The sequence below is a fragment of the Ambystoma mexicanum genome, chromosome 11, assembly GCF_040938575.1.
Source record: "Ambystoma mexicanum isolate Mex_15411 chromosome 11, UKY_AmexF1_1, whole genome shotgun sequence".
Classification (NCBI taxonomy): domain Eukaryota; kingdom Metazoa; phylum Chordata; class Amphibia; order Caudata; family Ambystomatidae; genus Ambystoma; species Ambystoma mexicanum.
Genome location: NC_090934.1, coordinates 768968 through 913146, shown reverse-complemented (window position 1 = coordinate 913146; position 144179 = coordinate 768968). Strand labels below are relative to the sequence as shown.

Below are 144179 nucleotides of genomic sequence, written 5' to 3'. Positions count from 1 at the left end.
AGTGTGGTGCTGAGAGGTAGGGTAAGAGCCTTTCTTTAGTGATCTGGCGAGAGCTCCTTGTGAGAGCAGGTGAAAGGGGAGTCTCCTGCTTGGGTGTTGTCTTAGTAGTGTTGAGATCAAATATGATGATTTGGTGGTCAGTGCATGGAAGGGGTGAGTTGGTTCTGATTGTGGAAGGGCAGTTGTGGTGTGCCATCCAGTCAAGGGTATGACCCTTGATGTGTGTGGGGTCTGTGATGGCACATTGACCGCGCAGGCCTTGTCTTCTACCTACGATTACTAATATAGACGCAAAATAGCAATGCTTGTGCCTTAGGCTATATTATGTAGTTAGACTATATTTGGTTATATAAAAATGGGATCCTGTTAGATGGGAAGGCGTCCTTCTCACTATCCCCCCTACCCCCTGGCCCATCATAGTACATCAAATGCATCTCGCCTCATTATAAACCGCCTAGGAGTTGGGACGGGGCTGTCCTCTTCCCAACATTCCCCCTTTCATTAATTCTACAGTAACAAACACTGGAATGCATCTGCGCTCCCGCTCCCCCGTTTCTGCATCCACATATGGCTGAGTCCCCTTTATTGGCACTCAGGCCGTACACACTGATCACAAACTCTCACAAACTTGAGACACAATCCATTTGCAGCCATCCAACCCTGGATGGTTATAAATATGTTGGAGAGTGTTGGTGCATCCTGTGCATAGGAGACAGTGAGAGGGATACGTTCTTGCGTGTCGTCGGCATAGTTGGTGTAGGCTATGCCGCAATCATCAAAGTGGACACCACAGTGGATGGTGGTAGGTGCTGCTAATGTCAAAGCCTTGTGGTGAGCATCGATCTTGTCCTGCAAGAGTTCAATTTCATTTATCATGGCCGTTTGCACCTTTGTGTACCACGTCTATGCTTGTGACGGTTCTTTATGTTCCGAGGTTGCATTAGCAATCCTAGTGGTATACACTGTAGATTTAGCTAGAATAATCTCTTTTTTATGTTGCGTGGCAATAGATTTGTAGGCATTTCAGTTGTAGCTTGTGGTGTGATTAGCCATTTGTTGAGTGCTTTGCGCTTGAGTGTGCGAAGCTCTTTGAGCTTAGCGGAAAACCAAGAGTTGGCATGTTTCACTTTGTTTGCTTTCCTCCTCTCGAGAGGGGCAATGGCTTCCACTGCATGTTTCATTGTGGCGTTGTACAGCTCTGCCAATACAGAGGGGTCAAGTGGAAAGGGCGGCTTGAGAGCAGGGACGTCTAGGAAAGGGAGTAACTTCCCCTTGGTGAGGTTATGTGAGGATCTGGTTAGAGCCGGAGGAGCAGGCTTCAAGGATTTGGGTACGTTACTGGTGGTAGGGATGTAGAAGTGGATAAGATGGTGGTCTGTGCAGGGGGAAGAGGTGTTGGAGCTGATGTCCACATTGCAATTGTGGTCCATTACCCAGTCCAAGAGGTGACCTTTACAGTAGGCAGGGTTGTCCACTTTCTGTTGGAAGCCCACATCAAGGAGGGCTTTTGCCAGGGCCTTGGCTGGTTTGTCTTTGTGGTCGTTGAAGCCCAACTTAAAGTCTCCAAGGAGAACCGATTTAGAGGTGACTTTGAGGTTGTACCCTAGCAGGTGGATGAGATTATCGTGGAAGTCTAGTAGTGTTCCCGGAGGGTGGTATGCTATTTGAATAGCAATCGTGGTATTCAGTGAGATTGCAAGTTTGTTAGAGAGGGAGTCTACATTGCCACAGAGCCCTGAGGAGGTTTGTCTGATTGCAAGAGTTTCCTTGATTATTAGGGCAACACCTCCACCTTTCGCCATAGATCTGTCTTGACGCAGGATGGTGTACCCTGAAGGGAGGGCTAGAGAAATGGCTGGTCCCGAGGCCTCATGAAGCCACGTTTTGGTCACTGCTTCCGCGTCCAAGTCCAGGTTGGTGATTAGATCATGGATCTCTGTAGCACGGGACGGGAGCGATCTTTCATTAATGCGGGCAAATTGCTAAGGCCGGTGTTCTGGTGTTATTTTAGGGTTTCTTCCTGTAAAGCAACGAGGGAGACAGGCGTCCATCCTATAGCTGGGAGTCACACACTGGGAGGGTGTCCAGAGCAGTGCCTGACCTGTTGATCGTTTGAGTTTATATGCTGTTGAGACAGGGTGCGTGCGTTTACCTAAAAGAAGGTTTCTTATGTATGTAGGTCTAGGGCAGTTAACATGAGATGTAGGGTAGGCGAGGCTTCTAAGCCTGTTGAGTCTGCATATGCTGCCCAAGGGGTTGGAAGTTAGAGAGGATGAGCAGGGAGAGGTGGCAGGCGGGACATATGCTTTGCAGAAGTAGGATGGCAAGAATGGAGTGGGAGCAATGTCCTTGGAGTTAGGTGGAGTACAAGCCATATTGAGTGAAAGAACTGCGGGTGGGCAAAAAGGCAGAATAAATACTTGACTCAGTGAATGTGAGCAGCAGGGGAGCTCTTGTGGAGGCTGGGTGGTCTGTGCTGCAGCAGGTGCCTGCGGGCAGCTCGACGACTCGGGGGCCCTAGGAGTGGAGAGGAGTGATATCGCCGGTGAGTCGAGGTAAGGATCAGGTGAGGGCGTGGCGACAACCAACTGGGACAACCACTTAACTGGGGGCGGGGCTAAGTCAAGCGTTGTTCCGTTAGGTGGAGCTAGTGAGGCCAGGCACTGAATCAAAAGGAAAAGGTGGTGAGGCGCGTTAGTGGCAGAGGTAAGCACAGTATATTACAGCAGGGTATTTCATAACATTAAACATGAGGTAGTTCCTTGAGAAGCGGTGAAACTGAGTGCGTGCACCACATGCAGAACAACATTATATGCTTGCATAGTCAGTGGAGAAAGTTGCAAATGCGAAGTAGGAATACATTTTTTAGCGAGTCAGCCAAATCGCCAGGTTAGTGCCGCGAAAGAGCACGTAAACACAGAGATTCAAACTGGAAAAGTGGAGCACCGTAGCGCGGCTAATCAGCCAAGAGTGATGAGCTGGGCCGTCTCCTCCACAGGAATGTTAATAAGGTGGTTGTGACAGTGGGCAAGTGATGCAATGACCGACACCTAAGCATGCTAGATTGAGGTACAATACTCTAAGATGATATTTGCAGCAGAGGAAACCAGGTGGAACCGAACAATAACAGCGATAGATAATACAGCCAATGTACTCAATTAAGGAAGATGCAACAAAGGTTAAGTGTGAGGTCTGGAGGCAAATGCCGACTGGGCAGAGTGACAGGCCCTTAAGAGCGGCCCTTTAGCGGAAGGTCCCGGCTTCCGCCTGACAGGTAGCCTGATAGGCTAATAAACCGTGGTGGAGCCCATCACAGTAGCCCAAGACAGCTGGTCTCTGCCTCAGACAGGGCGAACGAGCGCAGCAGCCATCTTGGCAAAGGCGCGCACATTTCAAAAACAAGCTGTAACTCTGATGCCAATTGCTCCGTTTAAGTAGTTCTGGCAATATCAATCAGCTGGATGTAGGGAGCCATGCTTCCTCCTAGAAAGCTGTGTATTTGTTAGGGAGAATTCTCTGTTTAGGCTGAATTTCCTAACCTAGTGAGTCCCCTAGCAGCTTTGCTGGATTTCTGGAGTTTGTTTTTTTCCATCCTGCCAAGAGTTCGACTCTTTTTCTCCCACTCTTGGACATGAATGTGTGTAATTCCTTTGAATGTCAATGTGGTCTATGGGCTATGGGGTCTTTTACTCCATAGGGTCTCATATGTTTTGCTATGTGTGTTACACCACACCCTCCGTGCCGTAGCACTGGGACGTCCTAGCGGACCTCCATCATAGACTCCATACCCGGGGACTGACTACTGTCTCCCCGGGCATGTAAAGTCACCATTGGCTTTACTAGACCTAAATTTGCTAACAGAACTAGTACAAACCATCCTATTGTGGACGTACTAGTAGGGGTAATTCGATTACTCCTGGGTCTGTTATTCGAGGGGGCACTGTCCCATCCCCCCTCATCGAGTTTTGGCTGGTGGCAGTGGAAACTACTTGTTATATTCGACCCCGAATATAACCCTATGGGATTCTTCCCATTGTTGGAGATTAATACTTTTTCTCATTAATCTCTAACATACCACTGGTTTACTTATCTTAAATAAGTCTATCGGATGGTATTTTCTGCCCGAACTCGGTTTTTAAAATGGCGTCTGCGTTCGTCTCTGTGACTCCTAAACCAAAGGTTGAGCCCTTTGTTCCACTTTTGGCGGGCTTTTGTACAGAGATCCTCCAAAGTGGTGCCATTCTGTCTGGGTTACCACAGGGGTGTGGGAGGGGGTTTAGGCACCCTGGACTGAGTTGCCTTGCCAACTCCAGTCGCACTCTGGTGTGATTGGCCCAAGTGATGAGCCACCCGCTCACCACTTAGCGTGTTTTGATTGACAGCTAGGCTGAATGAATGGGGGTTTTCTGCATAAAAGCAGGGCTTTTGGGACTGGATCTTCAGAAGTCGCCACAGGACCTAAGAATCCGACGAGGGTAAAGCTGAGCCGACCTGCAACGACGACACCTCCGGTGGAGCCCTGCTGAACCGACTCACCACTTCCCGACGACAGAGGAGATCTCCCTGCCGGAGAGTCTCTTCCCCTGACTGGTGGGAACAACCAGTCCCCTTTGCTTTTTCTTCGCTCCAGGACGCAGTGGTCGAATTGCCCGTGCAGAGCACCACAGCAACCGGATAGCCACTACCCCTGTACCGCGACCAAAAGGTGGTGCCTTGTGACGGAGCACTCCGCAGCTGGTCTATTTCCTGGTGGTGCAACGATCTACAACTTTCCTTCGACGACAAGATCATCTCTTCACTTGGCAAAGACCCGACGTGCATCCACCACCAGGAACAACTGCCCCCGCCGGAGCTGTCTCTCCACAAACAAGGTACCATGTCAGCCTGGCTTCCCTTTCTGCCGGATAGAGTGAGGTGTCTTAATCCTCGCCTTTCCATTGGGTCACCTCTAAGCGTTCTTTAACTTTCTGTTCTGAACTGGTCCAAACTTTCCATAACAATTTGCGATAAAGACTCGAAGTGCATTTCCACTGAGACACTTTTTGGGACATATCGCCTTGCCTCTCTCCGAGTGGGCCTGGCCTCTGAATTTTGTGATCTGCAGTAGACCCTGCCTTACTTGCCTTGCATTTGTCCGTAAAGTATTGGTACCGAGTTGATTTCATAACCTGCCTTATTTTCTCTCCCGTCCTAACGAATACTAGAGTGCCATCTAGGTTAAAGCATACACCTCTGTCTGCAAATAAGTGATGCCGGTGAACCTAGACTTGTCGAACTATAGTTAGGGGGATTGATCTTTTTCTTCGTATAGTAATTGTGATTGAAGTTGTTTGCCGTATTAGTGCCAGAGTGTTTTCCATAGATGTGTTGTTATAAATAAATACCTTTATATCTTTATACCGAAGCCTTGTTCCGTGTTTGCTTGTTCGACTGTGTAAATTGCCCTATATTGTATACTCCACATACTGCCTAACTCTTCTTGAGGGAAGTCTGACTGCTCAGCCACAGCTACCAAGTGAATCTGTGCGGTACAGACTGCTACCAGGTGGGTTTACTGCCAAACACCTGTAGTCCTAAATCTTTTGCAGTGGTCCCAGAGGGAACTGCACAGGTTTCTGCCTAACACTGGTGTACAGCGGTGGGATTAGTATCGAGTATACAGTTTAGAGTGCTTTTCGACACTTTAGGATAACTAACCACAAAGCTTAGCACTAAAAAGCAACTTTCAAAAACATGTATACTATGGAAGTTTACAGTCGAGAATCCTTGTCAAGTGAAAATACTGAGAGTTTACGAGCCCTCTGTAGACAAGAGAATCTTTCTGTAAGAGGCAAGAAGTAAGAACTGATAGCGAGATTGCTGGAAAACCAAAGTCTGGGGACTGGTTCAGAGGAACCAACTTCTCCAGCAGATGTAGATAACAGTGATGGTATTGATCTAAATCGTAATTCTGATGATAGTGATGAAGAGGCTGAAGAGGAAAGAGAGGCTAACGAAACTGTCTCCCCTGCCCCTCTGTCTGCCTTACCAGCTGTACCTACTGGGCTTATAACAGGTCCCACACTAAGTCCTCTAGTCCTTGAACTAGACAAAATGAAAATAGACTTGGAATTCAGAAGGATTACTGCTCAAACCGAACAGAAACACCAAGAAATGCAACAAATTCTTAGGCTCCGAGAAATGGAGCTCAAGCATGAGTTAGAAATGAAAAAGTTGTCTGTCGAAACTGCTTCTGTCTCTGGCTCTTCTAGAAGCTCCAGTCCCAAAAGACCCCGGATGCCGAAGGAATTAATTGGTATGTATGAACCGAAGTTGGATGTATTGGATTGGCTGAGTTTGTTTGAGTACAATCATGGGCTCCAGAACATCACAGGTAACGAGTTACTTCCCTGGTTGTTCTCTAGGCTTCCCCATGTTGCAACTGATGTGGTAATGGAGTTGGGGGAGGTGGATAAGAAGGATTATGAAAGTGTGAAACTAGCTTTGATAGCTAGATTTGGGAAGACCCCTTCCCAGTATTTTAAGAGGTTTAGAACCCTCAAAAAGCATGATGGTACCCCTTGGGCTACCTGGGTGAGTGAAGGGTTGAAAAACTTAGAGGGATGGATTAAGGGTTACAAAGTGAACACTTATGAGGGTATGAAGAATCTTTTTATGTTGGAGTCTATTTATGATGCCTGTTCTCCTGAGCTCAGACAGCACTTGGCTGATTCGAAGGAATTGGATTCCCGGAAGCTGGCTAAGGCTGCTGACTTATGGGTTGCCAACAGGGCTACTCATAAGGATTCTGGGGCAACTCAGAAAAAGGATGAGCGAAAACAGCCTAAGAAAGACTCAAAAGAGAATTCGAATAACTCAAATTCCCAAGAGGGCCCCAAACAAAATAACCAGGGTAAACCCCAGGGAAAACCACAACTGAATAGTGTACCTTCTGGCCACAAACCAGAAGGAGGTCAGAACAAGCCACCATTCCAGAGAGCATTTGGAACATGCTATCTCTGTGGGGCAACTGACCATATCAAAGGAGATCCAAAATGTAAGGGTAAACCTACTGGGATCAGCACAGTCTCCTTAGCCTTCACTCCTGAGGAGGAAGTCCAAATGACTAGTGCTCACTTTGAAGTCTTTGCTGAAGAACCTTGGGTTCTTCAAGCAAGTGTATCAGTAGAGTTGATGGATCTGGTTAGTAATCAGAATAGGAGTGTGTATGACTCTATACCAGAAAACTCTAAGGGCCTCATTACATGGAAGGCGGTGGTCCAGGGTGCTATTAGCACCCTGGACCATGCCGGTAAATTACTGGCACCGCCTTGGCGGAAAGGGGATTTACCGCCCCATTCCAAGGTTGGTGGGGCGGTAAATCCCCCTTCCGCCATTGCCCTTCCCCATTCCCATTTCTGCCCCATAGGGCTCTATGGGAATGGGGAAGGCGCTAATTACGGCACCGCAATTTTGCGGTGCCGTAATTAGCTCCGAGGTCCCTTAGCGGGTTGGTTTTTAACGCCTGCAAAAAGCAGGCGTTAAAACACCAACCCGCTAAGGGACCTCGTAGTAAGGCGGTAATGGTTAACGGCCACCGTTACCATTAACGGTGGCCGTTAACCATTACCGCCTTCCGTGTAATGAGGCCCTAAATGTTATTATGTGGACAGTGTTCTTGTCAATGTCCAGGATACTCCTGCCAGGCGAGACTCTGGGGCCAGCAGAACAGTAGTGGACAAAAGCTTTTTCAGGCCTGAGGATGTTGCTAAGGCACCCAAAGGTCCCACTAAGATGTCTGGAGGCCCTGTCCAAATGGTTCCAATTCTACCAGCCCTCATTCAGTGTAATGACATGACAGTGTTGATTCCTGTCAGTGTTCAGACTGAGGTGCCTGGGAGAGTCCTGTTGGGGAATGATCTAAGGACTCTAGGAGTAGTATCCAGTACCTCCAGGCCTCCCAGTATGGAGACCCAGAACCAAACCAAATTGGCTAGAGAGGCCACCTTAAGGAACCACTCTAAGCCTGTGGGAACCTCTACTGAGAACCCCGCTACAAGGCCTGGTGTTGGTAAATTGACCTCTGACCCAGGCAAATTTCAGGCTAACATGTTAGGGAAATGGGAGCCCCAACCAAGCTCCATCATTGTTCCCCCAGTTATAGAGTCTGTGACTCCCCCTGCTTCTGAGGAAGAGGTGGATAGACCTACTGGAACCCTAACTAGGCCTAAGAGAACTGGTAATTCTCAGTGCTGGTGGAAAACCAGAAAAGAGAAGTCTAAGGCCAAAGATCTTCAGACTGTTGGACCTTCCACAGAAGACTCCAACCCAATTCCTAGACTTATGGGGGAAACTCCTAGAGTAGGTAAGGAAAGATCTCAGAGGAAGAAGAAGCAAGTACCTTGCTTATCTCCATCCCCTCCAACCAAGAGGCCTAAAACTCAACCTTCTCTCAACAGAGAGGTAGGGAACACCTCTGGAGGCCCCTCTAGATCTAAGGAGTTTCTTTATAAGGACTCCTTCTAAAAGTTGTATCAACTTCTGAGGGACTGGTCAACCAGATCCCCTATAAATTTAAAAAGACTGATGTTCCTAGGAAGGTTTGTAGGTCATATAGCTTACAAAGGAAAACCTTGGAACCCATTGAGCACAGGTCAGGGTGTCACCACCAAAATGCTGATGGTCTCTCTAGAATGTATGTCATCGACTAGAGGTATGAGATTCATCCAGGAGTGGATTAAATCCTCCTGTCCCTTAGTCTGGGGGGGCGAGTGTTAGGGAGAATTCTCTGTTTAGGCTGAATTTCCTAACCTAGTGAGTCCCCCAGCAGCTTTGCTGGATTTCTGGAGTTTGTTTTTTTCCATCCTGCCAAGAGTGAGACTCTTTCTCCCACTCTTGGACATGAATGTGTGTAATTCCAGTCCCCTTTGCTTTTTCTTCGCTCCAGGACGCAGTGGTCGAATTGCCCGTGCAGAGCACCCCGGCAACCGGATAGCCACTACCCCTGTACCGCGACCAAAAGGTGGTGCCTTGTGACGGAGCACTCCGCGGCTGGTCTCTTCCCTGGTGGTGCACCGGACTTCACTTTTCTTCGACAACGAGATCATCCCTACTCTTGGCAAAGACCCGACGTGCATCCATCACCAGGAACAACTGCCCCCGCCGGAGCTGTCTCTCCACAAACAAGGTACCGTGTCCGCCTGGCTTCCCTTTCTGCCGGATAGAGTGAGGTGTCTTAATCCTCGCCTTTCCATTGGGTCACCTCTAAGCGTTCTTTAACTTTCTGTTCTGAACTGGTCCAAACTTTCCATAACAATTTGCGATAAAGACTCGAAGTGCATTTCCACTGAGACACTTTTTGGGACATATCACCTTGCCTCTCTCCGAGTGGGCCTGGCCTCTGAACTTTGTGATCTGCAGTAGACCCTGCCTTACTTGCCTTGCATTTGACCGTAAAGTATTGGTACCTAGTTGATTTCATAACCTGCCTTATTTTTCTCTCCCGTCCTAACGAATACTAGAGTGCCATCTAGGTTAAAGCATACACCTCTGTCTGCAATAAGTGATGCCGGTGAACCTAGACTTGTCAAACTATTGTTAGGGGGATTGATCTTTTTCATCGTATAGTAATTGTGATTGAAGTTGTTTGCCGTATTAGTGCCAGAGTGTTTTCCATAGATGTGTTGTTATAAATAAATACCTTTATATCTTTACACCGAAGCCTTGTTCCGTGTTTGCTTGTTCTACTGTGTAAATTGCCCTATATTGTATACTCCACATACTGCCTAACTCTTCTTGAGGGAAGTCTGACTGCTCAGCCACAGCTACCAAGTGAATCTGTGTGGTACAGACTGCTACCAAGTGGGTTTACTGCCGAACACCTGTAGTCCTAAATCTTTTGCAGTGGTCCCAGAGGGAACTGCACAGGTTTCCGCCTAACAGTATTCAACAGTGTTTCCTCCTGGTGGCTGTTAGGGAGAATTCTCTGTTAAGGCTAATTTCCCAAACCTAATGAGTCCCCCAGCAGCTTTGCTGGATTTTTGGGGTTTATTTTTTTCTCTCCTGCTAAGAATGAGACTCTTTACCCTCACTCTTGGACATGATTTGAGTGTGTTTCTTTGATTCTAGATGTGTTTAATGGGCTATGGGGTCTTTTACTCCATAGGGCTTCATGTGTTTCTGTGATGTGTGTTACACAGCACCCTCAGTGCAGTAACACAGGGGTGTCATAGCGACCCCCAAACATAGACTCCATACCCTGGGACTACTGTCTCCCAGGGTATGTAAAGTCACCATTGGCTTTACTAGTCCTAAATTGTGAACAGAACCAGTACAAACCATCATATTGTGGACATACTGGTAGGGGCAATTCGATTACCCCTGGGTCTGTTGTTCAAGGGGGCACTGTCCAGTCCCCCCTGATCGAGTTTTGGCTAGTGGCAGTGTATACTACTTTTCAACCGCAAATATATTCCTATGGGATTTTCTCATTGTTCGAGGCTACCACTTTTTAATATAGCCACAAACATACTGCCGGTTTATTAAATTAATATTAATTCACCAGTTCGGATTTTTTGCCAGAACCCGGTGGCAAAATGGCGTCTGTGTTCGCTTCTGTAGCTCCAAACCAGGTCGAGCCCTTTGTTCCACTTTTTCGCCAGGCTTCTCCACAGAAGCCCTCCAAGTGGTGCCACTCTGTATGGGTTTCTTAGGAGTGGAGGGGGGTTTAGGCACCCTGGACTGCGTTGCTTCGGCAACTCAAGTCGCACTCCACTCTGATTGGCCCAGTGGTGAGCCGCCCAGCTCACCACTTAGCATGTGTGATTGACAGATAGGCTGATGAATGGGGGTTTTTCTGCATAAAAGCAGGGCCTTTGGGACTGGAACTTCAGAAGTCGCCACAGGACCTAAAGAATCCAAAGAGGGAGAAGCTGAGCCGACCTGCAATGACAACACCACCGGTGGAGCCCTGCTGAACCGAACTCACCACTTCCCGACGACAGAGAAGATCTTCCCCCAGGAGAGTCTTCTTCCTTTGAGCTGGTGGGGATAACCAGTTCGCCCTCTTTTCGTCTCCTGGATCGTCTCATGGTCGAATCGCCTGTGCCAAGCACCCCAGCGGCAGGATAACCATGTTTCACCACTACCGCGAATAAAAGGGTAGTACCTTTTAACCGGAGAACTCCGCGGCTGGTTTCTTCCCTGGCAGTGCAACGATCCACAGCTTTCCTCCTCGTCGAGGTCTTCTGTTCTTCTGGACGTAGCTGTAACTTGCACCCGCTGCCAGGAACAACTGCCCCCGCTGGAACGTCCTCTCCATTTAAGGTACTGTGTCCGCCTGGCCGCCCTTTCAACGGTCTGTGTGAGGTGTCCCTTAGATCCTTGCCTTTCCAACTGGGTTGACCCTAGGCTGGCTAACCTAACTTTTCTGAACTGATCCAACTCCTCTTTGAACTATCTATAAAGACGTTAAAGGGCACTTGAACTGTGTGATCTTGGGCACATTCCGCCTTGCTCTCTCCAAGAGTGGGCCTGGCCTATGAACTTTCTGCTCTACAGTAGACCCTGCCTTTCCTGACTTGCTGTGGTTCATTTAAAAGTGTTGGTATTGTGTACTTTCATAATCCTGCCTTTACTTGGCGGGGTTTGTTAATTGTGCAAAATGTCTAATGCTTTGTCTCTCCCTTTCTGCAGGTACGTCGATCCAAAGGAGCGATGGTTCCAGGATACCGATCGGAAGAGCTGAGGACCGCTAATAATGAAATTCAGGTAAGCTGCAACCTTTTCTAACAATTGAAGGCGAGCGTCCCCCAGATAGCACGATCCTCCCCACAGTGAGAGACAATAATGGACTCTCCCAGGATGGGAATAAGGCCAGGACAAAGTGCGGGTGAGCTTAAATGGGAGTTTATCAATCAGAATAGGGCATGCAAAGAACTCTGCAAACTCTGAGAGCGCTCTGTCTGACAATAGCAAAGACAGGCGTATATATTTACAGAATACGTCATAAGAACCTACATGCTATAGGGGGCACAAGTTTGTGGGGATTGATTGGCGACGACTAACTATAGGTGTTGCTGCGATGTGGTTTGCCGTGGCTGGAGGACGTCACTGGTTACCCTCGTGGGTTGGGCTGGGCCTGGCAGGTCAGCTGGGCTCATCCGGAATGTGTTGTTGTGCCAGCCGTGACCAGTGTCAGTGATGAACGTCTTTCCTAGCTTTCTGCCCTAGGGCCACGCACACCGCAGTCATTCAACATTGCAATATTATCTTCCCTGGTAAATCTTCCAATAGGTTATTCTACAGGTTAATGCAACACAGGAGGAATGCACCTAGAGTGGGGTCTTTTGGCGATACATCAATACATGGTTACCATCGTCCTGTTGACCGGGTATCATAGGTCGCGAGGTTGGGTCTCAGGGCATGGGACAGGCGGTCCGCGTTATCATGTCTCATTAGAAGTCATTATGGATGTGTTCCTGTGGTGTTGCCATAATATTGGGTGTCCTAATTTTACAGGGGCCATTAACCTAAGGTGAGCCGGTGGGTCGTGGAGCCTAAGAAAGGACGACTTTGGATCTGTGTTTTAAGGCCGGGGTTTACTGCTGGGTTGTAAATAATTCAGGTGGCAGGCCGTGGCCTTGGGTGCTGCGGGGGGAATGTGAATGTTTGAAGCGGCTCCAGCCGAATTGGGGGAGGTGGAGCAGAGCAGCACAGGCCTCTGCTTTTCCGTCTGGCAGGCTTCACTGTGGGGGGAGGGAGAATGGCCTTGCAAGTGGTATTTTCCTCGTGTGTTGCAGATTTAGGTGGAAGAGACATAAACATTCACATAATATACAATACTCATTGAGTCTTTTCAAAGCTCACGTTTTTGACATTGTTAGTGCCTTTCATACGGCCAATTCGAACGCATTACTTATACGCTAAGTATTTAACAACCACAGCATTTTGTTACATGTCTATACATGTGCGGTAAGTGAGGTAGTAGTAAGGTTGGTGGAGCGCGCAGAAACAACCCGCCAATAAGACTGACGGCAGTGACACATGGTGAGCTTGGGCATACATATGGTGCATCTTCATGCACCCCTTACGTGAGCTCCCAATAGGGTTGCATTTGTCTTCCCTTCCACTCTAGCAGCATTAGTTCAGTTATGGCATGGGACCTTGGGGTGCAGGCTTCTTGGTAAAACACAAAACATGAAAAACTCCCGGGACACTTTTACTGTCTGCGCATAGCTACAGGGATGTGGGTGCTTCATCCCTAATGTCATACAAGCACACATTCTGCCATTTTTATGGAGGTTACAGGTTTTTAGTCAGAGAGGTCGTGGAGAGAAAAGTTTCATCACAGGTGATTTGCTCATTAGTATTTGGGGACTCTGCTTTTGTCAGGAGACCATTTTACAGTTCTTTTCCACCCCGGCCCTGCTGGCCGGGTCATACTGGAAACAGCGATACACTGCGGAAGGTGAAATGTTACAGTGTTGGTATCTAACACCAGCTCATGTCCGTCTGTTCGTGGGACCGGGCTCTCAGCGGATCTGCCAGAGAGCTGCGGCCACAGGGATAATTGAAACTCTCCAAGGGCGGGGGCCGCGCTGCGGTACACAGGGCACAAACCAGCTTTATTTCACAAAATGGTGTCCAGGGCCTAGCTAAATTCAGCATGTTTGGTCAATGTCTTCAGCCAGTGGCCTACCCACCACCTGAGCCCTGGTGGCAGGGGAAACCCCTGACGAGCCATGGACTTCACCGGGGGGAGAGGATGCACGGGAGGGGGGTCTCCTGGACCAGTCCTCCCCTACATTTCCCCCCTTTCGTTACTTAAGTAACAAATACTTTAAATCCTCCAACCTCCTGCACTCTTCCTTATCAGCTATAGCGTCATCCCATGCAGGGGTGCCTTTTATGGGCATCCATGCCCTGCACACCCCTCGCAGGCTCTCTCCTCTCCTAGCATATTCATCTGGGGTGCAGGTCAGGTATATACAACCGCTCTCCCCTTCTAAGTCCACCCACACCTCCTCATACCATTCAAGTATACGGGGCTCTTTAATTGTAGTGTGCCATAACTTATCTACTATATCCTTGTCTTGGTAGATGGGCACCATCTGGAATCTTGGCGTGTTATCTGTTCCTGTTTGTACCTGTACTTCCTGCATAGTTTGTATTGTACCGCGGGCGTTGCCCATTGTCACCATCATCATTGCACCATTCGGTACTGCGTTAGCACAAAATCGAAGACCCACCTGGCACAGGCAAAAAATAAAAAGGAGGAACACTACAGCCGGCATCAAAAAAAATTTAACAGTCATTCCCAGCCGCGATGGGACTCAGGAGAAGATGTTGTCGAACCATGTACTTTCTTCTGCTCCACCTTCCATTTTCATTCTTTCTCCTAGGTTATGTACTGCTTCGATCACATGGGACAAGGAACCAATATCTGCGTCTTCGGAAGGTACGAAAGTGCAGCAGGCACTTCCAATTTTTTGGCAAACACCTCCGTCCATTGCTGTCAACAGGTCCAAGACATACCTATTTTGCATGGTCATTAGCCGCAGTGCTCGCAGTTCCACTTTTATTACGTTAAACCCTTCTTCAGTATCATTTGCCAGCTGGATCAGCTCCCAGCGTGTGATTTGGAGCCACTTTGCATTTGCTCGCGCCTGGATGCTTGGGATGAGTGAGGCAAAGAAAGTTTCTGCAGAGCTGAATAATCGATATCTATCCGGGATCTGTGCCAGCAGTTCTGATGATGCCTTTGATATGTAGTTCGATGATCGTTTGTTTCGGGACAGCACCTCCTCCTTGTTCCCGGAAGACAGGACATATACTTGTGACTCTGCTGTTGGCTGGGCCTCATTCTGCTGAGGTTTTCCTCGCGTTTTCTTGCTCCCATCAATGTGGCTTTCCGGGGTCACCATTAGTGCGGAGTGTAGGGTGGCCAATGAGCAGCTGACACCCCAGGATTCTGGGAGGTGTAAGTATGCCTGATTGCCACATACCCAATAAGTGTCCATGAGGGCCGCTGTCCCCTTTCTCATATCTGGGATGGTGAGGGTCTTGTTACAATTTTTGTTTACCCCCATGATGGTTTTCCCGTCTCCCTTGAAACACAGTTCATAGTTTATTTCTTTCTGTAGCTTGAAGGGTTTTTCAATGGCCGTTACCTAAGTCAATTTTGAGATGTGTTCCTTCCATACTGGTGTGCATGTCTCTTCTATCCATTGCAGTTTCTCTGGTGCCACACCTCGCAGTGCTTCAGCTTTGCACATTATCTCTCCGTCTTTCCACTTATTTTCTGAAAAAAGTGTCCCTTGTATTATAAAAAATAGCTCCTCCAAACATACCACTCCTACCGCCTTCGGATAACAGGTCTTCTCATTCTGCAGCATTTTAAAAGTCACCTCATGTGCCTGGAAGGTGTTCTTAATTCTGCACAACGTGAGATGAAGGGGACACTGGGCATCGACAATAGGCAACTCTTTGGGTAACAATACTTTGGGTGTACCTGAAGCATGGGAATGAGGGAGCAGACATAACAGCTTTCATTTGTGGTTTGCTTAACCGTTACACTCATGTCCGCATACCATTTATTTGTCTGGTGGGGGTGCCGTGGGTCTTCCATTTTATCCAGCCCCAACCCGTAATATTCGTCGTATTTTCTCCTTCCCGCCTCCCTTTTCCTTCTGTTATTTCTAAGGTATTTCCCAGCTTCATGGGCGATGGACAGTGTGGGCCCCCCTTTCTCCCTCTCGCCCCCCTTTGCCCAGTCATCATATAATGCTTCATATGTCGCTGTCATTTTTTCATTCTCTTTCTTCATGCTATCTAGCAGTGTGTTTTCTGTTGCGGGAGCGGGCACGCTGGTGGGGTGTTGTATAACCATGATATAGTAGAGGGGTTACGATCATTTAGACTACGGGCATTGTAATTAGATACTTTTGGCAGGGAAGTTGTGCTGTTTTGCAGTTTTTCCTGCAAACTTTCATTTGGCGAGATAGCAACATTAGATGGTGTCGTGTAATACCCCCATACCAGTTTAGTTCCATCCCATACCAAAAAATCACCTCTTTAGTATTTACAATTGCTGTTTCATTTGTCACATTAATCCCGTCATTCCCTCCCCCTCGTTCATCTCCATAGAGATGAACGCTATAAACCAATATGTAACCAGGCCAAACAGTATTGTAAAAAATAATGTAATACATACAGACAATCCACACTCATACGAATATCTACATCTCTCAGCTAAAAATTCTCTATATCTAATAAATCTATCCGTTACAGGCTGCCCGTTAGTTGCCATGGTAGTTCCTGTTTGAGATATAAAAGTGCATTAAGTGCATGCATGTAAACATTTTTGTTGGCACTACTAGTGCCAAGAGGTCATGGAAGGGAGATGGGTATGGGTAGGGGAGGGGGGTTGGGATGTACAGAGAAGGGAGCAGACAATATACATATTCTTCACATTATTATTTAGACTTAAATGGTTTTTTTTTTTAATCATTTATCTTCATCGATAACCTGTGATATAATGTTTCTCGTTAACGTTTTTATCTGTCAGTTACACTCCTCCATTAACATGTTCACGTTCACTCATCATTTTCATTAGTTTTGTTTGCTGTTGTCTGTGCCTCCTCATCCACCTCTTCCTGCACACTATTATATGCTTTTCGCACATCCGTCAAATGTATCCAGTATTTGAGCCCCTTTACTTTTACAGCTGTAGGGGTACAAAATACCACTTCGTACGGTCCGTGGAACCGTGGGGCATTCCACCGGCGCACAAAGCTCCGGGCATAAATGAACTCTCCTGGCATTAATTGTCCCTGTATTTCATGTTCTACATGGGATCCTGTTGTGTTTCCTTCTTCTCTTGTGAATGGTGGAGAGAGCTGCTTTGAGATTGCGCGTGCTGCCCTAGTTAGCTTCTTCAGGTATTCTGTGAACTCATCTCCCAATATCGTGGCGCTTCTGTGTGCGTCTGATTGTTGGCGCAGTGGGGAGTGTGCTGTTTGCATCCGTCTCCCTGTCACGTTTTCGTGCGGGGACAAATGGTGGTCCTTGCTCGGCTGATTCCTCAGCTCAAACAGCGCAAGGGGCAAACAGTAGATCCAGTTTTTCTTTAATGAAAAACACAATTTGGACAGTCTCCCTTTTAACAGTCCGTTCATCTTTTCTACAACGCCATTACTTTGAGGATGATAAATCGAGCACAATTTATGTTTTATTCCCAATAATGTGGTCACTTCTTTGAAGAGCTCATTCACAAAGTGAGTGCCGTTGTCTGAGCGAATTACGTCGCAAATTCCCCAACATGGGAACACTTCCCTTACTAGGAACTTTGCAGTGCTTTTAGCATCAGGTCGTGCACATGGGCCTGCTTCCACCCACCTCGAAAATGGGCATACAACCACTATCATGTAGCGTGCCCCATTACACCTTTCCCCCATATCCGCGTAGTCAATGTGCAGTTCTCTGAAGGGCCCTATCGGTTTTGGAATTGTTCCCCTGAGTGTTCGTAGCGTCATTCCAGAGTTGTATATCTGGCACGTTGTGCACTCCATTGTCAATCTGGATATGTGCTCCTGGAGACAGGGCACGAACCAGTCTTCTTGTATCTCTGCTGCAATGTGTTGTTTGGTGTTGTGTGCTGGAAAGTGTAATTGCTGAAATGCTATCTCTAATAGTTTGATGGGCATTACTACTTTCCCTGAGTTATTTTGTCACCATAGTAAGTCTGTTGCCGATTGGCTGCACCCTCTTTTTTCCCACACCATCTTTTGATCACCACTTGCCCCTTCCTGCAGCTCTAGTATTTGTGATATGGGCATGGCATTGTATCCTTCAGGGAGCTCTTCGCTTGTCTTGTGCTGTAATATGTACTCACCTGTTTCATATTTCTCAAAGTACGAGGCTTCCTTGGCAGCAGCGTCCGCTGCCGCGTTCCCCAAAGACACAACGTCTGTGTTGGACGTATGTGCTTGGCACTTCACTATTGCTAACACTGTTGGATCTTTTAGGGCCTCAATCAATTTCTTCAGTAGTTCTGCATGTTGCACTGGGGTCCCATCTGCTCTTCGAAACCCTCTCCGCCCCCATCTTGCTAGACCTCCATGTACTGTCGTCGTCATGTAAGCTGAATCTGTATATATTGTTACTGCCCAACCTTTAGCTGCATGTAATGCTTCTATTAGGGCAATAAGTTCTGCTGCTTGTGCTGAGAAATGTGATGGAAGGCGATACTGTACTAGTGCTTCATACTCGCCTTCTTCTAACCTCACCACTGCCAATCCCACATGTTTCTCTCCTGTGTCCATGTCAATCGATGCTGACCCATCCACAAAGTACACCTCTCCCTCGCTCAGGGCATTCTCGCACACCACCGTGTCCTCCCCTGTTTCCCCTGTGTAAGTTGCACAATTGTGTTCTTGCATGTCCTCTAGTGTGCACGGTTCTGTGATGAACGTTGCCGGGTTTACTGTCCTGCACCGTACCACATTGATATTGGCGCTGGACAATATTATTTCATAGGCAGTTGCTCACTGTGTGGTCAGTGTACTTTTTGATCTTTCAAGTATCGCAAATAATGAGTGTTCCACGAACAACGTGACAGGGCACCCCATTACTATTGTGGCACTTTTCTCAATGGCGAACGCGGCGGCGGTGAGAGATTGCTCGCACGCGAAATGTCCTTGCATCACCGCATCCAATGTGCCACTATAGTAAGCCAATGGTTTGTGTCCTAGGGAAGTCTTTTGTGTCAGTACAGCTGTCATAAGGGTTCCCTTACAATGTGAGAACAGGTAAAATTTGCGCTCATAATCAGGATTAGCGAGTACTGGAGCACTCGAAATCAACTCTTTTAGTGACTTAAATGAGTCGCTCATCTCTTCTGACCATTCTATTTTCCTGTTCTCTTGTTGGGCCTCCTTGAGTGCTTGCAGTAATGGTCTGGTGTAGGCTGCATAATCTAATATCCATGCTCTACAATAGTTACACATTCCCAAGAATTTCTGCATCTCCTTCACTGTTGTGGGTTCTCTCACTGACCTTATTGCTTCCACTCTGTCAGGGATGATTCTTTTCCCGTCTCTTGATATCAGCTGCCCCAGGTACAGCACCTCTGTCTGACAGCATTGTAGCTTTGCCTTGTCCACCTTATACCCTTTATTCGCCAGCAGCGTCAGGAGTGTTACTGAGTCTTTTCTGCATGTTTCTTCACTCTGCGCGCAGACGAGCAAATCGTCTACGTACTGAATGATTGTGCTTTCAACTGATAAATTACCCAGGCCTTCGTGTAGTATGCGGTTGAATATGCTTGGGCTTTCACAGTATCCCTGAGGTAATCTGCAATGTTCGAATCTCTTTCCCTCTAATGTGAATGCCGTCAGGTATCTGCTTTCTTCTGCCAAGGGGATGGAGAAGAAGGCGTTTTTCAAATCGACCACTGTGAAATGTGATGCCGTTTTTGGGATGCTGCATAATATTGAAGCAGGGTTCGGGACCAAAGGGAACTCTTTCTGTATGATGTCATTTAGGGGGCGTAAATCCTGGATCATCCTCCATGCCCCTCCCTTTGCTTTTTTGATCGGGTAGATACACGTGTTACATGGGGAGTTTGAAGGCACTATTATCCCCTGTACTAACAATGCATTTATTGTCTCTTTTATCCCTTCCTCAGCTTCACGGGACAATGGATATTGTTTCACTCGGGGCAGAATTGCCCCTTGTTTGAGCGTTATTACCACTGGTGTTACTCCATGCAACAACCCTACATCATGGGGGCCTGTTGTCCACAAATTGTTTGGCACCAGTCGCATGTCATCGTCAAAAAACGACGGTGGCGTTCCCACCACTGCCATCAACTGGACGGGAATTTGTCTAGTCTGAATCAAAATGTCACAGGGCATTGCTATTTCCATTATTATTTCGCCATCATTTTCTGAATCAGAAAAGAGACCCTCATCAGATAAGTCCCGTAGGGCAATATTGGCGTTGATGCACAGTACAGTGCGCCATTCACACCCATTTATGTCCATCCCAATCACTGCAATCCTTTTTGCTGATACCTGTACAGCATGCAAGTCTAAGGATACCACTGACCCTGGTGCTATGTCTGGGCGCACTATTGGGCAGAAGACAAACTCTGCGGGTATTCTCCACTCTAACTTTTTTAGCTCAGGAACTACTTGGGCCAGTGTTTTTAAACCTTCAATGAACATTCTTTCGTCCCCTGGCAGGCCACGTATTTCCGGTGCAGTTGTCCGAGTCTGTACTACCAGCATTACGCGTAATGGGCATATTCCTGTTGTCGAACACACTATCCCTCTTTCTGTGAATGATATTGTCATGTTAAGCTTGCTAAGAAGGTCCCTTCCGAGCAGGTTTATTGGCGATTGTTCATAATATAGTAAGGGTGTCTTTACCGTTTTACCCCCCACTATCACATCCAAAGCTTCTGTGTAAGGAACTTCAATTACAGCCCCAGAGAACCCCTGCGTCTCTAACTTCCGGTTAGATAACGGAAACCGGCCCTCCCTAATACATGATTTCTCCGCTCCCGAATCCACCATGAATATGAACTGCTTGTCTCCTATCTGCGCCCCTACCAATGGTTCCTCTGCTGCATCATAGGTTGTAGATAGAACAGGACACGCAAGTGTTCTCTGTGGGCTGTCCTATGCTGGGTGTCTCATTGCCCCCCCTGGTTGAACACACTCCCTGAAACTACTGATACACCACTATAGGGGGCTGGTGCTGGGGCTCCATTTGCTGTCGTTGCGAAAGGGTTGCCTGGGGTGTAGTGCATAGTGTCGTTGTTCTGTGGGTAATTCTGTGTTCTGTAGAGATGTCCCTGCCTTTGCTCTCGGTACCCCTGCTCTGGTTCCCTTTGTTGTTAACCCATTGGGAGACCATATGGGCTTCCCGGGTGGGGGTGGCCATAGTGTTCTGTCTCTGGAAATCCGTTGTTTGTTCTACTCCTACATTCTCTGGAAAAGTGCCCCCACCTCCCGCAGTTCCAACAACTTCCCTGCGCGCCTCTGGAACCTTGCCATCCATTTCCTCCCGTTCCCCCGTACCCTTGTCCACCCCCTCTTCGACCCCTGTACCCACCTCGCCCCCCTCGAGGGGCCCACTCTTGCCACTGCGGACCTCCCCTCTGCTCCTGCTCGTTCCACTGTCGTTGCCCTGCTCCTGCCCAATTCGTTGCCATCCTCCCCTGTATTGCTACCAGCCACTCCTCCTCCTCGTCTCCCTCCCTGCTGTGTGGGAGCGCGGCTACTGCTGCTGCGACCTTCACCAGCTTTGTTTGTACTAATTTTGCCTCGTCTGCCAATCTTTTCTGCGCTATCTCCTTTTCCCTCTCCTTTATTCGTTTACAGTGGTGAACTATTATGCTCTGTATTTCGGGCCATCCTTTTGCTTCAATACCTGCTATTTTGTCAAGTGCCTTTTGCACCTCTTTTGGGAGCCCTCTCTTTATTATGAAATAGAATAATAAAGTTGACTGATACCAGGGCGTGCCTGTTTCTGCTCTCCACATCTCTTGGACCTGAAAGATGTAATCCATAGCATCTTCCCCGTCGTTCATCGTACATTGCATCACTGACTGCAAATCTGGGGTGTCTGGGAACGTCTCTCATAGGGCGTCCCATACCCTTGCACGTACTGTGTTGAAAGAGGCGCCATCATGGCGATCGCAGTCTAACGTCACTCCCGGGAAGCCAGCCTTTACCCATACTCTGTCAGCTTGATCCCCAACTGCTGATACTAGCAGACTCTTCACATCGCCTATTGCTAGAGGTACCCCGGCTGTGTGTTTCTCGAAGGCATATATCCACTTGCTTGCCCCTCCTGATAGCGGGGGCAATAACTTTAACAAATAGGCCTTATCCATCTGAGCCCAAGGTATGTAATTCGGCCTCCCTCCTCCCCTGTGTATTAGTGGGAGTTGTAACCTCCCCTTTGTTGTTGTATCTGCACTCACCTTCGTCCCGTTTTTTCCTAGTGGTTACATTTTCCCCAACCTATTCCTTAGTCGTCCTGCCCACTCTTCTTCCATTGTTCTCCCTGAACATGCGCCATCCAACCCCTCGCTTCCCCCTCCCATTGCCATGCTTAGCCTTTCACTTTCCTCTAAATCTTCTCCTATATCACACAGTAACTCCGCTCTACCTCCTGTAGTCCTTATCTCATCATCAGTGTACCCCTCCCTTCCCTCTAGTTCAATTATTCGGGCCGGTTCTTCTTGTATCCTAAACAATATCTCCCCTTTTTTCCACCCTTCTTCAATGATTTTATTCTCACTCTGCGCTCTTGATGTGGGCTCTGACCTAGCAGCATTGATCGCAGTCTGTTCACATATACTTTTTATTCTCGAGAGCTCATCTTTTGCTATAGAGAGCCTGGACTCTAGGTCTCCTGTTAATTTCTCTATGTTCACTATTGGTGTACTTACCTGGTCTCACTCTCTATGAATCTCATATGGTGGGGGTGCTGTTGGCCCTTGAGTGGTAGTGGTTGTTGTTGGGGGTACATATGTTGGGTCACTGTATCCTTCTGCGGGCACTGGCTTATTTAGTATTGGGTACAACCTAGTTATCTCTACCGGTGGCTCCCCTTCTGGCAACACCTTGTCATCTTTTGGTATCAGTAATGGATTGTCAGTGGTAGATGGCAGATCAGTACCTAATTCCCTTTTCTTAAGCGGGGGTATTTCTTCAAACAACCTCCATAGGTCTAATATTTCTCTCCTATTATGTAGCTGCTTCCCCTTGTATTTCAAACAAATGCATGTAGCTACCATATCTAGGACACTCTTGTCAAACGATCCCCCTTTGGGCCATATCTGAGGTAATCCTTCTCCCTTCAGCTCTGTGATCCACTGATCATGATATTTCTTAATACGTTCAGCGTACCCAGGTAGACTCTTACAAATATGTGATAAGGGTGTTTCTGCGCCCATACTTCGTGGTTGCTCGATACTGATGTATATCTATCCTAATATAGATGTATCACCCTATGTGTCTACGTATTTGTGTCTTACTGTGCGTGGGGACCTGCGTGTGTTTCCGCCACCTGTGCAATATGAGAATGGCTGCGCACAGCCTCTATTCTATACACTTTAGGCGGCACATACAAGAGCAAACCACCCTGCGCACACCATCAATAACTTCAGCAATTTTACCCAACAAATCAAAAAATAAACACTCACTTTACCACATTACACTCTTCTTCGTGAGATTTCTTCTGGTCACACTTACCATAACCACACCATAATTATGCATTTCTGACCACCTTTACACACTCATTATAACAAATATGTTCTGACACATACGATGCTTACACACCCATAGGCAACACTCTATTCATAGCCCAGTTTGTCCTCCCTTTCCTCCCTTGCCAGCTGTCCCTTTCCGTCTTACTCTGATATGTATTTGTCTCCTAGCAGACCCCCTCCTTCACCAGAGGAGCAGGAGCTCCCCCAGACCCTGCAGGAGCAGTGGTCTCATTTTCCTGGAGCCATCCTGAATTGCCCTCGAATTCGGGTAAGCAACATTATTCCGTGCGAGATTAGTTTTTTCTCGCTGCTAATTGCACCACTGATCCGCCGACCTGCAAGAATATCTACACAGCCTGCATGTTTTAAAATTGATGCCAACAGCTGCCGTGTTTGCCCCTGCCACCATTAGCCACCACGAGGTTTTTACACTTCCAAGATGGCCGCTCGCCATGTCTCAAGGAACCCCAGTGCCTAACTGAGCACAGCCGACTGTCTTCGCATCCGATTGGCCATTGAGCCACCTTAAGCAGCCCATCGCCAGCCGGTAGGCGAAGCCGGCCCACTCCCAGCAAGGCCCAGGATAATAAGGCCAATACCTGTCTTCACCTGTCCTCAGCCTTCCTCGCCGTTCACCCGGACCCCTGCCGGATTCCCGACCAACCACGACGGTAAACGCCACTTCGCTTACGCAGCCCGTGGGTAAATTGAACTGCTTTGACTCTTGAAAAGGCTTTGTTAGCATAAGCTTCTTACTGCCATTTTCGTGCACTCATGCCTTATTGCATGCTGTATCTGTGCCCAACGATACTTTGCACTGCATATGTTTGCTCCCCTTCCTCCTAATCCATGCACAGCATCAAGCACAACTGCTCTGCACGTTCGTGCCCTCCTACCTTACGCGCACCTTGATACTGCTCAACGCCTTCACACATACCTCTGTCCTACCCCCCTTCGCAGCCATCCCGTCGACAGCGCTGTCGGTAGGTTGAGATTTGCCATGTTGCATCCCTCTCTACTCTAAACACCACTTTACCATCATTTTTATGCTCTGCATGCTTGGCCGCACCCACCTCTCTACCCAACCTGATCCACATGCTCTCCATTGAACTTCTGTACTGCCTTTACCACTAGCCTTACACTATGACACTCGCTAACTCTTGAATTTAGGAGGCTGCACCTATTGTTACCTCCTCTTGCTATGGTCCGCCATGATCAATGCCTTGTGTGCTGCCCGAGATTATAGTCTATAGACCTGAGCCCTCTGCAGCCATTTATAGGATCCTGCTACGATGCTGCTGGCCTGCTATGCATTCTCTCCAAGCCGCACTAGGTCAGCCCTCTCTGGGGTTATTACTTAATTGACCCTGCCGCAGCAACCCTAATTGTGTTGTGCCTTAAGGTCGCCTACAGACCATTTCAATTGTGTTGTGCCTTAAGGTCGCCTACAGACCATTTCAATTGTGTTGTGCCTTAAGGTCGCCTACAGACCATTCCAATTGTAGGTTAAAATTGCATTTAGTGATATGTTTCTAGTCGCTAAAATGGAACTTAGAACTTAGCTATGTTTTTAGTCGCATTCTACAACTGCATACCTTTAGTTTAAAGCTGAATCTAGCTGTGCCTTGATTCGCATTCCGCAACTCCCTATCTTCAGGTTAATAGTGAAAGCTAAATCTAACTGTGCTGCTATCTGCGCACCTGACTTAGGCAGCTAGCATGTACTCTCCAAAACCAAACAAACTAAGTATCATTGCACTAGATAGGACAGCTAAGCTACCTCTCTATGCCACCTCCCTCATCACATTAGTGGTATTATCACTCTCCTACCGTACCATGCCTATTTCTAAACATACCATTGGACCTACAGCAAACCGGCATCAAGATGCTACTACCACAGACAGGGCCTGTAGTACCTCAGACAGAAACCTCAAACTTCGTGCTCGCCTACCAAAACTGTACGAACTACCAGCAAAGCAAATTGAACAAATCAACTTCCTAAAAAAGAACATACAGCCAAAAACCACTGCTGAACTCACTAGGAAAGTTCATACCCCTAAAAGACCCACACAAATGCTCCAAACCTACCATTATAGCAAGCACCATGCTCACTAAACATCACCTTAAAGGTGCACTCATAAATGTTAGGTCCCTAGTCGCCCATGCTACAGAAATCTCAGATATTATTCTCGGACACCACCTAGACTTCCTGGCCATATCAGAATCATGGCTTCACGATGCAGCGGGTCCCGCCCTCTCCTTAGCAGTTCCCGACAATTATACCATCATACGAGCTGACAGACACACCTCCCGAGGCGGGGGTCTAGCCATTATAGCCAAGATCAGTCTTGACATAAGAGTCTCCACATCCCCCATCACGAAATCTTGTGAATGCCTCTCGGTCAAAATAGCCACCGCCAGCTCCCAAACATTAAACATCGTCCTGCTCTACAGACCTCCTGGTCCTATTGGAACCCTTGTTGAGGACCTCTCAACCACCCTGTCCAACAATTTGAAAAACACCTCCCAAACTATAGTGCTAGGAGACTTCAACCTAGGCTACAACGATATTAAAGACACCCAGTCCACACCTACTGCTCTGATCCTAAAAGAGCTGGGCTTTGCCCAAAGAGTCACCTGTCCCACTCATAATAAAGGTCGCATCCTTGACTGGATAGCTGATCACAACTGTGGAGTAACCATTACAGACACTGTTCCCCAGATCTGGACGGACCACTTTCTACTACTATTTACAGTAGATACAAACTTAGCCACAGCCAAGTCCACACCTGCCCCTCCTATACCCACGAGGAACAAAAAGCTAATAACCACGGAAAAATTGTTGCCAATCATACTACCCCAACTAAACTCGCTCCCAGCTAACACGGAGCCTGATATGCTAGTTGATCAATTCAATGAAACTATGAACTCAGCCCTTGATCACATAGCACCGCTCAAATTACGGACTAGTAAACCGAAAAAAATCTCAACTCATGGTTCACCCCCCACCTAAAAAATCTCAGGTTAACCAAAAGAAAACTAGAATCCAAATGGAGACTTACTCCTACAGTAGAAAACAAACTAAACCTTGCAAAGATATCATCCCAATACAAAAAAGATATCCTACTAGCCAAACAGGAAACATACAATACCAGAATATCCCAATCTAAATCAAGTGTCAGAGAACTGTTCAGTATCTTGAAAGAGCTGGAAACACCCATCATTCCCCAAGAAAACTGCACCAAGGACAAAAAATGGTGCTCAGACATTCAGTTTGCTCTTACCAACAAAGTAGTCAACCTACAAACTAAAATCGCCTTCAAAAAAGCATCTCTCACACCTCAGGACGCTCTAACCCCAGCACCCCTACTTAAATCTAAACAAATAACACGTTTCTGCTTCTCCAAGGTATCTACCATTGAAGTCGAAAAAGTGATCCTGGGACTTAAACCATCCAACTGGAAAGGCGACCAATGCCCTGCCCAATTAATTAAGGATGCTGCGAGAGAACTATCGCCATTCATAACTAAACTCATCAACTCATCCTTCACTACCGGCATTGTACCGAAAAATCTTAAAGAGTCATGGGTCCTGCCACTCCTAAAGAAGCAAACCCTCGACCCTGCCATTCCCACCAATTTTAGGCCTATCACGACTGTGCCCTTTCTTCTAAAAATTTTAGACAAAGTAGCATACATGCAAATACAAAACTTCCTTGAATCCAACCACCTGCTCGGAACCCGTCAATCTGGATTCCGTCCCCAGCATGGAACAGAGACTGCCCTTATCGATCTCAAGGCCCAAATAGATCAATGTAGGGACAATGGCCAAGCAGCCTTACTCCTCTTGCTAGACCTCTCAGCAGCGTTCGATTTAGTCGACCATACAGTCTTATGTAGCCACCTAGACTCTGATGCTCACTTCTCCAAAGAGGCCATATTATGGATCAAATCCTTCCTGAATAACCGCACCATGAGAGTCTTCTCCCCATCAGCCTCAGCTGACCCGATCCCTATAACGTGCGGTGTACCCCAGGGATCTTGTGTATCACCAACCCTCTATAACATATTCACAAGGCCGCTCTTTGACGAAATGGATCACCTGGGTATCGCCTACACAAACTATGCAGACGATACCCAGATCCTCCTTCCGCTTTCTGGAGATTACGTCGTGGATCTGGCTTTAGTGAATAAAATTTACAGCATCGTTCAGGCATGGATGGCCACACACGGCTTATGCCTGAACGACGACAAAACTGAGCTCATAATCCTAGGCACTCCGACATACATAACTAAACTTAACACTGACTATGCCAGCTTCATTATCGATGGGAATAATATCAAAGTAGCAAAGGAAGTCAAGACCCTAGGCTTTTACCTTGACGCCACCTTAAACTTTGGCAAACAAGTCAACTCCCTAGCCTCTTCTACAGCATATACTTGCAAACTCATTAGAGCCAGCAAGCAATTCCTCTCTACAGACAGCTGCATCACGCTTGCCAGAGCCCTTATACTGTCCAAACTGGACTACTGTAATGGTCTCTACATTGGGGCTAACAAACAGAGTATCCAAAAAATCCAGGTCCTACAGAATAATGCCCTGAGAGCCACGCTCAAGATCAACAGGAAAGAGCATATCTCCTCTATAAGAAGAGAATATAAATGGCTATCCACTCAGGACAAAATCCAACTCAAAATTGCCTCCCTTACTCGCAAGTTCCTCAATAACATGGCACCACCCTACCTCATGGACAGGCTACACTTAAGAACCTCACCTAGACCAACAAGAACGGTCAATGCGAATTGCCTCTATGTCCCTCGCTTTAAACGTGCCACTATTGGAGGACATAGCTTCGCAGTCAAAGCAGCACAGCTTTGGAACTCCCTACCACAAAACATAAGAGAACCCCAGCCCTTCGCGAAATTCAGGCAGAATTTGACCAAGTGGCTGAGAGCCAATGACATCTAACTAATCCGACCTGCTTGACCTGACTGTCCCGACTGGCGATCCACCTGCATGCCCCAGCTCTGATACCTCAGTCTGTATTTTACACCATTGTATATTAATGTACGTATTCAACTATTGTATACCATTGTTTATTACTGTATATCACCTCCAGATTGTTAAGTATTCCTGTACCCTTATCATCTCTTGTCTGGACCTAGCTCCAGCCCTGCTCATTCTTGCTTATTCTATACTGTATTATGACCATGCACATGTACCTGTACATATTTTATTTATTGCAGAATGTACTATGATTATGTAGATGTACCTGTAACAAAGTTGAGCATATTCTTGTCTTGTGCGCCCTGATGCTCCAGGGCATGGCGCACCCTACAAATAATAAACTAAACTAAACTAAACTAGTTTTGATATAAACTTGTCTTTCTACTTAGATTATCTCTTTGTTTGTACTAACCCTGTTTTTCCCCGTAAGCCCAGAGAGAAGAATAGAAAAAATAGCAGTCACTAATGTATTCTCTGTGTCTTCCTTTACCAGACACATTTATCTCATTTTCCACTTCTTCATATATATTCCCAGTACTAGTCAAGATAGCACTATGCGGCGCCGCCTTCTACCCCCTCGCGGAGCTAGGTTCCCGTCTCTTTATCTCTTTTCACCTCTTAATCCTAATGGCCATGTGTGAAGAAAAAGCAAAGAAAGTCTAGAGTGGTCCTTAGTAGACCCAAAGTGTCCCCTTTCAGCCTCGTTCCCTGTCCTATATTTCCTCCCCTACTCCCTTTATGGTCGCTCACACTCAATACTCACGTGCCCGTCTTCAACCGAGAGTCTCCGAAACTGGGTCCGTCCAGTGTTGCCGTACGCTCAACGGTCAGCCCCGGCTCCGGCGAGTGGTACTCAAAGGGGATTTTTCAACCGGGATCCCGTACCCTCTCTCTGTTGAGTGCGCACTTCTAAGTGTACCGGTCGCCGTTGGCGGGCAGCCTTCCGGAGCCGGCGCACCGTGCGTTTCCCTTTTCGACCGGAGATTTTCGTGCCAAAGGGGACGGTAGGGATATATATATATATATATGTTAGCAGAAAAATAATAATCACGCTTTCGGGGTCACCACTGAAGGCGAGCGTCCCCCAGATAGCACGATCCTCCCCACAGTGAGAGACAATGGACTCACCCAGTATGGGAATAAGGCCAGGACAAAGTGCGGGTGAGCTTAAATGGGAGTTTATCAATCAGAATAGGGCATGCAAAGAACTCTGCAAACTCCGAGAGTGCTCTGTCTGACAATAGCAAAGACAGACATATATATTTACAGAATGCATCATAAGAACCTACATGCTATAGGGGGCACAAGTTCGTGGGGATTGGGTGGCGACGACTAACTATAGGGTTTGCTGCCATGTGGTTTGCCGTGGCTGGAGGACGTCACTGGTTACCCTCGTGGGTTGGGCTGGGCCTGGCAGGTCAGCTGGGCTCATCCGGAATGTGTTGTTGTGCCAGCCGTGACCAGTGTCAGTGATGAACGTCTTTCCTAGCTTTCTGCCCTAGGGCCACGCACACCGCAGTCATTCAACATTGCAATATTATCTTCCCTGGTAAATCTTCCAATAGGTTATTCTACAGGTTAATGCAACACAGGAGGAATGCACCTAGAGTGGGGTCTTTTGGCGATACATCAATACATGGTTACCATCGTCCTGTTGACCGGGTATCATAGGACGCGAGGTTGGGTCTCAGGGCATGGGACAGGCTGTCCGCGTTATCATGTCTCGTTAGAAGTCATTATGTATGTGTTCCTGTAGTGTTGCCATAATATTGGGTGTCCTAATTTTACAGGGGCCATTAACCTAAAGTGAGCCAGTGGGTCGTGGAGCCTAAGCAAGGGCGCCTTCGGGCCTGTGTTTATGGCCGGGGTTTACTGATGGTTTGTAAATAATTCAGGTGGCAGGCCGTGGCCTTGGGTGCTGCGGGGGAATGTGAATGTTTGAAGCGGCTCCAGCCGAATTGGGGGAGGTGGAGCAGCGCGGCACAGACCTCTGCTTTTTCGTCTGGCAGGCTTCACTGGGAGGAAGGGGGAATGGCCTTGGATATGCCCACAATGGTATTTTCCTCGTGTGTTGCAGATTTAGGTGGAAGCGACATAAACATTCACATAATATACAATACTCATTGAGTCTTTTCAAAGCTCACGTTTTTGACATTGTTAGTGCCTTTCATATGGCCATTTCGAATACGTTACTTATACGCTAAGTATTTAACAACCACAACATTTTGTTACATGTCTATACATGTGCGGTAAGTGAGGTAGTAGTAAGGTTGGTGGAGCGCGCAGGAACAACCCGCCAATAAGACTGACGGCAGTGACACATGGTGAGCTTGGACATACATATGGTGCATTTTCATGCACTCCTTACGTGAGCTCCCAATAGGGTTGCATTTGTCTTCCCTTGCACTCTAGCAGCATTAGTTCAGTTATGGCATGGGACCTTGGGGTGCAGTCTTCTTGGTGAAACACAAAACATGAAAAACCCCCGGGACACTTTTACTATTTGCGCATAGCTACAGGGATGTGGGTGTGCTTCATCCCGAATGTCATATAAGCACACATTCTGCCATCTTCATGGAGGTTACAGGTTTTTAGTCAGAGAGGTCGTGGAGAGAAAAGTTTCATCACAGGTGGTTTGCTCATTAGTATTTGGGGACTCTGCTTTTGTCAGGGGACCATTTTACAGTTCTTTTCTACCCCGGCCCTGCTGGCCGGGTCATACTGGAAACAGCGATACATTGCGGAAGGTGAAATGTTAGTGTTGGTATCTAACGCTAGCTCATGTCCGTCTGTTTGTCGAACACGCTCTCAGCGGATCTGCCAGAGAGCTACGGCCACAGGGATAATTGAAACTCTCCAATGGTGGGGGCCGCGCTGCGGTGCACAGGGCTCAAACCATCTTTATTTCACAAAATGGTTTCCAGGGCCTAGCTAAATTCAGCATGCTTGGTCAATGTCTTCAGCCAGTGGCCCACCCACCACCTGGGCCCTGGTGGCAGGGGGAACCCCTGACGAGCCATGGACTTCACTGGGGAGAGGATGCAGGGGAGGGGGTCTCTTGGACCAATCCTCCCATACACAATGTCTTCTTTCTTTTTCTGCAGATGCTGATTCTCCGAGGTTCGTGGCTGAAGCTGAACACGGTGAGCGTCACATTGCTGAATTGTAAATTAACGCAAAGCGTGTCAGTCCAGTCGGGTGTGGTTTAAATAGCTTCAAGAAAGAAGTCCAGGTAAAAGAGTTCCAAGGTACCACGACCAAAACCATCCTTCTGCAAGCCAGACCCAAAGAAGCCTGATTCTGAGGATGCTTCCACATTGAATGACAGTAACAAAAAGTAGTTCCCAAGCACAAACTCATCTTCAAGTATGAGCCTGGCGCCAAAGGCACCAGAACTGGCCCCAAGAAGGCCTAGGTTGGGATTTAGTGGGGACTGGGGTCAAGGCTCCCCCTGGCCCATAGGTAGGCCAGGGGGGCTTCGGGGTGAGGGTCGTGACAGATATATCCCAGTGCTCACACCTGCCAAGTATGTCATCACAGCCGTCACCACAAGGCCAGACACATACCCATACACAGTATTGCCCATAGTGCAGATAATAGAGCTTCAGTGTACAGCACCTCAGGAAGAACGAGACATCTTGCTCAGACGTGGGTGTGGAGGCAACAATGCACTGGGAAGGTAGTGATGCCCGTGAAACTATTGCACGTGGCTTTTGAGCATTTTGTCCCGCCCCATCAGCCCATTTTGCAAGCTCCATATTGATTATGCGGACATGGGCGAGAGATGCAACGGAGCTCGATACCTCACTGTGGTGGTGAATCCATTCTCGTGGTGGGTTGAGGCCGGCCCTTCCTCCTGGTGCTAGTCCGCAAGCCGCACAGGTGCATGCCATAATGATCCCTCCCCCCTGGTGACTTTCCCCGAGCCTCCCAGGTGCATGCCATAATGACCCCCACCCCCGGCGCCAGTCCCTGAGCCTCCCAGGTGCATGCCATAATTATCCCTCCCCCTGGTGCCAGTCCCAGAGCCGCCCAGGTGCATGCCATAATAATCCCTTCCCCCTGGTGCTAATCCCAAAGCCTCCCAGGTGCATGCCATAATGATCCCTTCCCCCTTGTGCCAGTCCCCAAGCCTCCCAGGTGCATGCCATAATGACCCCCCCCCCCGGTGCCAGTCCCCAAGCCTCCCAGGTGCATGACATAATGATCCCCCCACACCCCCTGGTGCCAGTCCCGAGCCTCCCAGGTGCATGCCATAATGATCCCTTCCCCCTTGTGCCAGTCCCCGAGCCTCCCAGGTGCATGACATAATGATCCCCCCACATCCCCTGGTGCCAGTCCCGAGCCTCCCAGGTGCATGCCATAATGTTCCCTTCCTCCCTGGTAACAGTCCCTGAGCCTCCCAGGTGCATGCCATGATCCCTCCCCCCTGGTGCCAGTCCCGAGCCTCCCAGGGGCATGCCATAATGATCCTGCCCCCCAGGTGCCAGTCCCCAAGTCTCCCAGGTGCATGCCATAATGATCCCTTCCTCCTGGTGCCAGTCCCCAAGCCTCCCAGGTGCATGCCATAATGATCCCTCTCCCCTGGTGTCAGTCCCCGAGCCTCCCAGGTGCATGCCATAATGATCCCCTCCCCCTGGACCAGTCCCCGAGCCTCACAGGTGCATGCATAATGATCCCCTCCCCCCCCTGGTGCCAGTCCCCAAGCCTCCCAGGTGCATGCCATAATGATCCCTCCCCCCTGGTGCCAGTCCCCAAGCCTCCCAGGTGCATGCCATAATGTTCCCTCCCCCTGGTGCCAGTCCCCAAACCTCCCAGGTGCATGCCATAATGTTCCCTCCCCCCTGGTGCCTGTCCCCAAGCCTCCCAGGTGCATGCCATAATGATCCCTCCCCCTGGTGCCAGTCCCCGAGCCTCCCAGGTGCATGCCATAATGATCCCTTCGCCCTGATGCTAGTCCCCGAGCCTCCCAGGTGCATGCCATAATAATCCCTCCCCCTGGTGCCAGTCCCCAAGCCTCCCAGGCGCATGCCATAATGTTCCCTCCCCCCTGGTGCCAGTCCTCGAGCCTCCCAGGTGCATGCCATAATGATCCTGCCCCCCTGGTGCCAGTCCCCGAGCCTCCCAGGTGCATGCCATAATGATCCCTCCCCCCTGGTGCCAGTCCCCAACCCTCGGAGGTGCATGCCATAATGTTCCCTCCCCCCTGGTGCCAGTCCCCAACCCTCACAGGTGCATGCCATAATGATCCCTTCCCTCTGGTGCCAGTCCCCGAGCCTCTCAGGTGCATGCATAATGATCCCCTCCCCCCGGTGCCAGTCCCCAAGCCTCCCAGGTGCATGACATAATGATCCCTCCCCTCTGGTGCCAGTCCCCAACCCTCCCATGTGCATGCCATAATGATCCCTTCCCCCTGGTGCCAGTCCCCGAGCCTCTCAGGTGCATGCATAATGATCCCTTCCCCCTGGTGCAGCCGACAAGCCTCCTAGGTGCATGACATAATGATCCCTCCCCTCTGGTGCCAGTCCCCAACCCTCCCAGGTGCATGCCACAATGATCCCTCCCCCTGGTGCCAGTCCCCGAGCCTCCCAGGTGCATGCCGTAATGATCCCTCCCCCCTGGTGCCAGTCCCCAAGCCTCCCAGGTGCATGCCATAACGATCCCCTCCCCCTGGTGCCAGTCCCCGAGCCTCCCAGGTGCATGCATAATGATCCCTTCCCCCTGGTGCCAGTCCCCGAGCCTCCCAGGTGCATGCCATAATGATCCCTCTCTCCTGGTGCCAGTCCCCGAGCCTCCCAGGTGCATGCCATAAGGATCCTTATCCCCTTGTGCCAGTCCCCAAGCCTCCCAGGTGCATGCCATAATGATCCCTTCCCCCTGGTGCCAGTCCCCGAGCCTCTCAGGTGCATGCATAATGATCCCTCCCCCCTGGTGCCAGTCCCCAACCCTCACAGGTGCATGCCATAATGATCCCCTCCCCCTGGTGCCAGTCCCCGAGCCTCACAGGTGCATGCCATAAGGATCCTTATCCCCTTGTGCCAGTCCACAAGCCTCCCAGGTGCATGCCATAATGATCCCTTCCCCCTGGTGCCAGTCCCCGAGCCTCTCAGGTGCATGCATAATGATCCCTCCCCCCTGGTGCCAGTCCCCAAACCTCCCAGGTGCATGCCATAATGATCCCTTCCCCCTGGTGCCAGTCCCCGAGCCTCTCAGGTGCATGCATAATGATCCCTCCCCTCTGATGCCAGTCCCCAACCCTCACAGGTGCATGCCATAATGATCCCTTCCCCTGGTGCCAGTCCCCAAGCCTCCCAGGTGCATGCCATAATGTTCCCTTCCTCCCTGGTAACAGTCCCCGAGCCTCCCAGGTGCATGCCATGATCCCTCCCCCCTGGTGCCAGTCCCGAGCCTCCCAGGGGCATGCCATAATGATCCTGCCCCCCAGGTGCCAGTCCCCAAGTCTCCCAGGTGCATGCCATAATGTTCCCTTCCTCCCTGGTAACAGTCCCTGAGCCTCCCAGGTGCATGCCATGGTCCCTCCCCCCTGGTGCCAGTCCCGAGCCTCCCAGGTGCATGCCATAATGATCCTGCCCCCCAGGTGCCAGTCCCCAAGTCTCCCAGGTGCATGCCATAATGATCCCTTCCTCCTGGTGCCAGTCCCCAAGTCTCCCAGGTGCATGCCATAATGATCCCTCTCTCCTTGTGCCAATCCCCAAGCCTCCCAGGTGCATGCCATAATGTTCCCTCCCCCTGGTGCCAGTCCCCAAGCCTCCCAGGTGCATGCCATAATGATCCCTTCCCCCTGGTGCCAGTCCCCAAGCCTCCCAGGTGCATGACATAATGATCCCCTCCCCGCGCTGCCAGTCCCCAAGCCTCCCAGGTGCATGCCATAATGTTCCCCCCCTGGTGCCAGTCCCCGAGCCTCCCAGGTGCATGCCATAATGATCCCTCCCCCCTGGTGCCAGTCCCCAACCCTCACAGGTGCATGCCATAATGATCCCCCCCTGGTGCCAGTCCCCGAGCCTCCCAGGTGCATACCATAATGATCCCTTCCCCCTGGTGCCAGTCCCCGAGCCTCTCAGGTGCATGCATAATGATCCCCTCCCCCCGGTGCCAGTCCCCAAGCCTCCCAGGTGCATGACATAATGATCCTGTCCCCCTGGTGCCAGTCCCTGCCCTGAGCCTCCCAGGTGCATGCCACAATGATCCCTCCCCCTGGTGCCAGTCCCCGAGCCTCCCAGGTGCATGCCGTAATGATCCCTCCCCCCTGGTGCCAGTCCCCAAGCCTCCCAGGTGCATGCCATAACGATCCCCTCCCCCTGGTGCCAGTCCCCGAGCCTCCCAGGTGCATGCATAATGATCCCTTCCCCCTGGTGCCAGTCCCCGAGCGTCCCAGGTGCATGCCATAATGATCCCTCTCTCCTGGTGCCAGTCCCCGAGCCTCCCAGGTGCATGCCATAATGATCCCCTCCCCCTGGTGCCAGTCCCCGAGCCTCACAGGTGCATGCCATAAGGATCCTTATCCCCTTGTGCCAGTCCCCAAGCCTCCCAGGTGCATGCCATAATGTTCCTGCACCTCTGGTGCCAGTCCCCAAGCCTCCCAGGTACATGCCATAATGATCCCCTCCCCCTGGTGCCAGTCCCCGAGCCTCACAGGTGCATGCCATAAGGATCCTTATCCCCTTGTGCCAGTCATCAAGCCTCCCAGGCGCATGCCATAATGTTCCCTCCCCCCTGGTGCCAGTCCCCGAGCCTCCCAGGTGCATCCCATAATGATCCCTTCCTCCTGGTGCCAGTCCCCGAGCCTGCCAGGTGCATGCCATTATGATCCCCCCCCTGGTGCCAGTCCCTGAGCCTCCCAGGTGCATGCCATAATGATCCCTCCCCCTCGTGCCAGTCCCCGAGCCTCCCAGGCGCATGCCATAATGTTCCCTCCCCCCTGGTGCCAGTCCTCGAGCCTCCCAGGTGCATGCCATAATGATCACTTCCCCCTGGTGCCAGTCCCCAAGCCTCCCAGGTGCATTCCATAATGATCCCTTCCTCCTGGTGCCAGTCCCCGAGCCTCTTAGGTGCATGCCATAATGATCCCTCCCCCCTGGTGCCAGTCCCCGAACCTCCCAGGTGCATGCCATAAGGATCCTTATCCCCTTGTGCCAGTCCCCGAGCCTCCCAGGCGCATGCCATAATGTTCCCTCCCCCCTGGTGCCAGTCCCAGAGCCGCCCAGGTGCATGCATAATGATCCCCTCCCCCCGCTGCCAGTCCCCAAGCCTCCCAGGTGCATGCCATAATGATCCCTTCCTCCTGGTGCTAGTCCCCGAGCCTTCCAGGTGCATGCATAATGATCCCTCCCCCCTGGTGCCAGTCCCCAACCCTCCCAGGTGCATGCCATAATGATCCCCTCCCCCCGGTGCCAGTCCCCGAGCCTCCCAGGTGCATGCCATGATACCTTCCCCCTGGTGCCAGTCCCCGAGCCTCCCAGGTGCATGCCATAATGATCCTGCCCCCCTGGTGCCAGTCCCCGAGCCTCCCAGTTGCATGACATAATGATCCCCCCCACCCCCCCTGGTGCCAGTCCCCGAGCCTCCCAGGCGCATGCCATAATGATCCCTTCCCCCTGGTGCCAGATCCCCAAGCCTCCCAGGTGCATGCCATAATGATCCTGCCCCCCTGGTGCCAGTCCCCGAGCCTCCCAGTTGCATGACATAATGATCCCCCCCGCCCCCCCTGGTGCCAGTACCCGAGCCTCCAAGGCGCATGCCATAATGATCCAGTCCCCCAGGTGCCAGTCCCCGAGCCTCCCAGGTGCATGCCATAATGATACCTTCCTCCTGGTGCCAGTCCCCGAGCCTCCAAGTGCATGGCATAATGGTCCCTCCCCCTGGTGCCAGTCCCCGAGCCTCCCAGGTGCATGCCATAATGATCCTGCCCCCTGGTGCCAGTCCCCAAGAATCCCAGGTGCATGCCATAATGACCCCCACCCCCTGGTGCCAGTCCCGAGCCTCCCAGGTGCATGCCATAATGACCCTGCTCCCCAGGTGCCAGTCCCCAAGCCTCCCAGGTGCATGCCATAATGATCCCCACCCCCTGGTGCCAGTCCCCGAGAATCCCAGGTGCATGCCATAATGACCCCCACCCCCTGGTGCCAGTCCCCGAGAATCCCAGGTGCATGCCATAATGACCCCCACCCCCTGGTGCCAGTCCCCGAGAATCCCAGGTGCATGCCATAATGACCCCCACCCCCTGGTGCCAGTCCCGAGCCTCCCAGGTGCATGCCATAATGACCCCCACCCCCTGGTGCCAGTCCCCGAGAATCCCAGGTGCATGCCATAATGATCCCTTCCCCCTGGTGCCAGTCCCCGAGCCTCTCAGGTGCATGCATAATGATCCCTCCCCCCTGGTGCCAGTCCCCAAACCTCCCAGGTGCATGCCATAATGATCCCTTCCCCCTGGTGCCAGTCCCCGAGCCTCTCAGGTGCATGCATAATGATCCCTCCCCTCTGATGCCAGTCCCCAACCCTCACAGGTGCATGCCATAATGATCCCTTCCCCTGGTGCCAGTCCCCAAGCCTCCCAGGTGCATGCCATAATGTTCCCTTCCTCCCTGGTAACAGTCCCCGAGCCTCCCAGGTGCATGCCATGATCCCTCCCCCCTGGTGCCAGTCCCGAGCCTCCCAGGGGCATGCCATAATGATCCTGCCCCCCAGGTGCCAGTCCCCAAGTCTCCCAGGTGCATGCCATAATGTTCCCTTCCTCCCTGGTAACAGTCCCTGAGCCTCCCAGGTGCATGCCATGGTCCCTCCCCCCTGGTGCCAGTCCCGAGCCTCCCAGGTGCATGCCATAATGATCCTGCCCCCCAGGTGCCAGTCCCCAAGTCTCCCAGGTGCATGCCATAATGATCCCTTCCTCCTGGTGCCAGTCCCCAAGTCTCCCAGGTGCATGCCATAATGATCCCTCTCTCCTTGTGCCAATCCCCAAGCCTCCCAGGTGCATGCCATAATGTTCCCTCCCCCTGGTGCCAGTCCCCAAGCCTCCCAGGTGCATGCCATAATGATCCCTTCCCCCTGGTGCCAGTCCCCAAGCCTCCCAGGTGCATGACATAATGATCCCCTCCCCGCGCTGCCAGTCCCCAAGCCTCCCAGGTGCATGCCATAATGTTCCCCCCCTGGTGCCAGTCCCCGAGCCTCCCAGGTGCATGCCATAATGATCCCTCCCCCCTGGTGCCAGTCCCCAACCCTCACAGGTGCATGCCATAATGATCCCCCCCTGGTGCCAGTCCCCGAGCCTCCCAGGTGCATACCATAATGATCCCTTCCCCCTGGTGCCAGTCCCCGAGCCTCTCAGGTGCATGCATAATGATCCCCTCCCCCCGGTGCCAGTCCCCAAGCCTCCCAGGTGCATGACATAATGATCCTGTCCCCCTGGTGCCAGTCCCTGCCCTGAGCCTCCCAGGTGCATGCCACAATGATCCCTCCCCCTGGTGCCAGTCCCCGAGCCTCCCAGGTGCATGCCGTAATGATCCCTCCCCCCTGGTGCCAGTCCCCAAGCCTCCCAGGTGCATGCCATAACGATCCCCTCCCCCTGGTGCCAGTCCCCGAGCCTCCCAGGTGCATGCATAATGATCCCTTCCCCCTGGTGCCAGTCCCCGAGCGTCCCAGGTGCATGCCATAATGATCCCTCTATCCTGGTGCCAGTCCCCGAGCCTCCCAGGTGCATGCCATAATGATCCCCTCCCCCTGGTGCCAGTCCCCGAGCCTCACAGGTGCATGCCATAAGGATCCTTATCCCCTTGTGCCAGTCCCCAAGCCTCCCAGGTGCATGCCATAATGTTCCTGCACCTCTGGTGCCAGTCCCCAAGCCTCCCAGGTACATGCCATAATGATCCCCTCCCCCTGGTGCCAGTCCCCGAGCCTCACAGGTGCATGCCATAAGGATCCTTATCCCCTTGTGCCAGTCATCAAGCCTCCCAGGCGCATGCCATAATGTTCCCTCCCCCCTGGTGCCAGTCCCCGAGCCTCCCAGGTGCATCCCATAATGATCCCTTCCTCCTGGTGCCAGTCCCCGAGCCTGCCAGGTGCATGCCATTATGATCCCCCCCCTGGTGCCAGTCCCTGAGCCTCCCAGGTGCATGCCATAATGATCCCTCCCCCTCGTGCCAGTCCCCGAGCCTCCCAGGCGCATGCCATAATGTTCCCTCCCCCCTGGTGCCAGTCCTCGAGCCTCCCAGGTGCATGCCATAATGATCACTTCCCCCTGGTGCCAGTCCCCAAGCCTCCCAGGTGCATTCCATAATGATCCCTTCCTCCTGGTGCCAGTCCCCGAGCCTCTTAGGTGCATGCCATAATGATCCCTCCCCCCTGGTGCCAGTCCCCGAACCTCCCAGGTGCATGCCATAAGGATCCTTATCCCCTTGTGCCAGTCCCCGAGCCTCCCAGGCGCATGCCATAATGTTCCCTCCCCCCTGGTGCCAGTCCCAGAGCCGCCCAGGTGCATGCATAATGATCCCCTCCCCCCGCTGCCAGTCCCCAAGCCTCCCAGGTGCATGCCATAATGATCCCTTCCTCCTGGTGCTAGTCCCCGAGCCTTCCAGGTGCATGCATAATGATCCCTCCCCCCTGGTGCCAGTCCCCAACCCTCCCAGGTGCATGCCATAATGATCCCCTCCCCCCGGTGCCAGTCCCCGAGCCTCCCAGGTGCATGCCATGATACCTTCCCCCTGGTGCCAGTCCCCGAGCCTCCCAGGTGCATGCCATAATGATCCTGCCCCCCTGGTGCCAGTCCCCGAGCCTCCCAGTTGCATGACATAATGATCCCCCCCACCCCCCCTGGTGCCAGTCCCCGAGCCTCCCAGGCGCATGCCATAATGATCCCTTCCCCCTGGTGCCAGATCCCCAAGCCTCCCAGGTGCATGCCATAATGATCCTGCCCCCCTGGTGCCAGTCCCCGAGCCTCCCAGTTGCATGACATAATGATCCCCCCCGCCCCCCCTGGTGCCAGTACCCGAGCCTCCAAGGCGCATGCCATAATGATCCAGTCCCCCAGGTGCCAGTCCCCGAGCCTCCCAGGTGCATGCCATAATGATCCCTTCCTCCTGGTGCCAGTCCCCGAGCCTCCAAGTGCATGGCATAATGGTCCCTCCCCCTGGTGCCAGTCCCCGAGCCTCCCAGGTGCATGCCATAATGATCCTGCCCCCTGGTGCCAGTCCCCAAGAATCCCAGGTGCATGCCATAATGACCCCCACCCCCTGGTGCCAGTCCCGAGCCTCCCAGGTGCATGCCATAATGACCCTGCTCCCCAGGTGCCAGTCCCCAAGCCTCCCAGGTGCATGCCATAATGATCCCCACCCCCTGGTGCCAGTCCCCGAGAATCCCAGGTGCATGCCATAATGACCCCCACCCCCTGGTGCCAGTCCCCGAGAATCCCAGGTGCATGCCATAATGACCCCCACCCCCTGGTGCCAGTCCCCGAGAATCCCAGGTGCATGCCATAATGACCCCCACCCCCTGGTGCCAGTCCCGAGCCTCCCAGGTGCATGCCATAATGACCCCCACCCCCTGGTGCCAGTCCCCGAGAATCCCAGGTGCATGCCATAATGATCCCTTCCCCCTGGTGCCAGTCCCCGAGCCTCTCAGGTGCATGCATAATGATCCCTCCCCCCTGGTGCCAGTCCCCAACCCTCACAGGTGCATGCCATAATGATCCCCTCCCCCTGGTGCCAGTCCCCGAGCCTCACAGGTGCATGCCATAAGGATCCTTATCCCCTTGTGCCAGTCCACAAGCCTCCCAGGTGCATGCCATAATGATCCCTTCCCCCTGGTGCCAGTCCCCGAGCCTCTCAGGTGCATGCATAATGATCCCTCCCCCCTGGTGCCAGTCCCCAAACCTCCCAGGTGCATGCCATAATGATCCCTTCCCCCTGGTGCCAGTCCCCGAGCCTCTCAGGTGCATGCATAATGATCCCTCCCCTCTGATGCCAGTCCCCAACCCTCACAGGTGCATGCCATAATGATCCCTTCCCCTGGTGCCAGTCCCCAAGCCTCCCAGGTGCATGCCATAATGTTCCCTTCCTCCCTGGTAACAGTCCCCGAGCCTCCCAGGTGCATGCCATGATCCCTCCCCCCTGGTGCCAGTCCCGAGCCTCCCAGGGGCATGCCATAATGATCCTGCCCCCCAGGTGCCAGTCCCCAAGTCTCCCAGGTGCATGCCATAATGTTCCCTTCCTCCCTGGTAACAGTCCCTGAGCCTCCCAGGTGCATGCCATGGTCCCTCCCCCCTGGTGCCAGTCCCGAGCCTCCCAGGTGCATGCCATAATGATCCTGCCCCCCAGGTGCCAGTCCCCAAGTCTCCCAGGTGCATGCCATAATGATCCCTTCCTCCTGGTGCCAGTCCCCAAGTCTCCCAGGTGCATGCCATAATGATCCCTCTCTCCTTGTGCCAATCCCCAAGCCTCCCAGGTGCATGCCATAATGTTCCCTCCCCCTGGTGCCAGTCCCCAAGCCTCCCAGGTGCATGCCATAATGATCCCTTCCCCCTGGTGCCAGTCCCCAAGCCTCCCAGGTGCATGACATAATGATCCCCCCCTGGTGCCAGTCCCCGAGCCTCCCAGGTGCATACCATAATGATCCCTTCCCCCTGGTGCCAGTCCCCGAGCCTCTCAGGTGCATGCATAATGATCCCCTCCCCCCGGTGCCAGTCCCCAAGCCTCCCAGGTGCATGACATAATGATCCTGTCCCCCTGGTGCCAGTCCCTGCCCTGAGCCTCCCAGGTGCATGCCACAATGATCCCTCCCCCTGGTGCCAGTCCCCGAGCCTCCCAGGTGCATGCCGTAATGATCCCTCCCCCCTGGTGCCAGTCCCCAAGCCTCCCAGGTGCATGCCATAACGATCCCCTCCCCCTGGTGCCAGTCCCCGAGCCTCCCAGGTGCATGCATAATGATCCCTTCCCCCTGGTGCCAGTCCCCGAGCGTCCCAGGTGCATGCCATAATGATCCCTCTCTCCTGGTGCCAGTCCCCGAGCCTCCCAGGTGCATGCCATAATGATCCCCTCCCCCTGGTGCCAGTCCCCGAGCCTCACAGGTGCATGCCATAAGGATCCTTATCCCCTTGTGCCAGTCCCCAAGCCTCCCAGGTGCATGCCATAATGATCCTGCACCTCTGGTGCCAGTCCCCAAGCCTCCCAGGTACATGCCATAATGATCCCCTCCCCCTGGTGCCAGTCCCCGAGCCTCACAGGTGCATGCCATAAGGATCCTTATCCCCTTGTGCCAGTCCCCAAGCCTCCCAGGCGCATGCCATAATGTTCCCTCCCCCCTGGTGCCAGTCCCCGAGCCTCCCAGGTGCATCCCATAATGATCCCTTCCTCCTGGTGCCAGTCCCCGAGCCTGCCAGGTGCATGCCATTATGATCCCCCCCCTGGTGCCAGTCCCTGAGCCTCCCAGGTGCATGCCATAATGATCCCTCCCCCTCGTGCCAGTCCCCGAGCCTCCCAGGCGCATGCCATAATGTTCCCTCCCCCCTGGTGCCAGTCCTCGAGCCTCCCAGGTGCATGCCATAATGATCACTTCCCCCTGGTGCCAGTCCCCAAGCCTCCCAGGTGCATTCCATAATGATCCCTTCCTCCTGGTGCCAGTCCCCGAGCCTCTTAGGTGCATGCCATAATGATCCCTCCCCCCTGGTGCCAGTCCCCGAACCTCCCAGGTGCATGCCATAAGGATCCTTATCCCCTTGTGCCAGTCCCCGAGCCTCCCAGGCGCATGCCATAATGTTCCCTCCCCCCTGGTGCCAGTCCCAGAGCCGCCCAGGTGCATGCATAATGATCCCCTCCCCCCGCTGCCAGTCCCCAAGCCTCCCAGGTGCATGCCATAATGATCCCTTCCTCCTGGTGCTAGTCCCCGAGCCTTCCAGGTGCATGCATAATGATCCCTCCCCCCTGGTGCCAGTCCCCAACCCTCCCAGGTGCATGCCATAATGATCCCCTCCCCCCGGTGCCAGTCCCCGAGCCTCCCAGGTGCATGCCATGATACCTTCCCCCTGGTGCCAGTCCCCGAGCCTCCCAGGTGCATGCCATAATGATCCTGCCCCCCTGGTGCCAGTCCCCGAGCCTCCCAGTTGCATGACATAATGATCCCCCCCACCCCCCCTGGTGCCAGTCCCCGAGCCTCCCAGGCGCATGCCATAATGATCCCTTCCCCCTGGTGCCAGATCCCCAAGCCTCCCAGGTGCATGCCATAATGATCCTGCCCCCCTGGTGCCAGTCCCCGAGCCTCCCAGTTGCATGACATAATGATCCCCCCCGCCCCCCCTGGTGCCAGTACCCGAGCCTCCAAGGCGCATGCCATAATGATCCAGTCCCCCAGGTGCCAGTCCCCGAGCCTCCCAGGTGCATGCCATAATGATCCCTTCCTCCTGGTGCCAGTCCCCGAGCCTCCAAGTGCATGGCATAATGGTCCCTCCCCCTGGTGCCAGTCCCCGAGCCTCCCAGGTGCATGCCATAATGATCCTGCCCCCTGGTGCCAGTCCCCAAGAATCCCAGGTGCATGCCATAATGACCCCCACCCCCTGGTGCCAGTCCCGAGCCTCCCAGGTGCATGCCATAATGACCCTGCTCCCCAGGTGCCAGTCCCCAAGCCTCCCAGGTGCATGCCATAATGATCCCCACCCCCTGGTGCCAGTCCCCGAGAATCCCAGGTGCATGCCATAATGACCCCCACCCCCTGGTGCCAGTCCCCGAGAATCCCAGGTGCATGCCATAATGACCCCCACCCCCTGGTGCCAGTCCCCGAGAATCCCAGGTGCATGCCATAATGACCCCCACCCCCTGGTGCCAGTCCCGAGCCTCCCAGGTGCATGCCATAATGACCCCCACCCCCTGGTGCCAGTCCCCGAGAATCCCAGGTGCATGCCATAATGACCCCCACCCCCTGGTGCCAGTCCCGAGCCTCCCAGGTGCATGCCATAATGATCCTGCCCCCCAGGTGCCAGTCCCCAAGCCTCCCAGGTGCATGCCATAATGATCCCCTCCCCCTGGTGCCAGATCCCAAGCCTCCCAGGCGCATGCCATAATGATCCCTTCCCCCTGGTGCCAGATCCCCGAGCCTCCCAGGTGCATGACATAATGATCCCTTACCCCTGGTGCTAGTCCCAAAGCCTCCCAGGTGCATGCCATAATGATCCCTTCCTCCTGGTGCCAGTCCCCGAGCCTCCAAGTGCATGGCATAATGATCCCTCCGCCTGGTGCCAGTCCCCAATCCTCCCAGGTGCATGCCATAATGGTCCCTCCCCCTGGTGCCAGCCTCCAAGCCTCCCAGGTGCATGCATAATGATCCCTCCCCCTGGTGCCAGTCCCCAAGCCTCCCAGGTGCATGCCATAATGATCCCTCCCACTGGTGCCAGTCCCCAAGCCTCCCAGGTGCATGCCATAATGATCCCTCCCCCTGGTGCCAGTCCCCAAGCCTCCCAGGTGCATGCCATAATGATCCCTCCCACTGGTGCCAGTCCCCAAGCCTCCCAGGTGCATGCCATAATGGTCCCTCCCCCTGGTGCCAGCCTCCAAGCCTCCCAGGTGCATGCCATAATGATCCTGCCCCCCAGGTGCCAGTCCCCAAGCCTCCCAGGTGCATGCCATAATGATCCCCTCCCCCTGGTGCCAGATCCCAAGCCTCCCAGGCGCATGCCATAATGATCCCTTCCCCCTGGTGCCAGATCCCCGAGCCTCCCAGGTGCATGACATAATGATCCCTTCCCCCTGGTGCTAGTCCCAAAGCCTCCCAGGTGCATGCCATAATGATCCCTTCCTCCTGGTGCCAGTCCCCGAGCCTCCAAGTGCATGGCATAATGATCCCTCCGCCTGGTGCCAGTCCCCAATCCTCCCAGGTGCATGCCATAATGGTCCCTCCCCCTGGTGCCAGCCTCCAAGCCTCCCAGGTGCATGCCATAATGGTCCCTCCCCCTGGTGCCAGATCCCAAGCCTCCCAGGCGCATGCCATAATGATCCCTTCCCCCTGGTGCCAGATCCCCGAGCCTCCCAGGTGCATGACATAATGATCCCTTCCCCCTGGTGCTAGTCCCAAAGCCTCCCAGGTGCATGCCATAATGATCCCTTCCTCCTGGTGCCAGTCCCCGAGCCTCCCAGGTGCATGCCATAATGGTCCCTCCCCCTGGTGCCAGATCCCAAGCCTCCCAGGCGCATGCCATAATGATCCCTTCCCCCTGGTGCCAGATCCCCGAGCCTCCCAGGTGCATGACATAATGATCCCTTCCCCCTGGTGCCAGTCCCCGAGCCTCCCAGGTGCATGCATAATGATCCCCCCTGGTGCCAGTCCCCGAGCCTCCCAGGTGCATGCATAATGATCCCTCCCACTGGTGCCAGTCCCCGAGCCTCCCAGGTGCATGCCATAATGATCCCTCCCCCTGGTGCCAGTCCCCGAGCCTCCCAGGTGCATGCCATAATGATCCCTTCCCCCTGGTGCCAGTCCCCAAGCCTCCCAGGTGCATGCCATAATGATCCCTGCCCCTGGTGCCAGTCCCCGAGCCTCCCAGGTGCATGCATAATGACCCTCCCCCTGGTGCCAGTCCACAAGCCTCCCAGGTGCTGCCATAATGATCCCTCCCCCTGGTGCCAGTCCCCGAGCCTCCCAGGTGCATGCATAATGATCCCCCCCTGGTGCCAGTCCCCGAGCCTCCCAGGTGCATGCATAATGATCCCTCCCCCTGGTGCCAGCCTCCAAGCCTCCCAGGTGCATGCCATAATGGTCCCTCCCCCTGGTGCCAGCCTCCAAGCCTCCCAGGTGCATGCCATAATGGTCCCTCCCCCTGGTGCCAGCCTCCAAGCCTCCCAGGTGCATGCCATAATGGTCCCTCCCCCTGGTGCCAGCCTCCAAGCCTCCCAGGTGCATGCCATAATGGTCCCTCCCCCTGGTGCCAGCCTCCAAGCCTCCCAGGTGCATGCCATAATGGTCCCTCCCCCTGGTGCCAGCCTCCAAGCCTCCCAGGTGCATGCCATAATGGTCCCTCCCCCTGGTGCCAGCCTCCAAGCCTCCCAGGTGCATGCCATAATGGTCCCTCCCCCTGGTGCCAGCCTCCAAGCCTCCCAGGTGCATGCCATAATGATTCCTCCCCCTGGTGCCAGTCCCCGAGCCTCCCAGGTGCATGCATAATGATCCCTCCCCCCTGGTGCCAGTCCCTGAGCCTCCCAGGTGCATGCCATAATGGTCCCTCCCCCTGGTGCCAGCCTCCAAGCCTCCCAGGTGCATGCCATAATGGTCCCTCCCCCTGGTGCCAGCCTCCAAGCCTCCCAGGTGCATGCCATAATGGTCCCTCCCCCTGGTGCCAGCCTCCAAGCCTCCCAGGTGCATGCCATAATGGTCCCTCCCCCTGGTGCCAGCCTCCAAGCCTCCCAGGTGCATGCCATAATGATCCCTCCCCCTGGTGCCAGCCTCCAAGCCTCCCAGGTGCATGCCATAATGATCCCTCCCACTGGTGCCAGTCCCCGAGCCTCCCAGGTGCATGCCATAATGGTCCCTCCCCCTGGTGCCAGCCTCCAAGCCTCCCAGGTGCATGCATAATGATCCCTCCCCCTGGTGCCAGCCTCCAAGCCTCCCAGGTGCATGCCATAATGATCCCTCCCCCTGGTGCCAGCCTCCAAGCCTCCCAGGTGCATGCCATAATGATCCCTCCCACTGGTGCCAGTCCCCGAGCCTCCCAGGTGCATGCCATAATGATCCCCCCCTGGTGCCAGTCCCCGAGCCTCCCAGGTGCATGCATAATGATCCCCCCCTGGTGCCAGTCCCCGAGCCTCCCAGGTGCATGCATAATGATCCCTCCCACTGGTGCCAGTCCCCGAGCCTCCCAGGTGCATGCCATAATGATCCCTCCCCCTGGTGCCAGTCCCCGAGCCTCCCAGGTGCATGCCATAATGATCCCTTCCCCCTGGTGCCAGTCCCCAAGCCTCCCAGGTGCATGCCATAATGATCCCTGCCCCTGGTGCCAGTCCCCGAGCCTCCCAGGTGCATGCATAATGACCCTCCCCCTGGTGCCAGTCCACAAGCCTCCCAGGTGCTGCCATAATGATCCCTCCCCCTGGTGCCAGTCCCCGAGCCTCCCAGGTGCATGCATAATGATCCCCCCCTGGTGCCAGTCCCCGAGCCTCCCAGGTGCATGCATAATGATCCCTCCCCCTGGTGCCAGCCTCCAAGCCTCCCAGGTGCATGCCATAATGGTCCCTCCCCCTGGTGCCAGCCTCCAAGCCTCCCAGGTGCATGCCATAATGGTCCCTCCCCCTGGTGCCAGCCTCCAAGCCTCCCAGGTGCATGCCATAATGGTCCCTCCCCCTGGTGCCAGCCTCCAAGCCTCCCAGGTGCATGCCATAATGGTCCCTCCCCCTGGTGCCAGCCTCCAAGCCTCCCAGGTGCATGCCATAATGGTCCCTCCCCCTGGTGCCAGCCTCCAAGCCTCCCAGGTGCATGCCATAATGGTCCCTCCCCCTGGTGCCAGCCTCCAAGCCTCCCAGGTGCATGCCATAATGGTCCCTCCCCCTGGTGCCAGCCTCCAAGCCTCCCAGGTGCATGCCATAATGGTCCCTCCCCCTGGTGCCAGCCTCCGAGCCTCCCAGGTGCATGCCATAATGGTCCCTCCCCCTGGTGCCAGTCCCCGAGCCTCCCAGGTGCATGCCATAATGGTCCCTCCCCCTGGTGCCAGCCTCCAAGCCTCCCAGGTGCATGCCATAATGGTCCCTCCCCCTGGTGCCAGCCTCCAAGCCTCCCAGGTGCATGCCATAATGGTCCCTCCCCCTGGTGCCAGCCTCCAAGCCTCCCAGGTGCATGCCATAATGGTCCCTCCCCCTGGTGCCAGTCCCCGAGCCTCCCAGGTGCATGCCATAATGGTCCCTCCCCCTGGTGCCAGTCCCCGAGCCTCCCAGGTGCATGCCATAATGATGTAATAGTAGCCTTGGAACAGCAACATGTGAAAAGCCTGACCTTCATTCACTCCCCAGAAAGATGAGGGCATTGTGTATGGTCTCACCAATCAGCTGTGCGGGTTTAGTCCCTATACAACATTTGTGACGCTGTGAACTTTTTTTAATGAACTGTACATGACGTTGACAGAACATTCTCAAGCAGCAGAGTCCTCTGCTGGCACCCTTGTCTTTTGTACAATTAAACATTGTTATCCTTGCAAGCAATCTCTTGGCCTTTTTCTCTAGAGGGTTGCACTCTTTCTGGCATGAGCGTACAGGAACTTGCCTTCATTTGGTGACCTCAACGTGATCCCAGTGCCCCGTACCTGCGGAGGTATCCAGGCGACCTCTCTGGAAGGGCCGTGCCCACCTACAGCGACCAGCCCCAAAAAGCATACTCCCCAGTGCCCTGCAGGAGCTGTCTTTGAAGAATTCTTCCTGCTCTTTGGAGCGGGTGCGGCCCCAAGGAGAGTTACAGGCTAGTGTTGGAACCCTGTGAATGGAGGAGCGGGTGAACACGCACACGTGAGTATAACCTGCAGAGGATAACACAGTGGGGTTGGATTATGGAGCAGTGTGAACAGTAGGGACACGCAGCGACTGAAATGGGGAGTTTGGTATGCCTGTGGAGTGTGTTGATTTTTTTAGTATTACGTTATTAAGGAAAATGAGGAAATGGATAACGGAAGAGAGCAAACCTCCCAGAGAGAGGGAGAAAGTGTCTTATGTACAATTAAACCTTGTTATCCTTGCAAGCAATCTCTTGGCCTTTTTCCCTAGAGGGTTGCATTCTTTCTGCCGTGAGCGTACAGAGACTTACCTTCACAGTCTTAAGGAGAGGCCACCATTAGTGGTTAATTCAGTTGATTGGCCACTGGGTGGAGACTGGGCGGGCACTAGGACCACAGGGAAAGCCTTTACATGCTTTGCTCAGAGCAATGCACATCAGACTGTGGCTCCCTCTTTCTACTGAAATAAATGAAAGAACTGAAAAACCTTTCCCTAGAAACAGCTCTTTTTCTCAGCACTTTTTCTTCATCAATCTTTTGAATGTTATCTTGCTCACCTTCATTTGTCTGTTTTAGGTACAGAATTTGATCTCCAATGGAGTTGTTTTAGAACAATAATTTTAATGATATCTGTTGTATCCAATAACTTGCAAGTTAATCGCCCTATGTCCATCTCGGCATGATTTCCGCTATACAATTCTTCAAAATATATATTTTTTAAAATACCCACCTCCTGCTGCTATACCCGACCCACCAAATTATTCTCTCTAACTCAGCACTCCCCTGTAGAAGACTTTTTAAAAAATGTTTGTATTTATTCAAGTGGAATTGGTTTTGCAAATTCCACCTTTTACACTAAAACAAGGAAAAGTTAAGATCATCACAATGTTCGTTTCTCTACGAAATTAAAACAATATGAAAATAAAATCAGGAGCAAACAAAACATAAAATCATCACAATGTTAATTTCATTACAAGATTAAAACAACAATACAAACATTCAGTCAGGCAAATACAGATGGACATTAAAAGAGAAACCTTCAGAGAGACCTCACAGTATAAAATGTTTTTATATAAAAGCAATTAATAGTATCCCTCTGGGCTACAATCAGATGGGCTCATTCACCTTGGATTTGTTCGGAAATGACATCCAACATAGCTTTGGCCCTAAGCCACATATGATTCTTCACCGTAAATCACACTCCAAAACTGGTCAGAATGGTGTAAATTACATTTTGCGTAGCCTTTCTCATAAATCAAGCTCAGTGTCCGACATTGTGTAAGTGTATGGCGCGTAGACTCAATCTGTATCTTGCAAAGATGACAACCCCTTTTCCAAAGGAGAACCCCTCCAAGCACAAGTGTGAGACAATACAGGTACAATGTCAAAGCGTGGCAGTGATATAAAACGAGTCAATGACACATTTTAACCAAACAGCCGCGGGGTGTTTCAGCAAACAATCCCTGATGCAGGTAGATCACGTATTTACGTAGATTAGCCAAATGGGCTAATAATGAGATATGGTCATGACTCCTGGATCTTGTTCCCATTTCTGTATAAACAAAGCCGCATCTCGACTAGAGGAGCAAGACAGGTCAATATACAGGCAACAGGAAATAACCGTATTATCCATGTCCCTATACCATACTCTATGTGAAGAACGCTTCGCATGGACCATAGTTTGGCTCAAAAGTGTGTCCAGAGATGTCCCCTCAAATTTGATTTTGACCCCGAGTTTAGACACATCCTCTTTCCATATTGAAAGGAGTGACTGGAGACTCAGCTCCAGTCTAATGGTTTCCACTGGGGCAGATCCAGGAAGACCAGGCAGGGAATGCAAGATGTTAGCCCCTAGTTTAGGCAACCGAGTCCCCGCCTTCTCAGCTAATGCTTCTAAGGCATACGTGATGCCGGGGATGATAGATAACGTATAGGCCATGAGCTTAGCCTCTAAGGAGCAGCCGCCACAGTTCATAACTTTCTTAAGAGCAAGCCACTCCTTCCATGCTTTGGGAGGAATTAACATTCACAGAATACGTCCGTGAAGGAGTGGCCGTAATTTGATTTCCCTAATACTTGGTAATGTTAATTTGTTCCAGGCGGGTATCACCCAAGTAACCACTATAGGTTGATCCGCCATAGGTCTCTTTGCCTATAGTCATAATCTTAGTGTTGGGAGTATTGACACGTAATCCATTGGTTTTTGCATACAAGTCAAATACATTAAGGGTACGCTGTAAACCTACTGCGATCTCATCTAAAATAACCCTAACATCGGCATATGTTAGGCAAATTATATCTTCCTTGCCAAAATGGAGAGGGTGGTTCTGTACAAGCTTCAAGGTTCAGACAAAATAAGCAACACACAGATCAAAAAGCAGGGGGGCTAACATGCAACCCTGCCTGAGACCAATACAGATTAAAAAGCAGAGGGGTTAACACATAATCCTGCTTGAGACCAATACAGATTAAAAAGCAGATGGGTTAACACGCAACCCTGCTTGAGACCAATACAGATTAAAAAGCAGGGGGGCTAACACGCAACCCTGCTTGAGACCAATACAGATTAAAAAGCAGGGGGGCTAACACGCAACCCTGCTTGAGACTAGTGCTTCAATTTTATGAAGCAGAGTCGAGAGGAATCAATACTGTAGAAGGCGCTGCTGCTTTGGAACTGTGTAGGTGATAAAGAAACATTTTCTGTAAGATCAAATGATGTTCTAGGTCTAAAAAGCAATGGTGTCAAAAACAAGGCTGACAACTAGGGTCTTTGTGTCTTTCTTTTATGTTTAGCATATGAGGTTAATTTCTGGGTCAGGATGATTCACCCAATCAGAGGTTGATGGCCGGCTTCCATTCCCTACCAGGAATCGCAGTCTCTTTTGCTCCAGTTTTGTTCTCCCTCGAGTAATAAAGTTTCAGATTTCTAGGCACTTTCAGGGTTCTAATTCTAGGTGCATTTAAGGTCTTCAGCAGCTTCTTTAGGCATCAGACTTCTACGTGGGCGTCAGGATCTACAGGTTTGCTGCATCTACGCACAGTATCTCTATAGGTTCCGTTCCTACCAGGAACAATTACACTCCCCAATATTGTACACCCCCATTCTCTCTTTTTGATGAGAATGGAGTTCTCTTCTTTTTATTTTAGCCTCCACATCGGCCCAAGTGCTGTGACACAAAACGCACCCACTTCCTTTCATGCTCTGCATTCTGGCTCGTGTCATAGGAGAAGGGCAGCGGATATAAAGCAGGTCAGCCATTTTGGATTGCCTACCCTCCTGCACAGTGTGGCAGTTTCCCGGCTCTCATTCATGCAGCTCGAGGCTTCTACCCTCTTTACATGGTTCTTCCTGTGGTCACGTTTGAGCTGCTGCAGCGATTTACTCTTTGATGGGCACTGACCCCTGAGGCTGCCTCAGTCTTTTTCCTGAGCCCCTAATACTCTCATCCAATAGATACATGTGCAGCTATTCACCACACTGAGACTTCAGCTTTTCCTCCAGTTGCCCAGGACGGCCTCATTCATCATTGCATGGCCTAGTGTTTAGTAGCACAAGATGTGCTTTCCATATGTCATATCTATCCCAGGGTAAAGTGTACAGGCTGCGGGAAGCCAGGTTTAAATTCTATATGTGTATGTAGCCTGTCAACTTGTATCCCAGGCTAGAGTGTATAGGATGTAGGTAGACTGGGGTGGATTCTATACGGGGATGTAGCCTGTCAGCGTCTATCCCAGGGTACAGTGTACAGGATATAGGTAGACAGAGTATTGAGCAGCAGTATGCAAAAGATGAAGAAGGATTTCAGGATTACAAACCTTCCTCCCGTTGATGGCCAAGTTGGTGTTAATTCACAGCACAGGTGCAGGCATGTTATGGCTACTGCAAGGCGCGCATGCAGCAATAGCTATCATTTCAGCCAGACGCAGACCCTGGCGGGTTATCATCTATGGCATTTTCATCTGTTCTGTGATTTTCTTAATTATTGGTTGCTGTCTTAGTTCTATTTGATTTATGATCATGTTAATGTAATGCAGACAGTTACATTCTCACGGTTCTGTCTGGTGGTATTAGTATGGCTTCTGTGGTTTTTCTCAAAGTTCCATAAAACCTTCTACCTGTTTCTACCTCTTGCACAATCTCAACATTATTTTGAAATGCAATGGATTTCAAGGCAGAAAGCCTGTTTTCTTTTGTTTATATATCTGAGGACTTTGGTTGTCATCACTCCTTCCAGATCCACATCTGCTCTTCCTGTGATAATTCAACATGTCTCTTGTGTGTTGCCAAGCAGGGGAGGTTGCATTTCTGTTGTGTGTTGCCAAGCAGGGGAGGTTGCATTTCTGTTGTGTGTTGCCAAGCAGGGGAGGTTGCATTTCTGTTGTGTGTTGCCAAGCAGGGGAGGTTGCATTTCTGTTGTGTGTTGCCAAGCAGGGGAGGTTACATTTCTGTTTGTTTTGCCAAGCAGGGGAGGTTGCATTTCTGTTTGTGTTGCCAAGCAGGGGAGGTTGCATTTCTGTTTGTGTTGCCAATCAGGAGAGGTTGCACTTCTGTGTGTGTTGCCAAGCAGGAGAGGTTGCATTTCTCTTGTGTGTTGCGAAGCAGGGGAGGTTGCATTTTTGTTTGTGTTGCCAAGCAGGAGAGGTTGCATTTCTCTTGTGTGTTGCGAAGCAGGGGAGGTTGCATTTTTGTTGTGTGTTGCCAAGCAGGGGAGGTTGCATTTCTGTTGTGTGTTGCCAAGCAGGGGAGGTTGTATTTCTGTTTGTGTTGCCAAGCAGGAGAGGTTGCACTTCTGTTTGTGTTGCCAAGCAGGAGATGTTGCATTTCTGTTTGTTTTGCCAAGCAGGAGAGGTTGCATTTCTGTTTGTGTTGCCAAGCAGAAGAGGTTGCATTTCTCTTGTGTGTTGCGAAGCAGGGGAGGTTGCATTTTTGTTGTGTGTTGCCAAGCAGGGGAGGTTGCATTTCTCTTGTGTGTTGCGAAGCAGGGGAGGTTGCATTTTTGTTGTGTGTTGCCAAGCAGGGGAGGTTGCATTTCTGTTGTGTGTTGCCAAGCAGGGGAGGTTGTATTTCTGTTTGTGTTGCCATGCAGGAGAGGTTGCATTTCTGTTATGTGTTGCCAAGCAGGGGAGGTTGCATTTCTGTTTGTTTTGCCAAGCAGGAGAGGTTGCACTTCTGTTTGTGTTGCCAAGCAGGAGATGTTGCATTTCTGTTTGTTTTGCCAAGCAGGAGAGGTTGCATTTCTGTTTGTGTTGCCAAGCAAGAGAGGTTGCATTTCTCTTGTGTGTTGCGAAGCAGGGGAGGTTGCATTTTTGTTGTGTGTTGCAAGCAGGGGAGGTTGCATTTCTGTTGTGTGTTGCCAAGCAGGGGAGATTGTATTTCTGTTTGTATTGCCAAGCAGGAGAGGTTGCATTTCTGTTATGTGTTGCCAAGCAGGGGAGGTTGCATTTCTGTTTGTTTTGCCAAGCAGGAGAGGTTGCACTTCTGTTTGTGTTGCCAAGCAGGAGATGTTGCATTTCTGTTTGTGTTGCCAAGCAGGAGAGGTTGCATTTCTCTTGTGTGTTGCCAAGCAGGGGAGGTTGTATTTCTGTTGTGTGTTGCCAAGCAGGGGAGGTTGTATTTCTGTTGTGTGTTGCCAAGCAGGGGTGGTTGCACTTCTGTTGTGTGTTGCCAAGCAGGGGAGGTTGCATTTCTGTTGTGTATTGCCAAGCAGGAGAGGTTGTACTTTTTGTTTAAGTTTTCAAACTTGTCATTTCCTTATGAAAAACGACTTTTCCTGTGCAATGTGTGTGCCTATTTATTTCTGTCATTTAAATTTCCACTAATGAGTTTAATTACCTGATTTATCTTGTGATTTTCAGTCCTAATTGCTGCTGTGATGGTATCTCTTGAATTCTATTTCTCTTTTGGCGCTCAGTGTACAGGACTTGTGCATTCTCCCCAGGTATTATGCATCCATTATGCCCGTGTCAGGGGTATACTGCCCGCCAGCTGATCCTAGGCAGGCCGAGCAAAGCCAGGGCCTCGGCGAGGGCTCAGGGCTGTTACCGGCCCTGTAGGCCCATTTGCATTCCAGGGTTTGTTTTGGGTGCAAATAGTTTTAGTATTATTTGTTTATTGGAGACGGGCTCCGCGTATATAGCACAAGCGCAGACTCCAGTAAAAAAAAACAGAGAAACAAGATGAGAGAAACAAGATGCTCACTGCCATTGTAAATATAAAAGGGACAGTCCCATTTCTATTTCTATAGCAGCTGCCAAGGATGGGAGGGAGAGCCGCAACCTGAGCAAAATGCTCCAGTCCAGCAGGTATGTGGGTAAGGTGTAGTAGGGAGTGAGGGGGTATGTGGGTAGGATGTAGTAGGGAGTGATAGGGTATGAGGGGGTATGTGGGTAGGGTGTAGTAGGGAGTATGGGGATATGGGGGTTATGTGGGTAGGGTGTAGTAGGGAGTGAGGGGGTATGGGGTATGTGGGTAGGGTGTAGTAGGGAGTGAGGGGGAATGAGGGGGTATGTGGGAAGGGTGTAGTAGGGAGTGATGGGGCATGAGGGGGTATGTGGGTATGGTGTAGTAGGGAGTATGGGGATATGGGGGTTATGTGGGTAGGGTGTAGTAGGGAGTGAGGGGGTATGGGGGTATGTGGGTAGGGTGTAGTAGGGAGTGAGGGGGTATGGGGGTATGTGGGAAGGGTGTAGTAGGGAGTGAGGAGGTATGGGGGTATGTGGGTAGAGTGTAGTAGGGAGTGAGGGGGTATGTGGGAAGGATGAAGTAGGGAGTGAGGGGGTATGTGGGTAGGGTGTAGTAGGGAGTATGGGGGTATGGGGTTTATGTGGGTAGGGTGTAGTAGGGAGTGAGGGGGTAATGGGATATGTGGGTAGGGTGTAGTAGGGAGTGAGGAGGTATGGGGGTATGTGGGTAGGGTGTAGTAGGGAGTGAGGAGGTATGGGGGTATGTGGGTAGGGTGTAGTAGGGAGTATGGGGGTATGGGGTTTATGTGGGTAGGGTGTAGTAGGGAGTGAGGGGGTATGGGGATATGTGGGTAGGGTGTAGTAGGGAGTGAGGGATATGGGGGGTATGTGGGTAGGGTATAGTCGGGAGTGAGGGGGTATGGGGGTAGGGTGTAGTAGGGAGTGAGGGGGTATGGGGGTAGGGTGTAGTAGGGGGTGAGGGGACATGGGGGTATGTGGGTAGGGTGTAGTAGGGAGTGAGGGGGTATGGGGGTATGTGGGTAGGGTGTAGTAGGGAGTGAGGGGGTATGGGGGTATATGGGTAGGCTGTAGTAGGGAGTGAGGGGGTATGGGGTAGGGTGTAGTAGGGAGTGAGGGGGTGTGGGGGTATGTGGGTAGGGTGTAGTGGGGGTAGGCTGTAGTAGGGAGTGAGGGGGTATGGGGGTATGTGGGTAGGGTGTAGTAGGGAGTGAGGGAGTATGGGGGTATGTGGGTAGGGTGTAGTAGGGAGTGAGGGGGTATGAGGGGGTATGTGGGTAGGCTGTAGTAGGGAGTGAGGGGGTATGAGGGGTATGTGGGTAGGGTGTAGTAGGGAGTGAGGGGGTATGGGGGGTATGTGGGTAGGGTGTAGTGTGGGTAGGCTATAGTAGGGAGTGAGGGGGTATTGGGGTATGTGGGTAGGGTGTAGTATGGAGTGAGGGAGTATGGGGTATATGGGTAGGGTGTAGTAGGGAGTGAGGGGGTATGGGGGTATGTGGGTAGGGTGTAGTAGGGAGTGAGGGGGTATGGGGGTATGTGGGTAGGCTGTAGTAGGGAGTGAGGGGGTATGGGGGTATGTGGGTAGGGTGTAGTAGGGAGTGAGGGGGTATGGATGTATGTGGGTAGGGTGTAGTGGGGGTAGGCTGTAGTAGGGAGTGAGGGGGTATGGGGGTATGTGGGTAGGGTGTAGTAGGGAGTGAGGGAGTATGGGGGTATGTGGGTAGGGTGTAGTAGGGAGTGAGGGGTATGAGGGGGTATGTGGGTAGGCTGTACTAGGGAGTGAGGGAGTATGGGGGTATGTGGGTAGGGTGTAGTAGGGAGTGAGGGGGTATGAGGGGGTATGTGGGTAGGGTGTAGTAGGGAGTGAGGGGGTATGTGGGTAGGGTGTAGTAGGGAGTATGAGGGGGTATGGGGGTATGGGGGTATGTGGGTAGGGTGTAGTAGGGAGTGAGGGAGTATGGGGGTATGTGGGTAGGGTGTAGTAGGGAGTGAGGGGGTATGAGGGGGTATGTGGGTAGGCTGTACTAGGGAGTGAGGGAGTATGGGGGTATGTGGGTAGGGTGCAGTAGGGAGTGAGGGGGTATGAGGGGGTATGTGGGTAGGGTGTAGTAGGGAGTGAGGGGGTATGGGGGTAGGGTGTAGTAGGGAGTGAGGGGGTATGGGGGGTATGTGGGTAGGGTGTAGTGGGGGTAGGCTGTAGTAGGGAGTGAGGGGGTATGGGGGTATGTGGGTAGGGTGTAGTAGGGAGTGAGGGAGTATGGGGGTATGTGGGTAGGGTGTAGTAGGGAGTGAGGGGGTATGAGGGGGTATGTGGGTAGGCTGTAGTAGGGAGTGAGGGGGTATGAGGGGTATGTGGGTAGGGTGTAGTAGGGAGTGAGGGGGTATGGGGGTATGTGGGTAGGGTGTAGTGTGGGTAGGCTGTAGTAGGGAGTGAGGGGGTATTGGGGTATGTGGGTAGGGTGTAGTACGGAGTGAGGGAGTATGGGGTATATGGGTAGGGTGTAGTAGGGAGTGAGGGGGTATGGGGGTATGTGGGTAGGGTGTAGTAGGGAGTGAGGGGGTATGGGGGTATGTGGGTAGGCTGTAGTAGGGAGTGAGGGGTATGGGGGTATGTGGGTAGGGTGTAGTAGGGAGTGAGGGGGTATGGATGTATGTGGGTAGGGTGTAGTGGGGGTAGGCTGTAGTAGGGAGTGAGGGGGTATGGGGGTATGTGGGTAGGGTGTAGTAGGGAGTGAGGGAGTATGGGGGTATGTGGGTAGGGTGTAGTAGGGAGTGAGGGGGTATGAGGGGGTATGTGGGTAGGCTGTACTAGGGAGTGAGGGAGTATGGGGGTATGTGGGTAGGGTGTAGTAGGGAGTGAGGGGGTATGTGGGTAGGGTGTAGTAGGGAGTGAGGGGGTATGTGGGTAGGGTGTAGTAGGGAGTATGAGGGGGTATGGGGGTATGTGGGTAGGGTGCAGTAGGGAGTGAGGGGTATGGGGGTATGTGGGTAGGGTGTAGTAGGGAGTGAGGGGGTATGGGGGGTATGTGGGTTGGGTGTAGTAGGGAGTGAGGGGGTATGGGGGGTATGTGGGTAGGGAGTGAGGGGGTATGTGGTAGGGTGTAGTAGGGAGTGAGGGGGCATGAGGGGATATGTGGGTAGGGTGTAGTAGGGAGTGAGGGGGTATGGGGGTATGTGGGTAGGGTGTAGTAGGGAGTGAGGGGGTATGGGGGGTATGTGTGTATGGTACAGTAGGGAGTGAGGGGGTATGGGGGTATGTGGATAGGGTGTAGTAGGGAGTGAGGGGGTATGTGGGTAGGGTGTAGTAGGGAGTGAGGGGGCATGAGGGGGTATGTGGGAAGGGTGTAGTGGGGGTATGGGGTATGTGGGTAGGGTGTAGTAGGGAGTGAGGGGGTATGGAGGTATGTGGGTAGGGTGTAGTAGGGAGTGAGGGGGTATGTGGGTAGGGTATAGTAGGGAGTGAGGGAGTATGAGGCGGTATGTGGGTACGGTGTAGTAGGGAGTGAGGGGGTATGTGGGTAGGGTGTAGTAGGGAGTGAGGGGGTATGTGGGTAGGGTGTAGTAGGGAGTGAGGGGTATGGGGGGTATGTGGGTAGGGTGTAGTAGGGAGTGAGAGGGTATGGGGGTAGACTGTAGTAGGGAGTGAGGGGGTATGGGGGTATGTGGGTAGGGTGTAGTAGGGAGTGAGGGCATATGGGGGTATGTGGTTAGGGTGTAGTAGGGAGTGAGGGGGTATGTGGGTACGGTGTAGTAGGGAGTGAGGTGGTATGGGTGGTATGTGGGTAGGGTGTAGTAGGGAGTGAGGGGGTATGGGGGTATGTGGGTAGGGTGTAGTAGGGAGTGAGGGGGCATAAGGGGGTATGTGGGTAGGGTGTCGTAGGGAGTGAGGGGGCATGGGGGTATGTGGGTAGGGTGTAGTAGGGAGTGAGGGGGTATGGGGTAGGTGGGTAGGTTGTAGTAGGGAGTGAGGGGGTATGGGGGAAGGGTGTGGGATGTTTTGGGGGTCGTCAGGAGGCAACAGGGAAGGGCTACCTAATGCATCCCCACATTCAAGATGGCAGCACCCAGAATATGGCCCCTAGTGTAAAAGTTATATCAGTCACTTGTAAAGTGCAGACGGCTGTCTACGGCTTCTCAGTGCTAACCACTGACATTACAGCCACACGATCTCTCCATATAAAAACCATGGGAAGAATGCAGTCTTCAAAGATCTCCTGAAGACTAGAGGTTTCTCCAGGCTTTTTAAAATAATGGATCATCTGATGCTTTCTCAAAGGTGAGTATTCCCTGAAGCTTTTCATGCACACGCAGTATGGGTCCAGGATGGATTTTCAGATAAGACAATGTACTATAAGATCACTTACATACTATGCATGTATAGGGCTTCTCCTGAGTATGGACCCTCTGATGTGTGATCAAATTTAGGTATTGACTGATGTGGGGCGTCTCTCCAGTATGGATCATTTGATGGCGTATCAGAGTGGAGGATTGACTGAAGCTTTTACAGCACTCAGTGCACTTGTAGGGCTTCCCCCGGTATGTGTCCTCTGATGGATTTTTAGAGTAAACAACATACAATAAGATCAATGACACTCTTTGCACGTATAGGGCTCCCCAGTATGGATCCTCTGATGGCACCACAGAGCTGAGGAACGACTGAAGCTTTTATTGCAATCTGTACACTTGTAGGGCTTCACCCAAGTATGGATCCTCTGATGGCGTCTCAGAACAGAGCTGTCACAAAATATTTTCTTACACTCTGTACACGTATAGGGCTTCACCCCAGTATGGATCTTTTGATGAATTTTCAGAGCTGGGGATTGACTGAAGCTTTTCTTGCACCATTTGCACTTCTAAGGCTTCTCTCCAGTATGGATCCTTTGATGGCGTATCAACTGTATGGACTGATTGAAACTTGTTTTGCACTCTGTGCACTTGTAGGGCTTTTCCCCAGTATGAATCCTTTCATGGCTTTTTAAATGATGGTAACGACTGAAGCTTTTCTTGCACACTGTACACTCGTAGGGCTTTACCCCAGTATGGATCCTCTGATGACATTTTAAAGCAGAGTTGTCACTGAAGCTTTTATTGCACTCTGTGCACGTGTAGGGCTTCACCCCAGTATGGATCCTCTGATGGATTATCAGAGCCGAGGAATGCCTGAAGCTTTTTTTGCACTCTGTGCATGTGTAAAGCTTCTCTCCAGTATGTATCCTCTGATGGCTTATCAAATGTGAGGGTTGATTGAATCTTTTTTTGCACTCTGTACACTTGTAGGGCTTCTCCCCAGTATGGATCCTCTGATGGATTATTAGACCTGAGGAATGACTGAAGCTTTTCTTGCACTCTGTGCATTTGTAGGGCTTCTCTCCAGTATGGACCCTCTGATGGCTTATCAGAAGTGAGGATTGCCTAAATCGTCTTTTGCACTCTGTGCACTTGTAGGGCTTCTCAACAGTATGGATCCTCTGATGGATTATTAGAGTTGAGGAATTACTGAAGCTTTTCTTGCACTCTGTGCAATTGTAGGGCTTCACCCCAGTATGGATCCTCTGATGGATTGTTAGATTTGAGGAATGACTGAAGCTTTTCTTGCACTCTGTGCACTTGTAGGGCTTCTCTCCGGTATGGATACTCTGATGGCTTATCAGATGTGGGAGTTGATTGAATCTTTGTTTGCACTCTGTGCACTTATAGGGCTTCTCTCCTGTATGGATCCTCTGGTGTTTTTTTAGATCTGAAAACTGGTTGAAGCATTTCTTGCACTCTGTGCACTTGTAAGGCTTCTCCCCAGTATGGATCCTCTGATGGATTAGTAGACCTGAGGAATGACTGAAGCTTTTCTTGCACTCTGTGCACTTGTAAGGCTTCTCTCCAGTATGGATTATCTGATGCCTTATCAGATGTGGGAGTTGATTGAATCTTTTTTTGCACTCTGAACACTCATAGGGCTTCACCCCAGTATGGATCCTCTGATGGACTATTAGACCTGAGGAATGATTGAAGCTTTTCTTGCACTCTGTGCACTTGTAGGGCTTCTCTCCGGTATGGATACTCTGATGGCTTATCAAATGTGAGGGTTGATTGAACCTTTTTTTGCACTCTGTACACTTATAGGGCTTCTCCCCAGTATGAATCCTCTGATGGATTTTCAGAGTTGAGACATGGCTGAAGCTTTTCTTGCACTCTGTGCACTTGTAGGGCTTCACCCCAGTATGGATCCTCTGATGGATTTTGAAAGTTGAGACATGGCTGAAGCTTTTCTTGCACTCTGTGCACTTGTAAGGCTTCCCTCCAGTATGTATCCGCTGATGGGTCATCAGATGTGAGGATTGACTGAATCTTCTTTTGCACTCTGTGCACTTGTACGGCTTCTCAACAGTAGGGGTTGTTTGTCCCCACAGACCTGTATGTGATTTAATGTGTAATACTAGGTTAGTCCTGTGTGTGAAGCACATCCCACAAACACTGCAGGCAAAGGCCTTCTCCTTTGTCTGGATCCTCATAGATGTGCCGGGCATTCGGCTCTCCTGAGAAGATGTCGATATCTGTACAGGTTCACTGGAAAGATGCTGCCCAGCTTCTGTAGTGCGTGCTTTATTCCTCTTTATGTCCCATCTTCTCGTCTTCATTTCCTGACTCTTCGTGTCAGTGGTTACACACTGTGGAAAGAAGCAAAGGTTAATTCATGTCCCTGTTCCCCACTTGCACACTGGGTGCAACTGCATGAATCGGTTTTTCTCATAAAATAAAGACTTTAGAGAATAGAAATAACTTGAAAAATATCAATGTATTTGCAGGAATTTTTCAGGGCATCACAGCAATAGATGTTATTAGGTTACTTACTCATGCATTCGTGTTTGCATTGCATTCCCAATATGTCAGACCCAACCCTCAGCTTCCTCTCATCAATCCACTCTCTACTATCACTCCACTCTCTACTATCACACTACTCTCTACTATCACACCACTCTCTACTATCACACCACACTCTACTATCACACCACTCCCTACTATCACTCCCCTTGTATATTGTTTCTCCCAACTATGGTTAGAGAGCTTTAAAATGCAAGTGTGTGATACTATGTTGCCTTTGGTTATAATGTAAGCCTTACACAGCTTTAAAAGACATAAAGAAAAATATATTACATTTCTATGCCAGTGCGTCTCACCATCCCCATTCATACTTTTAAAATATCAAAACGAATGAATCGTTTCAGTATTTATTTGAAAAAACTTGTCAAGGCTATCATTGATTCCTGCCTACTAAATGTTGATCCCAACATTTATATGTATTTAAAATATGAACATTATGTACAATTTTACCAATATATACAATTATAACTTTGTAAAGTACATGGCAATACATATTCAAAGTCTCAACACAGTTATCAATTCTATGGAAATAACAATCTCTCTTGGCTTATTAACCCTGTGTGTGCTCCAGCAATCACATTTGTTTGTAATGAATTAAATTTAAGATACTACTCTCGCGATAATTCTACATGGAAAATATTTAATATAAGGTTGAACTATCATAATAAAAGGACTTTCTCTGATGTGAATATATTTCTCCTAATATATAAAACTATTTGCCCAATCATTTTTTATCAATTTATTTGTTTACTTTAAAGAAATGCACATTTTCTAATTTATCCAATAGATGTGCAATTCTATCTGTAAAAAAAGTACACATTAAATACAATTTCCTTAAATATGAATTTTTACCATTTTGCACCATATCATGTAACTGGATCATGAAAGCATTTCTCGATGTTATATAATTTCCTCAGAAAACATATCCTTTGTAACATGAATTTCGTGGCTAGACTCGGCAAATCAAACTCTAATTGAAGCATACAGAAAACGTAGCATATGTAGCATTTCTCAATATAGTTGTGTTCAAATAGTTGTGCATACATTTTATATCAAGCTTTAAGATAGCGTTAAAAAGTCCCCCAAGACCAGCAGCTTTTGAAGGTTTTACATATTCTTGGGAAATTGATATTCTTCTAATGCAGAATGTGAAAAATTATGAAAATTACTAATATTAACTTTATTTTAAAATGATGTAATAATTTGGACTTCTTCATTCATTTTTCCAGCATCTTTAAGTTTGTTATTGTTCTACAATGACTAGAAATGGCTTAATCAAACCTGCTCTGGTATCATATTAACGTGAGAAATAATGTGTGGTTTTGAAAGGCCTGTCAACAGATTGCAAAATAATGTTTACAATCGTGTTGTTTTAATATTTGTAGCATAGTTCCCCTTTGCAATGTTTCTTTCCTTTTTCTTATGCTATTTTATCTAATTATTATATTTCTGAAATATGTATTTTTTTATCCTTGGGCATGTTAATGTTGTGAGTGCGGAGCCACCAAGCGCGGCCTGACAAGTCCTGGAGATGTTGTGCGCTGGGGCCCTGGACAGTGATTCCTCTAGGAAGTACAGTTCCCTAGACTACAGGGGGCTGTGCACGCAGCATGCACGCATAGCAGAGGTTAAAGGCACCGGTCCTGCCTGGGTCAGGGGCTGGTCATTTTCCTGATGAGGCACGGGCAGGATAGTGTGGATGGCAGGCGCGGCATGCAAAGTTCGGTACTTGGACGGCGGCTGTGAGGTTGCCGAGGCCGAGCATATCACGCGCACACAGTGCCAACTTCTGGTAATGCACAGTCAGCATTCTGGACAGCGCACGTGAAGCATGAAGGAACTAGCCTTGGAAAACACTGGCATCATGCTTGATTACGGCTCAAGTTAATCTCTTCAGGGTTGCTCGTAGGCGCCCCGAGATAAGTGTTTGTGTAACATCGTTTGCATTAAACACGGTATGGGTGTTGTGCATATTCAGTCGAGTGAGCATATTTGATCCCATCAAGTAACAGGAATTCATGCACTTTTGAATTCTTCTTGGAGACTGAATGTTCATTTATGTGTGTAAGGGTAAGGTGAGCTCTCTGCTTAAGAAGCCGGGAACGTGAACTGAGAGCTTGAAGTAATCGCCACAGAATTGCTCCAGTATGGGTAAAGGCGGCATTCTGTGAACTGTCTACTGTGTTCTTTTGTGGGTCATGTGCCCACTGTTTGTGGCTGTACTCCCAGCACCTCATGCAATCATTCAATATGCTAATTATGGTTCTCCTCCATGCCATTAGTATGTATGTCTGGTGTAGCATGTCATGTTAAATGTTATATCACTCTGCCTGGGTGTTCCTTTAAGCTTTCAGGGTAGGAGTTAGGAGTGAGTGTGCAAGGTAGTTTGAGGCCAAGTTATTGCCATAGGGTTACACTATGAATTGTCCGTTGCCATTCCTAACCTCCCCCTTCCTATCCGCTCAAGTACCCCAACCCTCTTTCTGGTTTTCCAAATCTCCCCTTCCTTATCCACAATCTCTCCCTCACTCTAACCCCCCATTGGCTGTCTCGGTGTGTCCTGTTAGTCTTACATAAAGCACCCATGCCAAACAAGGTGGAGGGCCATACGCCATTTGGCTTCCGTGGTCAGGCAGGGGTTGTGTAACCTCTCACAAGTCTGACAGCAAACTCAATTTCCTATTTTAAATATTTTTATTATCTCATTAGAACACCATTTTCCTATGTAGACATTGTTGGGTCATAATGCACTGTTTTCTTATATAAAGGTGGAAACACTTTAGTGCCTTCTTCTAAAAAAAAGTGCTTGAATAAAACATGCCATTTTGTTAGGGAGGAGGTATTCCAATGATGACCTGCACTTTTGTCAGATATCCTGCTAACCTTAGGTAGTGAGTGCCGTCAAGGAAACATATGGGGATGGTCTGGGTATTTGGCCACCTGTCATCATGTCTGCAAGGTGAGTAGAGAGCTGTAGAGTTGTGTCTATGTTGGTGTGGGTTTAGGGTTTTTTTGTTTAGCTCTTTGTGTTGGCAAGTTGGTGAACATGTAGTGAGTGACATGAATGAAACATGAGGATGTGCTGGTTTATGTTCTTTGCGTGAGTTTTTGGTGATGGAGAACTTTCTGAGAGAGTGTTTAAGTGCCTACCTTTTTCTGGTTGCGGGTCATGTTGATTAGTTTAGTTTTGATGGCTCTGACCGAGTGGTGTGCTTCTCCAGTGGTGTTGTCGGTAGATTCCATTCCTGTATTCCTGCACGTTTGTTCTAAGTTGTAGGTTTGTGTTCTTCCTGCTGAGATTTTCCTGTTGGGGGGGGAGTGTTAGGAAGAATTCTCATAAAAGTGCTAATTCCCTTCACCTTAGAGACCCCCAGCAACTTTGCTGGATTTTGAGGACGTGATGTTTTTACCTGGAGACAGTATGAGCCTTTTTTTCCCCACTCTCTCATTTATGTTGATGTGTGTTTACTCTTGTGTCCTTTGATTATGGAGAATTAGATAACTCCATAGGCATCATCTTTTCATGTGTGTTACACAGCACCCTCAGTGCAGTGACACAGAGAAGCTTTTTAGGCTTTCCCAAGGTTTAAATACCTCTTATGGGATGAACTACTGTTTCCCAGAGAATGTAAAGTTAAATTGACTTTGCTAGTCTTTTTAAATTCCTAGACCCAGCACACACTATCTTAGAATAGAGTGCTGGAGGGGTTACCTACTATCCGCTATGTCTAGAAACTCATGCAGTAGTCAAATGCTACCCTTTCCTATCGAAATGGCTGGTGGCAGTTGTTTTACAATGAATTACCATGATGTTTCCCGACCGTGAACACCAGTAGCTAAAAATCACGGAAGCCATGTTTTTCAAGATGGTGCCTTAAGCCCCTTTGTTTAAACAGGTCCCGGTCTTCTTTTTTCGCCATTTCTTTTTGGAAAGGTCCTTCTAGTGTTTGTCTCTGCGTTCCAAACTAGGTTTGGTCCCTTTGTTTCTATGCCTTTAGTGTGCTTCAGGACTGAAGCCCGCCTCTGGTGTCCGAGTGTCTGGGGTGGGCAGGAATTGAGGGAGGTGCCCAGTCTCCTAGGAGACCCAAATGCACTCTGGCGTGATTAGCTGGCTGACTGTCCAGCAAGGACAGCCACCCTGCTGGGTGAGTGGCAGCTAGGCTGGAATGAATGGGAGAAAACTGTTTAAAAGGCGAGTCTCTTGGCTTGGAAGGCAGAGTCGACCACTTGAACGAAAGAACCGAAGATGAGCTGCAAGAGGACGGCTGCTGCAACTACTGAACCGTTGATTTGCCCGGTGGAGCCCTGCTGCAGGTCTGAATCGCCACGTTCATCTTGACAAAGAAGCCCCTTCAAGGACGACTTCTTCCTTTGAAGTTGGTAGGACCAATCAACTCGTAAGCCACCTGGATACCATTCTCGGAGCTGGTTAGGATTAACCAGGAAGAAGGACACCAGCTTGTGTGCTTGAAGAACAGCAACCGGAATAAAAGATTTGCCAATTTAGCAGCTTTGTGATCTTTCTCCGTGCAGTGCAGGAGTCCCCCGACGTCCTCCCTCTTGTCCACACGACTGAGGCTCAGGAACAGCGAGATCTGCAGGAACTGCCAGGAACAGAAGTCTTCAGCTGCATCTTTTTCTTCAATATAAGGTACTGTGAAAACCGACCGAGAGAACTTTATCTCACCGCGAAAGTTTGTGGAACTTTGACAACTTGCAGGCCTAGTCAGCTTGTGACCCGACATACAAACCTTTCTTCCATCAACTACTTCTAAGAACCATGGCAAAGACTTTTCCGTTTTAAATACCAGAAACGTTTTTACTTATACAAGACACTAGCCCATTGACTTTGGCCTACCTATTTCATTGAATCAACTCCTCTGGTGAATTCAAACTATTTGCACTGTTTTGGAGTAACTATAATATTCATTTTATTAACTTATGCCTTTTTGCTCTTACTTCAATACTATTTTGCTCCTACTTCAAGGGAGCTCAACTGCTTAGTATTCAGTATTGTAGTATAATTTTTGTGTGATATTGGTTGCCCTATTTAGTGAATGCTCTGTGAATGATTGTGTAATAAATTAAGAAGTGTTTTACCAAGAAACCTTGAGTATAAGTGTCTATCTGAATACTTGTCATTGTAGACCTTTGTGTAACACCCTTACAAGCTCACATTCCCTCTTGAGATAAGCCCAGCTACTCAGCTTGCTACCAAAAACGGTGTGGTACAGACGTATACCAAAGGTTGGTTTTGCTTACACCTTTAGTCCTAGTTGTGTGTAGTGGTCCCAGAGGGTACTACATACAAACTTTGCCTAACAGGGAGTCTTGGGTTTCGGGTGGCAGTGATGCGAATGGGTTGCACATGTATGGCATGTTGTCCTAAGATGATTAGAGTTATTAGAACTCATGTTTTGTTGCCGGTATTCTCCTTGTTGAGTGTTTGTTCTTTTTTGTTCATTCTGGTAGGACCTGTGTTGGGTTGTCAGATCATCTCATGGGAATTCATTATGGCTGTGCGCTGTCATTTTTTGTTTCTCGCTTAGTTGTGAGTTGTTCTTTATCCTCTTGTCTTAGTTGTGAGTGGCTGTCATTTGTACTTTCCTGTACACTTGCTTATTGTTGCTAATTATTTTCATGGCAAAATCCCGAGTCATCTTCTGTATTGTATTGAAGGGTAGAAGTGATATGATGTGGCATTTATAACACACCTGTACACAAGTGTTTCTAGGCGCAAGAGACGTGCTACAACTAATGGTTATCTAAGCGTGCCTACTGAGATAACAATAATCAACATCATCTCGTGCCTGGTTGGAGGCGCTGTTCTTTTCTTTCCTCCATACATCGAGCACCCGGGAGTCCTTCTTCACTGTTTACCCAGTGGGAGGGACCCACCACTCACAGCTCTCAGCTCTTAGGGAGAGCTGTCTTTGCACTGCAGACATCAGGTACGACTGGAATAAAACTCAGGTTTGTTGTTTTTGCAGCGCTTTCATGTTGATTTGTCCACCTCTGGCTAACTTTTACTTATTTCCTTTGAAACTCGCTACTCGAGTTGGGCGTGTGACTGGGTGCCTTGTTTGTAATGTGCTTTTTAAGCTAAAAAACTTTATTTCAGGTTTTTTATTTTAATTCATTATTTTATATTTCATACTTTCGTTGTAGCTGGATTCACCAGGAGGACAGTGTCTGGCAACCTCCCCCAGCCAGCAGAGTCTTGTGTCTGGTTGGAGGCAGTATTCTTTTCTTTCCTCCATACATCGAGCACCCGGGAGTCCTTCTTCACTGTTGACACAGTGGGAGGGACCCGACTAACACGATATAACTGATATAAATACCACACTTTCATGGAAGCGCAGCGGGCTAGAGCCTCACACGCTGAAGTCGCGCCAAAGTTCAGCCTGTCTGTGTTCATCCGTGCGTAGACCGGGCCCAGGGAAAGTATCGACAGACCTACTAATCACTCACTTATAGCCTTGCTGCTTCTCGCACTGCCTTTACACCCAATACTGACCTCACTTTGCCTGTCAGAGCCACTAGCACCAGGGCCCTTACATTCCCACTACTGAATGCATGATCTTTAGCGAAGCATGCCTTTTCATGTTACGACCTGCTAACTGACCGAGGTCCCCATCTGCTCTGTGTCACCGAAATGTGGCTAAAGCATTCATCTGGACCTGTGGTCAAACAAGCACTCGTAGACACCTCATGATCTTCTGCGATTGGTTCCAAAGGTGGGTAAAGAAGCACCTTACCAGGTAATTCAACACCTATATTCGCTCGGCCTAACACCTAGATAATACTAGATGAATCCTGTGAGCAATGAGGTACGATACGCCCTTGTTCCACCGCTCTGCAGCAGCCATCGGAGCAAATTTCAAACACGTGACTGTACAGATGATAGTCTGTCCTATTCTCAGCCCAAGACGCAGAGAAGAAATATTAGGTGGGTAACACCTCCAGAAACTAGAGCCTAATATCATGGGTTTTTCATTGATCTTACTTATACTAGATACACCCTTCCGACACAATTGGGCCTCATTACGAGGTAGGAGGTAGCCATGGTGCTACTAGCACCATGGCTACCCCCTTACCGCATTCCGGGTCCGGGTTCCCGAAATAGGGACTTACTGGGTCATTCCAAGCTTGGAGGACCAGGTAAATCCCCATTCCTGGAAACATTCCCCATTCCCATTTGAGCCCCCATAGGGCTCAATGGGAATGGGGATGGAGTCTATAACGGTACTGCAATTTGTGATACCGTTATTTGCTCTGAAGTCCCTTTACGGGTCCCGTCCTTAACACCTGGTCAGACCAGGCGTTGAGGAAGGGACCCGCTAAGGGACCTCGGAATAGGGTGGTAAGGGACTACCGGCACCGGTGCCCTTACCGGTGCCGGTAATTCCTTACCACCTACCTTGTAATGAGGCCCAATGTTATTTGTTTTTATTTAGATTTAAAGAATCATCTATCACCAAACGTGTTCGATAACAACTACCCACTGCTTGTAGCACCAGTGTCCTGAGGAAAGTTCAGAGGATATTACAAACTGTGCTAACCAGAAAATGTTTCCCATATGACCCCCGAATTGGAAACACGCAATAGTGTTGACAGATGACATGTGCTGTCACTGTTTGCAGCACATAAAATCACACTTTTGTTACTAAAGTCACACTTTTAGAATCAAATGTTCTTGTGTTGTGAATGACAACTTCAGTCATATGTTTGTTGATAATTGTTTTTAATGTGGATACTTCATTCAGAATAAACGTTGTTTTATCAGTACTCTTACTTGTTAGTTTGATCATTAATGGCTGAGCGAAATACTCCTTAGCCCTCTGTAGGTTGTTCGCACTACCTGTGCGTTTAAGGGAGGGGTAGTCTTGACTAATTTTTCCCTTTGTTGAACTCACTAGTACTAAGCAAGCTTGACTATTGCAACTCACTGTTTTTGGCCCAGCCATCTTATTTCATCCATCGGCTCCAGCTGCTACAGAATTCAGCAGCTCGTGTGGCCAGTAACACTGCTTACAGGATGCACATTTCCCCAGCCTTGCAGTCACTTCACTGGCTACCGATTCAGAAGTGGATTATGTTTGAATCCCTCTGTATTGACTAGCGTGCCTTCTATGGTGTAGGACCGGATTTCCTCCAGGAGAAGTTTCAACACTATCTACCAGGACGCTCACTAAGATTGGAGAACGCCTGACTGCTGACTATCACCCGGTTTCGCTGTGCCCCTATGGGTGGCCACTGATTCTCGGTCGCGGCGGCAGAGCTGTGGAACGCCCTACCCTTCCGAGTCGGGCCACTCATGGCCAGATCAGTTTTCGCTGGCTGCTGAAAACAAACCTGTTCTATGGCCTCTCACCCTTGATGCTCTCCAGCAGCATGATGCTTACTGCCAACGAGCGCTTTAGAAACTCCATTAACATAACATAACAACATGGAGTATGGAGAGATTAGGAAAGGTCTTACGTTATTTCCTAGAAGCCATTAGATTGTTTGAGCAACGCAGATCTTCTGGGAGAGCTTCTAGAGTCTGGCTGCGGTAGCCACACCAGACTTGCCCAGACCCTTAGAGAGCCTTAAATTATGGATGGTCATGGTATAGCGAGAGGCTGTTCTTCAGGGCCTAATGGAGTCATACCATTTTCATTGATCTTTGATGTACTTAGGAGCCTCCCCAAAAAGGGCTTCATGGACGATAGTTAAACGTTTGAACACTATCCTCTTCCTGACCAGTAGCCAATTCAATTTCTTTATAACTTGGGAGATGTGGGCATTCCTTGGCATATTAGTAACAATCCATGCTGCGGTATTGTGTAGTGCTAGTAACAGATGAAGACTAGATTCAGGAATCACTGCATACAAAGCATTACAATAATCCAGACATGAGCCCTCAATAGCGCAAGCGATGGTGTAACAGTGATTTTCAGATAGAAGCAGAATCAGCCAGAAACTAGAAGAAGTGATGACTTATTGTGTTGGTTTAAAGACAGAATAGAGTCTAAAATAAACCCCAATATCATTCGCTTTTTTGTGTTTTTTTGGAAGGTCCAGTGAGAGTGACGTCTGGTTTTGCTGCCAGAGCTTTTATGGTGCGGTTTGGAGAAGCAGCCAGCATGATCTCAGTGTTCTGATGATTGAGACCTAGCTAGTTCTCTGCCATGCATTTTTCTATCAGATCAAACATAAGCTTGTGAGCGATATTAAGATCCAGGTCTTTAGCTGATATGAGTGTCGCCCACCTAAGTTCTAAACACTGCCCCACGATACACAAAGAGATCATGAAGCAGTTTCATGTAGATATTAAAAAGGGTGGGAGGGAAACATTATTAGTGCCGAGGAACACCACTCTCAGACTACTCTGCTTGAGAAACATGATCTTTTATTTGGAGATTGTTAGGGAGAATTCCAATGTCTGTGCCAATTCCCTTCAACCTTAGAGATCCCCAGCACTTTTGCTGGACTTTAGGACTTTTCATTTTTATCCTGGAGTGAGTGAGACCTTTTTTGCAATGGGGGTGCTGTGTGTCACTATGCAAAAGTTAGATGCCTATGTATTCTGATCTGATTTGGACTCTGTGTTTTCTTTGCTTTTGGAGTCTGACAAACTCCATAGGCATCTACGTTTTGGATGGTGACACACAGCACCCTCAGTGCAGTGTCACAGAGAAGTCCTTTGGATTTCTCATAAGTTGTGAATACCTTCTCTTGGGTGAACTACTGTTCCCAAGAGCAGTAAAGTGAAATTGACTTTACTTACCTGTTTTTCCTATGTAGGGCCAACACACCCCATCTTATGTGGAGTGCTGGGAGGTTACTTAGCATCCCCTTTGCCTAGTTTTTCTTGTAACATGTTGTATGTTACCCTCACTACATTTAATGGCTGGTGGCAGTGGTTTAATGTTCCTACCATTGTGCTTTTCTACCGCAGGCTGAATCCTCAGCTGCAGTATAGTAGCTATGGGTGACCATTTTGTCAAAATAGCCCTGGTCTTCTTTTTTCGCCATTTCTTGATTGTGAGGTCTTTCTTGGGTTTTACTCTGCACGCCAAACCAGGTTTAACTCTTTTGTTTGTTTAGCCTTTGGCAGGCTTCAATGCTGAAACCAGCCTCCGGCTCTAGTGTGCCTGCAGGGCAGAAAGCGAGGGAGGTGCCCAAAACTCCCTGTCCTTAGCCTCCCTGGTTACCTGAATGCAACCAGAGTTGATTGGCTGGTTTGCTGTCCTTGTAGGACAGCCACCCTGCTGCATGAGTGTTAGGAAAGATTTCTTAATTGTAGGTAATTTTCCTTCCATGTGGCAACCCCTAAACTTTTTGCTGTTGTTTTACACCCGGATCTAGACTTTGCCAGAGAAGCGCAGCCTTTCGCCGCACTCCTCTGGGCTTTCGCTCCATTCTGACGGGGAAACTAACATGCCCTTAAGAAAGTCAGTACCGGGAAACGTTGTTTTCCATAGTTCTTTTCTCATGTTGCAGCTTTCGCGCAACATGGCACAAGAGGGCACTGTAAGCTAAGTTACTGCTCTCTTGGGTCTCTAGTCACTCTACAGGCCCTAGAAACTCTGAGGGGATTTTTAACGAATGGTGCAAGTGAATCACGGACGGGACTGGTGGCAGCGATTGTTTCTTTGTGTTTTGAGCTCCTTTTGGCTGTTTAAGCGTGTTTCTCGCGCTTAGCCCAAAAGGGTGGCCTGGCTTCCAAAATGGCCAGACCACAATGTTCTTTGTCCTGTCCGCTGACCGTCTTGCCCCTTCCTCTTCCCCAGGTCGAGCCGACCCGGGGCAGTCCTTATTTGGGCATGTCCTTTCCTGCGAAACACAAATGCTTTCGCGGGCTTCTACAGGCCTGTTGTGAGCCTCCAGGATGTGGGCAGGGATGTCTGGTCCCAATACACATCCTGGGTGCCAGAGAGTCTAGTGTGTCTTGAATGCCTGGGACTACAGTGGTCTGTGATAGGTCCACGTATGGTGTGAGTGTTTTGTGAGCTGATCCCCCATTGGGTCCTCTCTGTTTTGGCGCTAAGGGAACCCTGGATAAACGGAGGCTGGAAACACCACTACCATGTCGATCTCCTGAGTTCTCACGAACAAAGGATAAAGGAGCCAAGTATCCTGCAACTAAGAGGCTGAACCGAGGAATTGCTGGTGACCCGCTGAAGGACTGCTCCTCTGCACTGCTGTCACCCTGTGAGACCATTCTGCCTCTGATCGAACAAGAAGGCCTGTACTGGCATTTCAACCCTTTGAAATAGTGGGAACAACTATTCTCGGCATCTTCATCATCTCCTGCACGTAAGCCTTCGGAAGCGTCCCTGGGCCATCCAGTGGACTGACCAGTCTACACAGGAGTCTTGTTCTGTCACCGCCGTCAGGTTGTGTTGTATTCCGAGTCCCCGCCACTCTCACACAATTCGTACACTTGGCATTCCCAGGTCTGAAAGTGCACATTGGGCTGAAATACACACGGCCGCCAAGTTGCCCTGCTGTGGTAACAATCTGTGCGGGTTCTCTGCGTTTGGGACATCCACAACTCTAACTTCTGCTGCCGTGGAATCTACACGACGCCGAGACGTCCCCTGCTCGTATCTGAACCTGCCAGCACTGAAACTGACGCAGAGAAGCCTGGGTCTGCCTGCATCGGGGACCGGTGAGTAGCAACGCTAGGAACCGGTCGCCCTCCTGCAGTAGCCTGTAGCTTTTCCTCATGGTGTTAAACAGCATGCCTTTTTCGCACTCGCGCTCTGCTTCTGCCCATAAGTGGAGGCCGCGCTTCAGTAGCGGAGATCTGTTTGTTCTCCTTTGTTCACCGCTCTGAACTGCCTGATTTCCCTGAAGAGACTCTCCTTTGCCCGTTGGCACCAGCGTGTGCAGGTACTTTTGGGCACAAGGCTCCACTCTTCGTAGGGCTCGGACTTCCTTCTAGTTAGGTGGCCTCTGAAGGCGAACTGGGTGTAACGATTACTTGCACTGCCTGTTTTCCTCCCCATCTAGGTGGTCTGCATATTTCGTGCTTCTAACTCTTTAGACCCTTCGGTAATTGTATATATATTGTATTTGATTGTGATGTGTTGGTTTACTTGAGTTTTACCGTGATTCTTTACTATGGTCAATGTTACAGAGGCCTTGTAATAAATGTGTCTATATTTTTAATATAACACCTGCCTGGAGTAATTTGCTTTGTGTGCTCATTGCAGGCTTTCAGTCACCCTCACCCCTCTTGAGACTATGGGCCTCATTACACGGATGGCGGTAAGGATTTACTGGTACCAGTAAAATACCGGTACCGGTAAATCCTTACCGCCTTACTACGAGGTCCCTTTGCGGGTTGGGGGATTTAACGCCTGCTTTTTGCAGGCATTAAAAACCAATCTGCAAAGGGACCAAGGGAGCTAATTACGGTACCGCAATTTGCGGTACCGTAATTAGCGCCTTCCCCATTCCCATTGAGCCCTATGGGGCAAAAATGGGAATGGGGAAGGGCAATGGTGGAAGGGGGAATTACCGCCCCGCCAACCTTGGAATAATAATAATAATAATAGCACCATGGTTCTCCGCCATCCGTGTAATGAGGCCCTAAGTCTTGACCGCCGCCATCGCTACCCTGATTGGTCTGGCTTGTCCAGAGGTTACCCTGTTCCAAGAAACTAGGCTGGCCTTCTGAACCTCTGCCCCTCCCGGACAGAGTTCAGAAATCCATTTTAACAAATTGGTGTACAGCGGTGGGATACGACTGAAGGTATACAGTGTTGCGCACGAGCGAAAGCATTTCCAGTTATTCCTACCAGGACACGTAGTGAATTGTCGTAGTATAACTTTTAAAAGGCCATAGTCCAATCTAACAGTATGGAAACAAATACCTTGTTAACTTTAAATGCTTCTAAATCCGAAACATTGAAAAAGATGTGTGCTGAGAGAGGTGTCTCCTCTCAAGGCACCAAGTTGGATATGATCCAAAGAATCGTGGCGTGGCAAGAAGCTCAGCTTGACGCTATAGCTTCTGAGGACAGTGTAGAAGGAGGTGGGGCTGCTCTCACTGGTAATACTGACAGTTCTGCCGCTGCACTGGTCCACCGCGACCATGAGGACAGGGAGGATGAAATGTCCAATGCCAGTGTTGATGGGGAGGCCATGCTTGAATTCAAGAAGCAAGAGCTGCTGTATAGGCAGAAGGAGCTTGATTTCAATATGGCCAAACTAAAAATCGAACAGGCAGAAAAAAAGAAAGACAGGGATCACCAGTTGGAACTGGCCAAGCTTCAGGTTGTAAATGGATCCAAGGGTCCTGGACATGGGTCTGGGGCCTCCTCTCATCCAAGGTTTCCAAAAGATCTGCTCAGTGTGTATGAGGAAAAGAATGACATTATGGACTGGCTGAATACATTTGAGTATGCATGTGAAGTTCAACAAGTTGACAATGCTGATAAAATTGCCTGGTTACTTAGCAGACGGCCCCATTCTGGCTGCAGTGCCATTATGGAAATGTCAAAGGCTGAGCGAGCGGATTTTGCAATGTTGAAGCAAACTCTCATTTTAAAGTTTGGAAAGACTCCTGCCCAATATTTAAAACGATTCCGAGAGTATAAGAAAAAAGAAGGTGGTACTTGGGTATCTTATGTAACCGAATCCTTAAAAAACTTGACTGGCTGGGCCGAAGGTTACAAGGTTTCTATCTTTGAAGGTATGATAAGTCTTGTCATGCTGGAACACATTTTTGCATCTTCTTCCCCTGAGCTTAAGAAGCATTTGGCAGATTCCAAGGAGATAGATCCTAAGAAGCTGGCCATTGCCGCAGATTTATGGGTGTCACATCGAGTGTCCCATAAGGACAAGACTCAACCTGGTAAGCAGGAGGAAGGGAACAAGTCCAAAGATAAGGAGGATGGAGAATCTGATAAATCTTCTTCTCAAAAGGGCCACAAAAAAGAAAAATAAGGGTAAGACACAAGAGAACTCACAGGGTAGTGGAGGTCAGCCTCCAAAACAGAACTCTGCTTATAATAAGCCTCCCTATGTAAACAGACCCAATGGATCTTGTTTTGCTTGTGGAGCAACTGACCACATGAAGGGGGATCCCCGGTGTAAGGTTAAACCTTTGGGGGTCCACTCAGCTAATCTGGCCTTCTCCTCCTACCAGGAAGAAGAGATTACAGGAGCATCTCCTTCCCCAGTGGGATAGAAGCTGAGGTAGTTTTAGTTTCCCTGGCATCCTGGGAGTCTAAAGTCGCAGAGGCGTATTCTAGGATTCCAGATAACACCAAGCACTACTTTAAAGTTAGTGTGCTGATCAATGGAGTCGATACTCCAGATCTTAGGGATAGTGGGTGCAGTCGGACTGTAGTGGATTCTACCTTGGTAGACTCAGAGGAAGTTGCCAGAGCTACTCTGATGCCCACTAAGTTCGCTGACCGCCCACCTCGCATGCTTCCAGTAATACCTGTAAATCTTACTCTAAATCGTAAAGCAGTCAAGATTCCAGTGAGCATTCAGAGGAATGTCCCAGGAAAGGTCTTGTTGGGCAACGATCTCAGAGCTTTAGGGTTCTTAGGAGACACTGCTGACAGACCCTGCACACGGTCTCAAACACGGGCAGCATTGGCCAAGACCAATGCACTGCCCCAGCCAAAAGGGAAACCCAAGGCTAAAGGAGTAAGAAAATCAAAATGAAGGAAAGAAAATATTCCCCCGAACTCACCTACCACTGCGGTGGAGGAAGTTGGTCAATCGCCCGGACCTGACGAGGAAGCAGCGATACCTGAAGTATTTGACCCCAATGACCATCCTGAACTAAAAGACTTGTTAGTAGAAGGTGATCCTGACAGGGAAGAATTCAGTAAAGGCCAATGTGAGTGCCCATCTCTGGAAGGCCTAAGGAGACAGGCCTGCTCCCAGCTTGAGGGTGAACCTCCTGGGAAGCATCGAATTTATTGGGAAGGTGGACTCCTGTATAGTGAGCCCACAGAGTCTACAGAAGAAGACCATAGGAGGTTGGTGGTTCCCCTTGCTGTAAGACCCTTCCTCCTGCAGCTGGCGCATTAAGTGTCCCTTGCTGATCACCTTGGTATTAAGAGGACCAAGCAAAGGTTATCCATGCACTTCTACTGGCCCAAAATGGGGGTGCAAGTAGAAAGTCACTGTAGGAGTTGTGCCTCCTACCAGTTATCTGGTAAGAGTGGCTCATCAATTCAAGCTCCATTGGTACCGCTCCCTGTTGTGGGCATACCTTTCGAAAGGGTAGGGATCGACATTGTTGGTCCCCTTGACCCGCAAACATCCTCAGGCAATAGGTTTATCCTGGTGCTAGTCGACTATGCTACCAGATATCCTGAGGCCATCCCATTGAAAACTGTAACTGCCAAGTCAGTTGCAAATGGGTTACTTGGCATCTTTTAGGGTTGGCTTCCCTAAAGAAGTTGTGTCTGACAGAGGTAGCAACTTTATGTCAAAGTACATGCAGGCTATGTGGAAAGAATGTGGGGTCACCTACAAGTTCTCTTCTGCATATCACCCCCAGACCAATGGTCTGGTGGAACGTTTCAACAGAACGTTAAAGAGCATGATTGGGGCTCTGGAAGAACCCCAGAGAAGAAAATGGGATCTTCTTTTACCATGCTTCTGTTTGCCTACCGAGAGGTACCCCATCCTGTACGGGGACCCTTAGCCATAGTCAAAGAGGGATGGGAGATGCCCACTCCCCCTGTTACTACCAACATAGTAGATTATGTGCTGGGGCTCAGAAAACAGATTGTACTTCTGATGGGTCTGGCTAGTGATAAGTTGAAGGCAGGACAAGCGCTGATGAAACATTGGTACGATCAGAAAGCTTCCCTCATCAACTTTACACCTGGTCAGCAAGTCCTGATCAAGAATCCCATAAGGCCTAGAGCTTTACAGGATAAGTGGTCTGGCCCTTACACAGTGGTGGAGCCCCTGGGTGATGTTAACTATTTAGTGGACCTTGGAAGGTCTGGCCAGGCCCCAAAAGTGTTCCACGTGAATAGGCTGAAGGCTTTCATCCCAAGAGTTGAAATCGCAGCGCTGTTGTTGGCTTCAGATGTCGAGGAAGAGGAGTCTGAACCTCTCCCCGACCTGTTCCAAAACGGTCCTTCAGATAGCTCCTTTGAGGGTGTCCGAGTGGCCCCTCACTTGACTTCTGATCAGCAGGCGGAGGTGAAATATTTGCTTAGGCAGTTTCCCCCCTGTTTTTCGCAGTCGCCTGGTTTGACACCTTGGTGCAAACATAACATAGACACAGGAGACAGTGTACCTACCAAAGGTAGGGGATACAGGATGTCATACAAAGTACGGTCTTACATTAAGACCGAGGTCAACAAGATGTTAAACCTTGGGGTGATTGAACCCTCTAGTAGTCCTTGGTCCAGCCCTGTGGTTTCGGTTCCAAAAGCAGGCACTTCTGAATTGAGGCCCTGCATGGATTACAGGGCTCTGAATGCTGTCACCAAGACAGATGCACACCCCTTGCCTCGAACAGATGAGTTGGTAGACACCTTGGATGCCTCCAAGTACCTCAGCACATTTGACCTCACTGTGGGCTATTGGCAAATAGCCTTAGCAGAACATGCCAAGGAGAAGATAGCGTTCTCAACTCCAGACGGTCTTTACCAATTCAGGGTAATGCGTTCGGGTTGAAGAATGCACCTGCCACTTTCCAGAGGCTTGTGAATCATGTGTTGAATGGGTTGGATAAATTCTGTCTTGCATATCTGGATGATATAGCAGTTTTCAGCGCCACCTGGGAAGACCATGTGAAACACCTTGGGATTGTGTTACAGGCTCTTCAGAAGGCCCACTTGACCATAAAGGCCAGTAAGTGAGTGCCAGATTGGACAAGGCTCAGTGGTCTACCTTGGACATGAAGTAGATGGAGGGAGGATACAGCCTCTACTCAATAAAGTACAAGTAGTACAAGACTGGCCTACCCCCCACTACACAGACCCAAGTAAGAGCCTTCTTAGGACTCACGGGGTATTATCGCAACTTCATGGCAGACTATGGTGCCATAGCTGCCCCTCTGACTGCCCTCACCACTCCGAAAAAACCCAAGAAGGTAACTTGGACCGACGAGTGTGAGAAGGCCTTCAACGGCTTAAAAGACTCCTTGTGCCAGGCCCCTGTCCTCAGGGCCCCTGATTATAAAAGACCTTTTATTGTGCAGACAGATGCCTCTGACACTGGGATAGGAGCTGTACTATCGCAAGTAGATGAGAAGGGTAAGGAACACCCTATTGGTATTATTAGTCGCCAGCTTAAGGACAGAGAGCTCAGATGGTCCACGGTAGAGAAAGAATGTTTCTCTGTTGTGTGGGCCCTACGGAAGCTGAGGCCCCACCTCTATGGGACCCAATTCACTGTGCACACTGACCATAAGCCCTTAAAGTGGCTGATGAACATGAAGGGAGAGAATCCAAAGTTGCTTAGGTGGTCCATAAGTCTCCAAGGCTTTGACTTCACTATTGAGCATAGGCCAGGTGTCCAACATAGCAATGCTGATGGGTTGTCCAGAATGTTTAACCGACCTGAACAAGAGACTCATCCAGGGGTGGATTAGTTCCCCCTGTCCATAGTCTGGGAGGGGCGAGTGTTAGGAAAGATTTCTTAATTGTAGGTAATTTTCCTTCCATGTGGCAACCCCTAAACTGTTTGCTGTTGTTTTACACCCGGAGCTAGACTTTGCCAGAGAAGCGCAGCCTTTCGCCGCACTCCTCTGGGCTTTCGCTCCATTCTGACGGGGAAATTGACATGCCCTTAAAACAGTCAGTACCAGGAAACGTTGTTTTCCATAGTTCTTTTCTCATGTTGCAGCTTTCGCGCAACATGGCACAAGAGGGCACTGTAAGCTAAGTTAATGCTCTCTTGGGTCTCTAGTCACTCTACAGGCCCTAGAAACTGTCATTGGAATGTTAACGAACGGTGCAAGTGAATCACGGACGGGACTGGTGGCAGCGATCGTTTCTTTGTGTTTTGAGCTCCTTTTGGCTGTTTCAGCGTGTTTCTTGCGCTTAGCCCAAAAGGGTGGCCTGGCTTCCAAAATGGCCAGACCATGAGGTTCTTTGTCCTGTCTGCTGACCGTCTTGCCCCTTCCCCAGGTCGAGCCGACCCAGGGCAGTCCTTATTTGGGCATGTACTTTCCCGTGAAACACAGATGCTTTTGCGGGCTTCTACAGGCCTGTTGTGAGCCTCCAGGATGTGGGCTGGGATGTCTGGTCCCAATACACATTGAAGAGGGAAAATCGAGATCAAACCCATGCCCCCTCACCCCAGGCGCATATACAGAAGAACAGCAGGAAGAACAAGGAGTGTACATATCATTTGAACCAGGCCCCAGCGCACCCCTGGGTGACAAATATGCTGAAACACACCCACTTCACCAACAGTGCAACTTCCATGCTACATTAGAATCAATGCTGCAATATCAGAATCTACAAACACAAAAATCCCTGTTTAAAGGCTTGCAAATGCCTATATGAATTAACATGGTCTAATTGCACAGTGTAAAGCCATGTTTCAGGAAAATTACAGCCAAGTTCATTTCTCTCACTGAACACTGGCTGCAGAAGCCTTCAGCAATGCTCCTCGCAAAACCCACGAGCAGCCAAGGTCGCGCATTCAAAATAAGATTGCTTTCTGCAGACAAACATTTTTAATTCTCCACAAATGCGAATAAACCACGGCAACCCAGTGTGTTTTTTTTCTTTTCTTTCTGGGAAAGAAAGACATTTTCGCAAAGACACGCACATCTGAAACATAATTGTAACAAGAATGGCTCAGCCCAGCCAATCAGCGCTCAGAGCTCAGGTGCGAACTGCTTGCTTCAGCTAAAAAGTTATGGGAACAAAGTCATAATGCAACAAGTTAGAATTAGGTAATGGGGGCTGGCACAGCTAAACCAACCCACTGACGCAAAAGGCTAACATCCAATTGTCAGGCTCTCTATAAGGGCTACATAGGTAACCTATCACTTAGCAGCCAATAGCAGGAGGAGATAGGTTTCTGGGAGCTGATCCAATTCTGTGAGGTCAGCCTGCAGTGTGATTACAAAGCTGGCTTGCAAGCCAGCCCCGGGGGAGACGGCGCCTGAACTCTCGATGTGCACGATGCTCTGCGTGTTTTTTTCTTTTTTTGCTGCCCAGAAATAAACGCAGTTTGGAACATGTGGCTGCCTGCTGGGGTCTCTGTTGCATTTCTGTGGGCCATATGGGAGGTGTTGGGGTCTCCCATAGATGGTGAGGGTATGGCTGCTGGCCCCCCACTGCCCTGGTGGGGGTCCAACTTCTCCCCAACAAGTTGGTGCCCTCCGTGAGGCTCATTGCTCATTGTAACATGGGTGAATGAGCACTGCCTGCGCAAGCCCTGCGTTGAACTGCACTCCCTGCCGCCGACTCAAGGAAGCTGTGGGACCCTCGCCTGCACCTGAAGACCACCGGAAAACGCATAACCGGCTAAAGGCATCGGGGGCCACTTGGAAATACCCTGCTTGAGGGCAGGTGAGAGCCCTGCAGGAGAAGGGGTCCGGTGAAGCGCCTTGAGGGGGTGTCCAGCAGCAGAGCAAGTGCCAGTGCAGCATAGGAAATGTAAGTCAACCAGCAACATGGGCTTTGAGGGGGGGAAATGTTTAAAATATTATGATGCATTGTTGATCAGTATGTTGCAGAAATGTTAAGTTCTTTTGTTTGGGTAGAAACAGGGGGAGGCATTGTAAATTGGGTGGTGGGTGATTGTACATTGTCGCAAAATTCGGCGCATTGATGGTGATCGGCACGTGAATTGTTGGGACTGATGCGGTGGCAGTTGTCCCTTCTTGTGTTTATGAGGATATTGGGTGGGGTAGTGACTCCCCACATATAGAAAGGAGTGCCGCGCTGGTTGGTTCGGATGGCGATTTCATGTACAGGGGTGTGGATTTCCTATGAATTGACGTTCTAGATCAATGTGTAGATGAGGTTCCCTGCTAATTGAGCATTTTAGTTCAGTGAGTGGATGATGTTTCCCCGCAGGAGGTAGCTAGATTGTTCCCGAGTGCGGAAGATAGTTGGCTGGTTAAGGTCCCCTGGTGAGGGGCGTGTCACACGCGAGGCGACGCAGCGTGCGCAGTCCTATTATAAGAGTTTTGATTGTATTTTACCTTGTTCCAGTTGAGATAGGAAGACAGCTGTGGGGATTGTGGGGTTTTATTTTGGGATTTTTGTGGGGTTGGGAGAAATGGGTTATTGTTCTGTGTATGCACATTTGTCTGTTCATTTGCACTGTGTTTTTAGTTTGTTGACGTCACCTTCAGATTGATGCAGAGGACACAGAGTTTTGATGGTGAGGAGATAGTGGTGTGGTTTTGGATTTGGAGAATAGGTGACCCAGAGGCGGTGTGTGGAAGACACATGCGCAAGATTGTGGGGGTGTGCCGGAGAAGGTAATGGTTTGGTGAAGATGGGCTGCACGTGGAGTGCACTGGCTAAGGTGCGGAGCCAAGAAGGCTCACAGAAGTTGAAAAATGTTCAATTATCTTCTAACCTTTGCTCCCTGAACAGCGGACTATCGAAATTTTCAAATTGAATAGAGGTAAAATGTATCACACAATACAGAAATGACTCCCCTTCACGTGTTGTGTAGCACACAGCTTCCATGCCGAAATAAGTCAGTAAAACATAGTGTGCAAAGATTCAAAAGTACTGAAGGTAAATAAATGAGACTATGGCTGCCCATAGGCAGCTTCTCCAGAAGCGTGCAGCAATCGCTAATGACACATACACAGCACTTACACGGGAATAGCTTTAAAAGCACATGGCTACAGCTGAACGGTGTGCACGAAGGGAAGGGAAGTGGCGAGGCGTTGAATCAGCACGAGCAGAGGGAAGAGGGGACTCACCCTTCTGCACCTCTGGGAGTGTAATATTTGATGACACAGATGGTAAGAAAGGAATGAATTGCATGAGAGAACTGAAAACAGCAGAAGGACATTTAAACACCACACACACACACACACACAATCACAATACACTAAAGCGAACAAACAGGAAGGTGCAGAACAACCCACTAGCAGCACAGGAGCGAGCAAGGGATGGCTGCAGTGCATGGAAGCAGATTTGAAGGCACAGGTACAGAGGAATTACATTTAAAGGGAAGATAACGGGGAGGTGCAAGGAGTAACAATAGCAACAGAGAGGGGGAACTGGAAAGGGAAGAAAGGGAGTGGAGGAGGCGAGAAGGACTGAACGAGACAGCACAGCCAAACATGATAGAGGGTCAGTAAGGGGTGGTGCAGCATGCATGGGGTTGGAAGGGAGGAAGGAAGGATAACGCGCTAGACATTGACTGTGTGCATTGTAGATTGTGGCAAGAGAAGACGGTTAATAAATAAATAAAACGGCAGGGGCAGAGAAAGGCAGATGAGGACAAGTAGGCACAAAATAAATTATCAAAGTATGCAATGGGAGGGGCAGTTAAAACAGCCTCAACACACACGCCCAAGAATCACAATAACAGTGTCAACAACCACCACAATATGCACCGCCCATGTGGGGAGGATACATGGGGCAGGACGGGATCATTTCAGCAGACACCACAAGCACCAACGCAGGCACTGTCACCACTACATGTACAGACACATCAAATGACAGCACCACTACCCCAGGACTGACTAGAATCACAACACAGGGGCACTGCACAGCAGCCAGCACCCATACAGAACACTGACACAATAGCAATGGTACCGGTTACATGACTGGGAGGGGTCTTCCTGATGGGGAACAAACCTTTCAAAGGACATAGATTGACATTATACCGCTAATAGGACAGCCCAAGACAAACTTGATTTGACTCACTCTGCCACACACACTCATGCTCCACCTCCCCGACAGAGCGGGCGAGACGCACGCCGACACACACACTCACGCACACTCAATAATGCAGAGGACAATTGCATAGGGGTGGTGATAGGTATCAAAACATTTTCTTTTCTGGGTGACAGTGGGGCGACTAGGCCATGCATTAGGGAAGAGAAATTTGTGACATCATGAGCGATGTGGATATGACCACCTTATTAACAGAGAAATCCATAACTTGTTAAACACCAGGTATACACATGTTGAAAGTAAGGAAGATTGTTTAAGCATAATGGGGGTGCACGGTACAGAGGGGGGTGCATAATGATAGCGCATCACAAGAGAGTACATTTAGCTACATTTTGAGCACACATCTTTCAGCGAGGAGACTGGGCTCATGAATACACGAATAACACAGAACAATTAAATGAGACACACAAGGTGGAAGAAGGTGCACTTGAGGGGGGAGGCCTACATTTCATTGACAGTTCACCACGGGAGGAGAGAAATAGGGGTAAAGGGTGGATGATCCATGTTCCCAACAGAATGAATTTGGCAACAAAATAACAGTGCTAGTGGTAATGCCACTAGCGCTTTTGAAAATAGCACTGGCACAAATGCATTAGCCAACACACATAGGGAAAGAGGTCATTGCTGCACGAACTGGAGAATGATGGTTGTATTAAAATTTGAGAGCAGATAATGGGGGATAAATATATTGTTTAAATGTAACAGTAATTACAGTAGTGGAGTAATAAAATACTAGACTAAATGAGTAATTAACAGAGTAGGTAGGGTTTAAAAAGTGGACATGGGGTGGGATAGAGAGAATGGGAGTAAATTGTGAGGGTTGGATTTGAAAGAAAAGAGGAAATAAATAAATAAATAAATAAATAAATAAATAAAAAGAGGGGGGAGGGACAGGTAGCGAATAATTGGTAGCGAATTTCATTAGTACCAGCTTAAAGTGCCTGCAGTTCACTGTGAGACACGCCCTGAGAAGTTGAGAGAGGAGCCATAAAAAAAAAGATTTAAAAACCCTGCGATTATCTTAACTAAGTAACATGGTGCACTTAATTTAAAAAAAAAACAGCCACCCTATATGACAAATGTACCACCCTGATGTTTCCCTGTTTAGCTTGTCAGTGCCTGATGCCCCACGGGACAAAGGCACGCACTATAAATAGCTTACAACAAAAGCACAGTAAATATAAAGATCCAAAGGCCCATTTGTACACTAGCACCTAAATTGCGTATATATGATCCAAGTGTGTAATGAGTATCTTCACATAAATTAAGTGCCTACCCATTTTCTGGGTACATTTCGAATAGCGCAACAAGTTACGGTCAGACCGTCATTGAACGCCACCAGGTGGTGACAGGATGGTGCATAAATGTACCATTGGCTCCTCCCACTAGGACACTGAATAGTGCAAGAGTAGTGAAGAGAGGTTAGGTCAAGAAATTGAAGAATTTGTAAATGCTCAGGTCTCAACCGCTTCCATTTAATTTCTCACCAGATATAAAGGACCCAGGGCAGGCCTGAAGACAACGGACAACCAACACCCAATGGCTATGGACTACAGTGGGACATTTTCCCCTCCTGACAGACTTTGTTAGATGTGTGAGGCGTCAAGCCCTACAAAGCGGTGGCCACCCTGGCAACGAGGGAGCAACGATCAACAGGGCCAACGCAAGAGATTTTCATGAACTGCAAAATAGCACGAACATTCCCGAGTTAGGGAAACATGGCCATCCTATGGTCCAACGCACACTAGCAACTAGAATAGGGACCGACACACGCATGTCCAAAGTTTAATTGAGTTTCATATTACATTTTGTGCACCTACAGCTGTAACACTGTTTTGTTCCTTCTCTTTTCCCCGCACATGCAGGTTGTTGCGTATGTATGCTGTTAGAAATGTGTAGGAAATGTCCTTAATGTTATCTTCCATTAGTAACAGTGAGGACTACTAATTAAACCATCGTGAAGCATTCCCCACTCAATTGCCCACCCTATCAGGAACCTCAGACCCCTTAGAGCACATTACCCTGAAGTATATTTCCTTGCTTTCATTGAATAAACAGCCCAAGATTTTCCCTACCCATATTCAGAAATTTCAAAAACACGAAATGTCCAGGGGGAGGTTTCATTTTTGCCCTTAGTTATTGTTTAGTTCGCGGAGCTTGAGGTTACTAACAAGTACTAACGTATTAACACCTTTCTTGCGATTTTCAGGCGGGCAACTTTATCATCTCATCAGCTGCAAGGACCCAGCAGCGTAAGTGGTTATGGGCACGCAAATAAGGACTTTTACCTTCACGATGGGGCTATTGATGATGAACGAAATAATGGGGGTGGTAATTTGAAAATTATATGTAATAGTGAGCATTACCGCTGTATCCCCTGCTAACATTCCCTAACCTAAGCAGGAAGAGTTACGGCGTCAGTGGGTGAGGAAAAGCTGCTGCTAAAGTAAGGAGAGGTAAGGGCAGACACAAAGGGAGTAAAACATACACATAACACACATAGCAGAAGTGACCAACAACATGCACACATGTACAAAATTGGTAGGGACACCACTGGAGACAGCTGTCCTGACTGCTCTTTAACATATGCCGTGAGAGAATTGATTACAACAGAAATTACTACAGCAGAGCACGACGCCCGTGTATCCCAAGGTGTGAAGAAGATTGCAAGGGAAGACAGCAACATTGAGATTGATTAAAAAAAGGGGGGGGTAATCCCCTATGGAAGATGATTACATAAAGCAGCTAATTGGAGAACAACTGTATGTGGAAAGTGACCAGAGAGAGAAGAAACAACGAGCAAATGCACAAGTGAGCAAGCTGCAAGAGAGAAAAAAAAAAAAGAAAAAATAAATAAATAAATAATAAAAGAAGAAAGAAAAACAAAAAGAGAGAAGAAAAAATAAAATAAAAGAGACAAAAATATGATAAGTGCCTAACGGAGTGAGACAAAAGAGCGAAGATAGTCACTTGGGTGGAGAATGAAGGACGTATACTGTTAAGCATTCTCTGTAGCTCAGCCTTTTTTGTGCCATCAATGTTTCGGACACTGCATATTACTGCCTCCGTCCTCCAGCCTCATACCTGGAAACCTTTTTTGACTAAGACTCCGGCTACAGAGCTTCGCCTAGCTAACTGCGCAGGCTTTCTTGAAATATTGTCCAATCTAACCGCTCATGTTTTACAAGAAATCCAACCCCTTGAACCTTGTCCTGATGAAAGTCCGGACCCTTCACTAAACTACACCACTACGCTCAAGTGAAGGCTCATTTCCACCCCGGACTGGAAACATATTACATATTCTTGTGCCGGCAACCAATACTACTATATGTTCAAAGTAGTAATGCAAACCTTCTTTCACACAATATGCTACTAACCTCCACCTACTTTAAACTGTGATGTTTAAAAACATTTCCAATGTTGTGTTGAGGTTTGGCTCAAGAAAACTCTTAAATAGGTTTTGTGTTTAGACCTATTGTTTTAATAGTGTGTAATAATGTTTTGAATAAATTGATATTTTTGCTGTAATTTCCTCAGCTTGTTCCTCTTTTTCGCCAGCATTTACACACTGGCTTCCTGCTTTCTCTCAGCCTACCTTTTCATATGGTTAGATTAGGGGAAGCCTATGACTCTTCTCTTCTCTTCTTACTACATTAGCCTTTCTGAGTCAGGCCCCCCTCTAACAAAAAAGAAGGCTCCAAGCCCCCCCTGTTTCTACCTACCCTGTGAGACCATTATGCCTCTGATCGAACGAGAAGGCCTGTACTGGCACTTCAACCCTTTGGAATAGTGGGAACAACTATTCTCGGCTTCTTCATCATCTCCTGCACGTAAGCCTTCGGAAGCGTCCCTGGGCCATCCAGTGGACTGACCAGCCTACAGAGGAGTCTTCCTTTGTCACCGCTGTTAGGTTGTGTTGTATTCTGAGTCCCGGCCACTCTCACACGATTCGTACACTTGGCATTCCCAGGTCTGAAGTGAGAAGTGTACATTGGGCTGAAATACACACGGCTACCACGTTGCCCTTCTGTGGTAACAATCTGTGTGGGTTCGCTGCGTTTGGGACATCCACAACTCTAATTTCTGCTGCCGCGGAATCTACACGACGCCGAGACGTCCCCTCCTCGTATCTGAACCTGCCAGCACTGAAACTGACGCGGAGAAGCCTGGGTCTGCCTGCATCGGGGACCGGTGAGTAGCAACGCTAGGAACCGGTCACCCTCCTGCAGTAGCCTGTAGCTTTTCCTTCCTGTGTTAAACAGCATGCCTTTTTCGCACTGGCGCGCTGCTTCTGCCCACAAGTGGAGGCCGCACTTGAGTAGCGGAGATCTGTTCGTCCTCCTTTGTTCACCGCTCTGAACTGCCTGATTTCCCTGAAGAGACTCTCCTTTGCCCGTTGGCACCAGCGTGTGCAGGTACTTTTGAGCACAAGGCTCCACTCTTCGTAGGGCTCGGACTTCCTTCTAGTTAGGTGGCCTCTGAAGGCGAACTGGGTCTAACGATTACTTGCACTGCCTGTTTTGCTCCCCATCTAGGTGGTCTGCATATTTCGTGCTTCTAACTCTTTAGACCCTTCGGTAATTGTATATATATATTGTATTTGATTGTGATGTGTTGGTTTACTTGACTTTTACCGTGATTCTTTACTATGGTCAATGTTACAGAGGCCTTGTAATAAATGTGTCTATATTTTTAATATAACACCTGCCGGGAGTAATTTGTAAGTGTCCTTGCTTTGTGTGTTCATTGCGGGCTTTCAGTCACCCTCACCCCTCTTGAGACTTAGTCTTGACCGCCGCCATCGCTACCCTGATTGGTCTGGCTTGTCCAGAGGTTACCCTGTTCCAAGAAACTAGGCTGGCCTTCTGAACCTCTGCCCCTCCCGGACAGAGTTCAGAAATCCGTCTTAACAATGAGTGACAGCTAGGCTGTGCATGAATGGGAGAAACCTGCATAAAATGTGAGGTTTCTTGGACAGAAGGCAGTGTCGACCACTGGACGAAACATATGATGAAGGAATCATGAAGAAAAGCTTGCTGCACCCTCCTGGATCCTTGGTTTGCGTGGTGAAACCCTGCTGCGGTGCTGAAGCCTCAACTCCGAATCGACTAAAGAAGCCCGGAATGGACGACTTGTTCTCGTGAGTTGGTGGGACCAACTGACCCCAAGGCGACCTTTGCTGAAAGACCTTTCCCTGCTGGTTGTACTTCTTTGCTGCTGCTGAACTGAGTGCCAGGGGTCAGGAAATTCAGAATCAAGTGCATCATCTTTAAGCCAGACCTGAGCTCCAGGAAGATCCAGAGGTCCCTCCCCAATTTGGACACCCATAGACTGAGTCATCTCACCAGAGTGCCGGACTCCAGAAGCAAGGGAAGCCCATCCAGTGTCCAAGAACCGCTGTGATGCTATTTGCCGGTAGCTGACTCCACGAAGTGCCACTGGTCTGAAGAGATTCTGTAGCTGCCGACTACCTTGAAACTGCTGTGCAGGAGTCCTCCAGACGTCCTCCCTCTTGTTCCCACGACTGAGGCTCAGTAACCCAGGATCTGCAAGACTGCAACCAGAACAGAGGCCAGCTGGATTCTCTTTTTTTAACCTAAGATACGTGCTGACTAAGGGGTACTTACCTCTTGTGTCTGTAGCTTGCTTGTTCTCACTGGACGCTTGCAGTAGCTATTTTTGGCAGAGTTGATCTCAGCTCTGACTTTCACAGGCCTCCCAGGTTGTGGCCCAACAGTGATTATTTTCCTACAAACTCTCTAAAAACATTGTGCAAGACTTTTGTGCTATCTAAAGAATTACCTCAGCTCTCTAGACATTGTTCAAATTGGCGTTGGCTGTCCTGGCTCCCTGCAGACTCTTCAAACCCATTGACTTCGGTTCTAACTGTCCCTCGTAGGTGGTACATGGTTTAACTAAGTATTGCTGGGAAAGGTTTAATCTAGACTTCATTGGGAGATTGAAAAGTGCTCTCATGCTTTAAGAACCTCTTAACCTTATTCATTCCCTAACCTTTTCCTGTTTCCACAACCTCAGAATTCTACCAAGTACAAAAAGTGATATATAAATGCCAATACTGTCCTAATTAGTGAAATCACCTCAGGGTGTAGGAAGTACGTATAAAGCATCTCTAACAAGTATCTACTTGCTTGACTTGATTCTGAGAAAGTATTTTGGAGTGTATTTTTATTGTTGCACATTGTCCTATTTAAAGAAGGCTTATTTAAATCTGACTGTTAAGTTAATAATTATTTTCCTAGAAAACCTTGAGAATAAGTGTTATTTGTATACTTGTATTTGTGGATTTCAATATTGCAGCTCTACAGCTCACATTGACCCCTCTTGAGATAAGTCTGGCTGCTCAGTCACTGTACCAACGTGTGTAGTACAGGCCTATACAAAAAGGTGGGTTATCGGTACCAAGAGGACAAGGCTGGTGTAGTCGCCCACAAAGTGAGCCGATCTGACTTGCTACACTTTCCGATACTAAAGCAAACTGTCTGATGAGCTGTAAAAGAATGGAATGATCAACAGCCGCAGATCGGTTTAGCAGAATTAGCACTCCTATATGACCTTGAGCCCCAATCTTTAGAAGAGAGCCTGTTATATCCAGCAGAGCTAATTCCATACTTTAGAGCCAATGAGAGCCTGATGGGCGATTACAAAGTTAGAAGATTCAGGATGGACTTGTAATTGGGAAGTAGCCACTTGACCCAAGATCTCCAGAAGAAAGGGAGTTGTTTGGAGAAGGTTTCTTCAGCCTCCAGAATCCATTGTAATAGGCCTATGTTGTTTTTTTGGGTGTGCAGTTGTAGGGATTTAACTCAGCGTACCCTTATATCCATTTTCAGCAGTACCCATCCATACCCAAGAATACCCTCATTTGTTTGATAGTCTGAGGCTTCAGAATATTGTGCACCTCTTTTCTTGATGGGGCTATCAATCGGAGAACCCCAGTAATTTTATGTTCTAAATAATGGATGGTCTACATGGATGTGATTGTTTCTTTGATGCTGTGACGATTCTGACGATATTGCCCCTGTTCCACTTCTAGGGAACCCTTCTTATATGGTGAAAACAGAGAAGGATCATGGGGATTTGGCAACCTCTACCCATTTAATTTCAGACATGCTAATGTGCTGGGGTAAACTTGAGCCCAATATACATATAGGTAGTACTGCGGCGAGGAATCCGGCTGAGGATGAAGGAGACAAACATGAGAACCGTCTTCAACATTCTAGTTGTCCTATAATACATGAAAGAGATCAAGGGATAAAAAGAAAGAAAGGACAAAGACAAACACACATAGTGGCAGTGGCAGTCGTAGTAGGAGCATGGTTGTAGTAATAGCAGAGGCAGTGGAACACAACAAAATAACAGCATCAGAAGAGAATGAAGAATCGTAGAAGAGCAGACTGAGACTTCTTCTGCCAGTCATTGGCCAGGAAAGAGGTCAGGGAGCAGCCGGGGTGACCCGGTGAAGGCACCTGAAGAGAGCCAGGTGAAGTGGGGACGTTGACAATCCGGTGGGATACCACATCGCCTTTTTGGTCACTCTGACACGGGATCAGCTGTAAAAGAGGCTGCAAAAGTGTGTGCTTCTCTAAAGCTGGGCAAGGCATTGTCGAACATGGGAAATTCTGGAAAGCAAGCAGAAAACCCCTATCCTGATTTGGTGTCAGAGAATTGGGAAGTGCGAATCAGTAAACTGATGTCCAATCCACAACGGCAGAGCCAAATAGGAAGGAGAAGAGAGAACACAGCAAACCTCCGCTTACAACAGTGGTGCCACTACAAAGCACCAACAACACGCACAGGTTTGGAGAGACGCATTGGGTAGAAGCCGAATGACGACATGACAAACTATCCGGTGACCAAGAACAACAGGTACCTTCCGGGGAAAGTGGGCACTGGGCGTTTAAACTAGCAATAAACCAACACCAACACAATAAACCAAAAAACACGGGATGTACAATTAATTACTGGACTGGGCAAACAAGTAAGCCCACTCCCTAGAGGGATAACGTCCATGTCTGAGAGTAGTGAAACCTACTCTTCCTTGTCGCAGTGGTTTATGAGATTACCAATCAGGGAAAACATGGCAGGCGAGTAAACCAAGTCGTCTGGGATGATTCGCTGGGACTTTTGTTTTCAAATATAAGGAAAAGTGACATTCTTAAATAACCACAGACACTGGCAAGGAAGTTGGCTCCTTTGAAGTGTCATTAACTTTATTTTTAGAACACCTATACTTGTCGGGATTTTGTCTTTGGAGAACTGTATACTAGAACCTTCTCAGTGGATCCTGCTGGTTTTGGCACAATTTTCAAACTTTTACATTGGAGCTGTGAATGAATAACTGAGAGACATGTATTATCCCATTTCTGCATCCTTTTGTAGAATGTAGAGAGTGAGGGACAGACTAGGTTCTGGACACAGGATAAAGAATTGCATTTTTGGACATTCTGACACCGACCTTTCAATAGTTAGTTTTCATGAGGCAGGGTAACCCCTCAGAGTTAGGGGTAGTGAGGCATTTTTCCAAACCCCTTTAGTATTTAAATAAAAGTGTTGGCAAGAAATCTACCACCTGAGTCTGTCTCCTAAGTCCGACTTCTCACAATGCCGTGTCCCTTCTCAGCAAGAGCACTCAGTAAGACCTGTGTCCTGCTCAAAGTTCTCATATGGTGCGGTGTGTAGCAGTGTGTTCTGGGCCGCTGTACCTGCGGCAGACTCTGGTGGACTGGAGTCCTTTTTCATTGGCTACTGGCAGTGTGTAGCAGTGTTTTCTGTGTTCCATGGCCCACAGGCCAGGACGGCAGAGGAGTGGAGCTGACTGAATGAGAGCGTGGAAAGCAGACAGACATCCACCATGATTGGGAAAGCTGCGACAGATTACTGAAGTCGGAAGACTGCAATCACTGAATACAGTAAGCTGTGTACTGTGCATAACTAGGAGTTCTCAACCCTTGATATCTTGCGCTTCTGACTGAGCATTTTAGTTTTGAAATAACAGAAACCTCTGCTACTCCATTGTGACCTGTTAGTGCTACACTTTGACCACTGCTGACCACTGTTAACGCAGCAACATAACAAACAAGACACTGGGCCTCATTAGGAGTGTGGCGGCCACAATATGAACGGTGCCGGTAAGGCACCGGCACCGTTCATTCCGGGCCGCCACATTACGAGTTCTGTTCGCGGGGGCCGCTCTGAACGCCTGGTCAGACCAGGCGTGCAGAGCAGCACCCGCGAGCAGAACAGGATGGTAGTAGTGGTACCGTTATGAACGGTACCGCTGCTACCATCTTCCCCATTCCCATTGAGCCCTATGGGGGCTCAAATGGGAATGGGGACATACCGGCTCTGGGTCCCGAGAAAGGGAATTACTGGACCTTCCAAGGTCGGAATGGCCCGGTAAGTCCCCTTTTGCGGAACCCGGAGCCGAGTTTGGGGGTAGCCATGCCCTTATTAAGGGTATGGCTACCTCCAAACTCGTAATGAGGCCCAGAGTGTGTATCGAGTTAATGCCCTTAAGTGACGTTGAATTCAATTCAACTCGCTGCGTGTCCAATCACATCATATTTGTATTGGGATTTAAACTTCTTACGTTTTACTTGGAATCTAATGGCTTCAAGGCTAAGAAGCAAGAGAGGACGTGGTTTGCCTTCTTCAATATGCATTGATGGAGGGACTGTAGCTGGGGTTCTCAGGACCGGTCTTCTGGCAACTACGAGTCAGTCATGTAACATTATAATCATCACTGCGGCTGACATCCACACCCCTAGGCTGCTGCCGGCCTTGAGGCTAGCATCCGTGCTTGATAAATTAACTACTAGCTCTAACGCGCAACCTCTTGCTTGCACGCAAGAGACCCCTGTCCTCTTTCTAGCATTATTCCAGCGTGCCCAAATCAGCTGCAGATTTTCTTCCTGTAAATTCCTTTGTAGCCGATGGGGCCTGTGACTCAGGCTCCACAGGACCTACACGTACTCGCGAGGCTGAAAGGGAAGAGTTGCGATGGGGCCTGTGACTCAGGCTCCACAGGACCTACACGTACTCGCGAGGCTGAAAGGGAAGAGTTGCGATGGGGCCTGTGACTCAGGCTCCACAGGACCTACACGTACTCGTGAGGCTGAAAGGGAAGAGTTGCGATGCGGCCTGTGACTCAGGCTCCACAGGACCTACATGTACTCGCGAGGCTGAAAGGGAAGAGTTGCGATGGGGCCTGTGACTCAGGCTCCACAGGACCTACACGTACTCGTGAGGCTGAAAGGGAAGAGTTGCGATGCGGCCTGTGACTCAGGCTCCACAGGACCTACACGTACTCGCGAGGCTGAAAGGGAAGAGTTGCGATGCGGCCTGTGACTCAGGCTCCACAGGACCTACACGTACTCGCGAGGCTGAAAGGGAAGAGTTGCGATGCGGCCTGTGACTCAGGCTCCACAGGACCTACACGTACTCGCGAGGCTGAAAGGGAAGAGTTGCGATGCGGCCTGTGACTCAGGCTCCACAGGACCTACACGTACTCGTGAGGCTGAAAGGGAAGAGTTGCGATGCCGCCTGTGACTCAGGCTCCACAGGACCTACACGTACTCGCGAGGCTGAAAGGGAAGAGTTGCGATGCGGCCTGTGACTCAGGCTCCACAGGACCTACACGTACTCGCGAGGCTGAAAGGGAAGAGTTGCGATGGGGCCTGTGACTCAGGCTCCACAGGACCGACATGTACTCGTGAGGCTGAAAGGGAAGAGTTGCGATGGGGCCTGTGACTCAGGCTCCACAGGACCTACACGTACTCGCGAGGCTGAAAGGGAAGAGTTGCGATGGGGCCTGTGCCTCAGGCTCCACAGGACCTACACGTACTCGCGAGGCTGAAAGGGAAGAGTTGCGATGGGGCCTGTGCCTCAGGCTCCACAGGACCGACATGTACTCGTGAGGCTGAAAGGGAAGAGTTGCGATGCGGCCTGTGACTCAGGCTCCACAGGACCGACATGGGGCCTGTGACTCAGGCTCCACAGGACCGACATGTACTCGTGAGGCTGAAAAGGAAGAGTTGACTCCTTCCATGCCCTGTTGTCAGCTTGTACAGGTCTACTCAGAGAAATCACAGACATGGAAATAACGGCTCATTTTGACAATGATCTACCTGTTGAAGATAATTTTGTCCTTAATAAAAATGGCATCCCTGAGAATGAGGCTCAAAACAGTCATCTGACTCCGAAGACCAGCTTGAATAAATCTTGTAATAAAACTAGGATGAATATGAAAGGAGGTGATAACCCTGCGATGCCTCTCTCTCCGGCTGCTTTCAATTCCTATGTTCAACGTTGATCACTGACGCAGATCACCGCAAGACCAGGAGACTACACGGACACTCACTCGAGAGTAAGAGGCGTCACCCTCTACCATTGCTGAACATTGGAATTCAATTCCAACCACCCGGGAACACGCTAACCCTACATTTGCCGTGAGAAAGACCTCAAAGGTTGAAACACGTGTCGGCACTAATAGGATAAAAGTATATCACATACTCTGTACCACATATGAAGTTTTAGCAAAGAATATGTTGGTCAAAAGAGTGACAACCAATGTGTGAATTATTGAAGGAAAAATAAATCAAGAAATGTTGCAAACACCGAACGTGTGTGGAAATTGATACTCTTTGGACACTAAGGAACCACTGTCCAGCGCCTCATTTCAAGGTTTTGGATCTCAGTAACCCAGAACAACCCTTGCAAACATTGGGACCTTAGGAGCTTGGTCCCTCTGAGATCCACAGGACAGGCGGCAGGCAACATAAAGAAGATAGCAACGCACACATTAGCGCAAGACCCACAGTCCTAAAAAACTCTCAAACCCCTTTAACTATGATATTTATATTGAACTGTGAATATTAGCCTGAGTCACATTGGGAATGAACTGTGAATTGATATTGATATTTTATTTCTATCGCACTCATACACAAGTGTTTCAGAGCGCGACAAGGCAAGGGGGGGAACAGGGGAGAACAAAACAGCGATCTTACTAGGCCCAGTGACATTGAGAACACTCAAGTGCATGGGAGAGGGGGAGGGGAAAAGTGCATGGGAGGGGGGAGAAGTGGAAAGTGCAAAACAGAGGAGAAACAGATAAATAATAATAAATAAATAAATAATAAAGTTAACAAACAGTGGTAGTGCAGTCAGCAATTTGCAAGTGCTAGGTTTAAGGCAGCAGACAGGGTAGGTCTGATAAGTGCAGGAAGAAAAGGGGGGGCTGTATGGGTACAGATACAGACCCCAGTGCAAGGAGTGGCACGGAGGCAGTGCGGGAGGGTGGCAGGGTGAGCAGGTACCTGGGCCCAGAGGACAGAGGGTGGCCAGGTGCACGGTGCCAAGAGAGAACAGATCAGCAGGGGAGAGGGGGAGCGAAGGCAGAAGAAAAGAGGAAGGTCTTGAGGTGCTTCCGGAACTGGAGATGGTTCTCCTCACGTTTTAGAGTGGCAGGGAGGCTGTTGCAGAGGGAGGCCCCAGCCGAAGACAGAGATCTACCCCCAGCTCGTTCCTTTGAAAAACGACTGACCCTGAGGGAGTTAGCGGTAGAGGAGCGAAGAGCTCGAGAGGGGAGGTATTTGTGGAGGGATAGCTGAAGGTATTTTGGACCCAGGCCCCAGAAAGCCTTGTGGACAATGCAGAGGGTTTTGAATGTATTCCTTGCATCCACTGGGAGCCAATGGAGAGATTTCAGAGCTGGAGAGATACGATCCCAGGGCTTGAGGCCAAGGACGAGTCTCGCAGTCCTGTTCTGGATTTGTTGCAGAGGGCGGAGAGTAGAGGCAGGTCGATTTAGAAAGAGGCTGTTACAATAGTCCAACTTAGAGAGAACCAGGGCTTGGGATACCATGAGTTTATGGGGGAAGGAGAGGAAAGGCAGAGTACCTCTGAGGAGGTGCAGTAGGAAGTTTGACTTTTTAGAGACCTCAGAGATGTGTGCGGAGAAGGAAATGGTGAAGCCAAAGATGACCCTGAGGTTCTTAGCCTCGCAGGTGGGGGTAGGAGGAGGGCCAAGGGAAGCCAGCCAGAGAGTGGGGGGAAAAGATGGTGAAGGTGTGCCGATGAGGAGGATCTCAGTCTTGCTGGCATTCAGACAAAGATCATTGGCGGCACACCAATCTTGAATGGCAGTTAGGCAATCAGCGATGAGAGAGGGAGAGGAGGTGGCCAAGGGCAGCCTGAAAATGAGTTGAGTGTTGTCAGCGTAGCACTGGTAATTTGAGCAGAAAATGGCAATGCACTGGGCGAGAGTTGCCAGGTATTGGTTGAAAAGCCAGGGCGAGAGGTTAGACCCCTGAGGAACGCCACAGGTAGAGAGGAAGATAGATGATAGGAAGGACCCAAGTTGGACCTGGGAAGGTCGATCAGAGAGGAAAGAGGTCAGCCGGGCAAGAGCCTGATCAGTGATACCCAGGTTTTCATAGAGACGGTTGAGCAGGATGGTATGATTGACCGTGTCGAAAGCAGAAGAGATATCCAGGAGGATGACGACAGATGCAATGTTAGAGTCAAGGTTGGAGAGCAGATCTTTGCTAGGGAGAATTCTCATTTATGGCTAATTTCCCTTACCTATTGAGTCCCTCAGCAGCTTTGCTGGATTTCTGGGGTTTATTTTTTCCACCTGGTAAGAGTGTGAGCTTTTTTCAACAACTCCCTAGGTATCATCTTTTTACTTGTGTGCCACACAGCACCTTCCTTTTAGACTTCCTTTGTGAACTCCATTTCTGGGGGTGACTACTGTCCCCCAGAAACCTGTAAAGTCACCATTGGCTTTACTAGTCCTTTTTAAATACAGATCCAGTACCAGCCATCTTACCATGGAGTACTGGAGGGGAATATCTTTCCCATTTCCTTCTGTAACTCATGGGGCACTGTAACAAACGTGCAGATCGGGTCCCGCGAGGGGACCTCGTAATGAGGCGGAACGGTTTAACGGGTCCGCCTCGTTTAGCGGAGCGTGTTAACCCGTACCGCCTCAGTTGTAATGAGGCCCTAAGTGTTAAAAGTGTCCTAGCAATTGAAGTCACCTCAGGGTGTAGGGAGAGTGTGTGTGACATCCCAAAAGGGTATCTACATTGTCAACTTAAATCTGAGGAAGTGTTTTTGAAGTTTATTTTTATTGTTGCATATTGCCCTTTCTAGAGAAGGCTCATTTAAAACTAACTGTTAAATAAATAATTATTTTACTAGAAAACCTTGAGTATAAGTGTTATTTGAATACTTGTAACTGTGAATCTCTATGTAACCTCCTAACAGCTCACATTTACCCCTCTTGAGATAGGTCTGGCTGCTCAGTCATTCTACCAACTTGTGTAGTGCAGACCTATATCAAAAGGTGGGTTACCTATTGCCAAGAGGGCATGGCTTGTGTAGTCTCCCACAGGCTTACTACATCCAATCTTGCCTAGCAATCCCAATCAAGGGATTGGAAGAAATTGGAATCACTGACCGTCCTTACTATGGATCAAATCCTTCCTAACAAACAGAACAGAGACCATATGGATCAAACAATTCAAATCCAACCCAAGAGAATCCTCATGCGGAGTACCACAAGGATCATCCTTCTCCCCTTATTATTCAACATTTACCTCTCTCAAATAATCAAGATCATCAAAAGACACGACCTCATCTGCTAAAACTACGCCAACGATACACTAATAGTTTACAAAATACAAGACACTCAAGAAGGAAACACAACATTAGAGAACTGCCTTTGTGAAATATACAACTGAATGAACTCAAACTACTTCAAACTCAACGCAGGCAAAGGAGAAATAATGATCATCACAAAAAACAAGAAGACAACCACTACATCCCCTGGCCACCGGAACTTGATACAACCCCACCCCATTGCCGATTGTAAAACACCAGGGAGTCCTGAAGGACACCAATGTTACTTACAGCCACAAGTAAACGCTCTAATCATGAGATGCTTCTTTCTCCTTCGAGCGGTAAAAAGGATCCTACTATTCCTGTCATTCGCCAACAAAACACTCACGCCATGGCTCTTGACATGTCTAGAGTAGACTACGCCAATAGCCTATATCTGGGCATGCCTGAACGACTTCTAAAAAATCTACAACGCATACAAAATGCAGCGGCCAGACTCCTCCTCAAACTACCCTGAAGAGAAAACATCACACCAGCGCTGAAAACGCTACACTGGCTACCAATTAAACAGCAAATCAAGTACAAATCAATGTGCATAACGTACAGAGCAATCCACGACCAAGGCAAAGAGTTCTTAAGAGAAGAAATTAACCTACATCACCCAACAAGGACGCTCAGATCCAGCAGTGGCATCTGTTTGGTGCCAAAACCATACAACAAAAGAAGATTTGGAGGGTCCCCTTTCTCTCACCTCGCCCCAAAAACCTGGAATGAGCTACCAAAGAACATATGTAACACAAGAGATCACCTCCTATTCAGGAAACTCCTTAAATCTTGGCTCTTCACCCCATAACTAGAAAGAATGCCTATAGGGGCATATATACAGCTGAAACAATGCTGAGAGAAGAAACCAATCCTCCCTATGCCCCTAAGCTATAGCCCATAAACAGAAGTTACGGAACAACAATCGAGGGCATATCAACTTACCAATTGAAAGATAGATAAGATAGAACCATACCAAAGAACAATCACTGGGAGATCGGGATGGAAGGGCAAGGATGATTCATCAATAATACTGTTGCCCACAAAGTACACACAGTCAGCAATGGACCACCGACAGGAAATAGACAGGAAGGGAGCGGCTGATTGTTAAAGTACAGCGCCAATACCAGAGTGGGGGACAATGCACGCCCCTAACTAGTACACTAAGTTCGAAATAACACAGCAGGGACCCTGCCACGCCATCACTCGCAACAATTAGATGGACGTGAAATAAAAAAGTGAAAGAATATGCATATCCCATAGGACAACCATATACATAGAACAATAATTATAAGGACTAAGAGATATAACCCACTAACCCAAAGCTCAAATCTCTACTTACTTAACTCACACAAAAATCCACAAAACCATCTTCTCGCTCAGCAAACTGCAGCACTTCACCATACCACAACAACAAACATACAACACATAAATCACACCAATAGCACACAAGGACTCACATTGATCCAATATTCACACCCACCTCAGCGCACAGTGAAAACCAAACTGAAGCTGCCAACAGCACACCACTTTATTCACTTTCCTTTTCCCTCTTCACCCGACTAACCCACCCTGCCTTCTTGTTTGCAGATCCGCTTGAGCGCCTGGGAAGTAATTCCGTTGGTGATGGGTCACGGTACAAATACATTCAACATTAACATAAACATTATGCATGCCACCAGCCATCCAGGAGTCAGTGGTTGTACAACAGGTGATGTGACTACTGCTAGGATGTTCCTTGTACAGGCCCCCCTCATTACTATTGGATTACGGGTACCTGGCGTGTACACTGAGATAGGCCAACAAACAGAGGCGGTTGTTCAAACCCTTCTACAACTGAACAGGCAGGCTGCACCCAGAATACCTGGAAGAATAGACTCAGACAGAGGGGCCCAAAAGTTGTGGAGACTTACAGAAAGTAGGGATTTGAAGCCCAGGTGCTTGAATTGTGAGCCACTTCCTAATGCCGGGCTAAACACTGTAGATAGAGAGGTAACAACGACTTTGTTTGTGACCTTCAAAGAAAGAAGACGCTTTGCATGCTTCGGGAGAACATCACCATCTAAAGTGGAGGGTAGTAGCAAAATCCCCCCTCAAACTTAATCGACTAATCTTAGAAAAATGGCTGTTGGACCAAGAGGCTTTTATCCTGAATACGACAAACGTCCTCGGGCCTCCTACAAAATTTATCATGAGTCATACAAGTCTAGGGACTTTGGGCCTCATTACGAGGTTGGCGGTAGCTGTGCTCTTAAAAACGGTGCCGCCAAACTCGCTACCGGCACCCGCGAATGGGCCATTACTGGCCCATTACGAGTTGAATGGGCCGGTAACTGACCATTCGCGGGTGCCGGTATGGCCGCGAGGTGGGGAGCATGGTTGTACCGGCACCGTTTGTAACGATGCCAGTGCAATCACGAGTTCTGCTCGCGGGTGCCTGGTCTGACCAGGCGTGCAGAGCAGCACCCGCAAGCTGAATTCGTAATGTGGCGATATGGTAACAACAGCACCAGTTGCACTTCCGGCGCCGTTGTTGCCTTACAGCCACATTCGTAATCAGGCCCATTGATTGTGTTGAATTTTGGAATGACTATCGCCTTGACAAAGTCTAGCCTTGTTAAGGACCACGTCATTGCAGCGGCTGACCATGTTAGATCTTGGGGTACGATATATCTATATTTGCCCCATAAGGTCTATATGAACAACTCAGCGAAACTGCGGCCTTCCAACAACTGTCCGAATTTTTGCTTTGGTACTGCCCCACCTTTACAGATTAAATGCTTTAGGGGAGAGAACATGAACATTCAAATAACTTAAATGGCACAGGGGGGCAGAGAATTGGAAGAAACAGAGAGATGGAGTTGGCTGGCAGCAGCCCTGGATACTAGGCATGGTGCAATTTAACCCACAGGAGCTCATGCAAACCACTTCAGTTAATCTCCTGCAACACCAGGGACTTTTGCCCATGTATTCCGAGGAGAGAGTGTAGATCTGCTATCCATGGATATGTTTAGTCTCCAGGAGACATGGCTGCAAACTGCTCCCACTGTGGACGGCTTTGCCTTATTACTGTGTCCGGCTTATGAAGGTGATGTAGGGCGCCCAGCATCTGGTTCTCTGGTTGGGGTACATAATAACCTAAATGCTCAAGCAGCTCTATTCGCTCATCCTAATGCTTTGGTCTAGGCGCTAGAATTAAAGTGGAACCCAACCGTCTACCCCTGCTCAGGGCACACCTTGATATCACTGTGAAGATTCTCGAGTAGATGTTTTTGATGCTATTGAAGATATGCTTTGTAGGCGGCATTCGCAAAGAAATTCGAACTCCATTATTATGTGCAGAGATCTATAGGATGTCTGTGTTTCTGCATTTGATGGGAAAAATGCTTCCTCTACGGAGAAGGCAGCTTGGAAAAGAGGAGGAGGCTGGCCACTACTTATGGAGGCATGGGGGTTATGTATTTTGAACGGCAATGTCATGGGCGATGAAACCCCACATTGTAAATGGTAAAGAGGCGCCCGATGGTCTGGACGACTTCCTGGAGATCAGATCCATGCAGAGGCAAGCGATCACCTCCCTTTGCGAGTCACATGGAGTGTTGGGTGTAACCCAGGGTGGCAATAGGAGTACATGGAACTGCCATAATATTCCAACGTGTAACCAGCTCCACCTGTGATTAACTGCTAGGGGCTTCCCCACTGTGTACTATCTTGCCAGCCTGCCAGCCATTGTGCCTAGTCTGCTAACCATTGTGCCTCTCCCTGATTGTGCCTACTTGCTAGCCATTGTACTGACCACTGTGCCTCACCTTGATTGTGCCTACCTGCTAGCCATTGTACCGACCACTGTGCCTCACCTTGATTGTGCCTACCTGCTAGCCATTGTACTGACCACTGTGCCCCATCTTGATTGCGTCTACTTGCTCGTCTCTGCGCCCTAGTCTATTGACCACTGTGCCTATTGTACCTTACTTTGTTCTCAACAACTTGCCCTCCTGCCTATCCAGACCCAGTCAGCTCCCGTTCCACCCCAAACTACTCAACTGCTATCTAGCCTACCTCACCCACTATATCCAGGTCTCACTGACCACGCATGGCAAACCTCTACGTAGTCATTCTCACCTTAACGACCACACTCGCCTTGCTCCACCTCAATAACCCCACATGCCACAAACCCTGTCCACAATCACCCCCAACCCAACATCTCTCATACACCTCAACCATGGGTTTTCTCGAGGCCCAATATATTGACCAGCCCAACGGCACCCTCACCCCCATAGAATGGATCCATCGATTTGCTGCCCCGCCCACCCCCTGGAACTCATGCACATTGAAAAATAGAAACCTGAGACTCGGCTCTCGGTTCATAACCCCCAAGACTCTCGCCAAAAGACACTCCCCTCATCCCATGCTCAATCAAACCAACACCGCCCAAACTTAAAAAAACACCCAAACAGCCCCCTTGAACACCCCCGAACAGCCATTGATCAAGGGCGCCCTCATCAATGCCCGCTCCCTGGTCGCCCATGCGCTAGATATCGCAGACCTCATCTCTACCAACAACTTGCACTTTCTGGGTATCACTGAAACCTGGCTGCACCAAGCAGCAGGCCCAGCTCTATCCCTCGCCATCCCAGAAGGTTATTCAATACTAAGGAAAGACCGGGACTCAGGTAAAGGAGGAGTAGCAGCCCTCATTGCCAAAATATCCCTTGGCCTTAGATTAACCCCTTCACCCAACTTCCGCTCTGCAGAACTTCTGTCAGCCAAGCTCCAACTCTCTGCTACACAAACCATACTAGTACACCTCCTTTACAGACCCCCTGGCCCCATCACCACATTTGAGGAAGAGATATCTGACCTTTTGACTACCAACACCAAAACAGGATCTCAAATTATCCTACTTGGCGACCTCAACCTCGGTCTCGGCGACCCAAACGATGCCAATGCACTCTCCCTGGAAAGCACCATCTCCCAACTAGGGTTCAAGCTTAGAATCACAGACCGTACCCACAACAAAGGCAGGACCCTGGACTGGCTAGCGGATCTCAACTGCTCCACGACCATCACAAACAAGGAGCAAACCGCATGGTCTGACCACCATGCCAGCTCCTTCTCCATCTAAGGGAAATCACAACCAAACATGGCAACCACCATCCCCCAAACCTTCACCAGAAACAACTGCGACATCACCTTACAAAACCTCCGCCCACTTTTAGACAACATCCTTACCCCCACAAACTACGTCAACCGAGATGCGGAGAAACTTGCTGACCTCTACAACAAAACGTTAGATTCAGCAGTAGACACCATCGCTCCACTCAAACTCTCCAAAGCCAAACCGGCAGCCCACATGAACAAATGGTTCACACCAGAGCTAAAAATCCTCCAAAACTCCAAACGAGCTGCAGGAGCCACCTGGAGAAAAACACCCAACCTATCCAACAAAACACAACTGTCGTTAGCAGCCTCCACCAACAAAACCGCCATCCTCAAGGCGAAAAAAAAGAAACATATGATAACGGAATCGAGAGCGCCAAATCCAAAACAAAAGAGCTCTTTAATATCCTCAGGGAACTCGAATCCCCCCCACACTGCGTGAAAGATGCAGACTGGTGTGAGAGGATTCAAAAAGCCCTAGCAGACAAAATCACCATGTTACAATCCAAAATCGAACAGAAAAAGCTTAGCCTATCAAAAAAAAAAAAGTCCACATTCCACCACTCCCAAAACTCCCACTTGCCCCCCATTCTCCTTCTCACCAGTATCCACTAAAGAAGTAGAAAGCATCATTAAGGGCCTCAAACCCTCAAGATGCCAAGGGGACTCATACCCAGCTCCCATCATCCAGGAAGGCGCCAACATTCTGGCCCCCTTCATAACAGCCCTTATCAATGCATCCTTCAAATCAAGCTCAGTACCCAGTAGCCTCAAGGAGGCCTGGGTCATGCCACTACTAAAAAACCTAATCTAGACCCCAACAACCCAACCAACTACAAGCCTATCACCACCGTTCCTTACATCCTAAAAATCTTAGACAGAGTGGCCAACCTGCAAATACAGAAGCACCTGGAAGACAACAACCTCCTAGGCCTTAGACAATCCGGCTTCAGGCCAAGGCACGGAACAGAGTCAGCCCTACTGGACTTAAAAATCCAGATGGACGAGGCTAAGGACAAGGGTAATCTAGCCATTCTCCTACTACTAGATCTATCAGCAGCCTTCGACCTTGTCGACCATCAGATGCTCACGGAACATCTGATGACCTCAGCGGCCTTCTCTAACCAGGCTACTACCTGGATCTAGTCCTTCTTAGCCAACCAAACTACCCGGGTCTTCTCCCCGGGGGCCTCAGCCCCCCAAGAACGCCCTCGCGCAAGGAAAAGCCGTCAAAATCGCTAAATCATCGCAAAGGGCTGCGCTATCCCTGGACCAGTATACAGGGCTGCCAAACAGCGAACACAAAGCGGGGAACGTGTACATCAGGGGTACGCGGGAATTTCTACACGCGGTTAGCCAGGGTACGTGTATTCCGGGGTGCGCAGGAACTTACACACGCGAATCGCCTGGGTACGTGTATTCCGGGGTGCGCGGGAATTTACGCATGCGAATTGCCTGGGTACGTGTATTCCGGGGGGCGCGGGAACTTACACATGCAAATTGCCTGGGTACGTGTATTCCGGGGTGCGCGGGAATTTACACACGCGAATTGCCTGGGTACGTGTATTCCGGGGTGCGCGGGAACTTACACACGCAAATTGCCTGGGTACGTGTATTCCGGGGTGCGTGGGAACTCACACACGCAAATTGCCTGGGTACGTGTATTCCAGGGTGCGCGGGAACTCACACACGTGAATTCCCTGGGTACGTGTATTTCGGGGTGCGCGGGAACGTACACACGCGAATTCCCTGGGTACGTGTATTCCGGGGTGCGCGGGAACCTACACATGCGAATTGCCTGGGCACGTGGATTTCAGGGGTGCTAGGGAAGTTTCACATGCAATTTGGCTGGGGGAGTCTTCCAAGGTGTTCCCTGAACACCCTCCACGGCCCCTGCAGGCAGTCCACACCACATGGGACTACCCTGCACACCTGCTCATGCCTCACACCACCCCCAGCCCCCAGCACTGAGGGGCACCTGCCAGCAGGCCGCCACACATATCTCCCACCACCCACACCCCCCAGCACTGAGGGGCACCTGCCAGCAGGCCCCCACATATCTCTCCCACCACCCCCACCCCCCTGCAGTGCAGGGACACCCTCCACCAGGCCCACACTCATGTCTCCCACCACCCCCACCCACCAGCGGTGCAGGGACACCCTCCACCAGGCCCCCACTCATGTCTCCCACCACCCCCACCCCCCAGCAGTGCAGGGACACCCTCCACCAGGCCCACACTCATGTCTCCCACCACCCCCACCCCCCAGCACTGTGGGGCACCTGCCAGCAGGCCCCCACACATTTCTCCCACCACCCACACCCCACAGCACTGAGTGGCACCTGCCAGCAGGCCCCCACACATCTCTCCCACCACCCCCACCCCCCTGCAGTGCAGGGACACCCTCCACCAGGCCCACACTCATGTCTCCCACCACCCCCACCCACCAGTGGTGCAGGGACACCCTCCACCAGGCCCCCACTCATGTCTCCCACCACCCTCACCCCCCAGCAGTGCAGGGACACCCTCCACCAGGCCCCCACTCATGTCTCCCACCACCCCCACCCCCCAGCAGTGCAGGGACACCCTCCACCAGGCCCCCACTCATGTCTCCCACCACCCCCACCCCCCAGCAGTGCAGGGACACCCTCCACCAGGCCCCCACTCATGTCTCCCACCACCCCCACCCCCCAGCACTGCAAGGACACCCTCCACCAGGCCCCCACTCATGTCTCCCACCACCCCCACCCCCCAGCAGTGCAGGGACACCCTCCACCAGGCCCACACTCATGTCTCCCAGCACCCCCACCCCCCAGCAGTGCAGGGACACCCTCCACCAGGCCCACACTCATGTCTCCCACCACCCCCACGCCCCAGCAGTGCAGGGACACCCTCCACCAGGCCCCCACTCATGTCTCCCACCACCCCCACCCCCCAGCAGTGCAGGGACACCCTCCACCAGGCCCCCACTCATGTCTGCCACCACCCCCACCCCCCAGCACTGTGGGGAACCTGCCAGCAGGCCCCGACCCATGTCCCACTCATGTCTCTCACCACCCCCACCCCCCAGCAGTCATGGGCACCCTCCACCAGGCCCCCACCCATGTCCCATCCATGCCCCCCTGCACCAGGGTCCCAACTATCCTCAATCATGTCCGTAATGGCCAGCCTCCCATGCCAAAAGGGCCAACCAACTATCACATCCACCCACATATCAAAGGCTATTACATGTTACACACCCAATGAAAATTATCTAAATGAACACATGTCTGCACACACAATGGTAGCAAGTGAATGTGAAAACACCCAACATGACATGCATGAAAGCAATGAGATGATACTACACATTGAAGGATGAAAAGAAGAATGTATTAAAAAATGACAGGAATGGAAATTAAATAATAAAAACCACAAAGCAAAACAACCAAAAGAAGAAGAATGTCCAGTAAAAGAAATCCAAAATCACACAGCAGAAAAAAAAGGAATAAATGGTGTCCAATGTCACAGTCTCAAAAGAAATCCAAGTTGAAAGAATAATGAAAAACCATTGCTCCATGGTGAAAAATATTCTTTTAAAAATCCAAATATCCATCTGAGAACTATGTACAAGATTATCATGGGTCCATGTGCCCTACCAAATGAAACCAAAAATAACTACAAAAATAACTATATACAAAAAAGTGGCGCATTGTCCATTTGCAACCAAATGAAAAAAAATAAAGGAAACCTACAACTAACTAACTATACAACTATATACAAAGGCGGCGGGCAAGTCCTGCGGCTCACTCGTTGATGTTCCGGGCCAGGGCATCATCAAACTCCTCCTCTATCTCCCGGAGGCGGTCCTGTTCCGTGGCCCGAGGGTCCGCAGGGACGCCGACATCTCCTCCTCTAACTCCCTGCGGATTGCCTCGAGGCACTCGGCCCGCCTCAGGGCCCTCCGCATGGAGTTCTCCATCCTGACCATGGTGAGCCGCGCCTCTTCCGCCCGCCGCCGATCCGCATCTATGGCGTGGCCCAACCGCTGCCACACGGAAGACACAGCCCGTCCAGGGTCCTCCTGACCTCCGGCCGATGCCTGCCCCTCTGATGTTGTAGGCCCTGAGCTGTCGTGGCTCCCACCTACAGCCTCCTGCTGCTGCTGCTGCTGCTGTCCATGTGCCCTGTCCAATGGTTCCTGCACATCCTCCTCCAGCTGGGGTGCAGTCGTTGATGTGGCCACCCCTGCTGGACGTCCGACTCCCGACTGTGGCAGGGATCTGTTGTCCACCAGCCTGGCCGCACGGTCAGAGGCAGCTCCACAGGGCACCCAGGTGACACATGGGTGGGAAGATGGCATGGAGGACGACTGGGGCATAGGGGGTTCCGTGGAGGAGGGGGTCGGAACAAGGTCCAGGAAACGGAGGAATCCGGCCCCGGTGAGCTGTCCCAGTGGGTCAACGCGGTCATCGAGCCATGCGAGAAGACGTGCAGACTCATCATGAAAAGACTGCAGGTCACCTCGCATGGCCCGTTGACGCAACGCCACCCCACCCTGGACAGGCTCAACCTGGGGCAGGATAGCCACATCCGCAGGGAGAGGAAGGCCAGGTGTCGTAAGCCAATCCCCTCCCTGAGGACGGGTCTGGAGGTAGGCATCCCTGCTGGTGCAAGATGATGCAGTGACAGGATCAGGGACAGGATTGCACACAAGCACCTCCGCGGCGGCCTGTGCTGCCTCCTGTCCCTGATCCTGCACTGCATCATCTTGCACCAGTGGAATCCCCACCTCCAGACCCTGCCCCTGTCGCTTGCACGGCCTCCTCCTCCACCAAACCCCCCACCAACCTGGATGACTCCGTGCCATCTTCCTCTGTTGGGCCCTGTGGGGTCCCAGCTGCCCCTTCTGCTGCCGTGGAGTCCAACTCCAACCTCCGCCTCTTGGACCTCCCCTCGGCGGCTGCGGCCTGGGACACAGCACCGGACTCCTCACTCCCCGACGAGATGACAACTAGGGAGGGGAGCCGGGCCTTGCGTCTCCGGCTGGTGGTGCGACCCCTGCTGCTGTGCTCCACAGCACCTTCTCCGCCCTCTTCATCAGTTGACGCTGCAGATAGGGAGAAAGAAAACACAGGCATCAGGGCACTGTACAATGGACTCATACACACAAGGCAGTTATACATGAGTGGCATCGGTAAACCTCACACATGGCATCACAATCCCCAAAACACATGTCATTTCAACTTGCACACATGAGCCATACCACAGCCATATTAACAGCCAGCACCATCCATTCACATACAACAGCATGAGCAGCCAAAAGTCATCCACACATCACATGCAACACAGGGAGTGCACTACACATGCACACACACCAACAAACTTGCATGCATGTGTACACCTCCGCCAACTGTTGCAGTGTTCAGATCGGCATCCATGTCACACCTGACAATCATCCCTCCACATCCTGTGCCATGCAAGCCCACACACACATGCACCATCCATGTGTCGCACATGAGACCCCTCGCATGTGTCACCCTCACGGCCCTGTACAACCCCCCTACATGCCCACATACAAATACATGTTCAACTTGCACACTCCTGGCACACCACCACGCGCACAGCTTACAATCAGCATGCATGTACACTTACCGCTCGACTCCAGACGGGTCTGCCTCTCAAGGACCTGGACGTGGAGCGCTGGGGATATGCGTTCCAGGACCCTCATCTGATCTTCCGACAAGTGGCCCCGGCGCCCCTTAGCATCCGCTGCCTTCAGGAGGCGCCGGGCCTTGTTGAGGGTCATGGACCTGAAGTCCTCCCAGCGCTTCCCACACGTTCGTAGTCGCGGACTGCCACCTCCTCCGCGTTGATGGCAGTCACGATGTCCATCCAGATCCGAGTCCGTCCTTCCTTGTCGGCGCGCAACCTTCCGAAGAGGGCATCATACTGCACCAGGACATGCTCCACCAGGACACCAACTTCGGTGGCAGTGAAGCTGGTGCCCCTCTGCCTCCTTGGTGTGGGGTTGCCACTGGTGCCAGATGTTGCAGTGCCCGACATGGCAATCCCAGAGGCAGGAGTGGGTGGGCAACTGGGTCCTGGTGCTGGGCTGTGGAGCGATGGAAAAGCAGTCGGGAGTCTTCGGTTCCAGCAGGGGTGGTCACAGCAACAGCACCCCTGGCTGATGTGCAGGCACCAAATGGCAGGGCACGTGGGCAGCAAGCAGTCAGGCAGCAGCAGATGGCAGATGGGAGCGTGCTCAGGGCTCTGGGGGGCAGTAGTTCGGCCTTCTGGGCAGGAGCGTGGTCTTCCGTGTGTGAATGCGTGGCCAGCTTGATACGGTGTGAATTGGCACGTGAAAATCCTGCATGTCTGCGTGTTATTTGAGCAAAGGCCCTTAGCGCGTAAGCACGTCAGCACACGTATGCGAATTCATTGGCCCAAAGGCTCCCAGCGCGTATGCGCGTCTATGACGTAACGCGCACGGGCGTTTCATGGGCGTTTCCCATCGTGCGTGAAAAAAATCAAGCGCACGCGCGTGAAAAATATTAAGCGCACGCGCGTGAAAAATATTAAGCGCACGGGCGTTTTCCATCGTGCGTGAATAAAAAAACACGTACAAGTGTCAAAGCGTGTGATTGGTGAAAATGGCCTTAGCACGTACACGCGGAAGTGACGCTGTACGTGTGGGCCTGTATAAAAGGTACGTGCAGAACACCATTTCCTTGTACGTGCTTTTCGTGGAGAGCGAGTGGGTGAAATCTGTACTTCTTGTCGGTTCACACGCGATTTACTTCACGGCGTTCCAAGTTCGTACTCCCTGTTACCTCTGACAGCTTTTTCTCTTTTTTCTCTTTTTCTGGTTTTCCTGGGCCTGTCCCTCAAACAGTGTTCCCTTCTATTGTTGTCCTGTCTCCTCAGACAGCGTACAAATCTTCTTTTGGCGGGGGTGTTGCCAACGCGCACATGCGCTTCTTTTTCACGCATTTTTTCCTGGCAGACAGTGAGTTGCGCACGTACTTTACATCTGTGCTTGCCCCGTGTGTTGCGTACCCCTTCAGAGGTCAATCTAGGCTGCGTGTGACACGCATACGTTCATTCTTGTGTTTCTGGGTGCCACAGCGTAGTGCAGGTATTTTTTTCCACACACGTGGTCTAGGAGGGGTTTCGTGCACGTTACTTCCCTTTTTCGGGGTGCCTGTGCGTTGCGTGACCCGTCATCTTTCCCCAGGGGTGACATACAGCCTTGGCCGAGCACTAGGGTACGATTACCATCTGGTACCCAACCCCTTTGACCCCCTATTGCCCAGGACAATAGTGCACAGCCACTCCCATACGCACAATAACATCAGTGCCATGGTTGGGAGGCGACCAAGCCGTAAGGGTGGCAAAAGTGGCAAAGCAACTCGTGGTGGCCGTGGAGGATCCGGTAGGGGACGTGGTCGTGACTTGCAGGGTGACCCTGTCCCCCCATCTGTGGAGGACCAGTCAAGGGCACCCATAATCCCCCCCCCTGGTTGAGGGTAACGTGGCTGACACCATCCCTGCTCAGCCATTGTTGGACCAGCCCATTGTGGCACCAGACCTGGCACAGGGTGACTCCATGGCTGACCTCCAGGTCAGCAGGTCCACTACACGTGCGCCGGTGCACATTGGTTTAATCAGGGCACGTGGATCAGGGGCAGCCAGGTCATCTGCTGCCCCCAGTGGGCAGGGTGTGGAGGCTGCAGGGGCAGCTGTGGCTCCATCCACCCTACCTCTCACACACCCAGCCAGGACTGTGTCGGTCCTAGTCCGTCCTGCTGAGATTACCCCTGACACCATCACACTTGACCTAATGCCTGCACCTACTCCCATGCTGAGTGTGCAATCCCACACTCCCAGTACAGAGTCCACCGGGGCTCCTGCCCCTAGTGTCCAGAGCGGCGTAGGACACTCAGGATCCCCACCACCTTCCAAGCGGAAGAGGAAGAGTGCTCGTCCGGTACAGGCTGATGCCCCACACACGGCTGCACAGTCCGGCCCATCGAGGAAGCCCAGCTTCAATGAGGCCGAACTGAATGCACTTGTTAGGTATGTATCCGCACATGATAGGGAAATGGTCATTGTTGCAGGGTCCAAGACCACAGTAGCACAACACCAGGCACACTGGCAGACCATCGCGGACGACATAAGTGCCCTTGGATTCGTGAGGCGCTCGGCTAATGATTGCTATAAGCGCTGGAATGACCTAAAGCGCAGGGCAAAGGATAAGCTGGCCTCAAGTCATGCCGCAACTCTGGTGACTGGAGGTGGGTCTCCAGCAGAGGAGATCGAACTCACTCCACATGAGTCTGTAGCTGGGACCTACATCACCGAGGGACAAATCCAAGGAGTGGGAGATCTTCCAGATTACGAGGCATCGTCCGGTGAGTGCACATGCATGTGTGTGTCATCCATGTGCATGGTGTGTGTGTGTGTGTGAGGGCTTCCGTTTGGCTGCCAGGTGAGGGTGTGTGTGCCTGAGTTGATTGGGTCACCCATGTGCTTTAACTGATACATTCTGCGCACCAGCATCTCCCCACAGCAGTATCCCTCCTGCCAACAGTGGACATCTAGCCCTACACCATGCAAGTTGCCCTTGAAGTGTCATCTTGCCACAACATAGTTGCTCATCATTCTCTGTGTATGCAGGCACATTATTCCCATTCCACCACTTTCACCAGGCAAATCCAGTCCTATTGTCACATGTCTGACATGGCTATGGTACCATATGCTTATGCGGCCTCGGTACCTAAAATGCACTCACTGTTCTGTCATTCGGTAGATCTTGATGCCCACTTCCTACCTGTGTGCCCTTGTTTCATCTGGTTTCACCCCCCACTCCCTCCCACTCCATGGTGCTCTCTCTCGCCTATCTTCTCTCATTGCTCCTCTATTGACCATCCTGCTCTCCTCACTACATCCGGTCGGAAACATGTTTAATGAGGACATCCTGGTCTCCAAGCCGGGCCTCCCTATTGCTGACACCTACACCAGTGCCTGCTCCAAGTAAACTCTCACTGACATCAGCTTTTCCATACCTTGGCCTGACCTATGGACCCTTCATATGGTCTCTGTGCTATTTCCTTGCTCCTCTTCCCCCATGAATGGTGGCACCCGTTGGGATGTCCTCTTGGCCTCCTTCCATTCCTGTAAGGCCATCATTGAAGTGTACGCTAATGGGACCATCTTAGTCCAAGGCCCTCAGGCCAACCTTCATCTCTTTGACAGATGCTTCCCACGCCTCATCTACTTCCTTTCCTCTCCTGCTCTCCCCCCTCCCCTCTCCTCGTCTACCCTGCCTCAACCCTCCCTCCCTGCCCCCTCTCATGCTCCTTCTCCACCTCCCTCTTCCGCCCCTCCGCAGGGCGTACCTCTGATCTGTACCCCTCCCCAGGAGTCCTTCAAGGCTGGCAACCTCCTTCACATTGCCACTTCTGACTCTCGCTCTGCAATCAAGCATTCTTCCAATATATGTCACCTTCTTGAGGAACGGGACCTTGACGTCCTCTGTCTCACAGAAACATGGTTCACAGCCAGCTCTGTCACCAACCTTGACACACTCCTACCTGATGTTTATGGGATCCTGTCCCCGGCCAGGCCCAACTGTGCAGGGGGCGGTGTGGCCCTAATCTTCCCTGAGTGGATTCCTGCCACTGTCACTCCTACACAGACGTACTCCTCTTTTGAATGCCTTGTCTGCTGTCTCCCTCTCTCTCCTAGCCATTCCCTTACCGTGGCTACTGTCTATCGGCCACCTGGTCAAATCTCCTCCTTCCTCTCTGAGTGGGCTGACCTCTCCTCCTCACTCCTGTCCTCAACCACTCAAATCCTCATTCTTGGTGATTTCAACATCCACCTGGATGCTTCCTGTCCCCCCCCCGGGACTTTTCCGTGACCTCTGTGACTCTCTCTCACTCTCTACAGTCCCGTCTGGGCCTACTCATTCTGCAGGGCACACGTTTAATGCTCTGATCTCCTCTGACCTTCCCCTCTCCGTCCCTCTCTCCACTCCTCCCTCCTGGAGTGATCACTTTTTGCCTTCCTCCCAATTCTCCCCCCCTGCCCCACAGGCAACGCCACCCTCACCACTGCCACCCACCTTCTCGGTCATCCGACCCATGAAGTGCGTGTCAGTTGAGGCTTTCGCTGCCAATATCTCAACCCCCTCCCCCTTTGGCTGACTCCCACCCTGACACAGCCCTCCCCATGCTCCACTCTGCCATATTAGGCACTCTGGACATCCTTGCCCCTGTCATGAGAATCTGCCTGAAGCCCTAAGACAGAAGTAACTCCTGGTATGACTCCGATCTCGTCAACCTAAAACGCAAGTGCAGGGTGGCAGAGAGGAAATGGCGTGCCTCATGCCCATCCTCTGACAAGCTGGCCAGCCGCCTGCTCAAAAGGCAATACCGTCTCTCCGTTCTCACCAAGAGGAGAGGCCTCATCCAAGGCCGCATCTCTGCAGCATCAAACGACTCGGCAGAACTCTTCAAATTCTGCAAGGAGCTTGCCAACCCAGCTGCGGTGTCTACCTCCCCTGTCCCCTCCCAGGCCCTCTGCACTGCGGGACTGTCTTTGTATCCCTACAGCCCCCCCTTCCCATCACTTGTCTGCACTTACCTTGCACTTGCCACAAGCTGCCATTTCATCATTCTTTTCTACTTACCTTGTACTGCACTTCCACCCTCCCCTTCCCCTTCCACTTCTCTGTTCCCCCTACCCCTGCACTTGTGTGATCTGAATGACACCTGGCCTAGTAGGATTGTTGTCTGCCTTCCCCTTCTTCCCCCCCCTCAGTGCCCGTTTTCGCCTTCAAACACTTGTGTATAGGGGCGTTACAAATGCCATATCATGTCATATCATATCATGGTGAAGTGGATTGACATTGTTTTCTGCATGTCTTTTATTTTGACATGGCACTGTGCTATGTGACCAATTAGGACTGGCAGCTCCATGTTGAACATTTGGACTATTTGATGTGAGAAAGCTGTATCAGTACCAAACTAGAATGAATGAAGAAGTGGTGCCCTCCTCCCCCTCTCCACTTGATGGCCATGGCACATGCCATCTGTGTGATGGTATGTGTATTTGACATGGCAATCACAGGCCAATGTGTGATGCCACTGCTAGGCAGCATGCTGAGAAAGTGTTGATCTCCCTTCTTGGTGTCATCAATGTGTGCCATTAGCCTCCCCTTCATACGCAGTGATGGTGCATGCTTTGTAGGGTTTCAGTCATGTGGGACATGTGCCAATCAAGTACTGCTTCTGTTGCTTCTCACCCCTAATTGTGTGCCATAGTGCTAATGCCTGTTTCCGTTTCTTCTCTTTCATGTCTTTGCAGGGGATGACGCACTTGATACTGCTGGGGTTGTGGAGATGGTGCAGTCCCAGGAGGGCTCCCTGGGCCGACCGACCACCAGTGAGGGACGTGGAGAGCTTGTGGGTGAGAACCCACAACTGCTGCAGGTCGTGCTGTCAAGGGGTGTCTCTGGGTGCACCTCCCCCGAGCTGTATTCAGGTGTCGATTCGGACGATGACACCTATGTGCAGTCGCAGGTGAGTGTTCCTGGGAGGGATTCTCCTCTGTCCGACCCACCTGCACCAGGGGTAGTACCCTCAATGGGGATGTCAGTGTTGGCAGGTCAGCCTTTGGTGGTTATGGATGCAGGGTCACACTCCGCAACATCTGATCCTGTTCCTGGGCCAGCAGATCAGAGGGGGAATGCAGTCCTGCAGCCTCAGGCAGTGCCGGCACAGCAAGGTGCAGTTCACCTTGCCCCAGACAGGTGTGGGGCCCGCCGACGTGGTGGCCGTATGCCACCTGGCAATACCGCATGGGAGCAATCCATATACGGTATGGCCACGCAACAGGCAGCATCATCAGAGATGATGGCTCAGGCCATGGATAGGGTGGCCACTTCCATTGTCCCCCCAGAAAGGCTGATGGAGCGACTGGAGCAGGCAACAGACTCCATCTGCCAGGCACACAGGGAGGGCATGTTGGCGTCCAACAGGGACAGGCGGGCGGCACTGGCGACTCTGCAGGAAGCCCTTTCCATGGAGTCCCAGAGCCACAGGGAGGGCCTGAGGGATGAATTCCGTCACCTCAGGAGGACTCTTGCTGAGCTTGAGACTTCAACCCACAGAAGGACAGAGGAGCAGCTGGAGCGTCTCACACGTACGCTCTCAGCTGAGATGCAGGCAACTCATGAGGAGGTCCGGTCATCCCGTGAGTTATTGCATGGGGACCTCCGCATGATTATCCTCCAGAACCAGACCTTCCAGACCCGCCTGCTTGCAGCCATGGAGGACCAGACTCGGGCTTTGCGTGGGCTGCCTCCCATTGTTCCACCACCATCTGAGTCAGCTCCACCACCTCCTGAGTCAGCTGCAGGGTCTGGGGATAGCGATAGCAGTGAATCTCCCACGACAGGGTAGCCGTGTAGGCCATGAGCCCATGGAGGTGTTTTTTTTCCCCATAATCCACACAGGTGGATTGTGGTGTGCATCCTGTCCTCGGACCTCCTGGGTGGCCTCCCCCACCCCCCCCCTGGCCCTTTCATGGCCATTTTTGATTTTTCTTTTTTTTTCCTTTTTTTTTCTCTTTTTTTTAACAGTGTGTTGCCTTGTGTGGCTCCCGTGGGCATCCGCTGTATTGTGGCTGGGCACATGCAGGCTTGTCCTGAATTTGGGTTCGATGCTTGGGTTTGTGAGACGCACACCTCTCCTGCTTCCCGTCTCCATGGGCTTGCAATGGGTGTCCCCAAGTGACATTGACTTACACGGTGACATTGGACTCCCACTACATGTGTGGGTAGCCTAGTCTATACTGTGTATACATTCATAGTGCATTTTGTTGTTGTACTGTACACTGCATGTTGTATAGATATGTGACTCTGCATCCATGTCTTCATCCTAATTTGCAGGTCCTTTCCTCGTGTCTACACAAGGCCCTCTACTTTGGAGATGGAGTCCATGTCGGCGGCAGTGCACCTACTACTTTGCGTGGCATCAACACTGTCCAGTTGGAAGTGGTGGTAGTGCAGGCATTTCCAGGCAGTGAGACTACAATTTCCATACATTCGTACTGTCATGGTGATGGTAGGTTGGAGGGTCAGTAGCTGATGGGTGTTATTGCTAAATACCTGCTCATGTGTGTAATTGTTCCTGCATTACTGTGTGCATTTCATGTGTCACTAGTTTACATTGTGGACACTGTACTTTGTGACACTTGTGTCATGTTGTGTGGATAATTTTGTATGCTCACGCATAGCATGACATGGCATGGTGTGTCGTGAGGCAGTGCTGGGGAGTGGTTGGGTGACATGGCACTGTCCTCATGTTGCATTTTGCGAGTGGGTAGTCATTTTAGCTGCATAAAAGTGTCATTTGATGTAACTGCATTGGTGCTGTCTGTGTAGGTAGGGATGCACACATTGTAACACTTCCAGGTGAACAATCTCAGGCTGATATGGTTCAGACAGTTGATTCTCCATACATTGAAGATCATTGTCAGGTTCAGTCATCAATGATTGTCAGATGGTATGTGCCAGGGCTGTGTGCACTCCACAGGGGTGTAAATCCTATGTGAAGTAATTAGCCACCAGCTGCATACAGGCTGCCTTCCCCCGTGCCCTTTCCCCTCCCATGCGCAGCGGGCGTGCCTGTGGTTGGGGATGTGGGGGCACCACCATGTCCACAGGCAGGCCCCGGCGTGTTGCAACATTGTGCAGGACACATGCTGCCACTATGATCCTGCACACTACTGGGGGAGCGTTTAACAGCTGCCCACCGGAACGGTCAAGGGAGCGAAAGTGTGACTTGAGCACTCCGAATGTGCGCTCCACTATGCCCCGGGTTGCAATATGGGCAGTGTTGTACCTTACCTCGGGAGGCGTGATGGGGTTCCGAATTGGCGTCATCATGTGGGTGCTCAGAGGGTAGGCACTGTCCCCTGGTGAGGAGGTGATGGGTATCATTAGTGGTGTAGTGACATGACTCTGCATCTGACATGCATGCATGTGCAGTGACATTCATACTCACCAAGCAGCCATGTATCGCCATGACGCCCAGCTTCTAGGTCCCGGCTTAGGGTAGATATTCGGTAAATGAAGCTGTCGTGGGTGGACCCTGGATAGTTGGCATATACTGAGGTGATGATCCCCTTGGCATTACACACTACCTGCACGACGATGGAATGCCAGTGCTTGCGGTTCCTAAAGATGTGTTCTGATGCTCTGGGGGGGCATAGAGCCACATGGGTGCAGTCGATGGCACCTAGCACTTTGGGGAATTGTGCCACCCTGTAGAAATCTAGGGAGGCAGCCTGCCTTTCTGCAGGTGTTCTGGGCAGGTATATGTGCCTGCGGACTGATGGGCGTGCAGTGATGATGTTCAGGACCTGGTGTAGGCAGCGTGACTGCGTGGCCTGTGACACCCCACCCACTATGGCACTTGTCCGCTGTAATGATCCAGTGGCCAAGAAGTGCAGTACATTAAGGACCTTCTCCAGGGGGCTGAGTGCTTGGGAGCACAGGGTGGGTGATGTGAGATCATCCTCCCACTCACTCACCAGGTCCAGTATTATGTGTGGTGGAAACCTGTACCTCCCATACACCTGGTCATCAGGCATCCCAAAAAGGCTGGTTCTGGGTGCGAAGATTCTGGCCCTGACTATCCTCCTCCTCCTCCTTTGGTAACCCACGGCCACTGCTGCTAGGAACGGTATATTCATCCTGGCGTCTGAGCCTCTTTGTTTTTTGCGTGCAATTTTATGCTGCGCGGGTCGACGTACGCCTGCTTCCTGCTGGCGTACATGTTTCAGGCTTAGCACGTCATTTCATGCGCGTGTTGTAGGCGAGCGTGTAAAACTTCCTGTGCACACCCGGAATACACGTACATAGGCCAATAGCGTGTGGAAATACCCGCGCACCCCTGTAATCCACGTACCCAGTCAAATCACGTGTGGAAATTCACACGCACCCCTGTGATCCACGTACCTGGTCAAATCGCATGTGGAAATTCACGCGCACCCCTGTAATCCACGTACCCAGTCAAATCGCGCGTGGAAATACCCGCGCACCCCTGTAATCCACGTACCCAGTCAAATCGCGTGTGGAAATTCACGCGCACCCCTGTGATCCACGTACCCGGTCAAATCGCGTGTGGAAATTCACGCGCACCCCTGTAATCCATGTACCCAGTCAAATCGCGTGTGGAAATTCACGCGCACCCCTGAAATACACGTACATAGGCCAATCACGTCTACGCGCACTTTGGTCCAATTACACGCGATGACACTCTGACGTGCAGTCTTTCCAGGTGTGCTCCGTCATCACGTGCTATGAGGGAAACACCCGCGCGCGTCACGTCACAGACGCGCTTACGCGCTGAGGGCCTTTTGTCCAATGGAATCGCATATACGTGCTGACGCGCTTACGCGCTAAGGGCCTTTCCTCGGATTTCACGCTGACGTGCAGGATTTTCACGTGCCAAATCACTCCGTATCAAGCTGGCCACGCGTTCACACACGGAAGACCACGCTCCTGCCCAGAAGGCCGAACTACTGCCCCCCAGTGCCCCGAGCAGCCTCCCACGTGCCATCTGCTGCTGCCTGCCTGCTGCCACTGTGCCCTGCCATTTGTTGCCTGCACATCAGCCATCTGCAGGGGTCCAGTTGCTGTGTCCACCCCTGCTGGAACAGAAGACTCCCGACTGGGATAACATCGCTCCACAGCCCAGCCCCAGGACCCAGTTGCCCACCCACTCCTGCCTCTGGGGTTGCCATGTCGGGCACTTCGACATCTGGCACCAGTGGCAACCCCAGGCCAGAGGGGCAGAGGGGCACCAGCTTCACTGCCACCGAAGTTGGTGTCCTGGTGGAGCATGTCCTGGGGCATTATGATGCCCTCTTCGGATCGCACCGCGCCAACAAGGAAGGACGGGAGAGGATCTGGCCGACTGCATGGTTGCCATCAACGCGGAGGGGGTGGCAACCCGCAACGTCCCGAAGACCAAGAAGCGCTGGGAGGACTTGAGGTCCAGGACCCTCGTGAAGGCCCGGCGCCTCGTGGAGGGGCGCCGGGGCCGCATGAGTTCCATCCAGCTGAGGGTCCTGGAACGCGTATACCCAGCGCTCCACGCCCAGATCCTGGAGAGGGAGACCCGTCTGGAGTTGAGCGGTGAGTGGCCAAGCATTGCTGTGTGAGACAGGGCATGTCGCAGTGTGCTGGTTGTCTGATACCTGCCTGTATGTGTGACATATGCCATGTATGCATGTATGTGTGCAGGGGCAGCATGGTTATGCATGTGCAACCAGTGATGTGTGAAGCGCATGGTTGTTGCATGTGTTTAAATGCAACATGGGGAGCCCTATGCAGGTTGTACACATGAGAGCATGGCTATCTCTGGTCCTGGACATGGGTGGGGGTGGGGGATGGGTGATGATGCCAGGTACATATATGGTGGCCATGTCTGTGTGCCTGACTTTCGTGTCTGTGACTTGTGAATGGCATGGATGCATGACACATGTCTGTGACAATGTACAGATTTACTGATATTGCCTAGTTCTCCTTGTATCCACTGTGTTTGGGGTGTACGAGGCCAGATGGATGTGACAGGTGATGTGTGTGCATGTGATAGGCATGAGCCATGATGCATGTGAGTTCCCTGACATTGTATATTTCAAGAGTCCGTTGAACATGTATGTAATTGGCCATGACATGCACCATGCCTGTTACTGTGTGTGTTTTGGCTGGACTGAACCATGTGTTGTGGAGGGACATGATGGAAGTGTAATTTGACAGTGGCTCTCATCTCCTATTGCTTCCTGTCTAGGGGACCATTGTACAGTACCCTGATGCTTGTGTTTTATGTCTCCCTCTACGCAGCGGCTAGTGAAGAAGAGGGCGGAGACGGCGCTGTGGAGCAAGGCGGCGGGGATGCCCCCACGGCTGCAGAGGAAGGGGTGGGTGAGCCCCCACAGGGGCCTGCTACGGCGGAAGACGGTGAGGAGCCATCCAGGTTGGTGGTTTCCACAGAGGAGGAGGAGGCCGCCACTGAGGAGCACATGGGGCCTGGTGGGGGCATCCCTGCTGGTGCAGGTGTTGCAGTCCAGGGCCAGGGGCAGGAGGCAGCACAGGTCGCCGTGGAGGTGCCTGTGCATGTCGCTGTCCCTGACCCTGTGAGTGCACCACCGTGCACCAGCAGGGATGCCCCGTCCCAGGCCCGTCCGCAGGTAGAGGGGATGTCCATGTCACCTGACTCCCCTCCACCTGCGGACGAGGGGACCCCTGGGCGTATGGAGAAGGTCCTGATTGGTGTTGCGTTGCGCGCGGGTGTCATTCGTGATGCCGTGCATGATTTCCGGGAGGAACATGCACGGCATCACGAAGAGCACCGTGCCGACGTGGCCCAATTGGGAAATGCCATGTTCGGGGGTTTCGTGCATGTGTCGGCCACTCTGGCGGCCCTCTCATCCTCTGTGGAGACTATACGCCAGTCGTTCTCCTTACCGTCTTCCGGCCCAGATGCCACCAGGGCCCCCTGTGGACCTGCCCCGACCAATGCAGCCAGCTTGGTGGGGATCCCATCCCTGCCACAGTCGGGAGTCGGAGGTCCAGCAGGGGTGGACACCACGGCACCTGGACCCCAGCAGATGGAGGATATGCCGGCATCATCAGGCAGGGCACGGGCACGACGGCGTCGGTGGATTCCATCAGCCTGGATGCCGTCGTGCTGGCAGAGGCAGTTGCGCAGGAGGCAGCAGCAGAGTCAACGTGGGAGGCATCATGACTCGGGGCCAACAACATCGGAGGGGCAGGCATCGGCCGAAGGGCTGGAGGACCCTGGACGGGAAGTGTCTTCCGTGTGGCAGTGGTTGGGCCATGCGATAGGTGCGGAGCGGCGGCGGGCGGAAGCGGAGCGGCTCACCATGGTCAGGGCGGAGAACTCCATGCGGAGGGCCCTGAGGCGGGCCGAGTGCCTCGAGGCAATCCACAGGGGTTTGGAGGAGGAGATGGCGGCATCCCTGCGGACCCTCGGGGCCAGGGAACAGGACCGCCTCCGGGACATCAAAGAGGAGTTCAATGATGCCCTGGCCCGGAACATCGAGTGAGCCGCAGGACTTGCCCGCCGCCTTTGTATATAGTTCTGTAGTTAGTTAGTTGTAGGTTTCCTTTCTTTTTATTTTCTTTGGTTGCGAATGGACAATGCGCCACATTTTTGTATATAGTTATTTTTTTAGTTAGTTTTGATAGGTTTCATTTGGTTGGGCTCATGGACCCATGATAATCTTGTATATAGTTCTCGGATGGATATTTGGAATTCTTTTTATTTGTTTTCACCATGGAGAAATGGTTTTCCCTTATTCTTTCAACTTGGATTTCTTTTGAGACTGTGACATTGGACACCATTGATTCATATTTTTTTTCTGCTGTGTGGTTTTGGATTTCTTTTACTGGACATTCTTCTTCTTTTGGTTGTTTTGCTTTGTGGTTTTTATTATTTCATTTCCATTCCTGTTATTTTTTAATACATTCTTCTTTTCATCCTTCAATGTGTAGTATCATCTCATTGCTTTCATGCATGTCATGTTGGGTGTTTTCACATTCACTTGCAACCATTGTGTGTGACAGACATGTGTTCATTTGGATATTTTTCATTGAGTGTGTAACATGTAATGGCCTTTGATATGTGGGTGGATGTGATAGTTGGTTGGCCCTTTTGGCATGGGAGGCTGGCCATTACGGACATGATTGAGGATAGTTGGGACCCCGGTGCAGGGGGGCATGGATGGGACATGGGTGGGGGCCTGGTGGAGGGTGTCCCCACAGTGCTGGGGGGTGGGGGTGGTGGGAGACATAAGTGGGACATGGGTGGGGGCCTGCTGGCAGGTTCCCCACAGTGCTGGGGGGTGGGGGTGGTGGGAGACATGAGTGGGGGCCTGGTGGAGGGTGCCCATGACTGCTGGGGGTGGTGGGAGACATGAGTGGGGCTGGCGGAGGGTGCCCATGACTGCTGGGGGCTGGGGGTGCTGGGTGACATGAGTGGGGGCCTGGTGGAGGGTGCCCATGACTGCTGCGGGTGGGGGTGGTGGGAGACATGAGTGGGGGCCTGGCGGAGGGTGCCCATGACTGCTGGGGGCTGTGGGTGGTGGGAGACATGAGTGGGACATGGGTGGGGGCCTGCTGGCAGGTTCCCCACAGTGCTGGGGGGTGGGGGTGGTGGGAGACATGAGTGGGGGCCTGGTGGAGGGTGCCCATGACTGCTGGGGGTGGGGGTGGTGGGCGACATGAGTGGGGGCCTGGTGGAGGGTGTCCCTGCACTGCGGGGGGTGGGGGTGCTGGGAGACATGAGTGTGGGCCTGGTGGAGGGTGTCCCTGCACTGCGGGTGGGTGGGGGTGGTGGGAGAAATGAGTGTGGGCCTGGTGGAGGGTGCCCATGACTGCTGGGGGTGGGGGTGGTGGGAGACATGAGTGGGGGCCTGGCGGAGGGTGCCCATGACTGCTGGGGACTGGGGGTGCTGGGTGACATGAGTGGGGGCCTGGTGGAGGGTGCCCATGACTGCTGGGGGTGGGGGTGGTGGGAGACATGAGTGGGGGCCTGGCGGAGGGTGCCCATGACTGCTGGGGGCTGGGGGTGCTGGGTGACATGAGTGAGGGCCTGGTGGAGGGTGCCCATGACTGCTGGGGGTGAGGGTGGTGGGAGACATGAGTGGGGGCCTGGCAGAGGGTGCCCATGACTGCTGGGGCCTGGGGGTGCTGGGTGACATGAGTGGGGGCCTGGCAGAGGGTGCCCATGACTGCTGGGGGCTGGGGATGCTGGGTGACATGAGTGGGGGCCTGGTGGAGGGTGCCCATGACTGCTGGGGGTGGGGGTGGTGGGAGACATGAGTGGGGGCCTGGCGGAGGGTGCCCATGACTGCTGGGGGTGGTGGGAGACATGAGTGGGGGCCTGGCGGAGGGTGTCCATGACTGCTGGGGGCTGGGGGTGCTGGGTGACATGAGTGGGGGCCTGGCGGAGGGTGCCCATGACTGCTGGGGGTGCTGGGAGACATGAGTGGGGGCCTGGCGGAGGGTGCCCATGACTGCTGGGGTGGTGGGAGACATGAGTGGGACATGGGTGGGGGCCTGCTGGCAGGTTCCCCACAGTGCTGGGGGGTGGGGGTGGTGGGAGACATGAGTGGGGGCCTGGTGGAGGGTGCCCATGACTGCTGGGGGTGGGGGTGGTGGGAGACATGAGTGGGGGCCTGGCGGAGGGTGCCCATGACTGCTGGGGGCTGGGGGTGCTGGGTGACATGAGTGGGGGCCTGGTGGAGGGTGCCCATGACTGCTGGGGGTGGTGGTGGTGGGAGACATGAGTGGGGGCCTGGCGGAGGGTGCCCATGACTGCTGGGGGCTGGGGGTGCTGGGTGACATGAGTGGGGGCCTGGCGGAGGGTGCCCATGACTGCTGGGGGCTGGGAGTGCTGGTTGACATGAGTGGGGGCCTGGTGGAGGGTGCCCATGACTGCTGGGGGTGGGGGTGGTGGGAGACATGAGTGGGGGCCTGGCGGAGGGTGCCCATGACTGCTGGGGGCTGGGGGTGGTGGGAGACATGAGTGGGGGCCTGGCGGAGGGTGCCCATGACTGCTGGGGGTGCTGGGTGACATGAGTGGGGGCCTGGCGGAGGGTGCCCATGACTGCTGGGGGCTGGGGGTGGTGGGAGACATGAGTGGGGGCCTGGCGGGGGGTGCCCATGACTGCTGGGGGCGGTGGGAGACATGAGTGGGACATGGGTGGGGGCCTGCTGGCAGGTTCCCCACAGTGCTGGGGGTGGGGGTGGTGGGAGACATGAGTGGGGGCCTGGTGGAGGGTGCCCATGACTGCTGGGGGTGGGGGTGGTGGGAGACATGAGTGGGGGCCTGGCGGAGGGTGCCCATGACTGCTGGGGGCGCTGGGTGACATGAGTGGGGGCCTGGTGGAGGGTGCCCATGAGTGCTGGGGGTGGGGGTGGTGGGAGACATGAGTGGGGGCCTGGTGGAGGGTGTCCCTGCACTGCAGGGGGGTGGGGGTGCTGGGAGACATGAGTGTGGGCCTGGTGGAGGGTGTCCCTGCACTGCGGGTGGGTGGGGGTGGTGGGAGACATGAGTGTGGGCCTGGTGGAGGGTGTCCCTGCACTGCAGGGGGGTGGGGGGGGTGGGAGAGATGTGTGGGGGCCTGCTGGCAGGTGCCCCTCAGTGCTGGGGGGTGGGGGTGGTGGGAGACATGAGTGGGGGCCTGGCGGAGGGTGCCCATGACTGCTGGGGGCTGGGGGTGGTGGGAGACATGAGTGGGACATGGGTGGGGGCCTGCTGGCAGGTTCCCCACAGTGCTGGGGGGTGGGGGTGGTGGGAGACATGAGTGGGGGCCTGGCGGAGGGTGCCCATGACTGCTGGGGGCTGGGGGTGGTGGGAGACATGAGTGGGGGCCTGGTGGAGGGTGTCCCTGCACTGCTGGGGGGTGGGGGTGGTGGGAGACATGAGTGGGACATGGGTGGGGGCCTGCTGGCAGGTTCCCCACAGTACTGGGGGTGGGGGTGGTGGGAGACATGAGTGGGGGCCTGGCGGAGGGTGCCCATGACTGCTGGGGGCTGGGGGTGCTGGGTGACATGAGTGGGGGCCTGGTGGAGGGTGTCCCTGCACTGCAGGGGGCTGGGGGTGCTGGGTGACATGAGTGGGGGCCTGGCGGAGGGTGCCCATGACTGCTGGGGGTGGTGGGAGACATGAGTGTGGGCCTGGTGGAGGGTGTCCCTGCACTGCAGGGGGCTGGGGGTGCTGGGTGACATGAGTGGGGGCCTGGCGGAGGGTGCCCATGACTGCTGGGGGCTGGGGGTGGTGGGAGACATGAGTGGGGGCCTGGTGGAGGGTGTCCCTGCACTGCTGGAGGGGTGGGGGTGGTGGAGACATGAGTGTGGGCCTGGTGGATGGTGTCCCTGCACTGCGGGGGGTGGGGGTGCTGGGAGACATGAGTGTGGGCCTAGTGGAGGGCATCCCTGCACTGCAGGGGGGTGGGGGTGGTGGGACAGATGTGTGGGGGCCTGCTGGCAGGTGCCCCTCAGTGCTGGGGGCTGGGGGTGGTGGGAAACATGAGTGGGACATGGGTGGGGGCCTGCTGGCAGGTTCCCCACAGTGCTGGGGGGTGGGGGTGGTGGGAGACATGAGTGGGGGCCTGGCGGAGGGTGCCCATGACTGCTGGGGGGTGGGGGTGGTGGGAGACATGAGTGGGACATGGGTGGGGGCCTGCTGGCAGGTTCCCCACAGTGCTGGGGGGTGGGGGTGGTGGGAGACATGAGTGGGGGCCTGGCGGAGGGTGCCCATGACTGCTGGGGGGTGGGGGTGGTGGGAGACATGAGTGGGGGCCTGGCGGAGGGTGCCCATGACTGCTGGGGGCTGGGGGTGGTGGGAGACATGAGTGGGGGCCTGGTGGAGGGTGCCCATGACTGCTGGGGGTGGGGGTGGTGGGAGACATGAGTGGGACATGGGTGGGGGCCTGCTGGCAGGTTCCCCACAGTGCTGGGGGGTGGGGTGCAGGGGAACATGAGCAGGTGTGCAGGGTAGTCCCCTGTGGTGTGTGCTGCCTGCAGGGGCCGTGGAGGGTGTACAGGGAACACCTGGGAGGACCCACCCAGCCAAATCAAGTGTGAGACTTCCCGCGCACCCCTGAAATCCACGTACCCAGCCAAATCGCGTGTGAAACTTCCCGCGCACCCCTGAAATCCACGTACCCAGCCAAATCGCGTGTGAGACTTCCCGCGCAGCCCTGAAATCCACGTACCCAGCCAAATCGCGTGAGACTTCCCGCGCACCCCTGAAATCCACGTACCCAGCCAAATCGCGTGTGAGACTTCCCGCGCACCCCTGAAATCCACGTACCCAGCCAAATCGCGTGAGACTTCCCGCGCACCCCTGAAATCCACGTACCTAGCCAAATCGCGTGTGAGACTTCCCGCGCACCCCTGAAATCCACGTACCCAGCCAAATCGCGTGTGAAACTTCCCACGCACCCCTGAAATCCACATACCAAGCCAAATCGCGTGTGAGACTTCCCGCGCACCCCTGAAATCCACGTACCCAGGCAAATCGCGTGTGAAACTTCCCGCGCACCCCTGAAATCCACGTACCCAGCCAAATCGCGTGTGAGACTTCCCGCGCACCCCTGAAATCCACGTACCCAGCCAAATCGCGTGAGGTACTTCCCGCGCACCCGTAACACAAGCGTGAGGTACTTCCCGCGCACCCCGTAACACACATACCCAGGGCAATCGCGTGAGGAACTTCCCACGCACCCCGAAACACACGCACACGTTATTTTTAAGTCAGCGGGTGTCCGTGTTTGTGGTGTACCCCTTTGCACGTCATTTGTCCTGGAGGGTCACAGTATGGGACATTCATCATAGCTGTATATAGGTGCTATTTTTTGGCGCACCTTTTGGCGCACATTTCTTACAGGGGCAGGGACCTACCGCCTGCTTTTTAGTGGCGGACGTGTTTGTGCCTGTGCGCTGGTTTGACCGTGCGCTGTTTTGCCCTATTCGATTCCATGAATACGTGTTGTAGGCGAGCGTGTGGGCGTTCCGCGCACTTGCACCCTGTACTTCCCCCATGACGCCCACATTTTGGCAAGTTGCTCCCCATTCCGAGTGTTACGCCCCCGAGTGTTGTGTGCGCCGCGCTATGTGCGAATTTCGCTGTGGCCTGGCGCATGCCGTTAGATGACCTGTGCGCCGACGTGCGCCGCGCACTTTTTTAGCGCACATCCGATGATTTTCTCGCGCACGGCCTTCCATGAATCGATGTGCGCTGCTTTTCGTGCGATTTTCGCACGTGCACTGCGATTTTCGCTATTCCTCTGCGAATCGCACGTTTTTGGCCACTTGCGCCGCGCAAATAATTCCATGAATCGACGCCATAGTCTTTTTGATACAAAGCTTTGGTCAGTGTTTCTTTGTACCATTGTATTCTAGTCCTATTGTGTAAAGCCTGAATACTGCTAATCTCCCTCTTGAGATAAGTCTGACTGCTCAGCCACAGCTACCAACTAAATCTTTGTGGTAGAGACTGATACCAAAGGAGATTTATCGCTTATACCTGTAGTCTTAATCTTCTGTAGTGCTCCCTAAGGGAACTGCACAGGATTCTGCCTCTCAAGAGCATGTTCCTAAAACACAGATTATAGCTGCTCACCCCTAGGCTACACAGCAGGCCTGTGCCGGGGCCTTAACTAACCTGAGTGTGGACCTGGCTCCAGCCCTGGGCCTTCTCATCTGATAAGCAGCTGAGAGTCAAGAGCATATTCCATCACACAGATTATCTCTGCTCACCCCTAAGCTACACAGCAGGCCTGTGCAGGGGCCTTAACTAACCTGAGTGTGGGCCTGGATCCAGTCCTGGGCCTTCTCATCTGATAAGCAGCTGAGAGTCAAGAGCATGTTCCATCACACAGATTATCTTCACTCACCCCTAAGCTACACAGCAGGCCTGTGCAGGGGCCTTAACTAACCTCAGTGTGGACCTGGCTCCAGCCCTGGGCCTTCTCATCTGATAAGCAGCTGAGAGTCAAGAGCATGTTCCATCACACAGATTATCTTCACTCACCCCTAAGCTACACAGCAGGCCTGTGCAGGGGCCTTAACTAACCTGAGTGTGGACCTGGCTCCAGCCCTGGGCCTTCTCATCTGATAAGCAGCTGAGAGTCAAGAGCATGTTCCATCACACAGATTATCTTCACTCACCCCTAAGCTACACAGCAGGCCTGTGCAGGAGCTGGAACTAACCTGAGTGTGGGCCTGGCTCCAGCCCTAAGCTTTCTCATCTGATAAGCAGCTGAGAGTCAAGAGCATGTTCCATCACACAGATTATCTTCACTCACCCCTAAGATACACAGCAGGCCTGTGCAGGGGCCTTAACTAACCTCAGTGTGGGCCTGGCTCCAGCCCTAAGCTTTCTCATCTGATAAGCAGCTGAGAGTCAAGAGCATGTTCACATTACAAAGAGTCAGGGAATAACTAACAAGTAAAGGGGGTGCTTTCCAAAAAGCAATATGTCTTTGCATGTTTTTTATTTGTAGCGGTGGGTTGTTGTTTTGGGGAGCAATGCACGGATCTCTTTTTGGGACTCCCTCAGATCTGACATATAAAGATAAAGGGATTTATCACGAATTGGGCTGTATCCCGGTAGTATTATGGCCGGGGCTATTAGTGTTACTGCCAAACCCCCCCCCCCAGCGCTATTAGTTCCATTCCCCATTGGGCCCATTCGGGAATTCCCCATTGGGCCCAATGGGGAATTTTCGGTGCTACTACGGCCGGTGGTAATAGCGCAGCGGTAATAGCGCCAAAAATTGGCAACATCGCAGCGGATTTGCCCCCAGCTAAAAGCTGGGGGCAAATCCACCAAGCCCGTGATTTGGTGGACCCTTAAATGCAGAGGTAATAGCGTTACCGCCGCATTTAAGGGTTACCGCCAAACTCGTGATGAGGCCCAAAATAATATAGGCGCGAAAGAACAACCTTGCTTCCAACCATGGAATGTCTGGATTTTTCTCGGTAGTACCCCATCTGACGAAAGCCTCACCTGGACCGAAGTGCCAGAGTACAGGAGCCCGATTGCTTCTACAAGATCAGGGGGACAGTTCCAATCTATGAGTTTGAACCACAGCCGTTCCCGGTCAATTAATGTACCTTCTGCCCTGGTGCTGATGTTTCCTCCCAGCGCACCAGCTCCCGCAAATATGAACTGGAACCAGGAAGCAAAGAGAGCAAGATCCAGAGCGCTGATGACAAAGTGCCCTGGTCCATTTGTATGTGCGAGGAGGCACAGGAGCGCCTCCTCGCACAGACAAACATGCAGTTCCTCAGCCAGCATTCCTAATGGGCCATCCAAGGTTGGGGAAGCAAAACCCCTCAGCCTTTGCATGGCTCATTGGATTTGCAAGGTTAAGGAACATAACTGTCTAACAGAAACCACATTTCCCTTTGACAGTTCAAGCCAGCCGAGGAGCTCCTCACCTCCTCCATAATGGGCGTCGGATCCGAGCGGTCTGCGCCCCCCTTGACCATTATGGAGAAGTCACGTATGGTACACCGTCAATGAATGTATGCACAGGGTCACTGTGGCTGGAGATGACATTTTGTGACTTGGAAGCTATGTACACGAACTGCACTGTTGGTAACGCAGTGATTTTGAACACATTAAGGAACCCATAGTCATGCCCTACCATAGAAGGCTACCAGGGTAGCTCAGCAGGTTGAGTGATTGTTGCTAAGATGTTATATATTTAAAACTGGCTGCAAAGCTTATGACTTTTTTGCAATTGCTTATAAAAAACAAGTGCTACAAAATGTGTTCGGCCAAGGGGTTGGTTGGGCTGGTATCTTGTTTGTATTCAGGGTGAAGGTGGGGGAATGCCCGCCCCCACAATGACAATCGAAAGGTGGCACCCATGAAACCACACTGTAATTTCCTAGAAACTGCTGTCAGTGTAATTGAAACACTTATGTGTGATCAAGCAGTTTGATAAATAGAAATATATCCTGTGAAAAAACACAAAAGGAATGGACAAGAAAAATCATAGTGTATTTGTGTGGCACTAGTGTGAATGTAAATTTAAGTTTGGAAATGTCTCGTTTTTTTCTAGACAAGTGGAAGTGGCACATTTGGAAAATAGTGTGCCCAGCCTATATAGTCTGCTTTTAACAGTGATGGCCCCCACCCCAGAGATATTGATCGGCCATTGATTGCCCGAGGCTGAGCAAACAGAGCCTGCAAATGCAAAAATGACGGCCAAGGAGCCCCTTTAAGGCTCCCTGAGAGAGTTCTTTGCAGAGGAGGTAGCACCAATCTGTGGGGGGAGGGGCGCATGCTGTGCACCCCATGAGTTATCAAGGGCACAAACACATCCCTAAAAAGTAAACGGACCAAAGCGCCATCTTGTCTTACAGCGCCTGGAAACACTTGTGTGTAGGCGCTATACACACGGCCAATAAATAAATAAATAAAAGTACGGATTCTCGGGGGGCAAAACTATGCAGGCAGGAGTCCCTGCAGATGCAGCTGTGGGTGCGGACCTGGGAGTGAAGCGCTGTGTGGCATGCGGCATGCATCATGCATGGCATGCATGGCATGCAGCACAGCTCATGAACACGCGTGCCCCAGCAGTCCCTCCTCCTGCATGCTCTGCTCTGGGTCGGGGAGCGAGACTCGAGGCTGGGAGAGCGGGGCCTCACCTTAAATGCACGTGCACGAGATCATCCAGCCGCACGCACCCTCCCTCATATGCGGGTCTGCAGTCCGAGTCAGCAACAGCGAAGACGGACTCGCAGGCGCCGCCCGGCTCCAATGCAATGGAAAGTGTTGCGGGGCGCCATGTTGAAATCCCCTCGATACACTTTCAACTCCTATCTGCTCGGAGTCAACAACAGCGAAGACGGACACACACACATGCGCCGCCCGCTTCCAATGCAATGGAAAGTGTTGCGGGGGCGCCATGTTGAAATCCCCTCGATACACTTTCAACTCCTATCTGCTCGGAGTCAACAACAGCGAAGACGGACACACACACATGCGCCGCCCGCTTCCAATGCAAGGGAAAGTGTTGCGGGGGCGCCATGTTGGACTCCCCTCGATACACAAGCAACTAATGTCCTCTAAAAAACTACAGTCCTCAGCAGGGAAAAAGCACACACCCCCACACTAGAAAAGTATGTCATCTTAAAATCACTTGTGAAAGATTAACAATATATAAAAAAGAATTAAATAGAAACAGTTGCCAACATAAATAATTCCTCAATTCAGCAGAGCCTCCTTCTTATGCATTAAAACAGATTTCAAATTAAGGCTTCCCATCAACAGTGTCCCACTTAGGGGAGACTTAGTAGCGCATGGTATGTTTCGGACTCAAAATGTCCAAATGTACACTGTTGGGAGCCTTCGTTTCACATTTGGAAGCTGGCGAGACCACCTTTGGGCTTTGTGTATTCCCAGTCTCCCACTTATGGTTTCTTTTTTCAAACACACACTGTACATGCTTAAGTGAGTTATATATAACATAGCTCTCAACTCACACGCTTTTGGCGGTGCCACCTGCCCTGTAAAGGGCTGACTCACCCACCAAACCACCTGCACGCCCATTCATTCCAATGGGCGTTTCACCCGCAAAAAAACAAAATCGGGTGATTTCACCCGTCTTTGCGACACAAATGGTTGAGAGCTATGTATATAAGTGACATTTTAGCATTCCTTCATAAAAAAAATACAAAAAAAGCAAATGCACTGAATGCAAGCATGCATTCTTAGGGCATTTTCTTTTTAAGGCAAAATACTGGGTGAATGGTATTGGATGGCATACTGGCTGTGCTTGTGCTACTGGCCTTCTTCTTGCTGGGGGTGGGGGTGGTGTTGCTCCATTTCTATATTGATTTAAAGGCCAAGGCACTCCTCAACTGAATGGGTAGGTGGGATCGGGGCAAGGGTGTTTGGTTAACATGCTGGGCCTGCAGTCTGTCAGGTTTTCAAACCATGTTTATCTGTATAGGATTTTAAAGGGAAAAGCTCACACAGCTTAGTTGGATGAGTAATGTTTACCTCCATTAAAAAGCTCAACACTGAATGAAATATTAAGCTGTCTATTCCATGTCCATGGTGACTGCTAGTACACAGGGCTCAAGTGCTAAAAAAAACGGGAAGAGTCTGACATATGCAATGGGAAGTACCTTCCCAGGAGCAGAGCACATTCTAAAAGAAAAAATACAAATGTCATTAACATTATCTTTCCCAACTGCGCAAAGTGCACAGGACAAATAAGCATTTGCCAAGAGAACAGTTTTAATATAATATTGTTCCCGAGTATTAAAGGTGCACACCTTTTATATACAAGAATCAGTATAAAATATGTGTTTTTTTGGCTAAGTAACCTCGGGGGACTTGAGTTGAGTCCTAGCTGCGGCATTGGTTTACTTCAAATGGAGGTGTTAGGCAGAATCATATGTAGTACCCTTTGGAAACACCACACACAATTAAGACTACAAGTGACAGTACAAATTCACCTTTGGTACAAGCCTGTACTACACAGTAAAGTGGTAGCGATGGCTGAGCAACCAGACTTATCTCAAGAGTAAAGTGAGCAGTATCAATAGTTACACAAAGGACAGCAATTACTATGATTCAAACAAACACTGACTCAAGGTTTCTGAGTAAAAGAATATAAATGTATGTACACATCAGTTATAAAACAATTCACTATTATCAAGCAGTTGAAAAATCTCAATCTTAATACACTACACACCACCCAATAGATTCAGGACAAGTTAAGCTCCCAAATGAAAAGGAGGAAGTTGAAAAAAGAAGTTACAGAATGTTTTCAGGAAAAGATTATTTTTTTGTACATTTGTAAGGTGTTTATACATCAAGTAAATTGTGTTTCAGATTATGACAGATCAGCGATAGCAGTGGAGGAGGGCAGGGTTATGTATGGGCAGGTTATGCATGTTTTGAGGCTCTTTCTGAAAGTGGTGATGGAGAATGCAGTGCGTATGTGGAGAGGTAGGGTGTTCCATGCCCTGGCTGTGCAGTGGGTAAATGCTTGTTTTTATGTGCATGGCAGGGTTATGCGTGGGCAGGTTATGCATGTTTTGAGGCTCTTTCTGAAAGTGGTGATGGAGAATGCAGTGCGTATGTGGAGAGGTAGGGTGTTCCATGCCCTGGCTGTGCAGTGGGTAAATGCTTGTTTTTATGTGCATGGCAGGGTTATGCGTGGGCAGGTTATGCATGTTTTGAGGCTCTTTCTAAAGTGGTGATGGAGGATGCAGTGCTTGTTTGGAGAGGTAGGGTGTTCCATGCCCTGGGTGCCCAGTGGGTAAATGCTTGTTTTTGTGTGCATGTGACTTTGCAGAGTGGAACGTGTAGAAGGTGTTGGCTGGATAGTCCGGTGTTTGTGTGGGTGATTGGGAGGAGTTTGTCATGAACGTAAGATGGTGTTTTGGGGTGGATGGCTTTGAATACAATGCAGAGTCCTTTGAAGGCAATACTCTGGGTTACGGGGAACCAGTGGAGCTGGGTGAGAGCCGGTGTGATGTGTGAATGTTTGGGTAGGGGGTTAAGAGGAGCCAATGGAGCTGGGTGGGAGCCGGGGTGATGTATGAATGTTTGGGTAGGGGGTTACAGGGAGCCAGTGGAGCTGGGTGAAAGCTGGGGTGATGTGTTAATGTTTGGGTAGGGGGTTACAGGGAGCCAGTGGATATGGGTGAGAGCAGGGAAGATGTGTGAATGTTTGAATAAGGGGTTACGGGGAGCCAGTGGAGCTGGGAGGCAGTGGGGGTGATGTGTGAATGTTTGGGTAGGGGGTTATGGGGAGCCAGTGGATCTGGGTGAGAGCAGGGAAGATGTGTGAATGTTTGAGTAGGGGGTTACGGGGAGCCAGTGGAGCTGGGTGAGAGCCGGGGTGATGAGTGAATGTTTGGGTAGGGGGTTACGGGGAGCCAGTGGATCTGGGTGAGAGCAGGGAAGATGTGTGAATGTTTGAGTAGGGGGCTACGGGGAGCCAGTGGAGCTAGGAGGTTGCGGGGGTGATGTGTAAAATTTTGGGTAGGGGGTTACGGGAGCCAGTGGAGCTGGGTGAGAGCCATGGTGATGTGTGAATGTTTGGGTAGGGGGTTATAGGGAGCCAGTGGAGCTGGGTGAGAGGCGGGGTGATGTGTAAAATTTTGGGTAGGGGGTTACGGGAGCCAGTGGAGCTGGGTGGGAGCCATGGTGATGTGTGAATGTTTGGGTAGGGGGTTACAGGGAGCCAGTGGAGCTGGGTGAGAGCCGGGGTGATGTGTGAATGTTTGGGTAGGGGGTTACGGGGAGCCAGTGGATCTGGGTGAGAGCAGCGGTGATGTGTGAATGTTTGGGTAGGGGGTTACAGGGAGCCAGTGGATCTGGGTGAGAGCAGGGAAGATGTGTGAATGTTTGGGTAGGGGGTTACGGGGAGCCAGTGGAGCTAGGAGGGAGCGGGGGTGATGTGTAAAATTTTGGGTAGGGGTCATGGGGAGCCAGTGGAGCTGGGTGAGAGCAGGGGTGATGTGTGAATGTTTGGGTAGGGGGTTACAGGGAGCCAGTGGATCTGGGTGAGAGCAGGGAAGATGTGTGAATGTTTGGGTAGGGGGTTACTGGGAACCAGTGGATCTGGGTGAGAGCAGGGAAGATGTGTGAATGTTTGAGTAGGGGGTTACGGGAGCCAGTGGAGCTGGGTGAGAGCCATGGTGATGTGTGAATGTTTGGGTAGGGGGTTACAGGGAGCCAGTGGAGCTGGGTGAGAGCCGGGGTGATGTGTGAATGTTTGGGTAGGGGGTTACGGGGAGCCAGTGGAGCTGGGTGAGAGCCGGGGTGATGTGTGAATGTTTGGGTAGGGAGAGGATCTCATAGATCCGCTTTGTCATGACCGTGTATTTACAAAGATTTTGGACACACAATCTAATAAGAATGTGGCTTTGGTATGAGTGGGAGACTACATTTAATAGTCGATATGGTCCTTTAGATAGCCATTTTGGTCTTTGCAATGCCTCGGCAACTTTGAAGCACCTTATAACAACATTATTCAGGGCGTGTGTGGTGATGCATTTAGGTAACATCCTAATGTGTGGAGCATTTGGAGAGCCGGGCTGAAGGCAGCCAGACTTCCAGGCAAGTGGCATGAGGTAGATGGCATGCTGCTGCAGATGTAAAGGTTTAGGCGCTGAGTCGATGTAATTGCGGCTTGAGCCCCTACATTATTAATAGGATGCCCACAACATCAACATGACATCTGTGTGTGCAGCTGCTTATACGAGAGATGGAAGCTGAATTAACCACCCAATCCAAGATACATAACATGGGGGTGGGGGGAGGCTGCTCTCAAGAAGCTCAAACATCTGGGGAACTTAAACAGGCTCTATTAGGGCCTGTTACACCGCCTGCTCCCCCAGTGCCTAGAGGGAGCTGGATTCTGCGGAACTTAAGCAGGCTCTATTAGGACCTGTTACATACCTGCTCCCCCAGTGCCTATAGGGAGTTGGATTCTGGGGAACTTAAACAGGCTCTATTAGGACCTGTTACACTGCCTGCTCCTCCAGTGCCTAGAGGGAGCTGGATTCTGGGGAACTTAAACAGGCTCTATTAGGACCTGTTACACTGCCTGCTCCCCCCCCCCAGTGCCTAGAGGGAGCTGGATTCTGGGGAACTTAAACAGGCTCTATTAGGACCTGTTACACTGCCTGCTCCCCCAGTGCCTAGAGGGAGCTGGATTCTGCGGAACTTAAGCAGGCTCTATTAGGACCTGTTACACTGCCTGCTCCCCCCCCCCAGTGCCTAGAGGGAGCTGGATTCTGGGGAACTTAAACAGGCTCTATTAGGACCTGTTACACTGCCTGCTCCTCCAGTGCCTAGAGGGAGCTGGATTCTGCGGAACTTAAGCAGGCTCTATTAGGACCTGTTACACTGCCTGCTCCCCCCCCAGTGCCTAGAGGGAGCTGGATTCTGGGGAACTTAAACAGGCTCTATTAGGACCTGTTACACTGCCTGCTCCCCCCCCCCCCAGTGCCTAGAGGGAGCTGGATTCTGCGGAACTTAAACAGGCTCTATTAGGACCTGTTACACTGCCTGCTCCTCCAGTGCCTAGAGGGAGCTGGATTCTGCGGAACTTAAGCAGGCTCTATTAGGACCTGTTACACTGCCTGCTCCTCCCCCCGAGTGCCTAGAGGGAGCTGGATTCTGGGGAACTTAAACAGGCTCTATTAGGACCTGTTACACTGCCTGCTCCTCCAGTGCCTAGAGGGAGCTGGATTCTGCGGAACTTAAACAGGCTCTATTAGGACCTGTTACACTGCCTGCTCCCCCCCCCAGTGCCTAGAGGGAGCTGGATTCTGGGGAACTTAAACAGGCTCTATTAGGACCTGTTACACTGCCTGCTCCTCCAGTGCCTAGAGGGAGCTGGATTCTGCGGAACTTAAGCAGGCTCTATTAGGACCTGTTACACTGCCTGCTCCCCCCCCCAGTGCCTAGAGGGAGCTGGATTCTGGGGAACTTAAACAGGCTCTATTAGGACCTGTTACACTGCCTGCTCCCCCCCCCCAGTGCCTAGAGGGAGCTGGATTCTGCGGAACTTAAACAGGCTCTATTAGGACCTGTTACACTGCCTGCTCCCCCAGTGCCTAGAGGGAGCTGGATTCTGCGGAACTTAAGCAGGCTCTATTAGGACCTGTTACACTGCCTGCTCCCCCCCCCCCAGTGCCTAGAGGGAGCTGGATTCTGGGGAACTTAAACAGGCTCTATTAGGACCTGTTACACTGCCTGCTCCTCCAGTGCCTAGAGGGAGCTGGATTCTGCGGAACTTAAACAGGCTCTATTAGGACCTGTTACACTGCCTGCTCCCCCAGTGCCTAGAGGGAGCTGGATTCTGGGGAACTTAAACAGGCTCTATTAGGACCTGTTACACTGCCTGCTCCTCCAGTGCCTATAGGGAGCTGGATTCTGGGTAACTTAAACAGGCTCTATTAGGACCTGTTACACTGCCTGCTCCCCCAGTGCCTAGAGGGAGCTGGATTCTGGGGAACTTAAACAGGCTCTATTAGGACCTGTTACACTACCTGCTCCCCCAGTGCCTATAGGGAGTTGGATTCTGGGGAACTTAAACAGGCTCTATTAGGACCTGTTACACTGCCTGCTCCTCCAGTGCCTAGAGGGAGCTGGATTCTGCGGAACTTAAACAGGTTCTATTAGAACCTGTTACACCGCCTGCTCCTCCAGTGCCTAGAGGGAGCTGGATTCTGGGGAACTTAAACAGGCTCTATTAGGACCTGTTACACCGCCTGCTCCCCCAGTGCCTAGAGGGAGCTGGATTCTGGGGAACTTAAACAGGCTCTATTAGGACCTGTTACACTGCCTGCTCCTCCAGTGCCTATAGGGAGCTGGATTCTGGGTAACTTAAACAGGCTCTATTAGGACCTGTTACACCGCCTGCTCCCCCAGTGCCTAGAGGGAGCTGGATTCTGGGGAACTTAAACAGGCTCTATTAGGACCTGTTACACTGCCTGCTCCTCCAGTGCCTATAGGGAGCTGGATTCTGGGTAACTTAAACAGGCTCTATTAGGACCTGTTACACCGCCTGCTCCCCCAGTGCCTAGAGGGAGCTGGATTCTGCGGAACTTAAATAGGTTCTATTAGGACCTGTTACACCGCCTGCTCCCCCAGTACCTAGAGGGAGCTGGATTCAGGGGAACTTAAACAGGCTCTATTAGGACCTGTTACACCGCCTGCTCCTCCAGTGCCTAGAGGGAGCTGGATTCTGCGGAACTTAAACAGGCTATATTAGGACCTGTTACACTGCCTGCTCCTCCAGTGCCTAGAGGGAGCTGGATTCTGGGGCACTTAAACAGGCTCTATTAGGACCTGTTACACTGCCTGCACCCCCAGTGCTTGGAGAGAGCTGGATTCTGGGGAACTTAAACAGGCTCTATTAGGACCTGTTACACTGCCTGCTCCCCCAGTGCCTAGAGGGAGCTGGATTCTGCGGAACTTAAACGGGTTCTATTAGGACCTGTTACACTGCCTGCTCCTCCAGTGCCGAGAGGGAGCTGGATTCTGAGGAACTTAAACAGGCTCTATTAGGATCTGTTACACTGCCTGCTCCCCCAGTGCCTAGAGGGAGCTGGATTCTGGGGAACTTAAACAGGCTCTATTAGGACCTGTTGCCTAATTCATGGTGTCCTGGTGCAGGGGGATGATACACTGTTACAGATGGCTGTGTCTTGGAAGAAGTTAGTTATCTGCTGGTTTGGTGGTAATAGATGCAGATTGCCTAATTCATGGTGTCCTGGTGCAGGGGGATGATACACAGCTACAGATGGCCGTGTCTTGGAAGAAGTTAGTTATCTGCTGGTTTGGTGGTAATAGATGCAGAATGCCTAATTCATGGTGTCCTGGTGCAGGGGGATGATACACAGCTACAGATGGCTGTGTCTTGGAAGAAGTTAGTTATCTGCTGGTTTGGTGGTAATAGATGCAGATTGCCTAATTCATGGTGTCCTGGTGCAGGGGGATGATACACAGCTACAGATGGCCGTGTCTTGGAAGAAGTTAGTTATCTGCTGGTTTGGTGGTAATAGATGCAGAATGCCTAATTCATGGTGTCCTGTTGCAGGGGGATGACACAGTGCTACAGATGGCTGTGTCTTGGAAGAAGTTAGTTATCTGCTGGTTTGGTGGTAATAGATGCAGATTGCCTAATTCATGGTGTCCTGGTGCAGGGGGATGATACACAGCTACAGATGGCTGTGTCTTGGAAGAAGTTAGTTATCTGCTGGTTTGGTGGTAATAGATGCAGATTGCCTAATTCATGGTGTCCTGGTGCAGGGGGATGATACACAGCTACAGATGGCCGTGTCTTGGAAAAAGTTAGTTATCTGCTGGTTTGGTGGTAATAGATGCAGAATGCCTAATTCATGGTGTCCTGTTGCAGGGGGATGACACAGTGCTACAGATGGCTGTGTCTTGGAAGAAGTTAGTTATCTGCTGGTTTGGTGGTAATAGATGCAGAATGCTTAATTCATGGTGTCCTGGTGCAGGAGGATGACACACTGCTACAGATGGCCGTATCTGGGAAGAAGTTAGTTATCTGCTGGTTTGGTGGTAATAGATGCAGATTGCCTAATTCATGGTGTCCTGGTGCAGGGGGATGATACACAGCTACAGATGGCCGTGTCTTGGAAAAAGTTAGTTATCTGCTGGTTTGGTGGTAATAGATGCAGAATGCCTAATTCATGGTGTCCTGTTGCAGGGGGATGACACAGTGCTACAGATGGCTGTGTCTTGGAAGAAGTTAGTTATCTGCTGGTTTGGTGGTAATAGATGCAGAATGCTTAATTCATGGTGTCCTGGTGCAGGAGGATGACACACTGCTACAGATGGCCGTATCTGGGAAGAAGTTAGTTATCTGCTGGTTTGGTGGTAATAGATGCAGATTGCCTAATTCATGGTGTCCTGTTGCAGGGGGATGACACAGTGCTACAGATGGCCGTGTCTTGGAAAAAGTTAGTTATCTGCTGGTTTGGTGGTAATAGATGCAGATTGCCTAATTCATGGTGTCCTGGTGCAGGGGGATGATACACAGCTACAGATGGCTGTGTCTTGGAAGAAGTTAGTTATCTGCTGGTTTGGTGGTAATAGATGCAGATTGCCTAATTCATGGTGTCCTGGTGCAGGGGGATGATACACAGCTACAGATGGCCGTGTCTTGGAAGAAGTTAGTTATCTGCTGGTTTGGTGGTAATAGATGCAGATTGCCTAATTCATGGTGTCCTGGTGCAGGAGGATGATACAGTGCTATAGAGGGCCGTGTCTTGGAAGAAGTTACTTGAAACACTTGTGTATAGGTTTGAGTGCACTCCTCATTCCATCTAACCTTTTTAGGGAATTTTGGAGAGAAGATCACATTCAAGGGAGAAGCTATGGACCAATAGTTCTCTATGAAATTCCTGTAGTACCCAATGAGACCTAGGAAGGCTCTCACCTTGGTTTGAGTAGTAGGTGTTGTCCAATTTTCCACAGCTTCTATCTTGCTGGGCAATGGCCTTATTTCACCTCCTCCTACCTCATGACCAAGGTAGACCACTTTGCTCTGACCAATTTGACATTTACTAGCCTTTATGGTCAGATGGGCCTACTCATGAGCCTGCAAAACATATCCTAAGTGATCATTTTTCCAAGTAGGGCTGAACACTGCAATGTCATCCAAGTATGCCATGCAGAAGTCCTCCATCCCATTCAGAACTTGATTGACCATCCTTTGGAATGTAGCAGATGCATTCTTTAATCCAAAAGGCATTACCTTAAACTGGTAGAGGCCTGCTGGGGTGGAGAATGCAGTTTTCTCCTTGGCATGGTCTGTCAGTGCTATTTGCTAATAGCCTGAAGTGAGATCAAATGTACTGAGGTACTTGGCTGAACCATGTTTGCCCACCAGTTCATCTGTCCTTGATATAGGATGGGCACCAGTCTTTGTGACTGCATTAAGAGCTCTATAGTCCACACAGAATCTCAACTCCTTGGATCCTGCCTTTGGCACTAGTACAACTGGACTAGACCATGAACTTCTAGGTGGCTCTATTACCCCGAGATCAAGCATCTTGTTGACCTCTTCCTTTATGTGGGTTCTTACATGATCTGACATCCTGTAACCTCTGCTTTTAACAGGTAAACAGTCACCAGTGGGAATATCATGCTGGCCCCAAGGGGTCAAGCCTGGTGATAATGATAACAGGGAGGCAAACTGATTTAACAGAAACTTGCACTCCTCCTGTTGTTCCAGTGTCAGATTAGAAGAGAGATTGACTCCTTCTATCTTCTCATCTAAAGGCTGTCCACTGAGTAGGTCAGGTAGAGGTTCACTCTCCTCCTCCTCTTGAGCTGAAGCTTGAAGCAAAGCTCCTACTTCTGGTTTTGAGACATAAGCTTTTAGACGGTTGGTGTGAAAGACTCTGGGAGCTCCTTAGGATTGCCTAAATCAACCAGATAGTTGACCTCCACAGGATTTCCCACAACCTTGAAGGGTCCTATCCATTTGTCCTGTTAGGCCCTCTGCCTTGTAGGTACCATAACTAAAACCTGCTGGTCTTGAGTAAACTCAACCATGTTGGCCTTCTGGTCATGCCAATGCTTCACCAGAGCCTGACCTGGTTTTAAGTTATCTGATGCTTCTGCCATCATGTGTGACATTCTCCTCCAGAGACCTATCACATATTCAGTGACTCTCACTGGCTTGGGGGAAGGAGCACTCTCCAACCCCTCCTTAATTAGGGCCAAGGAAACTCTAACTGGATGGCCATAGAGAAGCTCAAAGGGACTAAATCCAACTCCCTCCTGAGGGACTTCTCTATAAGCAAATAGAAGGCATGGCAGTAAGAAGGTGCCATTTTTTCTAAGGGGTTCTTCTACAGCACCTATCATGCTCTTCATTGTACGGGTAAACCTCTCTACCAATCAATTTTGTCTGTGGATGGTAGGAAGTTGAGAACTTGTAAGTCACTCCGCAGTTCTTCCAAATGACCTGCATGTAGTGGGACAAAAAATTGGATTCACTGTCAGAGATGACTTCCTTAGGAAAACCTACCCTGGTAAAAATACCAAGTAGGGCCTTAGCAACAGCCTGAGCTGTAAAAGTCCACAAAGGTATTGCTTCAGGATACCTAGTAGCATGGTCTACTGCAACCAGGATAAACCTGTTGCCTGAAGAGGTTGGAGGGTCTACGGGACCAACAATGTCGATTCCTACCCTCTCAAAGGGGACTCTCACCACTGGGAGAGGCACCAAGGGTGCCACATTCTTGGCTCCACTCTTGCCAGATGTCTGACAAGTGCGACAGCTCCTGCAGAATGTATCTACATTAGAACCCAAGTTAGGCCAGTAGAAATAAATAGAAAGCCTTTCCTTAGTCTTCTTGAAACTCAAGTGACCAGCCAAAGGAATCTCATGGGCTAGCTGTAGGAACTGTTGTCTCATCTCTAGAGGAACTACAAGTCTTCTGCAGTCCCCTGAGATAGACTCAGTTGGTACACTGTAGAAGAGACCATCTTCCCAGTACGATCTATGCTTCCAGCTGGGAAGCTGCCTGTTGGCGAAGACCTTCAAGAGTAGGACACTCTCTTTGACTTCTGCTGAAGTCTGCCCTGCAGGGTCCACATTCTGCCAGTAGACTGCAGCTCAGGATGGGCTGCAGGATCCAGATCTCCAACAGGGGCAAGGTCTTCTTGCAGCTCTGATTCCTCAGCAGCTGATTCAATCACTCCTGGTTGTTCCTCACACTCAGCCTCAGCAGGTGGAGGAGTCACAGGTGTGACTTTGGAAAGTCCTCTAGGGGATATCCTTGTAGGTAGCACAGGAGTGCTTGCTGGCTTTTTCTTGGAGTTTTTAGGTTTCCCCTTTTCCTCCTTTTTCTTTGAAATAGTAGTCAGTAAGTCCCGTGGACTGGGGGTTATAGTTTCCTCTATAATTTCCCCTAGTGAGCCTCTTAAGGTACTCTCTCTGGCCTTCCTTGTCTGCTCCTGTTTCCTATTGCTGGGAGACCTGGGGGTGCTTGATACAACTCCAAGAGTCTTTAAGTCATTCCTCAGCAGGACTCTCTCAGGTACTTAACTCTGCACAATTACAGGTATCCTGACAGTCATGTCATTGCACTGTATGAGAGCTGGTAACTGTGGAAGCATATGGACAGGGCCTCCAGCAAGCTTAGTGAGGTATATGGATGCCTTGGCAACATCCTCCACCTTGAAAAAAGAATCACCAACTACAGTTATGCTGGCCCCAGTGTCTCTGATGGCAGGGGACTCCTGACCATTCACAAGAACACTGTCTTTGTAATACTCTTTAGTATTGTCTGGGATGGAATTATAGACATCTAAGTTCTGTTGTTCCCACAGACCCAGGGACACTAAAGAAACACCAGCTGAGACTTTCATGGGTTCCTTAGCCAGTAAGTGAAAGTTTCCACTTGCCATTTGTACTTCTTCCTCTGGGGAGAAGGCTAAGGAGACAGTGTGGATCCCTGAAGGTTTACCCTTACATCTGGGTTCCCCTTTCACATGGTCAGTTGACCCACAAGCAAAACACTTTCCAAAGGTTTTGATAAATGGGGGTTTGGTCTGACCTCCCTCTGGTTTGGCACCAGAGGTTTCATTAGCCTGATTCGGTTTCCCAGGGGGCTTACCCTTCTTATGTTTGTGTCCCTCTTTTGGATTGGAGGTATTGGAATTCTATTTGCTATCTTTCTTGTGCTGCTTTCCCTCATCCTTCTGAGTAGCCCCAGAATCCTTCTGAGTAGCCCTGTTGGCAAGCCACAAGTCAGCAGCCTTTGCTAACTTCTTTGGATCAATTTCCTTAGAGTCAGCCAAGTGCTGTCTCAGCTCAGGAGAGCAGGCATCACAGATAGACTCCAACATAAACAGATTTCTCATACCTTCATAAGTGTTAACTCTGTAACCCTTAACCCAACCATCTAAGTTTGCAAACATTCACACACCCACGTAGCCCAAGGGGTACCATCATGCTTGTTGAGGGTTCTAAACCTCTTAAGATACTGTGAAGAAGTTTTCCCAAAGCTAGCTATCAAAGCTAGTTTCACATTTTCATACCCCATCCTGTCTATCCCCCCCACCTCCATTACAGCATCAGTTGCAACCTGGGGTAGCCTAGACAAAAGCCAAGGAATCTACTGATTCCCTGTAATGTCTTGAATCCCATAGTTATACTCAAAAGCAGCCAACCAATCCAAAATATCAAGCTTAACATCATACATACTTACTGCATCTTTGGGCATGCGAGGCCTATTAGGACTGGAAGACCTAGAAGACTCTGGGTGAGAACCATTCTCAAGAGACAATTTCTTCATTTCAAGAGCATGTTGTAATTCCATTTCCGTTAGTTTAGTTCTTGATGTTTAGTTTCAGTTTGTGCTTGGAGCCTTTTCAATTCTAACTCAAGTCTCATCTTCTCAAGAGAGACAAACTCTGGACTCAGGATTGGACCTGGTAGGGCCCCTGTGGCTAAAAGTTGAGGCCTAAGAGCAGGTAGAGGTAAGACAGGGCCTATATCTTGAGACTCCTCTGCCTCTTCTAACT

General features: G+C 50.8%; 1 protein-coding gene across 1 annotated transcript; it reads right to left on the bottom strand.

Annotated features, from left to right (window-relative positions):
- Positions 1-58786: 58786 nt before the first annotated feature.
- On the bottom strand, positions 58787-130864 carry LOC138502969 (zinc finger protein 271-like). Its single transcript, XM_069622376.1, has 2 exons — positions 130781-130864; positions 58787-61597 (listed from the first exon to the last, which is right to left on the bottom strand). Exon 2 carries the CDS (start codon positions 61565-61567, stop codon positions 59789-59791), a length of 1779 nt encoding a protein of 592 aa, XP_069478477.1. The 5' UTR covers positions 61568-61597; positions 130781-130864; the 3' UTR covers positions 58787-59788.
- Between the last annotated feature and the right edge of the window lie 13315 nt (positions 130865-144179).

Coding starts and splice junctions, on each gene's coding strand:
- LOC138502969 (XM_069622376.1), bottom strand. CDS start 61,567: ATGAAGACGAGAAGATGGGACATAAAGAGGAATAAAGCACGCACTACA.